We start from the raw sequence: 144,179 nt of genomic DNA, 5'->3' as shown, positions 1-144,179 counted from the left end.
AATATGGTTGAGAAACTCACATAATGGTAGAACTGGAGGTGTCTGCACATCGACCCAGATGTCTCTATTACCTTCAATATCATCTTCCGGACGAATATCAAAGGTGATAACCATATCAGGCTCAAATGCATAAGCCTTGCATAGTGCTTGCCAAGTTTTGCATTCAAAATAGGTGTACGTGTCTGCATTGTATAATTTGACGTTGAAAGTATAACCATGCTCGGTCTTCAGGTAAACTCTCTTTACCTCCATAGTTTCCATAGCACTGAAACCTATCTTATCCAAGACAAAAATTCTTGCATGGCAGGGGATGCGCTAGTAGAATAGTGAAAATTTAAAATTATAAGTTGAAGCAAATGAAACATATATAAGTCATGCTTAATTACGAAAAAAGAGTTGTCGTTGTGACTTACTGTATCCACTTTGAAGGTCTCATCCAGCTTGATGCTGAAGCGCCTATCATCAACAAGGAAATTTCTGTCGCACAGGCCGCGCTGGTCTTCACAGTATTCGCACTTAATGAAATCTTTTTCGTTGTCAGACGACATTTCCTATGTTCATATAGGCGAAACATTAAACACTTACTAGTTCTATTAATTCAACTAATTCAACTACTTCTATTCGTTCAACTAGTTCTATTAATTCAACTAATTCAACTAAGCATTTAATAAAAATAAACCTGTTCTATTAATTTTCTTACTAAAATAAAGTAGCTAGTTCTATATAGTAATATTTTAATTAGATCATCAAATCTCAGATATCTAAATTTTCTTACTAAAAATAAACTAGTTCTATTAATTCAACTAATTCAACTAAGAATTTACTAAAAATAAACTAGTTCTATTAATTTTCTTACTAAAATATATAAAGTAGCTATATATATAGTAATATTTTAATTAGATCATCAAATCTCATATACCTAAATTTTCTTACTAAAAATAAACTAGTTCTACTAATTCAACTAGTTCAACTAAGCATTTACTAAAAATAAACTAGTTATATTAATTCAACTAGTCCAGACGAACCGGGACCAGTGGCCCACGTGGCCCGGCCGCCCCCCTGGGCTCATGAACCGGGACTAATGCACCCCATGGGTCCCGGTTCGTGCGGAACCGGGACTAATGGGCTGGCCAGGCCCGAACGAAAGCCCTGTTTTCTACTAGTGCTTGCATGCAAGAGAGAGGGGAGGAAGCCACCTCATGGGAAAACATCCATGTGGCTACCTAGTATTGTCCTTTATTGTTGTGTGTGTGTGTGTGCGTGTGTATGTGTTATGTATGACTTAATGATGATACTTTTGGCATGCTTTGTTGATATCATTCATCGTGCAACCTTTGATCATCAGCACAAGAAGTGTGCAACCTTTAATCATCAGCAAAAGATGGGCGCAACCTTTGAGCAACCGACCTTTACTTTGACCTGTTTTGGGTGTGGTGCCAATACTACCTGATCCTTCGATTTCTGTACATGGACATGGTTTAGGTGAGTTGCTGCCAGAGCTGATCACGATTAAAACTGCTTATGTTCGTGTTGTCAACTCTCCTTTGATTTCTTTACATGGGCCTTGGTTGGGTGAGGTGCGAGGACTGATTAGTGGGAGTCAAACTACTTTGATTGGGAGTTTGGTTGAGCAAGATAGGGTTGATTTGATCAGCAAATCTATCCCCCCAGAACCAGTTGAGATGTGCAAATCGACTCTTACTAGCACACACTTTCTACAATTTTCTCTATCCATGGCAATTTATGCATGATCAAGTCCATCATAGTGTATGATGTTCATGGTGGAGTTCTCATATCTACGAGTACAAGAATGGAGAGGAGGAGCAGTTTATTAAAAGATGAAACCTTTGGCTGTGAAAGCATATAGGAAAAAAACTTCTAGTTTTGTGGTATGGTGTTAATTCATGAATTGGATTATATTTTTCTTTCAGTGATTGTGGAGACTTCTCAGTTGAGCCATTTATAATATATATAGGTCATAAGACAAGAAAATTTGAAGTTTATGTATATTTTACACTATGTTTTTACGTTTATAATTTTACATAACATAAAATATTTTTTACGGCGATTATATATTTTCTTACGGTCTCTTTTTACGTCAGAAATAAGAAAAAACTTACGGAACGTAAAATTATAGTGCACTGGTGGTAAAATAGAGGGGGTGAAGAATAACTATTCCTCACCCAGGGTGACAAATAGTCAATGCTATTCATCACGCAGGATGCAGAATAAGCTATTCTTCACCCGAGGTAATCTTACGATCACTTCATAATTAAATTACATTTGGAATTTAAATAGTTACATTCCTATTGATTCACTATGTAAAATTTGGTATAAGAAAATAAAAATATTGATTTGAGCCGTGCCATATCCGCTTATGCGGGGTGCTGGATCATTGAAATGGACGTGCCAGTTGAAGCAACAGATGAAATACCTGGGCGAATATTCGAGGCCACATTAGATTTGGATGATGGTTTCCTTGACAAACCCAGGAGCAGTTTGGTTTCTGTCAGAGGGGGATTTATAAATTTCACGTCTGTAGTTTTCACTAATGCAGTCCAATCTTCAATCAAATTTATACTCCATGATTGCTTGGAAGAAAATATCCAATTTCTTCAGTATGCTAAAGTGCAGGGAGAGCTTACATTAATTGTAGGAGATTTCCCCACTTGATACACTATTTTCAAAACAAGGTTGAGGATGATGCTGTGGATTTCATGACCTGCAATCCCTGCAGAGACGATTGTAGAGCGTTCGAGCTTCCCTTAACTTGGGTCATTCTTGCTTTACCCATTAGATCTTGTGTACGTGTTACGGGGAATTTGACGGTGGGACATATGAGAATGCTTGTAGATCAATATTTGGTGCTCGACAGGGATATTGTACGGGTTGAATGGGCGGTGGATCAGTTTTTCGATGCTACTATATGCATCGAGTCAACTTCTTTTTTCTAGTCTACTCTGCACATCAGGCAAGCGCACATGTTGTATTTTGAATGTTTATAGTTTTTTGTTAGCAAAACTGTTGTTGTAAATGCAATTGCAATGTTGCTCTTTATAGTTGGATATATCAAGAATCGTCGGGTCATTGCTTCTGGGATTTTGCTTCATTTTGGTCTATGGAAATGTGTGAATAATGCAAGTTTTAATACCAATTACTCCTGGGATTTTGCTCCCGATAGCGCATCTCCTCCTCTCTCCCACCCGATCGGGCCTATAACTGACTCTTTTTTACTACCGATTTGGGCTACGACCCACTCCAGTCCCAGCGAATGGGCCACAATGTATCATTTACATGGTCTACCATCGGGAACATCATAGCAACTACGGAGCCAAACGCCAAACAGTGGCTGTTTACACTGATGGAGATGTTATCACATGAAAATTTTGTTATCATGCTAGTCACGTTATGGTCTATATGGCATGCCCGGCGGAAGGCCGTCCATGAAGCAATCTTCCAGAGCCCTCAACCGACTCATAGTTTCAACGATAGGTTTATTGGAGACCTGGCTATCATTAGATGCAAGGAACAGAACCCGACTCGGAGCGCTACCTTACCGCAGCAATCACATCGAAAACCAAAGAAGCCACCCTCTGGATACTGTAAGATCCATGTCGATGCAGGAGTGTTAGCAGGAAGAGGAGGTTCTGCAGCGGCTGTCTGCAGAGATGAAGGGGGTAATTTTATGGGGAGTTCGGCACTAGTTGTTGAAGGAGTTCTTGACCCGGCCACCCTGGAAGTTGTAGCCTGCCATGAGGCTATTTCTCTTGCACAAACTTGGGCGTCCAAAATTTCATCATGGTCTCGGACTGTCAGCAAGTCGTATCAGATATTAATAGGAGTGCGTGAGGAGCATATGGTGCAATCATTAGTGAAATAAACATCAAAGTGTCTACCCTCTTCATTGTAATTTTTCTTTTGAGAGTCGTGCTGTTAATTATGAAGCACATAGCTTAGCAAAGTTTTCCCTTTCGAAAGGTCCGGGTCGCCATGTCTGGTTTGGCGTTCCTCACGACCAAAGATGTATCCCACTCCATGTGGACTCTGATGAATAAATTAGGTTTTTACCCCTAAAAAACTAGGTGTTTTTACCGAAAAAGGGATTTTTTACCGAAAAAGAGAAGTTGTGTTTTTCTTACAAGTTGTGCCTCTTTGGCATCATTGTCCTCAGCCTCGAGCCCCTCGAACAGACACTCCCGCGGCTCCACGTTGATGTGAAGCTAGCGGTGCTTGTGGGTCAATTGTGCAGACGCTCTGTAGGGACGAGAACACCGCGCTCCCGATCCTCGTCAACATCTTCCGGGTTTGTGAGGAGCTCCACCATGGTCGTGGTGTCCGCTCCTAGTTGAGCCACCATTATGCGGCGCTCCTCAAAAGTCCCAGATGAAACTGGTTCTGCCTACAGCATGGTGAAAGAGGTCGTGCTCATGAAATGAGGCGGAGCCTCCAAGAATGAAACAATGCCATAACGTCGCCATAGTCCGGTTCGGCATGCCGTACCAATGGTTCTCACCCAGAGCCAAAGGTGGAGGAGGCCAACCCACGATAACACCTCTAACAAGGGGAAAGGACGATACTCGAGAGTGTGTGAGTTGCCACGGGAGAATGACGATGGGTGGCTTTCACTTTCAGTTTCAGAAAAATTTCAGCACCAACCATAATCACCGAAATTCAGTGATTTGGGTTTACATTTCGGCAAAATGACAAAATATCCACTTGAATTCAAGTAAATATTTGATTTTTAAATATATTTGAATTCACGTGTACTACTGCAATTGCTGAAATATTTTGGCCGAAAGGTAAATATTTCATTGTCGACCAAAATTTAGTGAATTTCATCGAAATCTCGCTGAAAAGTGGAAACCATAACCATGGGGTGACTCGTTTGGCTCGCTTTTCTCTAAACCAGGGCTCGCTGGATTGTAGCATATTAATCTTTTTTTTCTGACGGGATTGGAGCACATTAATCTTAATGGGGCTATGCGTCGGCTGACGGATCTTGTAAAAACTAGCGCGGTGAACGTCTTTTCTCTGTTTTGCAATAGAGAGCTTGTTACAGAAACATTTCTAAAAGAATTTTTGTGCAACAGAGGTTTTGTTGTGGAATTTTTTTGTAACAGAGGTTGTGTTGTAGATTTTTTTTTGCAACAAAAGTGTTGTTGCGGAATTTATTTTGCAAAAGAGATCTTGTTACAGTTTTTTTTGCAACATAGGTCTTGTTGCACATTTGCTTTTTGCAACATAGGTGATGTTGTAGAAATGGACGGCACCTTGCTAGGTTGTCTTCTTCATCAGCTGGTAGCAGCAGTAGCGGGCGCCCTCGACCGAGAAGAGGGAGGAGGAGAGAGGGTGGGTGGTGGTGGAGGCAGCCGATGACCGTGACGACAGAGTGCTTGCTTGCCGACATCAGCAACGGCGCAGCGGGCGGGCGGGGGGGGGGGGGGGGGGTGCTCGCGACAACGCGGCTGCCGGCGCCTCGTCTGGATGAAGAAGAGAAGAGGGAGGAGGAGAGAGGGTGGATGGTGGTGGAGGCAGCTGACGACCATGACGGCGGAGCGTGTGCTCGCCGGCGTCAACGGTGGCACATCGAGGGTGCTTGGCGGTGGCGTGACGGGGGTGCTTGTCGGCGTTAGCGGTGGCGCATCGAGGGTGCTTTGTAGAAGTACGGGTGGTGGCTGCTCTCGAGGGGATCCAGATTCAAATCCCGCAACACACCAGTTGTTGCGGTGGGAGAAATCGCAACAATCACTCAGTTGCAAAAATTAGTCTAGTTTTTCTTTTTTGATACAAAAAACTAGTCTAGGTTATCCGTTGCTTTTAGCCATCTCATTAAAATGTGATCCAACGGCCACAGAGATGGCGGACGCGCACGTCATGTTCCGTTGGGTGATCCCAATCATTTCCCTTAATCTTAACAACTCAAGAAGATTATGTCGGATCCCCTCCAGAAAAAACAAAGTCTCCAAGATTGTAGCAAGCTGAAACGGAACAGCCTTGTCCGGCGGAAACGTAGGCATAACTGAAACTTCCCAAGTGCATGCTCAGTCGAGATCCCTAATTCACCATGTTCCCTCGCCGGCGCCTCCCGCCACGGCCTTTACGGTCTCCGGCCACGGTGATCCAAGATGACGTACGCACGACGCCTCCTACTCCTCCGGCAAGTACGTACGTACTCTCTCCAACGAATCTCGATCGGTCCTTCTGCTTTAGGCGTGGTTTGTTCTTATTTGGAAGGTTTAGCTTCCCCCAAACCTCAGAATTCCTCCCCGCAGAGCACTATGTTAAACAGTTTCAGCAAATATCAGATGATCCCCGCTTCCTTAATAGCTGGGCTGCACTAAGTTTTTATTAACTGGTTCTAGAGAATTCATAGTTTCTATTAATTGAATTTCATGAACAAACTGGGATATAATTGCGACTTACAGCTCCACTGCGTTGCAGATGGTAGACCAGAGGCTTCATCAGCTGAGACAAACAGCCAACAACAAGGCAATATGTCTCGAGATGCCCAACAAAATTGGGAACAAGAACTTGTCTGCGAGGAACTCCCACAGGTATAATATTCTCGATGGCCTAGAATTATTCTCGACGGCGCTAGCACATGAATACATGGCGTGCGTCTAGGGTAGGAATTTGGTGCAGTAATAGCAATTTCTCAATGCTATTCAGTACACATCCGTTGCAGTTCTTGATGCAAAGTTCATGTACGGGCGCTCCGCCACGCAAGCTCGCCCCGCCTCCAGCGCCGGCCCCTGAAGCGGACCCGGTGGCTGAATTTTTTGAAGGCGCAAAGAAGACCCTGACGCCCCCGCCCCGAACCGACGACCAAGCCTCAAAGATTGACAAGATCATTGCTGCCAAGCTCGACAGGCCGCTCACCTTCACCCAGGAAGACGGCGAGGGCACTGATGAATCCCTGGACCTGGGGCCTGCCCTCTCTCTTGCATGCCACACCCCCCAGGTGGCATGCACGCACGAGCTGCAGCTGGGCGAGGTCACCCAGAAGGTCACGGAGATGCAGCTGCTCGGTGAAGAAGAAGAACAGGAGACACAGCCCCTCTTCACCCCCCTGCCCCGCGCGGTGATCGGCAAGCCGCCGGTCCGTGACAAGACGCCAGCCAGGGCTCGAATCACCCCGAAGCCAACCAGGCAGAGTGCTAGGTAGGCCAGCAACCCCTCTACGGTGCCGGTCTCGCAGAGGGCCACGCTACGCATCGTGCACGGGCTGGGGATCCTTGGCCCAAAGGAGAAGATGACGGCTCAGGCGGCCGAAGCTCTCATCCGCCGTTTCGACGAGCCGCTCTCGGACACCGACATCGCTGCCATTGCCAAACTCTCCCGCCTCGATGCCCGCGCTCTCAAAGTTATTGCAGGGGCCCAAGACGGTGAGGCCCCAGGACCATCCGCTGCACCATGCCAGTAGTCTCCACTAGTGTCCCTCGTCGACGACGGCCAGCCGTGTGCCTGGTGAAGTTAACTTTAGTTATGTATCTGCAACCTTGTAACAGTAGCTGCAGTAGGAGGCTTAGTGTTTGCCGGCGGGGTTTTGGGCCTATTGGTGGCCGCCGGCAACCCCAGGATAGATGGATGGTGTACTCGTTTTTCCCTTCAATGATCCCCAGTCGTCGATGGTTCTACTTCCGCTTTACACCTATAGTTTATCTCATGAGCACCCTTTCCTCTGCCAATGGATAGCACGCCCTGCCCTATAATGAGGCTTAAACACGCCGGCTCGGCGCTCTGTAATTTGTGAGGCTGTGAGCACGCATAGGCTAGCTATTCTATGTCTCCAGGAGACAAAGATCGAGAACTGGTCGCCAACGATAGCAAAGGAAATCGGAGGGAGTAGACTAGATGATTGCGTCGTGCTACCTGCCAAGGGAACACGAGGAGGAGTCGCCATTTTCTGGAACTCCGACACTGTCTCCGTTCAAACCCACGCGATAGGCCAGTTCTCCATCACGGCTAAAGTTAGTATAATCGGAGCCCAGGAATACTTCTGGCTGACAACGGTCTACGGGCCAGTAGATGAGATACGCAAGGATGATTTCCTTGCCGAAATCGCTAGGGTGGCTCCCCAGCCAGGAGAGGCCTGGCTGATCAATGGCGATTTCAACATTATATATGAGGCTAGGGACAAAAACAATAGCAACATCAATCGTAGGATCATCGGCAAGTTTAGAGCGGCCATCGATGCAAGGGGTCTACGTGAAATCAAATGCAAGAATCGCTGCTTCACTTGGAGCAACGAGCGGAGAAACCCGACCCTCGTCAGCATTGACAAGTTCTTCTGCACGATTGCATGGGAAAGCCTCTTCCCAACACACCTGCTGCACGCCGCATCCACCTCTTGCTCCGACCACTGCCCATTGCTGCCTGCTGCTGCAGCAGCCCCTCGACGATGGGCAAGGTTCAGATTCGAGTCCTTCTGGCCTCGGCACCCACACTTCCATGAAACAGTAGACAGGGCATGGAATCGACCCACGACACAGCGCTGTGCTTTTGCTAGACTTAACACTAAGATGACTCGAGTGGCTAAGGATCTGAAGATTTGGAGCAAGTCGCTGTTCAGTGACGCGCGCCTCCAGTTGCACCTTGCTTCGGAAATCGTCCTGAGATTAGACATAGCACAGGAATCTAGGCCCCTCTCTGATGATGAATTCCATCTGCGAAAAGCCCTTAAGCTGCGAATTTTAGGCCTGGCTGCAGTAGATAGGGCCCGAAAAAGGCAGGCGTCCCGAATAACTTGGCTCCGGGCTGGCGATGCACCGGCTGCCTTCTTTCAGGCAAAGATTAGCTCCAGAGCCCGCAAAAACTTCATCCATGTGTTACACAGGCCAGCGGGGACAGTCACTGCACAGGAGGACAAGGAGAAGCTGATCCATGATCATTTCCACTCCTTGCTGGGCTCGACGGCGCCACGGAGTGCCACCATCAACTGGACCGCACTCCAATTACCACAAATCCACGGTGGTGGCCTCGACAACCCTTTCACAGAAGAAGAAGTGTGGCTTGCGATCAAGTCCTCCCCGGCCGAGCGATCGCCGGGGCCGGATGGTTTCTCCGGCACCTTCTACAGATCCTGTTGGGCGCTGATCAAAAGCGACATCATGGCGGCCTTCTCTCAATTTTACAATCTGGCTGGCAGAAACTTCGCCATGCTCAACACAGCCCTAGTAGCTCTCCTACCAAAAAAAGATGGGGCGTCCACCATTAGTGATTATAGGCCTATTAGTCTGATCCACTCCATCGCCAAGCTTATTTCCAAAGTCATGTCGATGCGGTTGGCCACGGTCATACACACCCTCGTCTCCCCAGCTCAGTCGGCTTTCCTTCGCACCAAATGCATCCATGATAGTTTCCTGTACGTCCAGAATTGCGTCAAAGCTCTCCACAGAAAAAAGACCCCTGCACTACTACTTAAGCTAGACATTGCCAAAGCTTTCGATAATGTGTCCTGGGAGTATATCCTTGAGCTGATGCAAAAGTTGGGGTTTAGTGCCCGGTGGAGAGACTGGATCGCTCTACTCCTCGCCACCTCATCCTCATCCTTCCTCCTCAACGGCTCGCCGGGCCGCAAGATCATCCACCGTCGAGGACTCCGGCAAGGAGACCCCCTATCACCCTTCCTGTTCATCTTGGCGATTGACCCGCTCCATCATCTCTTAGAAGAAGCCACATCGACAGCTTCTTGCCCCCCGCCCGGCAGAGAGCTCAAGCTTAGAGTCAGTTTATACGCTGACGACGCTGTCATTTTTGCAAATCCAATACAGCAGGAGATCGATGCGCTACCAGATATTCTTCGAAGCTTCGGCGAATCCACGGGCCTTCATATAAACCCCACAAAGTCATCAGCCCTACCCATTAGATGCGACAACGTCGACCTCGAGGTCGTGTTGCAGAATTTTGGAGGAGCAATAGGCACCTTCCCAGCCACCTACCTAGGCCTCCCAATCACCACTTCTAGATTAAGGCTAGTGCACCTACAATTCATCATAGACTGTTACCTATAGCTAGCCGGAGGATTCTTGTTAGATGTGTGCTCAGTGCCATGCCAACTTTTGCACTCACAGTTCTGTGGATCCCCAAGAAGCTACTGAAAGATATTGATAAGTGTAGGAGGAAATTCTTGTGGAAGCAGGAGGAGGAGATCACTGGAGCTAGTTGCAAGGTGAACTGGCCGACAGTGTGCACGCCGACCATGCATGGAGGCTTGGGAATCCCTGATCTAGAGCGTTTCAGTCGCGCCTTGAGACTGAGATGGCTCTGGATTGCTTGGACAGACCCTAGCCGCCCTTGGCGTGGCACCATGCCGCCATGCAACAGTGAGGACATGGCCCTGTTTGCGGCTGCAACAACAGTGACAATTGGCGATGGTTCGACGGCTCTGTTCTGGCACTCCCGGTGGCCTAGAGCCTGCATCCTTGCCGCGGCATACCCGGGCCTCTACAACCATTCCAAGAGGAAGAAGCGGATCGTTCGTGAGGCGATCAGGGATGATACCTGGATAAAGGACCTTAGGCACGGGGACACACTGGTTTTGTTGCCGGATTTCGTTCGACTACATCGCCAGATCACCACAGCTGCAACGGTGTTCAGCGATGGCACCCAGGATACCATCCGATGGAACCAGGATGCAAAGGGACAATACACAGCAAGATCGGCCTACGCGATGCAATTTCAGGGCAGGCTACGATCAACCATGGATGATCTAGTCTGGAAGACATGGGCACCGGGAAACATCAAATTTTTTGCCTGGCTGCTGATGATGGATCGTCTGTGGACAAACGACCGCCTCCAGCGACGGGGTTGGCCAAACAACTATTTCTGCCAACTGTGTGTTCGCAGCCTTGAGTCGGCACACCACCTCATATGGGACTGCCCCGCCGCCCTTGCCGTCTGGCGATCGGTGGGGTGCAGGGGAGGATGCTCAAACCTCCTCCCGACCGACTCATGGATGACCTCCAGTCCGATTCAGATCATGCAAAAGATGGTTCAGGCAACGCCGATGGCTTCCAGGAAAGGGGCAAAAACCATTATCCTCCTAACTTGCTGGGAAATCTGGAAAGAGCGAAATGGCTGCATTTTCAAGGGCAAGCAACCAGAGCCAGGTGACATCTTCAGGGCCATTGACAACTCCGTTCAACTCTGGCGCCAGGCCGGAGCCATTGGCCTGCAGAGCCCCTTCTGGGATCCGCCATGAGAAAAAAAGTTTTGCCTCTCTTTTCACGGCCGGAAAATCCGGTCCGTTGTTGTATGATGTACACCTTTTCCTGTACTTGGTCCTAGGACCTGAACCCCCTCATGTTTTTCTCCCACTGCTTCCTGCTAATGCAATGAAAAGCCAGCAATTGCTGGATCTTTCAAAAAAAAGATTTTCTTGTGTTTGCCGTCAGCTACTAGCTTACAATTTAACTTTTGCAACTTGTTGTCCTTGGTTCTGCAGGACATCCTACACCATATACACTCCCTCTTGCTGGTGCGAGACGCTGCGCGTGTTGCTTGCGTGTCCCGTGGGTTTCTACGTTCCTGGAGATGCTATACAAAACTCATACTCAACGATGATACACTCGAGTTGACTGACAAGAAATTTGAGAACAGAGAACCATATATCATCAACAAAGTTGACCAGATTCTTGAAAACCATCACAGTAATGGGGTTAAGGTGGAGACGCTTAAACTTGACCTTGGCTCTTGCAGAAACATCAAAGGCTCCTGCGTGGACAGGTGGCTCCAAATCATCCTGAAGTCTGGGATCAAAGAACTTGACTTGTGTATGCCTATGTTCATGAAGGAAAAGTATAGCTTCCCGTGTTCGGTTTTCTCAGACGAGGAAGCTGCAACTTCAATCCAGACTCTTCGCCCCTTCGATTGCCATCTTCATCCCACGTTGACACTTAGCCACTTGCAAAGATTGACACGTTTACAATTGTCTTCTGTCCGCATTACCGATGAAGAATTAGGGCTCTTGCTCTCGAGAACTTCCGCCCTGGAGCGGCTGGACCTCTTCTCTTGCAGTGGGATAATTCGCTTGCGAATACCTTGTACGCTTCCACAACTCAATTCCTTGTGTATTATCGAATGCCAAACGATGCTCCAGGTGGTAGAGATCGATGCTCCAAATCTCTTCTCCTTCCGTTGCGGCAGTATCCATTATGATCGGACCCAGATAGAAATCTCCACCAGGAATTCTTCTCAGCTTAAGAATGTAAATTTGGATTGCATTCTTCTCTGCCATGCTCGTGCCAGGCTTCCATCCGTTGCAGGAAATGTTGAGAGGCTTACCATGCGCTCTTATGATGAGGTATGCCCTCGTGTACTATATATATTGTCAACCATAAAATATCTGTATGTATATAACACTTTTATATTGGAACAAACGAACACAACGTTAATCTTGGGATTTTTTTCTTCTACAGAATGTCAATATTCCAATGTTGCCATCCAAGCTCCCCTGCCTCAGGCACTTGGAAATCATACTTGTATCAAGAACGGTCATATTCCCAAGAGATTACATCTTATCTCTCGTTTCTTTTCTTAATGCTTCTCCTACCTTGGATACTTTTATCCTGCGTGTAAGTTGATATCCATATCTCTCGGAGCTATATATGTCTCTATGTTGATGTATCACACTTGGCAATGACTTAGGGGGATTATGGCATCAATGTTTATGTTACATATGCGTATGCAGGTGCAACATTCCATATTGTACTATCTTTTTGTTGAAGACCGCACTGGTGATGACGATGAGGATGACAATGACGATGACGGTGGTGATGATTTTTTATTTTTCGAAAAGGGGGTTCTCCCCGGCCTCTGCATCAGGAGTGATGCATACGGCCATATTATTAACAAAATAAAAGGTCTCACAAGGTTCCAAAATCTCCAACTGAAAAAAATAAACAGAAGACAGCTCACACAGAGCTAAAGAGGCTAGACACACAGACTAGCCAAGATAATATGCCACAACCGGCTGGCTAAAGATAGATAGGTAAACTAATTGCCTATCCTATTACATGACCGCCATCCAAACCGGTTGAAGATATCCCGAGCTACCATCTCCCAGCGGATAGATCCAGTAACCAAATGCTCCCTGGCCTCCGTCGGAGTGAGTAGCGACCATGAACGGACCACAGCCGTGGCTCGGAAAATAACCTGCAAAAAGTGAATACATGATGTTCTGTTAAAAACCAAATCATTTCTGCAAGTCCAGATAGTCCACAATAGAGCACAAACTCCAACACGAATATGTCTCGCTAATTCAGGCTCAATCCCAGTTAGTCATGTCCCAAATAACGTGGTGACGGAATTCGGTGGAATAATGTTAAAAGCAATGTGAACCGTGCGCCAAAGTACTCTGGCAAAAGGGCAATCAAAAAAGAGATGCTTAATCGTCTCATCCCGATCGCAGAAGCTACACCTCGTAGGTCCTGTCCAGTTACGCTTAATCAAGTTATCCTTGGTTAAAATAACCTGTTTATGGACAAACCACATAAACACTTTTATTTTCAAAGGAACTTTGACAGTCCAAACATGTTTGGAGGTAGGAATATAGCTCGAGTTAATTACATCAATATACATTGATTTAACTGTGAATACTCCAGACCTAGTCAGCTTCCAGCGTAATTCATCGTGTTGTTGAGTAAGATGGACATCCATTAGTCTCCGAACAAGATGGAGCCAAGCTTCCCAACGATTGCCCACTAACGACCGTCTGAACTGAATATTAAGGGGGATGGATTGAAACACCGTAGCAACGACCACCTCCCGTCGTTGAACAATGCGATACAAAGACGGATATTGTGGTGATGATGACGGTGACGATAACGGTGACAACGACGACGATGGTGGTGGTGGTGGTGATGATGACGACGACAAAGACGACGATGACAACAATGATGGTGATAATAATAGTGATGGTGATGATGATAATGATGACCATGACGACAAATATCCGAGGTCGAAGATGGAGTGTCGACATGACCACCTCAAGCGGGTGACAATCACGGGCTTCCGACACTCCCTGATCGAGCTCACCATCCACGTCCTCAAGAACGCACCATCACTCGAGCGCTTGACGTTGGACACAACAAATGGCTACGATAGGAGGTTAGATGGCATTGGCAAGTGCCCCGCCTCGACGGAGATTGGCAAATGCTTGTACATGAGCAATACGGCTATCACACAAGCTCGTATAGCTGCGGGGTTCAGCCGCAGATGCATTGCACCGAGGGTTCCCTCGCATGTTGAATTTGCGGTTCTCGAGCCCTGCAGCCGATGCCATACCGGCAACCGCCGGCGTTAGATTGCTGCCGGTGTGATTCTTCATCATTTTCTATATCAAACACAGGTCCGTCGTACTGTAACACATGTTTTGTCTACCGAATAGCACGCCTACTGTTTAAAGTCTGTCACCGCAATGTTGAACAATAATATTTCCATCCTGTGAAGCAAGCTTGGACGACCTTTTCTTATGGTTGGCTTGCTGAAAACAGAACGAAAACTGCTGCCATCGATACCTGCTGCAACTGGGGGACCGGATCTGGGCTCTCCTCCCCCCACCCTTCCTTCCCCTCCCCCTTTTCCTCTGGTCCGCTCGCTCCCCCCCCCCTCCCTGCCCGTGCGGTGCTGGCGGCGGCGGGATGGCTTCTCCCGCGCGCGCAGGGGGCCCTCTGACGGCGGCGGCGCTGCTCGGCCGACAGTGGTGTGGCTCGGCGACGGCGATCCCGTGGGCCACGATTGCCCTTGACGCGGCGACGTGGCCGTTGGTTGCGAGTGGCGTGCTGGCGCTGGCGGCGCCCGCTCGGCCCAGATCTGGGCCCTTTTAGGCCCGATCTGGGTTGGGGCGGGCCGGCGGCTTGATGCGCGGCAGCATTTCCCCTGGTGGTGGTGGCGAGGCGTCGATGGTCTGCGAGCGGTGCAGGCTTCGTTGGCCAGCGTGCTGTAGCGTGGGGACAGGGGCTGTTCGGACCCATTTGTGTCCGGCCGGGCCATCGGGGCTTGGCAAGCCCTTGTCGCCGCGTCCGGTCGGCTCCGCGAGGGCGGTGGAGGTTTTCCCCTCCCACCGGTCGAGTTGCGGTTGCTCCCGTGGCCGTTGTCTCCTTTCCCTCCCTCCAGGTCTCGTGTTGGCGGCCTTAGTGAGACGGAGATGTTGGTTCGGTGACCGTGGTGACACAGGCTGGTGGGCGGTAGGTTGGGTGGTGCATTACGGAGGGTCCGGGGTGGTGGTGGTTGTTTGGTATCGGGAGAAATCCCTGGCGGCTCGTTCGGCACCGACGTGGTGACGCCTGCGGGCGCCGCCGGACCTTCCTGAAGGGCGTCGGGTATACCCCTTCCCCACTGCTCTCCGCGTACCGTTGGAAACCCTAGGACTTGTTCGGACAACAGCGGTGGCGCCATCGCATTCCTTGATGAAGGTGTTACTTGGTACGCGACGCTCTGGAATGTTAGGAACGCGGTGATACTTTTCCGGAGGGTGCAGCGGTTGCCGGTCTTCGTCGCTTAGTTGATCTGCCGGTGTCGGCATTTGTTTGTCTTTTCTTTCTCTTGTTTTTTTTTTTGGGGCTTGTTTGTGCTGCGATCCCAGTGAGTTGGATGTATCGGATGGTTGTTTTATAATATAAAGCGGGGGAAATCTTTATCGTCATAACTGGTGCAACTTCAAATGCAAATCAAGAGAGGCCAAAAAGAATGTAGCGCAGTGTGGCAGGGTATCGAACCCGGATCGACCACATGACAGGCGGAAATATTTACCACCATACCACATGGACCTTGATTGAATTTTCAATTAGCAATTGTTTTAATCGAGTAAACCCTGAGAACTCTAAATATTTTCCATGATTGGAACTGGTTTAAGGTGGAAACGGAAACGAACCACAACCGCTGTTTCCGGCGTAAACATAGGCACAATCTGAACTTTCCAAGCGCTGAGGCGAGATCGGCATGTCCAACTCCCCCTCTCGTCGGCCTTGTCCGTCCCGGTCCACGGCGATCCATGACCCCGCCGTCCTCACGAGACCCACAGCCCCTACGCCTGCATGTATGTATCTGCACTCTCCAACCCATCTCGGTTCTTCCGCTTTAGGCGAAAGAATCGTGGGCCTAGGAAGTTCAGTCGATCAGATCTCGAAATCCAAAATTCATCCACGTCAGGCAATAACAGTTTCCCAGAAAACCTAGCTGCGCTAGAGCTCCAGATTATCCAGCGCTTCATAACCGGACTGACTGTTTGTTTGGGAATTTCAGTTTTCGCCCACCAAGTTTTTATGGGCAAATAGCTCCCATGCGACGTTGTTGAGTTGAATTGTCTCTCATGCGACATCGTTGGTTTAAATGGCTCTCATGCGACATCTGCGTTGGAAAAAATAGCTGCCGTGCGACACTGCTGCCTAATCCAAAGACACATGTTTAAAACTCGAATCAGGTGAGCGGGACCCACAGCGTGGGACCCACTAACTTATCCAGCTCAGCATTGGTCAGGTGAGCGGGACCCACAGCGTGGGACCCACTAACTTATCCAGCTCAGCATTGGTACAAGAGGACACCGAGCCGTGCCCCGAGCCGTGCAGCACCCGAGCCCATCCTCCCCCCCTCCCCGACCGTTGTTGTTCTTCTTCTCCGGCGACGACGCGCAGTAACGCCGTTTCGGGCCGCGACCTAGCAATGTCGAGCTCCGCTTCAGCCTCCCGCCGCTCATGGCCGCGCTATGGCGCAGTGCCCATGACAAGGTGCCCTGCATGCCCACGTACCGCACCCCTGAAGCGGCTAGTAACAACGACCGACAAGAATGGCAACCTTGGGCCGGAATTCGTGAAATGCGAGAGCAAAGCAGAGCAGGGAAGGGTGAGATTTTACTTTTCAATATGCCAATTTTGGTTTTTGTCTCCCAATTTCATATTTGCCCATTTTCATCGGATTTGGGATTTAGGGTTCATCTTTCCGATTTCAGAAATTGAAGCAATGCACCCATTTTGAGTGGCTAGATGAGTACATAGAGCGGATTCAACTGGAGGGTGCATCAGGGGAGCTCGATTTACCGTTGGAGGCGGAGAAGTTGGGCAAGTTTGGATCGGGCCCGTCTGGATCTGGGGCCCCTGGATCTGGCAATTCCATTGGGGGCGCCCATTCCATTGGTGCTACTGTGGGGGATGCAGGAGTGACGGTAGGGCTGAAGAAGCGGAACAAGCAGATGAAGAAACTCATCGAATTGCAGAAGCAGGGCAATTTGATGGGGCTGATGGCCGGACTTTTTATGTTTGTGTAATTGCTCTCGCATTTGTTTATGTAATGATAATTAGTTGTAAGTGAATAGATTAGGCATCATTTGTAATCGTAATGATATGGATGTTCGAATAAAAGTGTTGCGCTGTACGAATTCAGCATGTCTTCTCCACTCTGTTTCGGCCCGTTTTTTCAGTTCTTTAGTTCGTCATCAGTTTCAGTTTCAGTGGTAGAGAGAGAAAAGGAAAAAAAGGTACGTCCACAGTTGCCTGAAAAGGCCAGGCCCATATAGAAGTTAGGCAGGGCCGAATAAAACATATCCAGGCCCATTGATAAAAGAAGTGTAGCTAGTGCAAAAAAAAGTGCACACGGTCATTGACATGATATATCTTTTCGGCTTTAGGTTATTTCACAATTTTAGAGTTTCCTGCGGTCACCTTTTTTGAGATAACTCATCTGATAATTATTTGAGCTATTTTTATGCACAAGCGATTGTGTCCGATGGTAGGGTCCCGTGTTGTTTCGGCTAAAACAAAAGGTTGGTTCTAGTTAGCAGTCTAACTTGCAGTCTTTGTGAACCAAAAAAGTTGCACTTGTTTGGTTCTAGTTTATTTCAACCAAGCACCATTTTTAAATTTTTTTGATTTGTGCTATGGTGTTTTCAAAGTTTTTACTCGTGTGTTTCAACCGAAAAAAGTTGTGCCCCTCTCAAAAAAGGAAGACATCTAGTGTGCCCCTAGTAGCATCTCCTTATAACATATAGAGGGGCATCCCCTTACAACATATAGTGCATAAAACATAAAAGGAAGATAATTAACTAGACACGTGCTAACAACAACTTTTATGATTGGATCATGTTTTAGTGCATTTTTTAGTTCACATGGCCACATAAATAAAATGCAATGGAGAAACTTTAGGCCCAAAAAACATTAATAGATAGCACGATAGAGGGGCATCGGGTAGCCTAGTAGCATCCCCTTAGAGAACATATAGAGGGGCATCCCCTTACAACATATAGTGCATAAAACATGAAAGGAAAATAATTAAAACTAGACATATAGCTAGAAGACACGGGCACACACGCCCCAACCAACACAACACAAGCTAGATAGATAGAAAGACTCGCACTCGAACAACTCCTTGGTCCCTCCTTAGCCGGCGCCCCTCACTCGTCGTTCTCCGGCATCTGGTAGGGGAGGGTGTGCATGCCGTTGGGGTGGGGGAAGATGTGGTAGAAGTTGGTGAAGATGTTGTAGGTGGTGAACGCGATAAACTCGCATCTGGTAGGGGAGGGTGTGCATGCCGAGGAGGTGGTGAGCGTCGTAGGGGTTGGTGAAGGTGACGTAGAGGCCGATGACGATGCCGTTGGCGTCGCCATCGTACTGCTCGTGGAGGTGGAACATGGGCGGAGTGCCCGGAGGGAGGTGGCGGTAGCCGGCTTGGAGGAAGAAGCGAGTCAACTCTCTAGGGCCCCTCCACCTTGAGATGGCCCACACCCTCAGGCTATTCTCGACGATGACTCCGGCCGGGTACTCCCTCTCCGGCACGGTGCGAGGGCGACGGTAGGTAGGGCCGTAGAACTGCATGGTGGCTCGAGTGGTGGATTTGGCTCGAAAAGAAGAAGCGGAGGAGGCCTGAGAGATGAGTGTGAGAGGGATGAGGAAATGGTGCCCTTTTATAGCCGCGTTGTAGCCGTAGTCAATGTACACGATGCCTTCGATTGTTTTCTCCTCTCCGTTCGTGCTGGCATAAGTAATTGCGGGAATTAATTCAAAAACGGCGGGCAGAGCATCCAAAGAGGCACGGGCGGCACAGGCGAGATGCATCGTTTCGTGGACTTGCATCGGCGGACGCCGCGTGGGAAACAGGCCCGTTCATCCGCGTGTGACACTGAAAAAGGAGCTGCACCACCGACGCGTCCGTCCCGTGTCTCAGGTTCGAACATGCATTTGTTAAAATAGCTTAGATGCGACGTACCTATACGCTGCGCCCCTGCCGCTGCTTTACTGCGTCGATGCGTGCATGCAAGCCCGCATGCAAATGGCTAGGCTGTGTCCCAGCGTTCACAGGCACAGAATAGCTAGGCTGCAACGCCGTTGCATGGCATGCATGGGACAAGGATGGCCCACATGTCAGTGACCCTCTCGCATGCAGCCCATCCCCCCTCTCGACGGCCGTGCGCACGCACGCCAGGCTCTGCCAGGCCCGATCCGCTCGGCCCAACGGTCACTAAGATGCTCCCCCGCTCAACGTTATCTGTTCGTCAGAGAAAAAAAATGGTGGCCAATCAGATTGGAGAATCAGGGGTCCCACGGATCGCCCCCGCGGAATCCTTCTAGAAGGCCTATCCGACGGCCGCAGTTTGGCGTTAGGGTTAGATCGACGGTGGACGTTTGGCGCTAGGGTTACATGGGTTTTGGAGGCAGTCAACGGGGTTTTGAAAGGTTTGACCGAACATTCAAATGTGTATAACTAATTCAAAAAAAATCTAAAAAATGAAAAACCTGCGCATATAGTCTTGTTATGTTACATAGTTATGATATAAAATGATAAACTTGATCTAATGATCTTTGCATGAAAAAACCTTCACAATTTGAACTATCTCGACTGAGGTTGCATAGAGTTCAAAGGAGTGAGAAGAGGGTTTGAGGTTTTGAAAATGCAAAAAATCAAAAACCTCACCTTAGCTTCATTTTGGAGTGACTAAGGAGGATCAGAAGTTATTTTTGCATTTTAAATTTTTAAACTTGTTTTATTGCTGACTTTGTATTAAAGGGTGTTTTTTCAAAAATAAATTAATAATATGAATACTTATTCAAAAAAAGCTGAGACTTTGTATTGATCCTATATAGGTATAATATAAGCTAAGAAAATCTTTTTGGGTGATTTTGAGAAGGTCGAAAAAAACTTGCTTAGAAATGGGGTCGTTTTCCCTTACTTTGGAGCCTGTTTGGACAACATTCAGTGACTATGAGTTGAACTTCACAAAAAGGGTTGGATTTATGAACTAAAGTGCATAGTAGTACATAAAACAATGCAACATCACAGAACAAACAAATGAACTCCAAAAATATTGGAGATAGGTTCAAATTTGAATGTAGGTTCAAATTTGAATTTTATTTCAAGTCAAATCAACATCATAGCACATAAGTTTTCACATGAAAGAACATAAGTTTTCACATCAAATGACAACAAACTTAAGTTTTCACATCAAATTTGAATGATTTCGACTCTATTTCTCTTGCTTCTTTCTACCACTCGATTTCTTCTCCTTTTTTCCACAGTTTGGTTCCACGGCGCATAGTTTGTTGATGCTGATGCTCTTGCTTTTTGGCCCCTTGGTTTTCTTGCCAACTCCACTAGGCCCCCTCAACTTTTGCACCTGACCATGTCCCACTTCTTCAGTTTGCACTTTTGCAGATTGAGTAGATGGCACACATTGTTCAACGTGTTCAGTTTGCAACTCAACACTTGGCAGCACAACCTCCAAACATGGCAACACAGCTGTCAAAGAAGATTCGCATGGCAGCACAACAGTTGCTTCATCTGCAACAGTTTCAGATTGCCCTAGCGCCTGCAAAACAGATTCAGTATGCATCACAGCGTCCAAAACAGAAACACATAGCTCATGTTCAGTAGTAACAGTTTCAGTTTGCTTCATATCTTTGTCACCAAACATTATCTGCTTAGTGCTCTTCCTTCTAAAGCCATCGAGTCTTGCTTTTTTTGAAGGAAATATGCCCTAGAGGCAATTATAAAGTATTATATATTTCCTTATATCATGATAAATGTTTGTTATTCGTGCTAGAATTGTATTAACCGGAAACATAATACATGTGTGAATACATAGACAAACAGAGTGTCACTAGTATGCCTCTACTTGACTAGCTCGTTAATCAAAGATGGTTATGTTTCCTAGCCATAGACATGAGTTGTCATTTGATTAACGAGATCACCTCATTAGGAGAATGACGTGATTGACTTGACCCATTCCGTTAGCTTAGCACTCGATCGTTTAGTATGTTGCTATTGCTTTCTTCATGACTTATACATGTTCCTATGACTATGAGATTATGCAACTCCCGTTTACCGGAGGAACACTTTGTGTGCTACCAAACGTCACAACGTAAATGGGTGATTATAAAGGTGCTCTACAGGTGTCTCCAAAGGTACTTGTTGGGTTGGCGTATTTCGAGATTAGGATTTGTCACTCCAATTGTCGGAGAGGTATCTCTGGGCCCACTCGGTAATGCACATCACTATAAGCCTTGCAAGCATTGTGACTAATGAGTTAGTTGCGGGATGATGTGTTACGGAACGAGTAAAGAGACTTGCCGGTAACGAGATTGAACTAGGTATCGAGATACCGACGATCAAATCTCGGGCAAGTAACATACCGGTGACAAAGGGAACAACGTATGTTGTTATGCGGTCTGACCGATAAAGATCTTCGTAGAATATGTGGGAGCCAATATGGGCATCCAGGTCCCGCTATTGGTTATTGACCGGAGACGTGTCTCGGTCATGTCTACATAGTTCTCGAACCCGTAGGGTCCGCACGCTTAACGTTACGATGACAGTTTTATTGAGTTTTGATGTACCGAAGGAGTTCGGAGTCCCGGATGAGATCGGGGATATGACGAGGAGTCTCGAAATGGTCGAGACGTAAAAATCGATATATTGGACGACTATATTCGGACTTCGGAAAGGTTCCGAGTGATTCGGGTATTTTTCGGAGTACCGGAGAGTTACGGGAATTCGTATTGGGCCTTAATGGGCCATACGGGAAAGGAGAGAAAGGCCTCAAAAGGTGGCCGCACCCCTCCCCATGGTCTGGTCCGAATTGGACTAGGGAAGGGGGGCGCACCCTTCCTTCTTTCTCCTTCCCCCTTCCCTTCTCCTACTCCCACAAGGAAAGGAGGAGTCCTACTCCCGGTGGGAGTAGGACTCCCCCCTATGGCGCGCCTCTCCCCTTGGCCGGCTGCCTCCCCCTTGCTCCTTTATATACGGGGGCAGGGGGGCACCCCAGAGACACAACAATTGATCCTTGAGATCTCTTAGCCGTGTGCGGTGCCCCCCTCCACCATATTACACCTCGATAATACCGTTGCGGAGCTTAGGCGAAGCCCTGCGTCGGTGGAACATCATCATCGTCACCACGCCGTCGTGCTGACGAAACTCTCCCTCAACACTCGGCTGGATCGGAGTTCGAGGGACGTCATCGAGCTGAACGTGTGTAGAACTCGGAGGTGCCGTGCGTTCGGTACTTGATCGGTCGGATCGTGAAGACGTACGACTACATCAACCGCGTTGTGATAACGCTTCCGCTGTCGGTCTACGAGGGTACGTGGACAACACTCTCCCCTCTCGTTGCTATGCATCACCATGATCTTGCGTGTGCGTAGGAATTTTTTTGAAATTACTACGTTCCCCAACAGTGGCATCCGAGCCTGGTTTTATGCGTTGATGCTATGCACGAGTAGAACACAAGTGAGTTGTGGGCGATATAAGTCATACTGCTTACCAGCATGTCATACTTTGGTTCAGCGGTATTGTGAGATGAAGCGGCCCGGACCGACATTACGCGTACGCTTACGCGAGACTGGTTTCACCGTTGCGAGCACTCGTTGCTTAAAGGTGACTGGCGGGTGTCTGTCTCTCTCACTTTAGTTGAACCGAGTGTGGCTACGCCCGGTCCTTGCGAAGGTTAAAACAACACCAACTTGACAAACTATCGTTGTGGTTTTGATGCGTAGGTAAGAACGGTTCTTGCTAAGCCCGTAGCAGCCACGTAAAATATGCAACAACAAAGTAGAGGACGTCTAACTTGTTTTTGCAGGGCATGTTGTGATGTGATATGGTCAAGACATGATGTGATATAATGTGTTGTATGAGATGATCATGTTTTGTAACCGAGTTATCGGCAACTGGCAGGAGCCATATGGTTGTCGCTTTATTGTATGAGATGCAATCGCCATGTAATAGTTTTACTTTATCACTAAGCGGTAGCGATAGTCGTAAAAGCAATAAGTTGGCGAGACGACAACGATGCTACGATGGAGATCAAGGTGTCGCGCCGGTGACGATGGTGATCATGACGGTGCTTCGGAGATGGAGATCACAAGCACGGTGCTTCGGAGATGGAGATCACAAGCACAAGATGATGATGGCCATATCATATCACTTATATTGATTGCATGTGATGTTAATCCTTTATGCATCTTATCTTGCTTTGATTGACGGTAGCATTATAAGATGATCTCTCACTAAATTATCAAGATAAAGTGTTCTCCCTGAGTATGCACCGTTGCGAAAGTTCTTCGTGCTGAGACACCACGTGATGATCGGGTGTGATAGGCTCTACGTTCAAATACAACGGGTGCAAAACAGTTGCACACGCGGAATACTCAGGTTAAACTTGACGAGCCTAGCATATACAGATATGGCCTCGGAACACGGAGACCGAAAGGTCGAGCGTGAATCATATAGTAGATATGATCAACATAGTGATGTTCACCATTGAAACTACTCCATCTCACGTGATGATCGGACATGGTTTAGTTGATATGGATCACGTGATCACTTAGAGGATTAGAGGGATGTCTATCTAAGTGGGAGTTCTTAAGTAATATGATTAATTGAACTTAAATTTATCATGAACTTAGTCCTGATAGTATTTTGCAAATTATGTTGTAGATCAATAGCTCGCGTTGTTGCTTCCCTGTGTTTATTTTTGATATGTTCCTAGAGAAAATTATGTTGAAAGATGTTAGTAGCAAAGATGCGGATTGGATCCGTGATCTGAGGATTATCCTCATTGCTGCACAGAAAAATTATGTCCTTGATGCACCGCTAGGTGACAGACCTATTGCAGGAGCAGATGCAGACGTTATGAACGTTTGGCTAGCTCAATATGATGACTACTTGATAGTTTAGTGCACCATGCTTAACGGCTTAGAATCGGGACTTCAAAGACGTTTTGAACGTCATGGACCATATGAGATGTTCCAGGAGTTGAAGTTAATATTTCAAGCAAATACCCGAGTTGAGAGATATGAAGTCTCCAACAAGTTCTATAGCTAAAAGATGGAGGAGAATCGCTCAACTAGTGAGCATGTGCTCAGATTGTCTGGGTACTACAATCGCTTGAATCAAGTGGGAGTTAATCTTCCAGATAAAATAGTGATTGACAGAATTCTCTAGTCACCATCACCAAGTTAGTAGAACTTCGTGATGAACTATAGTATGCAAGGGATGACGAAAGTAATTCCCGAGCTCTTCGTGATGCTGAAATCGACGAAGGTAGAAATCAAGAAAAACATCAAGTGTTGATGGTTGACGAGACCACTAGTTTCAAGAAAAGGGCAAAGGGAAGAAGGGGAACTTCAAGAAGAACGGCAAGCAAGTTGCTGCTCAAGTGAAGAAGCCTAAGTCTGGTCCTAAGCCTGAGACTAAGTGCTTCTACTGCAAAGGGACTGGTCACTGGAAGCGGAACTACCCCAAGTATTTGGTGGATAAGAAGGATGGCAAAGTGAACAAAGGTATATTGGATATACATGTTATTGATGTGTACTTTACTAGTGTTTATAGCAACCCCTCGGTATTTGATACTGGTTCAGTTGCTAAGAGTAGTAACTCGAAACGGGAGTTGCAGAATAAACAGAGACTAGTAAAAGGAGAGGTGACGATGTGTGTTGGAAGTAGTTCCAAGATTGATATGATCATCATCGCACACTCCCTATACTTTCGGGATTAGTGTTGAAACTAAATAAGTGTTATTTGGTGTTTGCGTTGAGCATGAATATGATTTGATCATGTTTATTGCAATACGGTTATTCATTTAAGTTAGAGAACAACTGTTGTTCTGTTTACATGAATAAAAACCTTCTATGGTCATACACACCAACGAAAATGGTTTGTTGGATCTCGATCGTAGTGATACACATAATCATAATATTGAAGCCAAAAGATGCAAAGTTAATAATGATAGTGCAACTTATTTGTGGCACTGCCGTTTAGGTCATATTGGTGTAAAGCGCATGAAGAAACTCCATACTGATGGGATTTTGGAATCACCTGATTATGAATCACTTGATGCTTGCGAACCGTGCCTCATGGGCAAGATGACTGAAACGCCGTTCTCCGGAACTATGGAGAGAGCAACAGATTTGTTGGAAATCATACATACAGATGTATGTGGTCCGATGAATATTGAGGCTCGTAGCAGGTATCATTATTTTCTGACCTTCACAGATGATTTGAGCAGATATGGGTATATCTACTTGATGAAACATAAGTCTGAAACATTTGAAAAGTTCAAAGAATTTCAGAGTGAAGTGGAAAATCATCGTGACAAGAAAATAAAGTTTCTATGATCTGATCGTAGAGAAGAGTATTTGAGTTACGAGTTTGGCCTTCAGTTAAAACAATGTGAAATAGTTTCACTACTCACGCCACCTGGAACACCACAGCATAATGGTGTGTCCGAACGTCATAACCGTACTTTATTGGATATAGTGCAATCTATGATGTCTCTTACCAATTTACCACTATCGTTTTGGGGTTATGCATTAGAGACAGCTACATTCACGTTAAAAAGGGCACCATCAAAATCCGCTGAGACGACGCCTTATGAACTGTGGTTTGGCAAGAAACCAAAGTTGTCGTTTCTTAAAGTTTGGGGTTGCGATGCTTATGTGAAAAAGTTTCATCCTGATAAGCTCAAACCCAAATCGGAGAAATGTGTCTTCATAGGATACCCAAAGGAGACAGTTGGGTACACCTTCTATCACAGATCCGAAGGCAAGACATTCGTTGCTTAGTATGGATCCTTTCTAGAGAAGGAGTTTCTCTCGAAAGAAGTGAGTGGGAGGAAAGTAGAACTTGATGAGGTAACTGTACCTGCTCCCTTATTGGAAAGTAGTTCATCACAAGAAACGGTTCCTGTGACGTCTATACCAATGAGTGAGGAAGTTAATGATGATGATCATGAAACTTCAGATCAAGTTGTTACTAAACCTTGTAGGTCAACCAGAGTAAGATCCGCACCAGAGTGGTACGGTAATCCTGTTCTGGAGGTTATGTTACTAGACCATGACAAACCTACGAACTATGAAGAAGCGATGGTGAGCCCAGATTCCGCAAAATGGCTTGAGGCCATGAAATCTGAGATGAGATCCATGTATGAGAACAAAGTGTGGACTTTGGTTGACTTGCCCGATGATCGGCAAGCAATTGAGAATAAATGGATCGTCAAGAGGAAGACGGACGCTGATAGTAGTATCACTATCTACAAAGCTAGAATTGTCGCAAAAAGGTTTTCGACAAGTTCAAGATGTTGACTACGATGAGAGTTTCTCACTCGTATCTATGCTTAAGTCTGTCTGAATCATGTTAGCAATTGCCGCATTTTATGAAATATGGCAAATGGATAAACAAAACTGCATTCCTTAATGGATTTATTAAAGAAGAGTTGTATATGATGCAACCAGGAGGTTTTGTCAATCCTAAAGGTGCTAACAAAATATGCAAGCTCCAGCGATCCATCTATGGACTGGTGCAAGCATCTCGGAGTTGGAATATACACTTTGATAAGTTGATCAAAGGATATAGTTTTATACAGACTTGCGGTGAAGCCTGTATTTACAAGAAAGTGAGTGGGAGCACTACAGCATTTCTGATAAGTATATGTGAATGACATATTGTTGATCGGAAATAATGTAGAATTATTCTGCAAAGCATAAAGGAGTGTTTTGAAAGGAGTTTTTCAAAGAAAGACCTCGGTGAAGCTGCTTACATATTGAGCATCAAGATCTATAGAGATAGATGAAGACGCTTGATAAGTTTTTCAATGAGTACATACCTTAACAAGATTTTGAAGTAGTTCAAAATAGAACAGTCAAAGAAAGAGTTCTTGCCTGTGTTACAAGGTGTGAAATTGAGTAAAGACTCAAAGCCCGACCACGGCAAAAGATAGAAAGAGAATGAAAGTCATTCCCTATGCCTTGGCCATAGGTTCTATAAAGTATGCCATGCTGTGTACCAGATCTATTGTATACCCTACACTGATTTTGGCAAGGGAGTACAATAGTGATCTAGGAGTAGATCACTGGACAGCGGTCAAAATTATCCTTAGTGGAATAAGGATATGTTTCTCGATTATGGAAGTGACAAAAGGTTCGTCGTAAAGGGTTACGTCGATGCAAGTTTTGACACTAAATCTAGATGACTCTAAGTCTCGGTCTAGATACATATTGAAAGTGGGAGCAATTAGCTAGAGTAGCTCCGTGCAGAGCATTGTAGACATAGAAATTTGCAAAATACTTACGGATCTGAATGTGACAGACCCGTTGACTAAAATTATCTCACAATCAAAACATGATCACACCTTAGTACTCTTTGGGTGTTAATCACATAGCGATGTGAACTAGATTATTGACTCTAGTAAACCCTTTGAGTGTTGGTCACATAGAGATGTGAACTATGGGTGTTAATCACATGGTGATGTGAATTATTGATGTTAAATCACATGGCGATGTGAACTAGATTATTGACTCTAGTGCAAGTGGGAGACTGAAGGAAATATGCCCTAGAGGCAATAATAAAGTATTATATATTTCCTTATATCATGATAAATGTTTATTATTCATGCTAGAATTGTATTAACCGGAAACATAATACATGTGTGAATACATAGACAAACAGAGTGTCACTAGTATGCCTCTACTTGACTAGCTCGTTAATCAAAGATGGTTATGTTTCCTAGCCATAGACATGAGTTGTCATTTGATTAACGAGATCACCTCATTAGGAGAATGACGTGATTGACTTGACCCATTCCGTTAGCTTAGCACTCGATCGTTTAGTATGTTGCTATTGCTTTCTTCATGACTTATACATGTTCCTATGACTATGAGATTATGCAACTCCCGTTTACCGGAGGAACACTTTGTGTGCTACCAAACGTCACAACGTAAATGGGTGATTATAAAGGTGCTCTACAGGTGTCTCCAAAGGTACTTGTTGGGTTGGCGTATTTCGAGATTAGGATTTGTCACTCCAATTGTCGGAGAGGTATCTCTGGGCCCACTCGGTAATGCACATCACTATAAGCCTTGCAAGCATTGTGACTAATGAGTTAGTTGCGGGATGATGTGTTACGGAACGAGTAAAGAGACTTGCCGGTAACGAGATTGAACTAGGTATCGAGATACCGACGATCAAATCTCGGGCAAGTAACATACCGGTGACAAAGGGAACAACGTATGTTGTTATGCGGTCTGACCGATAAAGATCTTCGTAGAATATGTGGGAGCCAATATGGGCATCCAGGTCCCGCTATTGGTTATTGACCGGAGACGTGTCTCGGTCATGTCTACATAGTTCTCGAACCCGTAGGGTCCGCACGCTTAACGTTACGATGACAGTTTTATTGAGTTTTGATGTACCGAAGGAGTTCGGAGTCCCGGATGAGATCGGGGATATGACGAGGAGTCTCGAAATGGTCGAGACGTAAAATCGATATATTGGACGACTATATTCGGACTTCGGAAAGGTTCCGAGTGATTCGGGTATTTTTCGGAGTACCGGAGAGTTACGGGAATTCGTATTGGGCCTTAATGGGCCATACGGGAAAGGAGAGAAAGGCCTCAAAAGGTGGCCGCACCCCTCCCATGGTCTGGTCCGAATTGGACTAGGGAAGGGGGGCGCACCCTTCCTTCTTTCTCCTTCCCCCTTCCCTTCTCCTACTCCCACAAGGAAAGGAGGAGTCCTACTCCCGGTGGGAGTAGGACTCCCCCCTATGGCGCGCCTCTCCCCTTGGCCGGCTGCCTCCCCCTTGCTCCTTTATATACGGGGGCAAGGGGGCACCCCAGAGACACAACAATTGATCCTTGAGATCTCTTAGCCGTGTGCGGTGCCCCCCTCCACCATATTACACCTCGATAATACCGTTGCGGAGCTTAGGCGAAGCCCTGCGTCGGTGGAACATCATCATCGTCACCACGCCGTCGTGCTGACGAAACTCTCCCTCAACACTCGGCTGGATCGGAGTTCGAGGGACGTCATCGAGCTGAACGTGTGTAGAACTCGGAGGTGCCGTGCGTTCGGTACATGATCGGTCGGATCGTGAAGACGTACGACTACATCAACCGCGTTGTGATAACGCTTCCGCTGTCGGTCTACGAGGGTACGTGGACAACCCTCTCCCCTCTCGTTACTATGCATCACCATGATCTTGCGTGTGCGTAGGAAATTTTTTGAAATTACTACGTTCCCCAACATTTTTCACTGGCTAGCATTGTTCAACAACAAGAGGTGGGGCTTTTTCTGCACGCTTCCTCCTAAAAATAAAGCATTTCACTTGGTTAGATACTAGAACAAGTAGCAAAATCAAAAACTTGCAAAAACAGTAACATAAACATACTTTGGCCTCTGAGGAGTGTAGATGCATTTGGATGAACCAATTCTGTGCCCAAGTACCTCACACAACTTGCACCTATTTTTGTTACCTTTTTGAGCCCTTTTGGGCTTATCATTCTTTTCTTTTTTCTTTTTCCCCTTCTTACTACAACCACCTTTCTCAAACCAAGCTTTGAATCTGCTCTGTTTTGGCCTCCCAGCCTTTCTTCTAGTGACAGGGGGACACAAGGTAAATTCTATTTCCACCTCAGGCTACTGAGATTGGTCAGTCAGTGCAGGAATTGGACTTGCATATGCAGCTTTGAATTTTTGTACTGAATAATACTCATGCAAATATGGGTGCATATTTAACCTGGGTTTAGATGCCAAAAAAAAATATGGAATGCTCACATGGTTTTCCAGTGTGTTGCCACTCTTGGCAAGTGCACTCATGCAACTCAGTATTTGCCACATGCCTCTTGCCACTCTTTGTATCTCTAACTTCAGCACCCCACAAGGAAGATTTCTCAACAAATAGATGTGAAAGATTTCTACTCCTGTTGACCACCTGTTGTACCACTGCTGGAAGCTTGCCCCCTTCCAAAATATTAGCAATTTTTCCTCTCAACTCCCACAAACGCATGATCATGTTCCTTATTTGGTCCACCATGTCATGCACAGGCAAGTCTTTCAAATCCTTCACACTACTAGAATCAGCTAATTTGCCATCTGCCAGCTCTTTGCCGTCTGCTTGCTGACGGCAAAGAAGCTCTTTGCCATCAGCTACACATAAACAGACGGCAAAGAAAAGGCTGACGGCAAAGAAGCTCTTTGCCATCTGCCAGCTCTTTGCCGTCCGCTGGCGGACGGCAAAGAGTGTGGTGGCCCCCACCCCCCGCTCGTTTGAAAAAATCCTAACGGCCCACCTCTTTGCCGTCCGCTAGCGGATGGCAAAGAGGCAGAAAGGCGGACGGCAAAGGCTGGCGGACGGCAAAGAGGGCACTTGCCTAACGGCAGGTACCCCCCGCCCGTTACTCACTTCGTCCTCGCCTCGCCCTTCTCCTCCCACCCCTCCGCCGCCGCCGCCGCTCGCCGCGCGCCGCCGCCCCGTCGCCCCCGCCGCCCCGTCGCCCCGCCGCCCCGGCTCCCCGCCGCCCCGGCTCCCCGCCGCCCCACCGCCCCGTCGCCCCCCCCCGCCCCGGCCCCCCGCCGCCCCGCGCCCCACCGCCGCCACGGCCCCCCGCCGCCCCGCGCCCCCCGCCGCCTCCTCCACTGCCCCGCCCCGGCCCCCCGCCCCATCCCCCGCCGCCCCGGCCCCCCGCCGCCCCGCCTCCTCCACCGCCCCGCCCCGGCCCCCCGCCGGCCGGGCCCCCGCCGCCCCGCCTCCTCCACCGCCCCGCCCCGGCCCTCCGTCGCCGGCCCCGCCCCGGCCCTCCCCCACAGTGAGCCCCTCCTCCCTTTTTTTCTGTTTTTTTGTTTTTTTCTGTTTTTTTGTTTTTTTCTGTTTAAGTTTAGGTTTAATTAGTTTAAATAGTTTAGTTTTAATTAGTTTAGGTTTTTAGTTTAGGTTAGTTTAGGTTTAGGTTAAGTAGAAGGGGGAAGAAGAAGAAGAAGAAGAGGAGGAGGAGGAGGAGGAGGAGGAGGAGAAGGAGAAGAAGAAGAAGAAGAAGAAGAAGAAGAAGAAGAAGAGGAGGAGGAGGAGGAGGAGGAGGAGGAGGAGAAAGAAGAAGAAGAAGAAGAAGAAGAAGAGGAGGAGGAGGAGACACCCCGAAGCCCCGACCCCGAAACAGCACCCCGACCCCGACACGGCACCCCGACACCGACACGGCACCCCGACACCTACACGACACCCCGACCCCCGACACGACACCCCCGACACCCCGACCCCGAGAACACGACCCGACCCCGACCCCGACCCCGACACCCCGACCCCGAGCCTGACCCGACACCCCGACCCCGACACCGACACGGCACCCCGACCCCGACCCGGCACCCCGACCCCCGACACCGACACGACACCCCGACCCCCGACACGACACCCCCGACACCCCGACCCCGAGACCCCGACCCCGACCCCGACACCCCGACCCCGAGCCTGACCCGACACCGACACGGCACCCCGACCCCGACCCGGCACCCCGACCCGACACCCCGACCCCGAGACCCCGACCCCGACACGGCACCCCGAGACCGACACGACACCCCGACCCCGACACGGCACCCCGAGACCGACACGACACCCCGACCCCGACACGACACCCCCGACACCCCGACCCCGAGACCCCGACCCCGACCCCGACCTCGACCCCGACCCCGACACCCCGACCCCGAGCCTGACCCGACACCCCGACCCCGACACCGACACGGCACCCCGACCCCGACCCGGCACCCCGACCCCCGACACCGACACGACACCCCGACCCCCGACACGACAACCCCGACACCCCGACCCCGAGACCCCGACCCCGACCCCGACACCCCGACCCCGAGCCTGACCCGACACCCCGACCCCGACACCGACACGGCACCCCGACCCCGACCCGGCACCCCGACCCGACACCCCGACCCCGAGACCCCGACCCCGAAAAGGTGTTCTTTGGCCTTCCAGAAGCCGACGGGGTCATATATTTGTGAATTATTAGTTAGGTCATATATCTTTCGATTTTGTTATGAAAAACATCATATATAATTGTGTTGATCGGGTAGTTTTAAATGTGCAGTTGTTTCATCGCTGCGAGGTTTGGTGTTCGACGACCTCGCCGTGCGTTTGACGAGCTCTGCCCCTTCGTTCGTGGGTGAGCACAAATGACATGTCCTCCTCCCCCATTAATTATTTGATCTATTCCGATGAAACTTGATAGCTAGATATATATGTGTCTTGAATCATCAGTATGCGTAACCAATATGTGTCTCCCGTTCGAAAGCGTCATAGTTATAAATATGCATGCATTTGCATATTTATAACCTTGATTCTTTCGAATTGTCCAACGCTATCCATGGACAGCCCGAGTATGTTTAGATTGGGTTCGTTTTCCCATATGCTTTGCTCCGGATCCGACGCATAAATTTCGTCAGTGCCTCCCCTGTTGTTCTCCGGGTACACATCCTCTCTGTTTATTGCAGAGACGTGTATCAGGAGAACAGCGGGGAGGTGCTGCCGAAATTTTGCGTAGGATCCGGGGCATAGCATGGGAAAATGAACCCAATCTAAACATACTCGGGTGGGATTAGGACCTATCATTACCTATTAGAGTGTAGGTTGCATGGACGTAATAAAATTGACAAAGTAGATCAACTGATGAATACATACATGGTGAATTATATATATATATTTGTTGTGTGTCTAGTAGCTCTGAAAGTCAAGATGAGTGATCGTGCGTGGATGTACACCGGTCACACTGGTCAGAACAAATGGAGCACTGAATGGTTCACAAAAACCAAGGGGTTTGTGCGAGCCGCATTTGCAAATGGCCAGAGGAAAACCTGGTGCCCCTGTTTACGGTGCGGCAATTGGGAAAAGAGGACAGAGGCTGAAATGGGCAAACACCTGCAGAAGAGTGGTTTTACGCCCGATTATACGGTGTGGACATTTCATGGTGAGTCTGCCCAACGTGAACGAGCTGAGGTGGATCGTCGTCGCACCGACGAGCATGGTACCGGTATGGAAAACATGGTGCAAGACTTTGATGATGCTCGGGATTCGGACGAGGAGATGGAGGAATCTGCAAAGGCCTTCAATGAAATGTTGGAGTCTTCAAAACGTCCGCTCCATGAGCACACTGAGCTTTGTCAGTTGGATGCCATCTCACAAGTAATGGCTCTGAAGGCTCAGTTCAACTTGGGCAGAGAATGCTACGATGCAATGATGACAGTATTTGGACGCTTTCTACCCAAAGGCCATGTAATGCCTCCAAACCTGTACCAGTTGGACAAAATCCTCCGTGCACTGAAGATGCCCTATGATAAGATACATGCCTGTGAGAAAGGATGTGTCTTGTTTAGGCTTGACTATGCGGACTTGAACTGTTGTCCCATTTGCAAGTCTTCCAGGTATGTTGTGGTAGACAACGGTATGGGTGAGAAGACACAGACCAAAATCCCCGTTAGTGTTCTTCGGTATATGCCAATCGTACCAAGACTTCAACGTCTTTTCATGGTCGAAGAGACGGCCAGACAGATGACATGGCACAAAACGGGCAAAAGAACCGAACTAGATGCAGATGGGAATCTGATGATTGTACACACATCGGATGGTGTTGCGTGGAAAAAGTTTGATGAATTACATGGTGACAAAGCGGCAGATCCGAGGCATCCTCGAGTCGGCATCAGCACGGATGGGTTCAGTGTGTTTGGTATGACGGCAGCCCAATACAGTTGTTGGCCCGTATTTGTCTTTCCACTCAATCTCCCCCCCCGGACAGATTATGCAAAGAAAGAACATTTTCCTGACGTTGATAATTCCAGGGCCCAACTATCCGGGGAAAAATATGAATGTGTACATGCAACCGCTTAAGGACGAATTGCAAGAAGCCTGGGATAATGGGTTCAAGACATACGATGCCTATAGCAAACGGAACTTCATAATGCGTGTCTGGTACATGTACTCGACGCATGACTTGCCGGCGTATGCGCTATTCGTTGGCTGGTGTGTGCATGGAAGGTTCCCGTGCCCCACATGCAAGGGAGCTCTTGAGTTTCGTTGGCTTCAGGCCGGTCGCAAGTTTTCTTGCTTCGACATGCATAGAGAGTTCCTGAATCCTCGCCATAAGTTCAGGAAAGACAAGAAGAACTTCATCAGAGGTAGAGTTGTCAAAAACTCTGCACCACATGCATTGACAGGCCAACAGACCCTGGATCAGTTAAACGCTCTCGAGCCAGATCCCGAGCGTCCAGGGTACTTCAAGGGGTATAATTCTAAGCACGCCTGGACTCACAAAACATGCTTATGGGATCTGCCTTACTTCAAAGACCTCCTTTGCCCACACAACATCGACGTGATGCACACTGAGAAGAATATCGCCGAGGCACTTTTTGGTACATTGTTCGGCATAGATGGGAAGTCAAAGGATAATACTAAGGCTAGAGTCGATCTGGAGGCGCTATGTGATAGGCCGTTACAAAACATGAAAGAACCGAAAGGAAAGCAGAACTGGACGAAGCCAAAGGCATGGTTCAATCTTGGAAGGCCGGCTATGAGGGAAATTATCTTGTGGGTGAAAATGCAGTTGATGTTCCCCGATGGGTATGCAGCGAATCTACAGAGGGGAGCCAGTCTTGATAAATTGAAGATATTTGGTCTCAAGAGTCATGATTGGCACATATGGATTGAGCGGGTAATGCCGGTGATGTTGCGTGGCTTCATCCCTGAGGATGAATGGCTAGTACTGGCAGAACTCAGCTATTTCTTCCGTGTTCTTTGTGCGAAAGAACTATCGCCTGGCGTGCTAGAAGAAATGGAAGAGTTGGCGCCGGAGTTGATCTGCAAGTTAGAGAAGATCTTTCCACCGGGCTTCTTTAATCCAATGCAACATTTGATTTTGCATCTCCCGACCGAGGCAAGATTGGGGGGGCCCGTGCAAAATCGTTGGTGCTACCCAACTGAGAGGATGCAGAAGACGCTTCGACAAAAATGTAAAAATAAACGTAGAATTGAAGCATCGATGGCTGAGGCATTCATCACTGAGGAGGCGGCAAACTTCGTGACAGCACACTACGAAGCCAAAAATCGTCATTTGCATAATCCGAAGCCTCGGTACAATGCTGACGACCCTAAAAAGGGTGGATCCAACCTCAGCCTATTCAAAGGGAATCTCGCACCAGCCAGTGTTTCAAATCCAGTATCTTTGGATAACGAACAATGGCGGACCATTTCGTTGTATATCTTCAACAACCTGATAGAAGTGCGGCCGTACATCGAGTAAGTTCTCGGTACATAGTTTCGCAACTTCTATTTCCTTTGAACTGCTCTTATTCCTGGATATTTCATACAGTCGATACGTCGCCTTATTCTCGTATGGAGCGGTGATCCAAAAGGATTCTGTCGAAGAGTATGAGCTTCTCGCAAAGCAAGGTGGCGGCTATCCCGGTTTCATCTCTTGGTTCAAACAAACGGTAATTTCTATTAGACTTGTAGGCTAATTTGTAGGCGGCTATCCCGGTTTCATTCGCTAATTTGTGCGTAATGCAACAATCCTTTCATATTAAACTTGTAGGCTAATTCAGAGTCTATGGACGCCGAATTGAGACAAGTCGCTAATGGTTTTGACTATAAGGTCCGTTCATTTGACAAATACGACATCAACGGGTATCGCTTTCGTACCTATGGCAAAGAGCTATCTATGGCCGACCGAAAGTCTACAAATTGTTGTGTATCTGCTATCGGCGAAGGAGGTACCGAGTATTATGGGAGAGTTGAAGCAATTTATGAACTTCTATTCTATGGTGAAAACCCACCGAATGTCGTAGTCTTCAAATGTTATTGGTTTCAGCCGAAGGAGACTAGAAGAACTCATGAACATATAGGGCTAGTTGAAATCAACCAAAGCACCCATTTAGATGTTCCTGATGTCTATATTACGGCTCAACAGGCGACCCAAGTATTCTATCTACCGTGGGCCTGCCAAACTAATCCAAATCTGAAAGGTTGGGATGTCGTTTATGAAGTGCCGCCACGTGCTAGACTATCTCCCCCAAAGGAAGAGGATTATGAACCTCACATTAACCCAGACACATATGAAGGAGAATTCTTCCAAGAGACACGTCTTTCCAAAAAGCGTTTCAAGAACCGCTATACTTCACCCCAAAACATTGAAGTAGACAGCGACAGTGAATCCGACATCACCCCAGAGGAGGAACAAGAAGAGCCGGAACAAGAAGAGGTTACTGCTGCGGATGACCTGTCATTGCTTGACCGATTACGTCAAGGTGGCCTTGCACATGTTGATGCCACTGAACCCTATGAGCCCGTCATTGATTATAGTGATGATGATGATTATGCATTTATTGATGATACTGATCGAGATTATTAGTAGTGTCAGGTATTAAATTTTTTAATGTTGTACTTGATGATGATACACTTAAGTGATACACATATTATTATTCATGTCGGTCTTTTTTTTATGTTGTACTAATTTCGTTTACTGTTTGTCATGGCAGGTGTTGAAAGATGGTGGGCGCTGGTCGGGAGCGCGCCAAGGCCCCTTCTTCCTCGGCGCGTGGTCTGAGGTCTTCGATTCCAGACGTACCTCTTCGCCGAGCGTTGCTGGACAGTATGTCCACACCGCCGGGCCCTTCTTCGTCCACCGCGGTGCCCAGCAGGGGACGAGGTAGGAAGAGAGGAGGTGGGGCACGTGGTCGCGGGAGAGGAGGTAGGGTGACTGCTAGGGCGCCTTCCTCGCCGCCACCCCCAGCTGTTTCACCCGAGCACGTGACTGCTAGGGTGGACTCGTCCGAGGAGGAGGCTACACGGACTCCGGTCCACGAGCCTCCGGTCCACGGGTCTTGGGCCCACGAGCCTCGGGTCGACTGGCCTTCGGCCCACGAGAGTTCGGCCCACGAGACCCCGGAGGAGCACACGTCCGGATGGGGTACCTGGCCGGATCAGCCCGAGGAGCCGAGTGGCCATGCTGATGATGGCGGGGAGCCGACTGATCTTGAGGAGGAGGGTGGCACCGTCTACCAGCGTGGTGCTACACGGCTCCCGTCCGTGCCGGCGACCCGCGAGCAGAGGTGGTTGATCTTCCCTGATGGGGAGAGGTACGTAAGTGCATTTAATATTTTTGTACCTTCTGCATTCACGTTTCTTCAAATAACTAATGCGTTGGCCTTGTCATGCTGCAGGGGTTGGGACCACCATCATAGTGTCCGCCGGCCCAACTCCGTCCTTGGAGTTCTTTGCCGGCAAAACTTCCCGGGGTTTGTCACGTTGCCTGGTGAGGGTCGGCTTCCAGAGCTTGGGTTGAGCTGGGAGCACTACGTGGCTGCCCCGGCCCCGCCGGATGTCATTATCGACGGTGTCGTGTGCGACACGAGGGCAGACATGGTGATCAGGACGTTCTGGGTAATTTCTCCTTTACACATTTCAAAATCTTCAACTAGCTAGTTATTAATTGTACTAATCAATATTGTCTCATTTGATTGCAGACATTCTACAGGTGTGAGGAGGGATACGAGGAGGACTGCGCAAATGTTATCCAGAACGTCTGCAAGCGCCTACTCCAGAACTTACGGCACGAGGCTCGGGTGCAGGCTGTTCGAGACTACTACGCCTTGCGTGGTATCAAGAAGACCAAGCCGGCGTGCCGCGATAAGTTCCTGAGTAAGGAGCAGTACATGAAGGTAATTCTTAAGGCCTTCTACTTAAGTTCCTTCATTTAGTAATTCTTAGCCGTAGCGCTCAAGTTTCTATTTGCTAACTTAGGCGCCTCCGAGATGGTGTGCGGATCGGATGGATTGTTGGGAGGTGTTGGTCGATGAGTGGTGCTCACAAGAATGGCTAGCCCTCCACAACCAGGCCAAGGACAAACGTGCCCAAATGGAAGGTGTGCCACACCATCAAGGCAGCTCCAACTTATATCAGTTCGGGCGCAACTGGGTATGTGGTTTGCTTCATGATTCATGCAATTCATTCATCATGCTAGCTTGAGCCCTTTAATTACTAATTTTCATTGTTTCTCTCTTTCAGGCACGCCACAATAAGGCGGATAAGGTGCCAGAGGTGTACGACCTGTATGCCATGGCCCACACTGGCTCTTACAAGAAAGTCAAGGCTTTCTCTCAGTCTGACCTCGATGATGCAAACAACTTCACCAACATCTCCTCCCACAACAAGCTCGTGAGATATAGAGATGAGGGGAAGGCGAGGAAAGGGGAGGACTTTAACCCGAGCCAGGGTCCATTGATCCAGAGCTGGTGATGATATCTGGTGGCGGGAGGTCCCATGGCTCCATAGCCATTGGAGATGGACTTATCCGTTGTCCTAGCACTCTCCCGGAGATCAAGGCGCGCCAGTCGAGCTCCGCTCCTGAGATAAGGCCTCGTGAACGGCCAGTGCAACTCGCCATCAAGGTTAGTGATACGTACTCAGTTATCTTTCTCCATTACATTGTGTGCGCTTCCATCAATGATTACAAATGGTCATGTGAGTGGTGTTGCAGGCTGCTATACAGACTGAGAGAGATAGAACGGAGAAACTTCTGGCGGAGGCGGCGGAGAGGCAGCGGGAGATGGAGGAGAGGACGAGAAAGATGATGGAGGAGGAGAGGGCACGGAATGACATGCAGGCAAGGGCCATGTACGAGCTCCTTGTGGTAAGTTTCTTCTGCAGATTACTTGCTAGTCTTAACATTTGAGTCTCATTACTAACTAGTATGACTCTGTTCTGAAAACCAAATGTGCAGTCTGTGTGCGAGAAGTCCGGTCAGCCCGCTCCGCCGATGCCAGTGATTGCTCCTGGGAGCACGGTGAGTTTAGTTTGAATGGACATTACTTGGTAGTCTTAACATTTGAGTGTCGTAATGCTAACGAGACATTGGAAATGATCTTTGGTGCAGCTTAACTCCAGAAACGCATCGCACGATCCTTCTCCAGGTAGCGGCACTAGCCACCCCGCTCCTACACCTCCCTGATCACGGTAAGTTTCTCTAGTGTTTTGCTTAACAAATGCATAAAGACCTAGACTTAGCTTTATTTCCTCCAATATGCTTACCATAATGACCTAGAGTTAGCTTATTTTCCTCCAAAATGACCCATTTTACCTAGGTTAGCTTATAAATGATGCAGTTCATCCAAGTTAGCTCAAAAATGACCCATTTTACCTACATTAGCTCCTAAATGATCCATTTTACCTACGTTAGCTTTAAAATGGCCCATTTCACCTAGGTTAACTCCAAAATGACCCATCTTACCTAGGTTATCTCATAAACGATCCATTTCAACTAATTTAGCTCATAAACGATCCATTTGACCTAAGTGAGCTAAAAAACGATCCATTTCACCTAAATTAGCTCTTAAATGATCCATTTCACCTAAGTTAGCTCAAAAAGATCCATTTCAACTAAATTAGCTCTAAAATGACCCATTTTAGGTAGATGAGCTCCTAAATGATCCATTTTACCTACGTTAGCTTTAAAATGACCCATTTCACCTAGGTTAGCTCCAAAATGACCCATTTCACCTAGGTTAGCTCCAAAATGACCCATTTCACCTTACTTAGCTCAAAAACGATGCCCTTCACCTTAGTTAGCTCATAAACGACCCATTTCAACTAAGTTAGCTCATAAATGATCCATTTCAACTAAGTTAACTCATAAACAACCCATTTCAACTTAGTTAGCTCATATATGATCCATTTCACCTAAGTTAGCTCATAAATGACATATACTTCTTGTTCTAGTCTTCTTCTTGTTCTAGTCTTCTTCTTGTTCTAGTCACCTATTTCTAACTTTCTTATTTACCATTTTGCAGATTTCATTCACTTGATGGAAGCTAGCTTGCTATGATGGAGTGCTTGCTTTTCCTTTGATTGAACTTTGCATTGTATCTAGCTTGCTATCTTCATGACACTTTGCATTGTAATATATATATGGATGGAACAATGTGTATGGATGGAACTTCCTTATGTATGAACAATGTGTATGGATGAAACTGATGTGATATGTGATATGAAACTTATGTGCTAGATATGTGTTGGATATGTGCTGGATATGAAACTTATATATGTGATATGTGCTGCAAATTGTGGGATTTAATAAAAAACAGAAAAAACAGACAATATGCAGGCTCTTTGCCGTCTGTCACCGACGGCAAAGAGCCTTTGCCGTCTGCCGCGGACGGCAAAGAAGCCACGTGGCAGCCAACTGTGCTTCCTGGGAGCTGACCCATTTGGTCAGTTTGCCTACAGTGGCAGACGGCAAAGACTTTGCCGTCCGTGGCAGACGGCAAAGAACCTGCCATCTAGTGACGTGTAGATGACATCATAAGGCGGACGGCAAAGACCAAAGGCTCTTTGCCGTCTGCGGCGGACGGCAAAGGTCTGCCGTTAGCCACTTAACGGACTGACAGCGCAATTGTTGCCGTCCGCCCTCTTTGCCGTCCGCCGCAGACGGCAAAGAGCCTTTGCCGTCCGCCGCCAGAAAGCAGACGGCAAAGGAGCTGTTTACCGTAGCGTTCTTTGCCGGAGCCTTTTGCCGTCCGCGGCTGACGGCAAAGGTCTTTGCCGTCCGCCTTTCGAGCCTTTGCCGTCCGCCATGGCAGACGGCAAAGTAGCTGTTTCCTGTAGTGTCACTTTGTTGTTAAAACTTTCTGCCAAGTTGTTATTGATATGATCACATTTTTGGCAGTATTAAAACCTGATCTATACCACAACAGAGAATGGTGGGTGTTCAACCATGAAGCAAATTCATTATCACTACATGATGCCAATATCTTACCAAGGTGATAGGAATGTGTCCATTTGGTGTAGGATCTTGCTGCTGGCCACATGCGCCCAAATTCATCTCCTCTGAATTTTTTTATCAGATTCATCCACATATGTCCAAAGCACTCCCTCTGCTCAGCATGGGGGAAAACACTTTTACTGCATTTTCCAACCCTTTACATGCATCTGTGTGGATGGCAAAAGGAGAAACTGGCCCTATGCATCTTTTCAGTTGCATCATGAACCATATCCATGATGCCTCTGTCTCTGATTGAAACATTCCTATTGCAATTGGGAACATCCAGTTGTGTCCATCTAGAGCATTGCATGCAGCCAACTGACCATTCCACTTTCCAGTCAAAAAGATGAGTCTATGCTCAAATATGGATGACAACCCGCTTTGAATCCATCTATGCAAGGCTTCAAACACATAAAAAACTTGCTGAATAAAATCTTGCCATCCTCTGTTACCTCTGTATCTATCTCCACCACACTTCCAGGTGACCTCTTCTCCACCTCTGCTTTAAAACTGTACAACATCCTAAATGTATTTGCCCAGTCACCATACAATGATTTCATGGCCCATTGTTTTCCTTTCCACACTGTGGTATATTGCAGCTGGATGGGGTACAACTTCTCCAAGTCAAGTTTAAGCCTCTTTGCAGTAGTGTTTGGAGTCTTGGCTAAAATAGGACTAATCTTCTCCGTAACCCAAAGCTGTGATGTCATCTTTGAAACTCTCTGTGAAGTGGTCATACATGTATGCTGGTGGGGTATTTGATTTACCCTTACTGTACTTCCATCAGGTTGTAGTCTGGCAAACAAGTACCATTTGCAAGGATTGCCACCACCATCATAACCTTTGCACCGAGCATAATTTTTTTTCGATCAGTCCACATAGTCTTGGCATCAAACTCTTTTTTCACTGCATAGGTCCTGAAAGACATCCTAAACTCCGTCATGCTTGGCCACAACTTTCCCACCTCAATAACTGGGTTCTCTTTGTCATATAAACAAACCAGCTCATTATCATCTGCATCATCCACATCATCTGCAGCCTCTTTCATCAGCTCTTCTTCATCCTCATTTGCATTTCTAGGGCCTGTGTTACCATCAGCAGGCAAAGAACTGTCATCCTTATCCTTATCTTTGTCATCAACTTGAATGCCAAACATTTCGGCCATATCAATGTCAGATATTGGTGTAATGACCAAATCTGTTTTTTCATTCAACTCTACTACATTCCAGTCAACAACAATCTTCCTAGCACCATGGGTTCCCTCCTCTCCATCTGCATCAATCCCTGTATCTTCAGCTACTACAGTCGGTTCAGTCAACAATGCCAACATCTTCTTTTGTGAAACCCACTCATCATCTTCCACCTGTGCAGCCATCTTTGATGGCACATAACCAACTCTGGAATGAGTTTGCAGATCAATTAGCTCTGCATAAAATGTTACTTGTTTGCTTGCCCACCCTTCTTGCTGATCAATTTCAGCAACCATGGATTCTCCATCTTCAATTCTCACATATTCACCATTATAGTTATCGAAACGTTGCAGAGATACCTCTTGTTCTGGAACCCAAACAATACTCTCCCCAATTCTCTCCACCAAATTGCCCACGGCCTTCTCCTTCATGCTCTCCAATTCCTGGGGATCAACATCTGCAAATTCGACATCCAACCTCACGGTGGTATCTCTATCAATTTCTTGGACCCTGCCATCACTGAGCTTGGCTTTACAGGGAAAAAATTCCACTATAATTGCGAATGTGGTGGCAGAACCTGAATCTCCCCTGTTTTGTCAATGGAAGGCAGCGGCGGCAGTGTAAGCGACAGTCACTACCAAATCGAGTTCGATAACAGCTAAAAGAGAAAAGAGGGCGGCATTACCGATTTGAAGCACTGTCTCCTCGCTCCATCTCATTCAGCCCCCGCGCTCCTATCCAATCGAGATTCTAAAATGCCAAGAAACGGGCACAGGGGCAGCATGAGGCCACAGATTTATCAAAAATTCTGGGGAATGGGACTAGAGTTTGGAAAATACTCACTCGCAATAGCCGCTGCCGAGAAAGGCGCTCCACCACCGGGCCGCGGAGAAGAAACAACCCCCGGATCCAATCGAGATTCTAAATCGCCAAGAAACAGTGGGGCAGCATGAGGCCACAGATCCCCCAAAATTCTGGGGAGTGGGACTAGGGTTTCGGGCTCACTCGCAATAGCTCTGCCGCTGCCGAGAAATGCGCTCCACCACCGCGGAGAAGAAACCGTTGCCGGAGAAGATGCTTACGGCGGCGCCGCTCGCCCAGTCCAGCACGGGCGAGTCGAGCACGGTCACACAGTCACCGGTCGAGTCGTGGACGGTTGACTCTTGACTACGTGACCCTAGGTGGACCCCACCAGTCAGAGCACATAACCCCCAGTGTCCTAACCAAACCTCAGCCTAACTAACAGCCAACTAGCCGCGTAAACGGGTTGTCTTGCTTGAGCTATTTTTGCGCTGGGAGACGTCGCATGAGAGACATTACAACCAACGACGTCGCATGATAGACAATTCAACTCAAAGATGTCGCATGGGAGCTATTTGCCCAGTTTTTATTGCTTCATGAGAATTCATAGTTGAAGTGATCCTACTAACATTAACATACTTACAAGCCCCGATGAACTGCAGCGATCTAATGCCTTGAGAATTCATATATATACTTCTCTCTCACAAAATCTTAAGAGTTGCATGAGCAAAACTGAGACACACCTGATACTTACCAGATGCGCTACATTGCAGGTAGTGGACCACAAGGCGATATTCTTCTTCGAGGAGCCCAGAAACTAAAACGAGAATTTTTCTGTGAGGAGCTCCCAGAGGTATGTGTTGCTGGTACCCTAAGTAATCTATATATTTTTTGAACATCACATATATGATTATTGTTGTGTATTGCCGTCAGCTACTAGCTATCATCTGACCGTCGAAAGGTATTCTATCTTCCCTGCTTTTGCAGGACATCCTACACCATATACAATCTCTCTTGCCAGTGCGAGACGCTGCTCGTGTTGCCTGCGTGTCTCGTGGATTTCTACGTGCCTGGAGATGCTATTCGAAGCTCGTACTCAACCACCATACTATTGGGTTGACCGGCAAGAAATTTGAGGAAGTGGAAACCTATTTCAACGAGAGGGTTGGCCAAATTCTCGAAAATCATCACAACAATGGGTTCTGGTGGAGACACTTCAACTTCAAGTTCCCCCTTCCCGCAGGAGCATCAAGGCCTCCTGCCTGGACAGATGGCTCCAAATCACAGTTAAGTCTGGGATTAAAGAACTTGACTTTTCTATGCCCGGGCCGATGGTGGAAAACTATAGCTTCCCATGTTCGGTTTTGTCCGACAAGGCAGCTGCAAGTTCAATCCAATATCTTCGCCTCTATGGTTGCAATTTTTATCCCATGTCGACACTTGGCCTCTTGAGAAGATTGACGAGTATAAATTTGATGTGTGTCCATACTACTGGGGAAGGATTAGGGCATTTGCTGTCGACATCATCTGTCCTAGAGCAATTGTACCTCTACCAGTGCAGTGGGATTATTTGTTTGCAAATACCTTCAACATTGAAGCAACTCAATATCCTCAGTATTATTCTTTGCAGTACGTTAAAGGTGGTTGAGCTGGACGCTCCAAACCTCTGCACCTTTCATTTTGGTGCTGCTGGTGGTGGTAGCGAGACCTCTCTACGAAATTCTTCTCAACTTAAGAATGTAACTTTTTCGTGGATTCTTCTCTCTAATGCTCATGTTTGGCCTCCATCCATCGCAAGCAATGTCGAGAGCCTTACCCTATGCTCTCCTGTTGAGGTATTGTTTGGTTTTAACATCGCAATAATCATATCGGATTTGCTATTTAATTAATTATATACTCCCTCCGTTTCATTATATAAGGTGTATTTCTTTTTTCAAAAGTCAAACATGTCCATGTTTGACCAAGTTCTTAGAAAAATATATCAAGATCCACAATGCCAAATTTATATTATTAGTTCCATCATGAAAAGTACTTTCATATTTTATCTACTAGATATTGTGGATGCTGATATTTTATTCTATAATCTTGATCAAACTTTCAAATGGTTGACTTACACGGAAATCAAGACACCTTATATTCTAGAACGGAGGGAGTAGTGAATAGTGAAATGTATGCAACATTTTTATGTTGAAAGAAACGCATGATTGATCTTTGGGTTTGTCATTCCTTAGGATGACAACATGCCAATCATACCATCCAAGCTCCACCACCTCAAGAAGTTGCAAATCAGACTCGTCCGATCAATGTCGGCCTTCCACACAAGCTATGATGTCTTCTGTTTGGTTTCTTTTCTTGATGCTTCCCCTGTCATGGATTCGTTTATCTTGCGCGTAAGTCACTGTCCACATCTCTTGGAGCTATCCACCAATTAGTGGGTTACACTTGTTTATCAGACCAATAACGCTAATGATGAATATTGATTTTACATATGTATGTATATGCAGTTAGGGCAGTGTGCCCTTATGTCCGATCTCGACGTCGGAGATGGCGACGATGAGTATGTGAGGCGGAAGTTGGAGCGTCGGTATGACCAACTCAGGCAGGTGACGATCATGGGCTTTTGTGCATCCAAGAGCCTGGTGGAGCTCACGAGCCACATTATTGAGAGTGCACCTTCACTCGAGCGTCTGACGCTGGACACGACATATGGCTACGATACGAGGTCGGGTACCACCAGCAAATGCCCCTCCTCAACCAAGACTAGCCAATGCTCTCCTTTGAACGATACGGATCTTGCACGAGCTCGTAAAGCCGTGGAAGCTGCACGTAGGTACATTGCGGGGAGAGTTCCATCGACTGTTCTATTTGAGGTCCTGAAGTCCTGTAACGTATGCTAGGGTTCATGGATGGTGACAGCTGGATCTTAAGAATATAAGCTGTCTTGATTTCCGTGTAAGTCATGGATGGTGACAACTCTAGCACGAATATAAGGTGTCTTGTCGTCCAGGAGTACACGCAGACGGTTGTCTACGCAAGTAACAGCTGGAAGATGGTGTATCTTCTGCTGGGTTTGTGGTTGAAGGCTGACAGTTCTGGTTTCCTCCTTCGGCGTCATAGTCGCGTGGGGGTGTCAATTCTGGAGTTCGACGGCGTGTCCCGGGACATGTTGCCCCGGTCTGATTCTTTCAACGGCAATGGTTTTGCTTCAAGCAAACTACTTTGGAGGACCGTAAAGCTGTTGATCAGCGATGGAGCCGCGTCGAGCTCGTGTGAAGAGGTGATATGTCTCCTTTTCCTTAGTGGAGAGGGACATGCGCTGGTTTTTTGCATAGGATTATCCTATCTTTTCAGTCCTGTAACGTCGATGTTTATGTGGCTTGTAACTGAATCTTTATTTTATTAATGAGACACGTATTATCATGCAAAAAAAAAAGTCCTGTAACGTATGCCATTCTAGTCACCAGTAGATACTACTTATCAATATAGTTTGTTTTTAGATTAGAATAATTCCATTTGTGTCACATGTCTAATTTTGGCACTAGTGAACAACACATTTTTCTATAGCACGAATGGAACATATGTTATTCGTTCATGGTATTTCCATCAAAATAAAACTTTGAACTCTTCAAATCTTCATCTTGGATTGGTATATTTTTGCCTTTATTAGCTGCATGCATAGCTTTTATCAAGTGCAACAAAAGAAGGCAAAAAAAAAAAACATTGTCAGGGATCGAGCCCGGGTTAGGCGGGAATACTTGCCGCTTGTACTACAATGACTTTGTTGTTAGTAGGATGACAAAGCTATTTACTATCAAGTTTAATCTTGGCAAGTAAAGGATTAATGGTAAAAGTCATATCCGTCCAGATTAGAGACATGAAACGAGAAACGAAGATGGGAACCACCCATGTTTCTGGCGAAAACACTAACATTATCTAAACTTGGGAAGCGAGATCAACATAGGTATATGCTCAGTTTGTCTCACGAGGCAGCTGAAACTTCAATTTAGTCGCTTCGCCTCTCATGTTGCCCTCTTCATCCCGCGTATACAGTTGGCCTCTTGAGAAGACTGACAAGTTTCTCATGTCCGACATTACGGATGAAGGATTATGGCTCCAGCTCTCATGTGTCAATAGTTTCAAAAGACAAGTGGGATCAACTTGCAGATACATGTAATAATTAAGTTTAATTTAAGTAGTAACCAGTCCGGCATATGCGAGTGTGCAAAGATGTTGCTTTATACCATGTTATATTGAACAGTTCTAAGCATTGGAAAACGGATATACAAAGTGAGGAAAAACTATACCATCTGCAATCTAGAATCCTTGATCTTCAATTTTGTCAGATCCGTCGAGTGGCAAGAACGAGCTCCCTGATCCTGATGAAAGAGACAAACTGTGCCTCGGTAATAATTCTTTGTAGTCCTCTCATCCACCTCTCATTCGTCATCCCATCTCTGGCAGAGAGGTTCTTTCTGGCAGCCATCTTGAAGAGCTCCGGCTCGAGGTCTTGATGGCGGAGTATAGATACAGCAGACATTTTTACAGGAAAAAGAATTGAATTCAAAAAGCGAATAAAATAAAAATGGGATGACGAAAGAGAAAAAACTGTGCCTCGGTAATAATTCTTTGTAGTCCTCTCATCCACCTCTCATTCATCATCCCATCTCTGGCAGAGAGGTTCTTTCTGGCAGCCATCTTGAAGAGCTCCGGCTCGAGGTCTTGATGGCGGAGTATAGATACAGCAGACATTTTTACAGGAAAAAGAATTGAATTCAAAAAGCGAATAAAATAAAAATGGGATGACGAAAGAGACAAACTGTGCCTCGGTAATAATTCTTTGTAGTCCTCTCATCCACCTCTCATTCGTCATCCCATCTCTGGCAGAGAGGTTCTTTCTGGCAGCCATCTTGAAGAGCTCCGGCTCGAGGTCTTGATGGCGGAGTATAGATACAGCAGACATTTTTACAGGAAAAAGAATTGAATTCAAAAAGCGAATAAAATAAAAATGAAGCGCCGTTGCCGGGGATCGAACCCGGGTCACCCGCGTGACAGGCGGGAATACTTACCACTATACTACAACGACCTTGGATTGCATTTTATGCCTCCAAGCTATTTATGATTCAACATTATTTATATCGCAGAAGCTCATAGAGCCGTGGAGATCGCGGGTAGATGCATCGCGGCAAGAGTTCCCTCAAGTGTTGCATTCGAGGTGCTCGAGCCCTGTAGTCGGTGTCATACTGGCAACGCATGACACCCCGCAAGGTGAGAGGAGGGGAATGGACGATAGTGGTGCAGCGCATGTCCCAAAGAAAAAGAAACGGGAAAGGACAAAAACTGCCACCCCTCCTCCACGTGGTGTGATCTGACGACTTGATCCTATGGTTGAGATGCGCCCGCTCGGAACCAAAGAAACCAAGCACCCTCTTTATTGCATCTCCACTGCTACAAAACAATTAAACAAGAACTTTTTTAAGTGCGCCCCAATATTTGACCCACAATACCACACGAACCAACTAGCACCGCACTGCCACCCTGCCTCCATATCTAATCTCTCATCCCCAACATCGCACCAAAGCCTAACATCTAAAGCCGGATGCCTCATCCAAGCCACTACCTGGACTGGGTCACACACCAGTCCGGCACAATCCCACTGAACACCACATGCGCAAGCTGCAAGGCCGTCACCTCCATCTTCCGTCGATCCATCCTCAGAGAAGAACTGATGCATCGACCTTGCCAGGCCTCTCTGCCATTGACGCCACCACGACGCCAGACAGCGTCGCCCTCCTGCGTAAGTTCGTCAACCCGCATCGAACGTTGACCCTCCACTGCGCCACGCCACCGAGATCCGTCGTCATCAATGTAGAAGATGAAACCCCGCTCCACCTCTGGGCCCTTCCAATTAGCACCTGCTCCAAAACGATGCCCTCAAGAGGGAGAACGACACCATAGTTTCCGTCATCATCCGATTTGGGATACCCGGATCCAGGGTTTCCCCTGAAGCAGATGCCCCAGGGAGGAAGAGGGGCACGTCAACTGCAACTGCCCTCCACCACTTAGCTCTCACGACAGCGCCTCCAAGAAGGGCACGACGCCATGAGCGTCGTCGCCACCCTAGTGTTTTCACTTGAGAGACCGTGTAGTGGGAAGGGGGGGGCGGACCCGAACGACGTCTCCAGGAAGAGAAACGGCACCCTCGGGCGTCATCGCCGTCGCAGCCGGCAGGGGCCGACCAGAGAATTATCCCAATTCGAATCCCCACCTCCCGGGCACACACGCGAGATCGCCTTGTCCAATTCCCCTTCTCCTCGGCACCACCCACTAGAGGATCTCCGACCACGGCGATCCATGGCGGTGACTGCATGACACCCTCTACTCCTGCACGTATGTCTTCGTACTCTCCAACCCATATTTGGTTCTTCTGCTTTACGTGAAAAATAGGTGATCTCGTTGTGCGCCCAATTGTTCCTTCGGGAGGTTTATCAGCTCTTGAAATCGAAGATTCTTCCCTGTCAAACAATACATTAAACAATCAGTCTCACATAAAACCTACTCTCTCCGTTCCTAAATATAAGTCCTTTTAGAGATTCCACTATAGAGACTACATTCGGATGTATATATACACCTTTTAGAATATATGTTTGCTCAAGCTTGTTTTATATGTAGTCTATAGTGAAATCTCTTAAAACACTTATATTTTGGAACGAATGGAGTAGTTTCTCTACTCATGCAAATTCCAGGTTGGAACGATCCGTCCTATCAACTTCAACTTCAAAGACTGCATACGTCCACGTGATAATTATGGCCCAACAGCTTGCTAACATGAATACATCTCTTATCAATGACAAACTTTTTCTTGTAGGAACAAGTCAATCCAGATTGTGACAATTTACTAGCAACTCTTCGGTTTGACACATAATTTGACAACGATTACAAGTTGACAAATGAAGACTTGAAGGTGGCACTTTTCATCCGGTAGAGTTACGGCTCTACTCATGTACTCCCTCGGTAAACTAATATAAGAGTGTTTAGATCATTATTTAGTGATCTAAACGCTCTTATATTAGTTTACAGAGGGAGTAGTTGACATCGGAGATATTGTCCTAACAGCTCAGCACCTCAAGCGAAATGTCACAAAGGATTCCTTTCGGATGAGTTAAGCCCCTTGTACTCGATCTATCTGAAGGTTTTCAACTTGTGGCATATTAGATGATTGCAAAATTTGCAGGTTACTATAGCAAATGCACACATTAGTTGTTGTTCACACCCACCAAAGAAACCAGAAAGTTGTTAGGCGGATGTGTTGAGTGTTCGTTTGACTCTGGATCGCCCCACGACACCCGGCGGGTGTCGCCGGCATTGTTCGCGTTCGATCAAGGCGACGGCCCTCAGGCCAACTCCAACGCGCGACCTCATATTGTCCGCCCGTGTCCGTTTGGAGGTAAACGGACAGATCGGGCCTCCCAACGCGCGGCCGCAAGCGGACCGCCGTCCGTTTTCTGTCCACTTTTGATCCATTCCCGGTCCAAGTTTGGGCCGAGTTTGCGGCCGAACAGACACGCGCGAACGCGAGCGGTGCTACCTCTTGAGCACTGCGTTGGTTTTCCCTTTAAAAGAAAAGGGTGATGCAGTAAAGTAGCGTAAGTATTTCCCTCAGTTTGAGAACCAAGGTATCAATCCAGTAGAGACCACGCTCAAGTCCCACGCACCTACACAAACAAATAAGAACATTGCAACCAACGCGATAAAGGGGTTGTCAATCCCTTCACGGCCACTTGCAAAAGTGAGATCTGATAGAGATGATAAGATAATATTTTTGGTATTTTTATGATAAAGACTAAAAAGTAAAGAAAGCAAAATAAACGGTAATAGAAATAATGGTAGATTAATATGATAGAGAATAGACCCGGCGGCCATAGATTTCACTAGTGGCTTCTCTCAAGAGCATAAGTATTACGGTGGGTGAACAAATTACTGTCGAGCAATTGATAGAATTGAGCATAGTTATGAGAATATCTACGTATGATCATGTATATAGGCATCACGTCCGTGACAAGTAGACCGACTCCTGCCTGCATCTACTACTATTACTCCACACATCGACCGCTATCCAGCATGCATCTAGAGTATTAAGTTCATAAGAACGGAGTAATGCTTTAAGCAAGATGACATGATGTAGAGGGATAAACTCATGCAATATGATATAAACCCCATCTTTTTATCCTCGATGGCAACAATACAATACGTGTCGTTTCCCCTTCTGTCACTGGGATCGAGCACCGCAAGATTGAACCCAAAGCTAAGCACTTCTCCCATTGCAAGAAAGATCAATCTAGTAGGCCAAACCAAACTGATAATTCGAAGAGACTTGCAAAGATAACCAATCATACATAAAAGAATTCAGAGGAGATTCAAATATTGTTCATAGATAATCTTGATCATAAACCCACAATTCATTGGATCTCGACAAACACACCGCAAAAGAAGATTACATTGAATAGATCTCCAACAAGATCGAGGAGAACTTTGTATTGAGATCCAAAGAGAGAGAAGAAGCCATCTAGCTAATAACTATGGATCCGAAGGTCTGAGGTAGACTACTCACACATCATCGGAGAGGCTATGGTGTTGATGTAGAAGTCCTCCGTGATCAATGCCCCCTCCAGCAGAGAGCCGGAAAAGGCCCCAAGATGGGACCTCACGGGTACAGAGAGTTGCGGCGGCGAAAATAGGGTTTCGGCTCCTCCTCTGATGTTTCCAGGGTATATGAGTATATATAGGCGAAAGAGGTCGGTCAGGAGAGCTACGAGGGGCCCACGAGGGTGGGGGCGCGCCCAGGGGGGCAGGCGCGCCTCCCTGCCTCGTGGCTTCCTCATTGATTGCTTGACAACCACTCCAAGTCCTCTGGATCACGTTTGTTCCGAAAATCACGTTCCCGAAGGTTTCGTTCCGTTTGGACTCCGTTTGATATTCCTTTCCTTCGAAACACTGAAATAGGCAAAAAAACAGCAATTTGGGATGGGCCTCCGGTTAATAGGTTAGTCCCAAAAATAATATAAAAGTGTATAATAAATCCCATTGAACATCCAAAACAGATAATATAATAGCATGGAACAATCAAAAATTATAAATACATTGGAGATGTATCAAGCATCCCCAAGCTTAATTCCTGCTCGGCCAAACTACGGCCGTCGTCGTCCCCAACCTCTTTCAGCCGGCCGTTCGGTGATGCAGGGCGCCCTCCAGCACCACCGACCCCAAAACCTTGCTTTGCTGCCTGTGAGGGGAGCAGGCCGTGCACTATCCGGCCGCTTTCCGACCACGACCGCAAGGCGTTCGACGGATTTCTCACAAGGTACAATGGACAGTGGTGATGAGTTTTTCTTTCACAATTTCATTTGCTCATCGGATGATTCATCCTCGGATGATGAAGAGCTGGCAGTTGCGTTGGTCGTACATGAACACATCACTAGGAAGCGGCCTCGGTACAGGGGATCAATCCCCAGCCATACTCCGGCCTTGCACCGCAATAAAGAGAAAGGTCACACCCTTCTGTATGCTGATTACTTTAAGGATGGTCCACTCTTTAGGCCACATCAATTTCATCGCCGATTCCGAATGAGAAGGCATGTGTTCAATCGTATTCGCGAGGGAGTGGTCGCGCATGACCCATACTTTGAGTGCAAAGTGGATGCCCTAGGCAAGCTTGGTTTCTCTTCATACCAGAAATGCACTGCGGCTATCCGCATGCTTGCATATGGAATTCCTGGTGATCTTGTGGATGAGTATGTTCGTATGAGTGAGTCCACATGTCTCCTCTCATTTTGCACGGCCGTGGTGGAAGTGTTCGGCCCAGAGTACCTTAGAGAGCCAAATGCCGCTGATACAGAGAGGTTGTTGGCGATCAATGCCGAGAGGGGCTTTCTGGGCATGCTTGGTAGTATAGATTATATGCACTGGAAGTGGAAGAACTGTCCATTTGCTTGGCAGGGGCGGTACAAGGGGCATGTGAAAGGTGCCACTATTATACTTGAAGCTGTTGCTTCACAAGATCTCTGGATATGACATTCTTTCTTTGGCATGGCTGGTTCTCAGAATGATATTAGTGTTCTTCAGCGGTCTCCAGTGTTTGCAAGGCTTGCGGAAGGGCACTCCCCGGAGGTGAACTTTGAGGTCAATGGCCACCATTACAACAAGGGATATTACCTAGCTGATGGCATCCAACCTCAGTGGTCCACTCTTGTGAAGACCATACCCAATCTGCAAAGAGAGAAGAGACAGAGGTTTGCCCAAATGCAAGAGAGTGCTAGGAAGGATGTGGAGCGTGCTTTCGGTGTACTTCAGTCTCGATGGGGTATTGTTCGTAACCCTGCATTGGCATGGAGCACGAAAAAGCTTTGGGAGGTGATGACTGCTTATGTGATCATGCACAACATGATCGTGAAGGATGAGCCCAATGGTAGAATCTACGACCAAAGGTTTGATTTTCAGGGTGAAAATGTTGAGCCTGGGCATGCACCATCTGTAACCTTTGAACAGTTTGTCGAGTTTCATCGCGAGTTGCATGATTGGTATACTCATGTCCAGCTCTAGGATGACTTGGTTGAACACGTGTGGACTCATATTGGCAACCAGTAGATCTACGAGTTTAATTCTTGTCATGCAAACAAATTTTGACTGGGTTGTAAGACAATTTGATATTGTTTTCTTGTCATGCAAAAGAAATTTTGATTGGGTTGTAAGACTATATTGAGAGCTATGTTTGATTTGAACCATTTCATATGCATAATTTTCTACTATGCTGGGCGAACGGACGAGATGCGGCCGCGCGTTGGGCGCCCGTTCGCCGCACCCACGAATCCGGATGGACACAGACCCATTAGGCCAACTCCACCGCGCGACCCCATCCTGTCCGGTCCCGTCCATTTGGGGTAAAACAGACAAACGAGGCGGCCCAGTGCGCGACGGCACGGACCCATCTCATCCATTTTGTGTCCGCGCCGACCCATTTCGAGCGCAAACTTGTGCCGGGTTTGGGTCGCGGCGGACACCAAACGGACGCGCGCCTCATCCGCGTCGGGGCCGCGTGGCAGGCGGCCACCTACCTCCCACCGCCCATATCAATGCGCACGCGTGGGCGGCCCCGCCTGTCATCCGCCCAGTCGAACGGTCGCGGTCCTTCTTAGATGGGACCCGTGGACCGGTCGTCGTCCACACCTACCCCACTCCACCCCGCGGCCTCCTCGAAACCCGACAAGCCAGACCCCCAAACCCTAGCCTCGAGCTCGCCGGCCGGCCGCCCGCAGCCATGGGGCTATGGAACTACGGCCGCAAAGGCAAGCACGACCGTGAGGCTGGCTCCTCGTCGGGACGCCGCCGCGGCTCCATGAAGAAGGAGGAGCCCGCATCGCCATCGCCACCGCGTCGGGCCCCCGCGCTGCCCGCGTTCTCCATCGCGCCAACGGCCGCCGGCGAGCGCGACCGGCATTACATCGAGGCGGCCGTATGCCGCCGTTATTGGGAGACGAGGACGCCGCTACCCTGGAGCGACGTCCACCTCCCCAACAACTGGCACCTGTCGGCCGACCGCGCGCCGATCCCGCCGGTCCCACTGAGCGGCCGTGCGCGCCGCCAGGAGATCCAGCGCCGCCGCCGCCTCCTTCCGAACGACCTCTTGTAGGACACTTGGTTCCGCGATGAGCACGACATGCGGCTGGCGTCCTTCTTCGCCGGCACGTCGACGGGGCCGCGGCGGCCACGTGAGCACCGAGCGGCTCCCCAGGCGCGCGGGCGTACGCGGGTGCGCGGCCTGACGCCCACGCTGTCGCCGTCGCCATCTTCATCGCCACCCCCACCTCCTCGCATGACAGCGGAGGAGGAGGCCCGACTCACACTAGTAGAAAACAGGGCTTTCGTTCGGGCCTGGCCAGCCCATTAGTCCCGGTTCCGCACGAACCGGGACCCATGGGGTGCATTAGTCCTGGTTCATGAGCCCAGGGGGCCGGCCGGGCCACTGGTCCCGGTTCGTCTGGACCTTTTGGTCCCGGTTCAACTCACGAAACGGGACCAATGCGCCTCGCCCCTGGCCCATGACCATTAGTCCCGGTTTGTGCCACAAACCGGGACTAAAGGGTTGGTCCTCGTTGCGGCCAGAGTTTAGTCCCACCTCGCCAATCGAAGGGCGCTCACACCGGTTTATAAGCCCGTCCCTCTCTGCCTTGTTGAGCTCCTCTCAAAATGAAAATAGATGCCCTTATACAGGGAATTTGACCTAAATTCATAGTGAGTTTCTCTGAAATTCATAGAAATTTATTATGAATTTAGGCTGAATTTTCTCTATAGGCGCATCTATGCTTATTTTTTTTATGTTGGGTTGGCGATCTTTACAGACTTTTTGTGTGTTGAATATGCACCATTCAAAATCAGTCTCTGCTTTGAATGGTTCATTTTGAACACACAAAAAGTCTGGAGTTCAAATAAGTTCAAGAAAATGAAATCCCTTTATAACAGACGAGTTTCCGTATGAAATCCTGATACTTTGAAAGAGATTGTCCATTTTGTACACGAAGTGCATCCAGTTTTTGCTGGGACCCTCTCAACTTTCTTGCACATGCTATGTGGATGAAATGATGATACCATGCCAACTTTCAACCTTTTCAGAGTTCATTTGAAATGTTTTTCAATTTTAGGGTCTTATAGCTCAAAATAATTAGTAAATGCATGAAAAATAACAAATGAAATCACAAAGGATTGAAAAATGATGATGTGGCTTTGAATGGTGCATTTTGAACACACAAAAAGTCAGGAGTTCAAATAAGTTTTAAAAAATGAAATCCCTTTGTAACAGACGAGTTTCCGTATGAAATCCTGATACTTTGAAAGAGATTGTCCGTTTTGTACACGAAGTGCATCCAGTTTTTGCCGTAACCCTCTCAACTTTCTTGCACATGCTATGTGGATGAAATGATGATACCATGCCAACTTTCAACCTTTCAGAGTTCATTTGAAATGCTTTTCAATTTTAGGGTCTTATAGCTCAAAATAATTAGTAAATGCATGAAAAATGGTGCATGAAAAATAATAAATAAAATAAATAAGTAATTAGAAACAAAATAACATAAACTTTATTATAATATATAAGTAGAAACAAAATAAAATAAACTTTAATAAAATTTATGAAACTAAAATTAACAAAGTATTTTCTGTTCAAAACATTATAAGAAACCTCTAGTATTATTGAAACTAAAATCATATAAAATTGATGCAACTAAAATTATCGAAGTATTTTCTGTTCAAAATCATTAAAAGCAAAAATAATTTTCATAAAGAACTTTTTTGATAGAAACTTTAATAGCAAAAAGAATTTTTCATAAAGTAAAATAAATAAGTAATTAGAAACAAAATAAAATAAAATAAATAAGTATTTTGTTGTTAGTAGAAACAAAATAAAATAAATAAAGCAAAAAAGAAAACAAAATAACTGGGAAAAAAATAAAAAAATGCCACCTACTGGGCCACCACGGCGTGAATACGACTAGAAACCCATCCATGGGCATGGATTCAGGCCTGCAGAAGGCCCACAGGCATAGCAGTGCAAGATTAGGCCCAGAGACCTGCAGTTCAGAGGAGTTCAATGGAGCTGGCGGGGCAGGGCTTATAAACAGGTCATGCCGCTCCTCGGGTAGCGAGGTGGGACTAAACATCCCACCGCACCGCGGCTTTGGCAGGCGCAGGACATTCGTCCCGGTTGGTGCCACGAACCGGGACCAATGCCCCCCTTTGGTCCCGGTTGGTGGCACCAACCGGAACCAATGCCCAACCTTTAGTATGGTGCCACCAACCGGGACCAAAGCCCTCTGCTTCCCGCCCTTTGGGCTGCTGAAAAGAGGCCTTTGGTCCCGGTTGGTGGTATCAACCGGGACCAAAGAGGGGCATTTGTCCCGGTCCGTGACAAGAACCGGGACTAAAGCTTCATGTATATAAGGCACACTTGTGAAAATTTTGGTTTGCATCTTGCAGTTCGCCCTCGACGATGCGCGCGGAGAGGACGCCACCAGGCTGCCGGACGCCGTCGCCGTCGCCCCCGCCCCGGAGCCCACGCCGACGCCGTCGCCGTCCGCCGTCGCCCCCGCCCCGGAGCCCACGCCGACGCCGTCCGCCGCCACGCCGTCGTCGTCCGCCGCCAACGCCGCCGCCGTCGCCCGTGCCCTGCCCCGCGCGCCCGCGCGGCTCCTCTGCACGCCGACGCCACCCGCCACCCCCACCGTCGCCGTCGCCGCCCCTGCCATCGCCCTAGCCGGCCGGCCCCGCTGTGAGCCGCCGCCTCCCCGAATCCTTTTTTTCATTTTTTTGTATATGTATTTTTCCATGTATATATACTAGTAACTGTTGAATAAAATTAGTTAGATTAGTTGAATTAGATGTTTTTCCATGTATTTTAGATTAGTTGAATTAGATGTTTTTTTTGTCAATTTATGTATATATATGTGCATATTTAGAAAAAAATTGTGTTGAACTAGTTAAATATAATAGAACTAGTTAAACAAGTTTATTTTTAGTAAGTGCTTAGTAGTTGAACTAGTTGATTTAATAAAACTACTTTATTTTACTATAGAAGTAGTTTATTTTAGTAAGTACTACTTTATTTTATTTATAGTAAGTGCTTAATTAGTAGTTGAACTAGTTGATTTAATAAAACTACTTTATTTTACAATATATAGAAGTAGTTTATTTTTAGTAATAACTACTTTATTTTATTTATTTATAGTAAGTGCTTAGTAGTTGAACTAGTTGAACTACTTTATTTTAGCAAGAAAATTAATAGAACTAGTTTATTTTTTTAGTTCAAGCAATTAATCCCGCATCGACGTCGACGATGCCTATCCCGCATCCTCGTCGTCGACTCGGCGGAGGAGACCGGCTTGATCAGAGGGGCCATGTCCGGGACTGGGCTCCGCTGGACTGGTTTTGGGAGGTGCTACCTTCCGGTGGGCGTAGGTTGATGAGGAGCCAGCCCGTCGTTGACCCGATCCTTGTTTGGTGGCGGTCGCGTGGGCCAGTGACGGTGCCGAGGCTTCCGGACACCGCGGAGGTGGTACGTCACCGTGTCAGCGAGGAGGACCAGCACGTCCGTCGCTACATGGTTGCGTTGGAGGGCAGGTTCGACAATACCTGGCAGGTTCTTCAGGGATCTCACTGGAGCTATGATCCTGTGATGGTTCCGTCCCTTTGGGTGTCCACCGCCCGCGCCGATACCCGTCGGGCGCTACTGTTCTAGTTGTACTGGCGATGCTATATGTACGATAGTATTCGAGGTGTATTAGTGATAATATTCGACGATGTACGGACGCATGGAGATGATGTAGTTTTGCTTATAATTGAATGCATCCTAATTTTAATACTACTTTATTTTGTGATTTGATTTTGCTTATTGAATGCTCAAAGTGGAAAACTACTCCTACTTTGAATGCTAAAATTGGAGAGCACTATGCAAGGCGTATGCATATGATTAGTTGATAGCTTATAGGGTTTTTGTTTTCGCAGAAATCTGGGAGCCCCCGGCCCCTCCATCATCCCTGCCGTCGTCCCCGTCACCGCCCCCTCCGACATCGAGGTGAGACTAGCCAAATCCTCTTTTAGAAAGATAATTAAACGATATTTCGGGTTGACTGTAAGTCTGTCGAGTCTCCACCATATATGAGAGGACGAAGAATCCCGACTGTTTTCATGGGGGTAGCTTCTCCTTCGTTCCCGTGTGCTAGACAATTTGGTGTAATGCACTCGAGAACGAAAGGAGGAGCTACCATACCATCACCGACGGTCGCAAATGTCAGAGAGGAATCAGTGAAGGAGAGTTCCACCATATATATATGAGAGGACGAAGAATCCCCACTATTGTCGTGGGGTCGCTTCTCCTTTGTTCCCGTGTGCTAGACATTTTAGTGTAATGCATTCGGGGACAAATGGAGGAGCGACCATCACCAACGGTCGAATGTATACACCACGTGAGCTGAGAGTTTTCAAGAAAAGACTCGACAAACCGATAGTCAACCCGTGATGAATAATAATGATCTAACTTAGGTTTTTTAGTACATATATTTAATTGTAGACGTTTAATATTTGAATTATGAACATAGGAAATGTCGTACTCGGACGACGAAAGTCTCCCGGGGGAGTGCGACTGGTGCCACGACGACCGAGGTCAGTGCGACAGGCCTCACCTGGACGAAGATCGGCGCTTCAGTATTAAGCTGGAGGAGACCTTCGATGCTGAAACGGTACGCAACGACGACAAGTGTTATTTTTTCGTAATTAAGCACGAGTTCAACTATTTCAACGTGCACTTTTCATCTTTTACAATTCGGCTAGCTTATCCCATGCCATGCAAGATGCTACGTCTTGGAGAGGATGGGTTTTGAAGACCATGAAAGTATGGAAACAAAGAAAATTCACCTAAGGACCCATCATGATATAGATTTTGAAGTAAATCTGTATAATTCTGAGAGCGTAACCCATTTTGGTTGCAAAAATTGGGAAGTATTTTGCAAGATGTATGGTTTTGATGAGGGTATGCTTGTCACCATGGATCTTGGTGATCCTGACATCGAGCAAGACAATATGGACATTTCGGTCCTTGTTGATACGCCTCCAATTCTACCGCTATGTGAGTTTCTCAAACATAGTTATTAGCTAATTTATATTGTTCATTTCAAAATAGTTGACAGCTTATTTTCATTGACAGCTTATTTTGATTGTTCAAACAATGTGCGGAACATGGTAGACAGAACCTACTACACCGACGGCTCTGAGTTAACTTATAAGGAGAAAACTCATCTGGTCGGATTTTGTACTGATCTTGAGAATTACAATATCTATTGTAAAACTCCTCCACATTATGGTCAATACGTGCCACTAGTGCACGTGTTGAACTACGGTAACTACTATGGAGATACCCTGGTAAGATTTCTTACTATTACGACATCCGTGCATCTTTTGCATACTTCTAAAACTAGTACATCATTGCTAACTATGAAGTTATTACTATGTTTTTCAACAGATAATCCCAGAGGATTGTGTGCCTCATTTGATGTATCAGAATGGTAGGCTTGATGTTTTGAACATACAACCAGGTCATCCTACGAATCTCAACTGTCCATACCGGATTTCTAAAAGAAGTGGAGACATGCAAATCAAAGAATGGAAAAAATGTATGGACAGTCGCAAGGAGGTTCTTGGAAGCAAAAGGAAGCGAAGCGCAAGAATTGGAGACAGGATGATCTCCATTCTCCATAATGGAGAGTCAGGTTCTATATTGTTTTATGCTATTTTACCTTAAAGAGGGTATTTCGGTCCTACCTAATACTATGATCATGTGCTAAGAACAATTAAGTAGGGTTGGTTCGATGACTATGAGGATGATGATCATATGACTGGTTATTAATAACGAGTACAAGTTGTATGATGATGATTAGTAGGACTTGTTATTATATATGATGATGCATGATGCGCGCATGAAGAGTTATTATATATCAGCGGGTGAAATGAACATGGATTGGATTGAAGTGAAGGCAACATGCATGTGGTGCATGTCGAAAGTAGTACAATCCAAACTTGATCAAGTTAGGATTAGTATTACTTTCGACATGCACCACATGTTGCCTTCACTTCAATCTAAGCCATGTTTAGGCATAGCAGTACGTAGCGTTGGTAAACCAAGCACGGAGATATAAGAGAGGACACTTCTCTCTAATAGCTACCTAATAACAACCTAAATTAACCCCCCAAACCCCTAAATCAACCCCTTTCAAAAAAAAACCTCAGCTCCAACCAGATGCTGACGCGTGGATGCCTATTGGTCTCGGTTGGTGTCACCAACCGGGACCAAAGGCCCCCGGCCTGGGCTGGCCGCAGCGTCCACGTGGACGCCCATCTGTCCTGGTTCGTGTAAAAACCGGGACTAAAGGGTTAGGGCATTAGTAACGACCCTTTAGTCCCGGTTCAAAAACCGGGACAAAAGGCCCTTACCAACCAGGACAATAGGCCCGTTTTCTACTAGTGTCATGGCGCGTGTGCTGGAGGACTCCATGCACACGCACGACGAGTGCCAATGGGAGGGCCTCGAGGAGATGTCGGCCCTCTCCGCGGCAAGCGACATCGCCATCCCCGAGTTGGAGATGGTGCCAAAGGAGGAGGTGATGGAGGAGCCGCCGGTGGCCGCGTTCCACCCTGGCCTGGTGGGCCAGGGGTGGAGCTGGTCGTGCACCGCTAAGCAAATGGCGGCCGCCGTGGGGGGCGTGAACTGGTGCCCCACGCCGCCGCGGTCGCCGGAGCGGGACGCCTCGCCTCGGGAGAAGGTGGTGTAGGCACCGGCCACCTTCCAGCCCGCCGCACTCGTGCACCACGGCCCGCCGGCCCACCTGTGGACGCCGCCGGACTACGTCGACCTCGTCAGCGACGACGACGACACCGGCGGCCAGTGAAGACGGCAACGGCCACGGCATCGACGGGCGCGGCAGGAGTGCGCGGGCGGCTTTTTTTATTTTGTTTTTATGTTAATTAGGGAACTGGTGGATTATGGAACTGGGTCGTTTTGTGGCCGTGACCTCTATATATGTTTTAAGTTTTTTTTAAGTGCGTTCATTTACTTTTTTAGGCATTTTATTTATGTTTTTTGTTTTTTTAATCACGTCCACCCCGGACATGATTTGGGGTGCGGCCGCGCGTTGGGCGCACCCACGACCCAACAGACAAACGCGGACATGGGCGAACCCATCGCCGCCCCAAAGGGACAAAATCCGGCAAAACCGGACGTCCGCGGTTTTGCCGGATTTTGTCCCTTTGGGACGGCGATGGGTTCGCCCATGTTCGTTGGGTCGTGGGTGTGCCCTCCGATTTGGCCGGATTTTGTCCCCTTGAAACGATGATGGGTTCGCCCATGTCCGCGTTTGTCCGTTGGGTCGTGGATGCGTCTAACGCGCGGCCGCACCCCAAACAGACGAAATTCGGACAAAGCGTACGCCCGTTTGGGGTCGCGCGTTGGAGTTGGCCTCACGTGGTAGGCGACAGCGCCCCGATCGACCCGGCCATCAATTCCGCCGCACCGCCGCGTGCCGGCACCCCGTCTCGCGGCGGCCGCCGCGCCACTTAAATGGAAGGCGTGCACGCGGCGACGCTGCTGCAGTTCCTTCGACCGTGACTGTGAGCCTGGGGCACGTCCAGCATCTCACGTCTTGTCCGCGCTGCCTGCCACGGGGCGCAGCGACGTCCCATCCTTGCTGCCCACTGCGGCTGCCCCCTCCTTGCTCTGCTTTTCCTGACCCGTGCCGGTGCGACGCAGATCACGCACCCGCCACCCATTAACATAACAGCCTATTTCTCCAGCAAAATGGAATTGCCAGCTCCTCGGCTCTGTGTACACGAGGCGTGTTGGTCCTGGTTCTGACACGGGAAAATTAGGCACTTTGCATGGCCTGCCAGGTCAAAGGCCGAGCTCTTCCATCGCCTTTGCATGGCAGCAGTGCTCAACGGAGACCAGGCGACGTCGCGTGGCCGCAGCCTCCTCCTCCTGCCCGCCGCTGGCGACAGACGCGGCGGAGACGGCAGCCCATGCATGCAACTGCTCCGCATTTGTGGCGGCACCTGTGCGTCTAGCCCTAGGCCCCTAGCTCCTGTTCCCATTAATGGCTCTGCACTGCGCCCTTTCTCCCTACAAGCCATTGACCTCTGTCACCTCACCTCTCCGTGCATGGGCCGGCCCTCTCGCTCCAGCGGATCTGCGGCCATGCATGCACGCACGATCTTTCTGGGTAGGACGAGGCGCTGTGCAGCCCATGCACGCTCCGGCGCTGAACCTACCTACCTACGCACCTAGTTTGCGCTTTGTCGCGCCATGCGTACACTTAGAGGGGACGGAACCCTCGACCACCGCGTGCAGCAAAAGCCGTAGCAGTAGATTGCCAGCAACAGCATGGATGGTGTGTATCATGCTTTCCATACGGAAAAAGTCCATTTTAAACCCTGAAGGTTTGGCAAATCAAACCATCAAGTTCAAATCAATCCCTGTCTAAATCGAACCCTCGGGTCGTTCGCCAAACGGGGACTGCAAAGCATGGCCGGGATTTTTTGTTATTTTAGACAATGGGCCGGGATTGGTTGCGGAAAAGACCGAGAGCTCCTGCTCGACGCTCGTTTTTCTTTTTGGACGGGTAGCTCGACACTCATTAGCGTCATAACGAGCAGCCCGCTAAGGGTGGCGCGCAAATGGGCCGGCCCAATTCGGAGGCGCCGAGCGAATCGAGAAAATAAACACGCATGCAATCAGAGTCAAACATCTAACCTCGCAGCCCTAAAAAAAAAAACTCCCAACCTCGCGATGCTTGCTAGCTCTACTAGGCTGCTAGCCAGCTGAGCTCGGACTGAGTACAGCTTATAAGCAGCACTATATTTAAAAGTACCAACTAAGAAAGCGGCAGATCCGGGGGTTTTCAACATTTCTTGGAAAAAATGTGAATAAAAATTCTTCAAAATATGACCAATGTTTGGAAATCGTAAAAAAATAATCAAATATTCATTTTTGTAGCGTGAAGATTTTCATAAATTGTGAACAAATTTTGAAAATCTGAACAAGTTTTTTGAACCGTGAACAATTTAGACGTGTACTATGGCCCAGCAAACGCAAAATAAAAACAAAGTAAAATTTATAAATTTGCGAGTAGCGAGATACTAACTCCATACGTTTATGTTGATCGTTGTTGCCATTAACCACTAGGTCATCTTCATTCAGTGGTGCACTATTAGGACAACATAACTATTTCACCGTTTTTTCAAAAAAAAATCCGTAGAAATTTGAAAAAGTTCATGTAAATGAATAAAAGTTCATGAATTTGGCAGAAAGTTCACGGATTTGAAAAAATTCACGAATTTGGAAAAAACTTCCTGAAGTTTCAAGAAAAAACCCATGTTTTTTTTAAAACACAAATTTGTTTAAAAAATTTCATCAATTTTGAACAAACATGTCACAGATTTGCAAAAAGTTCTTCAGTTTTGGAAACAATTCATCATTTTTTAAAAAGTTCATGAATATGATAAAATTTCATCAATTTTGAAAAAAACCTCATCAATTTCAAAAAAAGTTCACAGAGTTGGAAAGAGGTCATCAATTTAGAAAAATACTGTTGCCAATTTTTTTGAAAAAAATCACGGATTTATAAAAAGTTCAATGATTTCGAAAAGAAGTTCATGTATTTTCAAATGAAAAATCCACGGATTTTAAAAAACAAGGAATTTTCGAAAAATGAAAAGTTGGAAAGGAGTACGTGGATTGGAAAAAAAATCACAGACTAGAAAAGGTCCACAAGTTTTGTAAAAAGATTCACACATTTTTTGGTAGTGTAACAGAAAAAAAAAAACAAATCGGCCGGCCCAGCACGAAGGACGGGTACGCGCCGTGGTTAACACTACCGCTCCCTGGCCCACCAGTCAGACGAATCCTGGTTGACATTTGCCACATCAGCATTTTTATGCCTCAAATGATGCCAGGGTTCGATTTTGACCGTGATTGCATAGTTCAGGGTGCAAACGACAGGGATTTAGTCCATTTGGACTTTAGGGTTTGATTTGTCAAACCTCTACAAGTTCAGGGTTGAAAATGAACTTTTTCCTTCTCATATCGAGTTCTCGAGCAGGCGCACGCCGGAGGATCGATGGATCACATTGTACATTAGTGCAAGGAAATAGAAGATATTTATGAAGGTGCAAGGAAAGTAAGTTTTTTAGCAATGGCAGTACGCTAGTACTAGAAAGCAAAATCTCAAAGGCAGGGTACACTGTTTTCAGATGGGTGCGTTTAGAACTCAGTTGCCCGAGACTTAACGAAGTCTCAGTCAAGTGACATCAGCGTAGTTATAGTGCAATGATCAGCATGGCTGGATGTTGCAAACGGTGATAAAAATTGTTGCGGCGATATTGCAAGCAACGACAACCTATGCTACAACCATTCTTACTAATATGCTAACCGTCATTGAAGGAATGTTGCGACCGGTGAGATTACGTGCTACAATCGATGACGGACGACATGCTACAACCAACAAGACAGATGTTACAACTGGTAGGAAAAATATTGCAAACGATGCGACAAAATGCTGCAAGTTCAACTGAGACTTGATTCAATCTCAGTCGACTGAGTTTTAGCAAGCCCGTTTCAGATCTACCGAATGTCACGTGGAGAAAGTTGCTAAGTATTTTTTTCTTCTTCAAGAAATTAAACTCCTAAGTCAAACATTACCAACTATTATCTTACGGGTATTATAGATGCTTTCATAAAACCTGAAACTCTCTCTTATTCCATTCTCAAATAATTAAAATAATTCATATGTAATATATTCACCAACAATGACACCTACTCATCCATTATGCCAAGTTCTTGCATTCTTTCGGCAGTCACTAGTCTTTGTTTCTCTCTATATCTATAATAATTAATATTTTTGTTCCTAATTTAAGATGTTTTGCCAGTTCAAATAATCTAATATTTAGCAACAGGGGATGTACTAAATAATGTAAGGATATGTTTGAACCTTAGCCATTCGATATGTCGCACTGATGTATAAGAAGTAGCACATCCGAGCATTCCAGGCCCTTGGATTGACTCCTCCTTAGGCAAACATGGTTCTGTTGCATTTGACGAAGCAAAAACAGAGGGGGGGGGGGATGCAACATCCTCGGATTATATCCTTCATAATGTAGGGGAATGCAGTAATTTCAAAAATTTCCTACGATCACGCAAGATCTATCTAGGTGATGCATAGCAACGAGAGGGGGAGAATGTGTCCATGTACCCTCGTAGACCGAAAGCGGAAGCGTTTAGTAACACGGTTGATGTAGTCGAACGTCTTCACGATCCGACCGATCCAAGCACCGAACGTACGGCACCTCCGAATTATGCACATGTTCAGCTCGATGACGTCCCTCGTACTCTTGATCCAGTTGAGGCCGAGGGAGACTTCCGTCGGCACGACGGCGTGGCGACGGTGATGATGAAGTTACCGGCGTAGGGCTTCGCCTAAGTACTACGACGATATGACCGAGGTGTGTAACTATGGAGGGGGGCACCGCACACGGCTAAGAGAAACTTTGATGTGCTATTGGGGTGCCCCTGGCCACGTATATAAAGGAGGGGAGGGAAGAGGTGGCCGGCCCAAGGGGGGCGCGCTAGGTGTGGGGAATCCTACTAGGACTCCCTAGTCCAAGTAGGATTCCCCTCCTCTTTCCTATTCCAACTAGAAGAAGGAGGGAAGGAGGAAGAGGGGAGAAGGAAAGAGGGGGGCGCCGCCCCTCCTAGTCCAATTTGGACCAGCCCATGGGGGCGCGCTGCCTCCCCTTGTGGCCCTCATCTCCTTTCACTAAGGCCCATTAAGGCCCAATACTTTCCCCGGCGAATTCCCGTAACTCTCCGGTACTCCGAAAAATACCCGAATCACTCGGAACCATTCCGATGTCCGAATATAGCCTTCCAATATATGAATATTTAGCTCTCGACAATTTCAGACTCCTCGTCATGTCCGTGATCTCATCCGGGACTCTGAACAGACTTCGGTCATCAAATCACATAACTCATAATACAAATCGTCATCGAACGTTAAGTGTGCGGACCCTACGGGTTCGAGAACTATGTAGACATGACCGAGACACATCTTCGGTCAATAACCAATAGCCGAACCTGGATGCTCATATTGGCTCCTACATATTCTACGAAGGTCTTTATCGGTCAAACCGCATAACAACATACTTTGTTCCCTTTGTCATCGGTATGTTACTTGCCCGAGATTCGATCGTCGGTATCCTCATACCTAGTTCAATCTCGTTACCGGCACATCTCTTTACTCGTTCCGTAATGCATCATCCCGCAACTAACTCATTAGTCACATTGCTTGCAAGGCTTATTGTGATGTGCATTACCGAGAGGGCCCAGAGATACCTCTCCGATACTCGGAGTGACAAATCCTAATCTCGATCTATGCCAACTTAACAAACACCATCGGAGACACATGTAGAGCATCTTTATAATCATCCAGTTACGTTGTGACGTTTAATAGCACACAAGGTGTTCCTCCGATATTCGGGAGTTGCATAATCTCATAGTCAGAGGAACATGTATAAGTCATGAAAAAAGCAATAGTAATAAAATTTAATGATCATTATGCTAAGCTAACGGATGGGTCTTGTCCATCACATCATTCTAATGACGTGATCCCGTTCATCAAATGACAACACAGGTCTATGGTCAGGAAACTTAACCATCTTTGATTAACGAGCTAGTCAAGTAGAGGCATACTAGGGACACTTTGTTTAGTCTATGTATTCACACATGTATCAAGTTTCCGGTTAATACAATTCTAGCATGAATAGTAAACATTTATCAATATATAAGGAAATATAAATAACAACTTTATTATTGCCTCTAGGGCATATTTCCTTCAGTCTCCCACTTGCACTAGAGTCAATAATCTAGTTCACATCGCCATGTGATTTAATACTAATAGTTCACATTGTCATGTGGTTTAACACTCTATAGTTCACATTGCCATGTGACCAATTCCCAAATGGTTTACTAGAGTCAATAATCTAGTTCACATCGCCATGTGATTAACACCCAAAGAGTACTAAGGTGTGATCATGTTTTGCTTGTGAGAGAGGTTTAGTCAATGGGTCTGCCACATTCAGATCCGTATGTATTTTGCAAATTTCTACGTCTACAATGCTCTGCATGGAGCTACTCTAGCTAAATGCTCCCACTTTCAATATGTATCCAGATCAAGACTCAGAGTCGTCCAGATCGGTGTCAAAGCTTGCATCGACGTAACTCTTTACGACAAACTCTTTATCACCTCCATAACCGAGAAATATTTCCTTAGTCCTCTAAGGATAATTTTGACCAATGTCCAGTGATCTACTCCTATATCACTATTGTACTCCCTTGCCAAACTCAGGGAAGGATATACAATAGGTCTGGTACACAGCATGGTATACTTTATAGAACCTATGGCTGAGGCATAGGGAATGACTTTCATTCTCTCTCTATCTTCTGCCGTGGTCGGGCTTTGAGTCTTACTGAACTTCACACCTTGCGACACAGGCAAGAACTCCTTCTTTGACTGTTGCATTTTGAACTACTTCAAAATCTTGTCAAGGTATGTACTCATTGAAAAAACTTATCAAGCGTCTTGATCTATTTCTATAGATCTTAATGCTCAATATGTAAACAGCTTCACCGAGGTCTTTCTTTGAAAAACTCCTTTCAAATACTCCTTTATGCTTTACAGAAAATTCTACATTATTTCCGATCAACAATATGTCATTCACATATACTTATCAGAAAGGCTGTAGTGCTCCCACTCACTTTTGTAAATACAGGCTTCACCGCAAGTCTGTATAAAACTATATGCTTTGATCAACTCATCAAAACGTATATTCCAACTCCGAGATGCTTGCACCAGTCCATAGATGGATCGCTGGAGCTTTGCACACTCTGTTAGCACCTTTAGGATCGACAAAACCTTCTGGTTGCATCATATACAACTCTTCTTCAAGAAATCCATTAAGGAATGCAGGTTTGACATCCATTTGCCAAATTTCATAAAATGTGGCAATTGCTAACATGATTCGGACAGACTTTTAAGCACCGATACAAGTGAGAAAATCTCATTGTAGTCAACACCTTGAACTTGTCAAAAACTTTTTTGCGACAATTCGAGCTTTGTAGATAGTAACACTACTATCAGCGTCTGTGTTCCTCTTGAAGATCCATTTTATTCTCTATGGCTTGCCGATCATCGGGCAAGTCAACCAAAGTCCTTACTTTGTTCTCATACATGGATCCTATCTCAGATTTCATGGCCTCAAGCCATTTTGCGGAATCTGGGCTCATCATCGCTTCCTCATAGTTCGTAGGTTCATCATGGTCAAGTAACATGACCTCCAGAACAGGATTACCGTACCACTCTGGTGCGGTACCTTACTCTGGTTGACCTACGAGGTTCGGTAGTAACTTGATCTGAAGTTTCATGATCAGCATCATTAGGTTCCTCACTAATTGGTGTAGGAATCACAGGAACTGATTTCTGTGATGAATTACTTTCCAATTCGGGAGCATGTACTATTACCTCATCAAGTTCTACTTTCTCCCACTCACTTCTTTTGAGAGAAACTCCTTCTTTAGAAAGGATCCATTCTTAGCAACAAAGATCTTGCCTTCTGATCTGTGAAAGAAGGTGTACCCAACATTTTCTTTTGATTATCCTATGAAGACGCACTTCTCCGATTTGGGTTCGAGCTTATCAGGTTGAAACTTTTTCACATAAGCATTGCAACCCCAAACTTTAAGAAAACGACAGCTTAGGTTTCTTGCCAAACCACAGTTCATACGGTGTCGTATCAACGAATTTAGATGGTGCCCTATTTAACGTGAATGCAGCTGTCTCTAATGCATAACCCCAAAACGATAGTGGTAAATCGGTAAGAGACATCATAGATCGCACCATATCTAATAAAGTGCGGTTACGACGTTCGTACACACCATTATGCTGTGGTGTTCCAGGTGGCATGATTTCGCGAAACTATTCCACATTGTTTTAATTGAAGGCCAAACTCGTAACTCAAATATTCGCCCGTGCGATCAGATCGTAGAAACTTTATTTTCTTGCTACGATGATTCTCCATTTCACTCTGAAATTCTTTGAACTTTTCAAATGTTTCAGACTTGTGTTTCATCAAGTAGATATACCCATATCTGCTCAAATCATCTGTGAAGGTCAAAAAATAACAATACCCGCCGCGAGCCTCAACACCCATCCGACCGTATACATCAGTATGTATTATTTCCAATAAGTCAGTTGCTCACCTCATTGTTCCGGAGAACGAAGTCTTAGTCATCTTGCCCATGAGGCATGGTTCGCAAGCATCAAGTGATTCCAAAAATCCATCCGCATGGAGTTTCTTCATGCGCTTTACACCAATATGACCTAAACGGAAGTGCCACAAATATATTGCACTATCATTATCAACTTTGCATCTTTTGGCATCAATATTATGAATATGTGTATCACTACGGTCGAGATTCAAGAAACCATTTATATTGAGTGTATGACCATAGAAGGTTTTATTCATGTAAATAGAACAATAATTATTATTTGACTTAAATGGATAACCGTATTGCAATAAACATGATCCAATCATATTCATGCTCAACGCAGACACCAAATAACATTTATTTTAGGTTCATCACTAACCCCGAAGGTAAAGGGAGTGTGCCATGGTGATCTTATCAACCTCTGAATCACTTCCAACACACATCATCACCTCGCCCTTAACTAGTCTATGTTTATTTTGCAACTCCTGTTTCGAGTTACTACTCTTAGCAACTGAACTAGTATCAAATACCGAGGGGTTGCTATAAACACTAGTAAAGTACACATCAATAACATGTATATCAAATATACCTTTGTTTACTTTGCCATCCTTCTTATCCGCCAAGTATCTAGGGCAGTTCCACTTCCAGTGACTATTTCTTTTGCAGTAGAAGCACTTAGTTTCAGGCTTGAGTTTGGCTTTGGGCTTCTTCATGGGAGTGGCAACTTGCTTGCCATTCTTCTTGAAGTGCCCTTTCTTTCCCTTGCCCTTTTACTTGAAACTAGTGGTCTTGTCAACCATCAACACTTGATGCTTTTTCTTGATTTCTACCTTCGCCGATTTCAGCATCGCGAAGAGCTTGGGAATCGTTTCCGTTATCCCTTGCATATTATAGTTCATCACGAAGTTCTAGTAACTTGGTGATAGTGACTAGAGAACTCTATCAATCACTATCTTATCTAGAAGATTAACTCCCACTTGATTCAAGTGATTGTAATACTCAGACATTCTAAGCATATGCTCACTAGCTGAGCTATTCTCCTCCATCTTGTATACAAAGTACTTTGTCAGAGGTCTCATACCTCTTAACACGGGCATGAGTCTGAAATTCCAATTTCAGCTCTTGGAACATCTCATATGCTCTGTGGCGTCCAAAACGTTTTTGAAGTCCCGGTTCTAAGCCGTAAAGCATGGTGCACTAAACTATCAAGTAGTCATCATACCGAGCTTTGTCAAACGTTCATAACGTCTGTATCTGCTCCTGTAATAATTCTATCACCTAGCAGTGCATCAAGGACATAATTCTTCGGTGTAGCAATGAGGGTAATCCGTAGATCACGGACCTCATCCGCATCATTGCTACTATCATCTTTCAACTTAGTTTTCTCTAGGAACATATTAAAAATAAACCGGGAGCTACATCGCGAGCTATTGATCTACAACAGAGTTATGCAAATACTATCAGGACTAAGTTCATGATAAATTAAAGTTCAATTAATCATATTACTTAAGAACTCCCACTTAGATAGACATCCCTCTAGTCATCTAAATGATCACGTGATCCATATCAACTAAACCATGTCCGATCATCACGTGAGATGGAGTAGTTTTCAATGGCGAACATCACTATGTTGATCATATCTGAAAGGATCGAGAAGAGGTGTCTAGAGGGGGGGGTGAATAGACTCTTAGCAAGAAAAGTTGCAGTTTTTAAATTCTTTAAGTTGAAGTGGAGTTTTAGCACAAGTTCAAGCATTCACAATACATATCAAGCAAGCATGATAAGAGTATATGAGCAGCGGAAAGTAAATCATGCAAGTTGCAAGAATGTAAAGGGATGGGATTGGAGTGTGCAAACGCAATTGGAGACACGGAGATTTTTTATCGTGGTTCCGATAGGTGGTGCTATCGTACATCCACGTTGATAGAGACTTCAACCCACGAAGGGTAACGGTTGCGCGAGTCCACGGAGGGCTCCACCCATGAAGGGTCCACGAAGAAGCAACCTTGTCTATCCCACCATGGCCATCGCCCACGAAGGACTTGCCTCACTAGGATAGATCTTCACGAAGTAGGCGATCTCCTTGCCCGTACAAACTCCTTGGTTCAACTCCACAATCTTGACGGAGGTTCCCAAGTAACACCTAGCCAATCTAGGAGGCACCACTCTCCAAAAGGTAATAGATGGTGTGTTGATGATGAACTCCTTGCTCTTGTTCTTCAAATGATAGTCTCCCCAACACTCAACTCTCTCTCATAGGATTGGATTTGGTAGAAAGATGATTTGTGTGGAAAGCAACTTGGGGAAGGCTAGAGATCAAGATTTATGTGGTTGGAATGGAATATCTTGACCTTAACACAAGTGTAGGTGGTACTCTCTCAGAAAATGTATGTTGGAAGTGTAGGCATGTTCTGATGGCTCTCTCCACGAATGAAGAGTGGGTGGAGGGGTATATATAGCCTCCACATAAAATCTAACCGTTACACACAAATCACCAAACTCGGTGGGACCGAATTATAAAACTCGGTCGGACCGATTTGGTTCATGATGTGACAGTTAGGCATTTCGGTGGGACCGACATGATCAACTTGGTGGGACCGATGTGATAGGATTAGGGTAAAGCCTCATCTCGGTTGGACCGATTACACAAACTCGGTGGGACCGATTTTGGTAATAAGCTAAATAGAGAGTTGGCCAAGCAAACTCGGTGAGACGGATTTCAAATTTCGGTGAGACCGAAATTATTGCAATAGGCAACAGAGAGTTTGCAAGCCCATCTCGGTGAGACCGAGATCCCATCGGTGAGACCGAAATGATTAGGGTTTCTGGCAGTGGCTATGTCAAGAGAACTCGGTGGCGCCGGATAGGAAATTTCAGTGGGGCCGAGTTTGACTTTTGGTTTGGGACATATGTGGATGTGAGAAAGTGGTTGAGGGCTTTGGAGCATATCACTAAGCACTTTGAGCAAGCAAGCCATTAAGCAACACATCATCCCCTCTTAATAGTATTGGCTTTCCTTTTGACTCAATGTGATCTTGGATCACTAAAATGAAAAATGTAGAGTCCTGAGCTTTGAGCTTGAGCCAATCCTTTGTCCTTATCATCTTGAAGGGGTTCCACATCCTCTAGTCCATGCCACTCCATTGTTGAACTTATCTGAAGCATACTAGATGAAAACATTAGTCCAACAAGAGATATGTTGACATTAATTACCAAAATCACCCAGGGAGCACTTGTGCTTTTCAATCTCCCCTTTTTGGTAATTGATGACAACATACATCAAAGCTTTAGATAAAGATATAGAGAATAACAAGTAAAGCTTTGGAAAGACATGTAACATGCATAGGCTCCCCCTATATGTATGCAATCATGTAAATATGGAATATAAGAGCATGCATGTGAATGCATAAGCATGACAGAGTAAGCCATGTGTTACATGTATCTTGGCTATATGCATCAGAGCAAATGATGTAAGTATAGGAAATGTACCTTCATGCTCATGAGTCCTTCTTGCAAACAGTATTTACATCAGCAAGAAATCCTCACGCACATGAGTGTGATGCATATACTTACCTTGTGGTCTTGAGTTGGCTTAGAAAGGGATGAACCTGAGTAAACAAGGTTAGATAACATAGATACATCTACTAGCCAGAGCAAACAAAAGGAACCACAAGAGTACCAAGATTGGGATGACATGTAGAGTGTGAGCACTGGATACTATTAGATATAGACATGTCCCCAAAAGGTAAAGATATGCAATGAATTCGAAAATTTTCTTCCCTTAGATGTCTTGCTCCCCCTGAATCTTGTATGGGATACTGGGAGAAGATAGGAACAGAAAATCAGAGCAAACCAAATAAGCAAACAAGTCTTTTCCCCTCTAAAGACATGTGACTTCTCTCCTCTTTGAATACCAAGCATATGGGGCTTTTATGTCATTTCTCTCTTCCTTCCTATTTGAAGTATTCTCTCTTCCCCCTTTTGAAGAATTAAGCTTTGATGTGATCTCTCTCTCCCCCTTTGACATCAATTTACAAGAAGGGTTCTTCTTGAGTGTGAGTCAAAATAGGTTTGGTCCTTGAGTCACAGAGCAAAGCAGCATATAGAGTGTGATGCTGGTAGAGGACAGGGATCATCGAGTGGAGCTGGAAAAAAATGCAGGAACAAGTGGCAAATGGTCTTTTCTGCGTAGAAATCGATGACACCGAGTTGTTCACTTCGGTAGCACCGAAAGGTGTCGGTTTGACCAAAAATGGCAGACCGGTGTGTCCGAGTTCAACACAGAGAGAACACTTGCCACCTCAGCTCACTAGGCAAATAAGATCTCACATAGATTTGCAAGGAATTGACTGAAGAATTTGCAAGGAATTGGATGCAGGGAATGCAAAACAAAACAGAGAAAAGAAAATCTAGATGAAGTTTTTTTATAAAGGAAAGGGAATAAATATGCAAAGGGCAATATGCAAAAATAACTCAAAGAAACACTAGAGAACTTCATCTAGAATTGGGCGGTGACAAAGTCACCTATGTTAGAGTATATTGACTAAGGAGTCAAGTGAGAACACTTGATCATAAGTCATACTCATCATTTAAGCTCAAAATGGGGTTACCATTTTTCGTTTAAGCGTTTGATGTATTCTCATCTTGTTGGGTTGCTTTGACCTATCACTTGAGGTTAAGCTTCTCTAAGATGGAATGACATACCTTGGGTGGTGGTGTTGATCCTAGTCATGTAGTTGAACTTGTGTGAGTTGCTCGAGGTTGATGTAGCTCATCAAGAGTCCGGAGCACCACTTGGAAGTGAGTTCATCTACCTACATGGGTTAGTTTTTGCAAGGAAGAGCACTTGTGTGTCCAAAATGACAATCATGAAACTTGACACCAAATGAAGTTTGATATATAATTTGTCAAAGAATATGTTGAAGGATTTCATGCTTCCTTGTCATCAACCACCATTGTGTAGAGACTTGGTGATGTAGAGATTGCTCAAGATGTGAGTGAGTTGCAATCTCATTGATTTAGATTCATCCAAGTACCTACAAGGGTTAGATAACATGCAAGGGTGCAAATATATCCAAGACATATGAATATCATCATAAGAGAAATACCAAGGATTAGTCATAGATTCATGCATTGCATGTATCCAAATGGAGTTCCTACTCCAAGTTTGAAGCATCAATAATGTTCAATTCTCCTCTCAAACGGCAAAAGACTTTCTCATCAAGCGGTTTGGTGAATATATCCGCCAATTGCTTATCGGTACGAACATGCTTAAGATCAATGTCCCCTTTAGCAACATGATCTCGAATGACGAACTTCAATATGCTTAGTTCGAGAATGTTGCACGGGTTGTGAGCAATCTTAATAGCACTTTCATTGTCACAAAGCAATGGAACATGTTTCACATTCATCCCATAGTCTTTAAGAGTTTGGGTCATCCAAAGTAATTGAGCACAACATGAACCAGCGGCAATGTATTCCGCTTCGGCGGTGGATAAGGATACCGAGTTTTGTTTCTTGGAAGACCAAGACACAAGAGATCTACCAAGAAATTGACAAGTACCCGAAGTGGACTTTCTATCAACCTTGTCTCCGGCATAGTCCGAATCGGAATAGCCAACAAGATCAAAAGAGGACCACTTAGGATACCAAATGCCAAAATTTAGTGTATGTATTAAGTATCTCACTATCCTTTTCACAGCCTTAAGATGACATTCTTTGGGGGCGCTTGATATCGTGCACACATGCACACACTTAGCATAATATCGGGACGAGAGGAACATAGATATAACAATGATCCAATCATAGAGCGATAAACCTTTTGATCAACCGGTTTACCATCCTTAGTCAAATCAAGATGTCCACTAGTAGGCATGGGAGTTTTCATACCTTTGCTTTCTTGCATGTTGAACTTCTTGAATAAGTCCTTGGTGTACTTTGTTTGAGAGACAAAGGTGCCTTCCTTAGTTTGCTTGATTTGCAAACCAAGAAAGAACTTGAGTTCACTCATCATAGACATCTCAAACTTCTCCGACATTAGCTTTCCAAACTTCTCACTAAAATGAGGGTTAGTCGAACCAAATATGATATCATCAACATAAATTTGGCATACAAATAATTCACCATTAACCCTTTTAGTAAAAAGAGTAGAATCTATCTTTCCAATCTCAAAGCCTTTTTCAATAAGGAACTTGGTCAAGCATTTATACCACGCTCTAGGAGCTTGCTTAAGACCATAAAGAGCTTTGTGAAGTTTGTAAACATGATCGGGTTTCTTAGGATTGACAAAGCCGGGAGGTTGCTTAACATAAACTTCTTCCTCAATTTCACCATTTAGAAAAGCACTTTTAATGTCCATTTGGTATAAAGTGATATCATGGTGATTAACATAGGCAAGTAAGATGCGGATGGACTCAAGTCTAGCAATGGGGGCATATGTCTCATCGTAGTCCATACCTTCGACTTGAGTGTAGCCTTGGGCGACTAGACGAGCTTTGTTGTGGACGACTTGACCATCTTCATCTTGCTTGTTGCGAAACACCCATTTGGTACCAATGATGTTGTGGTTGTTGTCGGGCTTCTCGACCAATGTCCATACTTGATTTCTCTCAAAGTTGTGTAGCTCTTCATGCATGGTGTTTATCCAATCCGGATCTTCCAATGCTTCTTCAACCTTCATAGGTTCAATACTAGAGATGAATGAATAATGTTCACAAAAATTAGCCAAACGAGTTTTAGAGCGAGTGATTCTCCCGGTTTGAATATCATTGAAGATTTGTTCGACGGGATGATCTCTTGAGACTCTTGCTCGAACTCGTGGGAGCTTTTGCTTGGGTCGGGGTGGAACATCTTCTTCATCTTGTCCTTCTTCTTGGCCTTCTTCATTGTTGACGTTGTCGTTCTCTTGTCGTGGTGGAGAAGGAGGTTGATGAGGTTCATCTTGGTGTACTTCCTCGTTTTCTTCATCTTGATGTGTCCCACTCGTGGATGCTTCCATGTCGACTCTTGGTTCACCTTGTCGTGAGGTGGAAGCCTCCACTTGGACGGACGAGGTACTCTCCTTCACCTCCTTTGGTCGAATCTTTCCAATAGACAAGTCTTGGATTGCTTCCGAAGGATCTTTATCCCCTACATCAATTGGCAATTGCTCTACTTGCGAGCCATTAGATTCATCAAACTTCACATCTACCGTCTCTTCAACCTGTCGGGTGAAACTGTTGTAGACACGGTAAGTGTGAGAGTTTGAGCCATAACCAAGTAGGAAACCCTCATGAGATTTAGGAGCAAATTTAGAACGACGATGCTTATCAAGAATGTAACACTTTGAGCCAAATACTCGAAAGTATCCAACTTGGGGTTTGTTACCGGTGAGGAGCTCATATGCCGTCTTGCCGAGTAGCTTGTGAAGATACAAGCGATTTGTTGCATGACAAGCTGTCTCAACCGCTTCCGCCCAAAAGTGTTTTGGAGTCTTGTACTCATCAAGCATCGTTCTTGCCATCTCAATAAGAGTTCGGTTCTTCCTCTCAACAACTCCATTTTGTTGAGGCGTGTACGTAGCCGAGAACTCGTGTGAAATCCCTTCTTCGTCAAGAAAGGTGTCCACATTTGCGTTCTTGAACTCCGTTCCGTTGTCTCTGCGAACCTTCTTGATCTTCACTTCAAATTGATTTTGGACTTTCCTAGCGAAGTTCTTGAAGATCTTTTGGACCTGAGATTTATCATCAAGAAAGAACACCCACGTAAATCTTGAAAAATCATCAACTATAACTAGACCAAATGAGTTACCACCGAGACTCTTATAGGCATTGGGACCAAAGAGATCCATATGAAGTAGCTCGAGCGGTCTTCTCGTGGTCATAATGTTCTTCACGGGGTGGCTTCCTCCAACTTGTTTTCCTGCTTGACAAGCACTACAAAGTCTATCCTTGTCAAATATAACATCTTTTACTCCAAGGATATGATCACCCTTAATAAGCTTATCAAGATTTCGCATGCCCACATGACCTAACCTTCTATGCCACAACCATCCTTTCGAAGATTTAGCAATAAAGCAAGTTCTAGGTTGAGCCTTTTTAGTGAAATCAACAATGTAAAGATCACCTCTACGGATACCGGTAAAGACCATTTTATGATTATCTCTACGAAACACTTGGCAATCTACTTCAGTAAATAGGACGTTGAAACCAAAGTCAGCAAGTCTAGATACGGAAAGTAAATTGTAGCCAAGCGATTCAACGAGCATAACATTTTGTATGGAGCTATCATGTGAGATGGCCACCTTACCAAGGCCAACCACCTTACCCTTTGAGTTATCACCGAAAGTGACATACTTTCGAGGGCCATTGTTTTCAGCAAGCTCACAAAACATATCTTTGTCTCCGGTCATATGATCAGTACATCCACTATCAAGGACCCATTCCTTTCCTCCAGCCATGTAGCCGCGAAGATTAGCCATAAGACCAAAGTGTCTCATCGTATCATCAAGATCATAGTCACTATCATCATTCTCATCATAGTATCCATGTTCAACATTGTCATGTGATGGATCAATTCCTAGAGAGAGTGATTCATTAGAAGCATGACCGTAACAATGTTCATCTCTATGAATTCTAATGACTTCGAAAATGATATTGCTAATAATTCCAACATCTCCTTTGGCACGCATGAGATCACGAAGCTCAAATAGACAATCATCAAACTTAGGATCACTAGTACTCATCCTATTCAAGGCAATAGACTTATGGAGAATTTCATGTAGATTTTTCAAGGAATAATTTGGGAATCATTCCTCTAGAAATCTCCATATGGTGTAAGCACAATCTATAGTAGGTAAGCTAGCAATCAAATTTTTAGGCAATCCTTTTACAATAAGATTGATAGTTTTAAGATTGCGAATCTTGTCAAGATCCTCATCGGGTGTGGGATGCAAAGGATCAACAATGCGAGCACAAGGAGTAGTAATGTACTTGGTCAAATGATATTCATTGAAAATCTCAAGCATCTCATTTTTCCATTCATGAAAGTACTCTCCATCAAGTGTAGGCACTCTATGTCTAAGACTCCCCAACGTAGACTCATCCATCTTCCTCCAAAGGTGTTTAAACCAAGGCAATGGAGACCAATGCTCTGATACCAATTGAAAGGATTGAGAAGAGGTGTCTAGAGGGGGGTGAATAGACTCTTAGCACGAAAAGTTGCAGTTTTTAAATTCTTTAAGTTGAAGTGGAGTTTTAGCACAAGTTCAAACATTCACAATACATATCAAGCAAGCATGACAAGAGTATATGAGCAGCGGAAAGTAAATCATGCAAGTTGCAAGAATGTAAAGGGATGGGATTGGAGTGTGCAAACGCAATTGGAGACACGGAGATTTTTGGCGTGGTTCCGATAGGTGGTGCTATCGTACATCCACGTTGATGGAGACTTCAACCCACGAAGGGTAACGGTTGCGCGAGTCCACGGAGGGCTCCACCCACGAAGGGTCCACGAAGAAGCAACCTTGTCTATCCCACCATGGCCATCGCCCACGAAGGACTTGCCTCACTAGGGTAGATCTTCACGAAGTAGGCGATCTCCTTGCCCGTACAAACTCCTTGGTTCAACTCCACAATCTTGACGGAGGCTCCCAAGTGACACCTAACCAATCTAGGAGACACCACTCTCCAAAAGGTAATAGATGGTGTGTTGATGATGAACTCCTTGCTCTTGTGCTTCAAATGATAGTCTCCCCAACACTCAACTCTCTCTCATAGGATTGGATTTGGTAGAAAGATGATTTGAGTGGAAAGCAACTTGGGGAAGGCTAGAGATCAAGATTTATGTGGTTGGAATGGAATATCTTGACCTCAACACAAGTGTAGGTGGTTCTCTCTCAGAAAATGTATGTTGGAAGTGTAGGCATGTTCTGATGGCTCTCTCCACGAATGAAGAGTGGGTGGAGGGGTATATATAGCCTCCACACAAAATCTAACCGTTACACACAAATCACCAAACTCGGTGGGACCGAATCATAAAACTCGGTCGGACCAATTTGGTTCATGATGTGACCGTTAGGCATTTCGGTGGGACCGACATGATCAACTCGGTGGGACCGATGTGCTAGGGTTAGGGTAAAGCCTCATCTTGGTTGGACCGATTACACAAACTCGGTGGGCCCGATTTTGGTAATAAGCTAAACAGAGAGTTGGCCAAGCAAACTCGGTGAGACCGATTTCATATTTCGGTGAGACCGAAATTAATGCAATAGGCAACAGAGAGTTTGCAAGCCCATCTCGGTGAGACCGAGATCCCATCGGTGAGACCAAAATGATTAGGGTTTCTGGCAGTGGCTATGTCAAGAGAACTCGGTGGCGCCGGATAGGAAATTTCAGTGGGGCCAAGTTTGACTTTTGGTTTGGGACATATGTGGATGTGAGAAAGTGGTTGAGGGCTTTGGAGCATATCACTAAGCACTTTGAGCAAGCAAGCCATTAAGCAACACATCATCCCCTCTTAATAGTATTGGCTTTCCTATGGACTCAATGTGATCTTGGATCACTAAAATGAAAAATGTAGAGTCCTGAGCTTTGAGCTTGAGCCAATCCTTTGTCCTTATCATCTTGAAGGGGTTCCACATCCTCTAGTCCATGCCACTCCATTGTTGAACTTATCTGAAGCATACTAGATGAAAACATTAGTCCAACAAGAGATATGTTGACATTAATTACCAAAATCATCCAGGGAGCACTTGTGCTTCGATATCTACTATATGATTCACGTTCGACCTTTCGGTCTGAGTGTTCCGAGGCCATATCTGCATATGCTAGGCTCGTCAAGTTTAACCCGAGTATTCTTCACGTGCAAAACTGGCTTGCACCTGTTGTATGTGAACGTAGAGCTTATCACACCCGATCATCATGTGGTGTCTCAGCACGAAGAACTGTCGCAACGGTGCATACTCAGGAAGAACACTTATAGCTTGAAATTTTAGTAAGGGGTCATCTTATAAAGCTACCGTCGTACTGAGCAAAATAAGATGCATAAAAGATAAACATCACATGCAATCAAAATATGTGACATATGATATGGCCATCATCATCTTGTGCCTTTGATCTCCATCTCCAAAGTACCGTCATGATCTCCATCGCCACCGGCATGACACCATGATCTCCATCATCTTGATCTCTATCAACGTGTCGTCACATGGTCGTCTCGACAACTATTGCTTTTTGCAACTATTGCTATCGCGTAGCGATAAAGTAAAGCAATTACATGGCGCTTGCATCTTATGCAATAAAGAGACAACCATAAGGCTCCTGCCAGTTGCCGATAACTTTACAAAACATGATCATCTCATATAACAATTTATATCTCATCACGTCTTGACCATATCACATCACAACATGCCCTGCAAAAACAAGTTAGACGTCTTCTAATTTTTTGTTGCAAGTTTTACGTGGCTGCTATGGGCTTAGCAAGAACCGTTCTTACCTACGCATCAAAACCACAACGATTTTTCGTCAAGTGTGTTGTTTTAACTTTCAACAAGGACCGGGCGTAGTCAAACTCGATTCAACTAAAGTTGGAAAAACAAACATCCACTAGCCACCTGTGTGCGAAGCACGTTGGTAGAACCAGTCGCATGAACGCGGTCATGTAATGTTAGTCTGGGCCGCTTCATCCAACAATACCGCCGAATCAAAGTAAGACGTTGCTGGTAAGCAGTATGACTATTATCGCCCACAACTCTTTGTGTTCTACTAGTGCATATAAAATCAACGCATAGACCTGGCTCGGATGCCACTGTTGGGGAACGCAGTAATTTCAAAATTTTCCTACGATCACGCAAGATCTATCTAGGTGATGCATAGCAACGAGAGGGGGAGAGTGTGTCCACGTACCCTCATAGACCGAAAGCGGAAACGTTTAGTAGCGCGGTTGATGTAGTCGAACGTCTTCACGATCCGACCGATCCAAGCACCGAACGTACGACACCTCCGAGTTCTGCACATGTTCAGCTCGATGACGTCCCTCGTACTCTTGATCCAGTTGAGGCCGAGGGACAGTTCCATCAGCACGACGGCGTGGCGACGGTGATGATGAAGTTACCGGCGCAGGGCTTCGCCTAAGCACTACGACGATATGACCGAGGTGTGTAACTGTGGAGGGGGGCACCGCAGACGGCTAAGAGAAACTTTGATGTGCTATTGGGGTGCCCCCTGGCCACGTATATAAAGGAGAGGAGCGAAGAGGTGGCCGGCCCAAGGGGGGCGCGCCAGGTGTGGGGAATCCTACTAGGACTCCCTAGTCCAAGTAGGATTCCCCTCCTCTTTCCTATTCCAACTAGGAGAAGGAGGGAAGGAGGAAGAGGGGAGAAGGAAAGAGGGGGGCGCCGCCCCCTCCTAGTCCATTTCGGACCAGCCCATGGGGGGGGCACTGCCTCCTCTTGTGGCCCTTATCTCCTTTCCACTAAGGCCCATTAAGGCCCAATACTTCCACCGGCGAATTCCCGTAACTCTCCGGTACTCCGAAAAATACCCGAATCACTCGGAACCATTCCGATGTCCGAATATAGCCTTCCAATATATGAATCTTTACCTCTCGACCATTTAGAGACTCCTCGTCATGTCCGCGATCTCATCCGGGACTCCGAACAAACTTCGGTCATCAAATCACATAACTCATAATACAAATCGTCATCGAACGTTAAGCGTGCAGACCCTACGGGTTCGAGAACTATGTAGACATGACCGAGATACATCTCCGGTCAATAACCAATAGCGGAACCTGGATGCTCATATTGGATCCTACATATTCTACGAAGATCTTTATCGGTCAAACCGCATAACAACATACTTTGTTCCCTTTGTCACCGGTATGTTACTTGCCCGAAATTTGATCGTCGGTATCTCGATACCTAGTTTAATCTCGTTACTGGCAAGTCTCTTTACTCGTTCCGTAATGCATCATCCCGCAACTAACTCATTAGTCACATTGCTTGCAAGGCTTATTGTGATGTGCATTACCGAGAGGGCCCAGAGATACCTCTCCGATACTCGGAGTGACAAATCCTAATCTCGATCTATGCGAGCTCAACAAACACCATCGGAGACACCTGTAGAGCATCTTTATAATCACCCAATTACGTTGTGACGTTTGATAGCACACAAGGTGTTCCTCCGGTATTCGGGAGTTGCATAATCTCATAGTCAGAGGAACATGTATAAGTCATGAAGAAAGCAATAGCAATAAAATTTAATGATCATTATGCTAAGCTAACGGATGGGTCTTGTCCATCACATCATTCTCTAATGATGTGATCGCGTTCATCAAATGACAACACATGTCTATGATCAGGAAACTTAACCATCTTTGATTAACGAGCTAGTCAAGTAGAGGCATACTAGGGACACTTTGTTTTGTCTATGTATTCACACATGTATCAAGTTTCTGGTTAATACAATTCTAGCATGAATAAAAAACATTTATCATGATATAAGGAAATATAAGTAACAACTTTATTATTGCCTCTAGGGCATATTTCCTTCACATAAAATATCTTGGCTCCCTCCAAGAAGAATCTAGGGCAAACCAACTGGGCTATGTTTGTTGGTTCATGATGGTTTTTTTATACATATAACGACATGGTGTGTTTGGGTTGGTGCTAAAGTTAGCCTCATAGTTTTTTTTTTGCGTGACTAAAGTTGTCTTCTCATGCTCCTTATATATATGTGACATTAACTAGAGATGGTATTTCCGGTTGTCATATTTCTCGACAACAATACACCCATAAGACTAGAAATTAAGAGATATTTTTCATGTGTATTTGTATTAATATATTTTGTATTTCAACATTTTAAACATTTTAGCATTTATACATGGTTAGATATACACATGTATAACTAGTTTAAATTTTGATATATTGGAATAACGTAGTTACAAAAGAGCAACATTCCTACTCACAATCACATATGTTTATTTTGAATATATTGTATGAAATTTTACTGTAAAGTTTGTGTAAAATTGGTTTTGTGTGTGTTAGTTTACATGTTTTTGTAGAGAATAAAATAACACATATCAGAAATCTTACCTTGCGGTGATATTTGAATCAATACAACAAATAAAAAATAGTGTTAAATAAGAAAACAAGTCAAGTCAAATTCAAAGGAGATAACCAACAACATATCAACACATCAGTGCCTAGATAAGAGCCATAATTTATACACCCTGCAATATAAGCGGTCGGTCAGTTAAAGGATCCATATACCAAATGTGTAGATACAATCATTTTTTTTTCACTTTGCACCACAAATATTGGTTACCATTTCTATTAATCTAAAAGGCTGTAAAATACACTCCATGGGTCATTTATAACACATCTCTCATTTGAATCAATGAACCCAAAGCTCTTACTCAATGTGTGACCTAATTGTTTTAGTTGATCTACTCACACGATTGACTCCCGGTTTAAATTTATCTATGCAATCGGTGCATGCGGGGAAACATACCACAAAAATCTTTTCGTGCCGACAAATTGGCACACGATATGTTGTTGAGTAGTGATATGTCCATTTTGCATCACTATTTTCTATTCTAATTTATCCTATTTCAATAATATATTTCACATTATGATGCAATTCTAATGACTTTTCTCCCTTAAACTGTAAGAAAAACACAAAGAGGGAAATTGCTAGACAGCTGGAACTCGGGACGCAAATTAGAACATAAGAAAAAAATCCGGAGCTCCAAAAACACCAGGGATTTTACTGAATTATTTCTTGAAAATATGAAGACCGGGGAACGATGATGGGCCAGGGGACCCACCATGGCGCTGCACGACCATCCCACATGGGAGGGTCTAGGTCTCGCCACTTGGCCCACTACAGGAATCCGGAAATTTGCTGTTCGTGCCGCTATTTGCCGTCAGCTTTTCGTCGGGGCAGACAGCAAAGAGATAATTTGTTGTCAATCGCTGACCGCAAAGAACAGCTGTCGGCAAAGATAGACTTTACCGACTGTGTTTATTTGGCCGACGGCAAAGATAGCTCTTTGTCGTCTGTTTTTATTCGAACGATGGCAAAGACATGCTTTGCCATCTGTTTTTACTTAGTTGAGGGCAAAGAGAAATCATAATACACAAATCAATGTGGCGAAAGCAATGCTTGCTTCCTGTTGGTTGGGCTCTCCCTCCCACGGATCGATGACATGGCAGTGTAGCACAACCTCTCTTATCAACACACACATGCACGGGATTGGGCTCCTCTCTTATCCACACACGCATGCACAAGATTGGGCAACCTCTCTTATCCACAGAACAGCTGAGGCATAGGAGGAACAGGCTAGCTCCGGCATGTCCTCGTCTAGAGCTTCAACGCCAGCGCGGCTTCAGTCGGCGAGCTCCTTCGCCGCGCCACCTCTCCACCCTCCCTCCTTCCTTCCATGCCTCTTCAGGGGCAGGTGGCCAAGCGGGCACCATGCACCGACCGCACCACCATGCAAATGGGCGGACCCATGGCGGTTCGTGCGAGATGAAGTAGAGAAATATGATGGAGAGGGGGAGAGGGAAGAGAGGGAAGAGAGGAAGAAGGGACGCGGCATGGTCTCACCGGCAATGACGTGACGCAGCGGGGCTCCGTTGGCCAGGAAAGCACGGGAAGGGAGGGCTCGAGATACCGTCATGGACGGCAGATGGCCCTGCCGCGAGAGGAGTAACAACCGCTCTTTTAGTTTTTATTTCGTTTCTTTGCGTTCTACTCCCTACAAAACTCAGAACAAAGCAGCTGGGGGGGGGGCACCTGCCAAGACTGTTGTAGCTAACGGCTATTACTTTCCTTTGCCGACTCGCCGGATGTAAAAGCTAACGGTAGCTTTGCCCTTTGTCGTCTGCCAGACAGAAAGCTGGCGGCAAATTAGCTCTTTGCCGATTTATACTTCGCCGACAATGAGTTGACGGCAAAGTCTTTGTCGTCTGGTTTTTAACCTTTGTCGTCTGGTTGAGGCTGACAAGAAATTCCTCGATTCCTGTAGTGGCTGCATGAGCCTCTGATGGCTCCTCTCTCGACGCTCTTTGGCCATACAATCTCATTTACCCTACAAAAATCATAGAAAATCCTTGCGACTTACCACCGCTCTCTGCGAGGTGGAACTGAGGCGCGACACTTTTGCCCTCCGACAGAGCGATTCTGCTTGAGAAACCTCTTTGGAAAAGGTGGGAATCGAAGCCTTGTCATCACCAGCACTATGTTCATCATCGGGGCCATCATCTTCATCAATATCTTCACCAACACCATCGCATCTCCTATCCATAGTTCATCCATCTTTTCAATCTTTGTATCATACCTAGATTAATTGTTGAGAGTACTATTTTGTGTTGATTACATTGATGCATAGGAAATTTATTGGTAAAATTTGTTATGTTCATATTGTTCATCATATATTTATAACCACTTATCATGATCTATATGATGTCTTGTGAGTAGATTCATTAGTTCTCGAGGGCATGAGAGAAGTCTTATTGCTAGTAATAATATGAAGTTGAATATTGTTTAATGTTTTGATGATATATCATGTTGTTCTTCTTTTAGTGGTGTTATGTGAACGTCAACTACATGACGCTTCAATCTTTGGGCAAGGGAAAGACATTGTGGAATTAGTTTGTACATGATAGGTTGCGGGAGTGATAGAAACCTAAATTTCAATTTATGAATTATTTCGTGAGGGGTTGTTTGGATCTTAATGTATAATGTTATGATTAGATTTATCTTAATTATTTCTCTTGAATTTACGGATGCCTACATGAAGGGTGTAATCATAAGTATGTATTTATAAGAATAAGGACAATACCTTAGCTCCGTTCCACCCACATAACACGGATCAAATCAGTGAATGGTAACTAAATGTAACATGGTGAAACTAAATTAACGAAATTCCGGTATGTCCTCAAAAGTGTTTTAGTTCCTATAAAATACACAACCGGAACCATCTTGTCCATAAGGATTGGGCCACTTGTTGCACTCTATTACTATTTTTACTCTTTATCTTGTTACAAATTATCTTACAATTAAACAACCTAGCAAATTATCTCTACAGTATTTACATTGAAACTTTACTTAAAACTAGTCAATTCTTCTACTCGTCGTTGAGTTCGACACTCTTTACTTGTCAAAAAGGCCACGATTGATCCTTTATACCTATGGGTCATCAGGTAACACATCGATCCTAGAGATCCCACCGCTCACTCATTCAACCAGAAGTCATGGTGGACCAGGATTAGAGAAGTACCCGACTCTACATTTTTGTGATTGGCGACATTTGCTAGCACTGTAGCAGCTTATCCTGACCAATGATGCATATTTGAAGCATCTACAACCAGACCCCTCAAAATCTTCTTAAACGTTCGAGCGGACAGCTCAGACAGTGCCCGGTCAAAAAAATGCAACCCAGCCAGATCCATTGTAGCCTCCTTATATGTCCGGGCTGTCCGGCATACCTCAATTCTATCTCATAGAAAAATGTTTAAAAACAACCGGATGATTTCCGGAGGAAATAAGCCGTCTCGCCCGCGTGACACGAATCCTCTTGGGGCCACGCACCGCGTCGCTGCCTTATCCTTATCCCCAGCGTCAAAGCGAGCCACTCGTTGTCTTTCCTCTTCCCAGCGAGATCTCTTTTCCTCTTTCATCTTCTAGCTCTCTCACACAACGAACGATCTTCTGCTTCGCTACCGGCCCTCGTCGGAGCAGCCGTGGGGCGGCTTGCAGCAGCAGTCGGCAATTTGTAGCACACCTGCATCGATCAACAGCTCCCTGCCCCGGCGAACTGTAGCTTCTGTACTGACCTGCAGCTCCCCTACGATGGCTCGCTGCAGCCAGTGTTTGTGAGCGCGGTGGTGTTGCAAGGGAGCGCCCGCTGTTGGTAGAGCGCGCTGATGCAGCGTCTCCGGTGGCGCGGGAGCAGAGCGCCGCTGCAGTGTCTCCGGTGGCACGGGAACGTCTCCGTCTCCTTGCTGCTGTCGGCGACGCTGCAATGAAGCGGGGGGGCGCTACTGCCGGCGGCGCGACAAGTCGAGGACGGCGACGCTGCCATGAAGTAGGCACTGCTGTCGGGGCTGCTATGGAGACCGGCTGGAGTTTCAACGGAGCTTCGCCGGAGCCGTCGGAGCTGCAATGGAGCTCGGCCAGAGTTTCAACGGAGCTTTGCCGGAGCCGGCGGAGCTGCATTGGAGCTTCGTTGGTGCTGCTGTGGAGCTCAGCCGGAGTTGCAATGGAGCTTCGCTGGAGCGTCGGTGCTTCATTGGAGCTCCGTTGGTGCTGCTATGGAGCTCGGCCGGAGTTGCCATGGAGCTTCGCCGGAGTGTTGGTGCTGCGTTGGAGCTCCGTCGGGTTCCAATGGAGCTCACCGGACGCCGTCCGTGCTGCTCCGGAGTTTCGCATGGGGCTGCAATGGTGCTACGTTGAAAGCTCGCTGTTGTCTGCTATGAAAGCTCGTTGTTGTCTGCTATGATCCAACGTTCCCTATCACGCTGATCGGACGGCTAAACAGGCGGATGGTTTCTCTAAGAAATCATCCGGGTGATTTGTAGCAGCGCTATCTCATATCTGGGGCATCATGAGGGCGACCGAACGTGCCCGCTCTGACGTGGCGTACACGAGCGAACCCCCACCCGCAGCCTCACATTTATGTTTCTCTCCTGCGCGTGCCCGCTCCGAGAAGCCGAGCGAGCAGCCTCGCCGCCGGCTCATCCATGACACCAGCTATCTCTCTGCGTCGCCGCTCCTTCGTGCCCTTGCCACCAGTCGTTTCTATCCCCGACGACAAAGGCCCCTGCCCGTGTCCAAGATTTGAAGGTGTGCTTGTGCAGCATCGTCTGTGTGCGTGCGTCGCGCTGCTTGCTGCCCATTTTGGTATGCCATTGTTTGTGACCAATCCAAGGATTTGTAGCAAGGAGTCGCCGTGGTTTACGACGCACATAACCTGTTTGTTGAAACGTCTGACAAACGAGGAGGGCTATTTTGAGAACGTGGTTGCAGCGCGAGGCTGTGGCACGGAGCGGTCACGAGCCACGGAGGAGACCGCCCATCCGGGCATCCCGGCCTGTAGCACGGGCACGCCGCGTACGCACGCAGGCGCAGGCACAGCACAGCACAGCACAGCGGCAGCAGGGCATATGCAGCGGAGAGCGCAGAGGCACGCGCGCCGCTGAGAGAGGTGAGGTGAGCCGCGGGGAACAGTCCAAAAGGCCAGACAGGATAGCAACAAGAGCAGCGATACAAGCGGCCCCGCCGCCGCGGTTTCCACCCGTCTCCGTCCGTCCGTCCATCCATTCCATCCGTCCCCGAGGAGAGGAGAGGAGAGCAGTCAGCCAGCGGTGGGGCTGTCACGGGAACTCGAAAAGCCAAAGCGCAAAGCGTCCCTCGTCGGGACGGACGGGACGAGGACTACCGGCTACCCGGCCGCATGCGGGGCGCAGAGCACGCAGGCGGCGCATGCATGCCGCCCCTGCGCAGCCGCTGAATATTCCCTGCGCACGCCAGCACGGTGGTCGTCTCGTCCCCGTCCGTCCGTCCGTCCGGAGCACGTACCTACGCTGCGTCCGGACCGAGGCGCCGGCCGGACACGGACGGGCAGGCAGGAGGAGACAGGCCACCACTAGCGGCAGCGGCCCTGCCTCCGCTGCCCGCCTTGTCCACTCTGTTCCGTGCAACGCTGGGAGCCGGCCGGGCCACGGACGGGCACGACAAAGCCACCACTAGCCCAAGAAGCCCTGTCTACTCCGCCGTTGTACGCGACGCGCCAGAGCACGAGACAAAAACGCCACGCCGGCCGGCGAGTATCGATGAGCACGAGACAAAACGCTCGGCTCAGGGAAGGGACGGGCTCGTTCAGGCGCGATCAATCGCTGAGCGCGTCTGGCGTGGCCTGGCTGGCTGGACTGTGATGAGCATCTACGCTACGCTGGCTACGCACCGCACATGGACTACGTCCGTCGTGCAGGTAGGCAGGCACAGAGCACAGCGGCATGCATCTGATGGAGTGCGTCGCACGCATTGCCTGCTGCCTGCCTGCGTCGATGCAGTCGAGCGTGGCTGCAAGCCTCAGTCAGAGCGGCTCTGACCCTCTGACTGGCGCCCCTCGGTTGCTCTGACTAGTCGCGTTTCCTTGGGGAAAAAAAACTGAGGACGCTATCGCATCCATGGAGAAATCAAGAACATCTCAGTTGAGCTTCCAATCATTTACTCCGTATCAAGAAAACATGTGGGTGCTCGGAAAAATTTCATGCATTACCTCCAAACCAGAGATGCTACTGCATTTGGTATAGTCCAGACAGTGAGCTTAAACTAATTTGTTCGAAAATATGGGGGGGAAAACTCAATCCTCACGGCAAGAATCCAGGATAAACGCCCAAGAAAAATATATATAGTGATGAGAAAAAGAGAGAGGAGAGATTACACGCATTACAGAGCGTAACCCACACTAGTACATTGCTAGCTCGAGGCCACCTCCAGCACTGTTATTCAGTTCATCTCTCGGGACAGCAAGAAAATGGAGCACTATACTAGAGTACTACTGCTACTAAGAATCAGCCGCTAATAATTTCAGATACTACTACCTAGAAAGAGATAGAGATATACATATATCTCGGACCATGACGCCTCAATTCCCCGCAAGCTCGCTCGCACCACCTGCACGCGCCCGCGCGCTGGCTCACGCCACCGTCCTCCTTGCGGAGCAACCGGAGGGAGCCTGCCGCCGGCACGCAGTGGGAGCCCGACACCCGGCCGCTTCCGCCGGGCCTACCTCTGCGGCGGGGGCCGGCCCTCGCCTCCGTCCCCGCGCGCCGGCCGGCCGCCATTGTTACTCCTCCACCTAGAGCTCGCGCCGAACGCCATTGGGACAACAGGGAAGGAGAGGGTGTGTGTGGGACAACAGGGAAGGGCGAGAACGGAGGAAGCAGATGAGCGAGCGAGCTGGACAGTGAGGGAGGAGAGAGTGGCGCTTAGTTATAGGCGGAGCCGGACGCTGGGTCACATGGGGAGCACAGGAGAAGAAAGCGACTGGGTTTAACAATGGTTTGTTGCGGCCATTGAGAGGCGGGGATGGGGATGGGGACGGGACTGGGAGGCATGTTTGTGGGGAACGCAAAACGCACTTGCACGCCTCCCGAGGCAGCTTTGGGTGCGCCATGGATGGGTTGATGGATGGATTGAACGGCACTTCGCTCGGTGGAGCCAGGTTACAGTGTAGTGCTACGGCTGCACGGTTAACTTCGTGATAGCAGAGTCGTTGTATCGGCTTGATCGACGTAGTAATGATTTTGAACTAAAAGACCGCTTTAGTAGAGTCGCCATTCGACATTCGAATCCGCATAAATTTTGGAAATCTAGCTTGTGAGCCTTCATATTTGAAGGTCGGAAGAGGCTATATGCATTCAAATATTGATGCCGCACACACTTTAGGATGCGTGTTTCCTTTCGCCCCCGCCCACATCCCTGTGTCACCTTCGTTCGGTGAGAACCTCGCGGCCTGGACCACCACGATTTGGTTCCGGTTGCCTTCGCTGAGCTGTTCCCGGACCTCCTACGCTTCGCCATGGGCCCACGTCTTCTGGGCTGCCAAATCACCTCTCTCGAACCCTCTCGCGTCGCCCCCCTCCCCCTCGCGAGCAACCGAGGGGGCAACCCTAGCCGCCGCCGCCTCAGGTCCCCCTGCCCCTCTTCCCCCCTCGCTGCCGCCGGTCCGCGCCGCCGGGCAAAGCCCGGTAGGTGCTGGCGGCGGCGGGGCCCCATCTCCTCCTCGCGCGAGGGCTCGGCGCGGGCGGGCTTCCTCGGGCGACGGCGTCGCGTTCATCCGGGGCGCGGCGGCGCGCAGGCAGGTCCGGCGGTGGTGCTGCGGTGCCTCGTCCCGCGCGTGGAGGGTCGGTCACAGCGGAGGTTGCGGGATCACCCGAAGGCGACAAGGGCGACTCCGATGTTGGATCCGCGAGCAGTAGGTAGGGCGGCGTCCCTTGCCTATGCGGCGGCAGCCAGATCCATGGCCGGCATGGTGCTCTTCCCCTCGGTGGAGTCCATGCCTGGAGATGGGCGACGGAAGCCGCGGATCGGGCGTCCCGTCCAGTGATATGTCCCCAACGTATCTATAATTTTTTATTGTTCCATGCTATTATATTACCCGTTTTGGATGTTTATGGGCTTTACTAAACATTTTTATATTATTTTTGGGACTAACCTATTAACCGGAGGCCCAGCCCAAATTGTTGTTTTCTTGCCTATTTCAGTATTTCGAAGAAAAGGAATATCAAACGGAGTCCAAACGGAATGAAACCTTCGGGAGAGTTATTTTTGGAACGGAAGCAATTCAGGAGACTTGGAGTAGACGTCAGGGAAGCTTCGAGGAAGCCACGAGGCAGGGAGGCGCACCCTACCCCCTGGGCGCGCCCCCACCATCGTGGGCCCCTCGTGGCTTCCCTGACCGACTTCTTTCGCCTATATATGTCCATATACCCTAAAAACATCGGGGAATAGAATAGATCGGGAGTTCCGCCGCCGCAAGCTTCTGTAGCCACCAAAAACCAATCGGGACCCTATTCCGGCACCCCGCCGGAGGGAGGATCCCTCACCGGTGGCCATCTTCATCATCCCGGCGCTCTCCATGACGAGGAGGAAGTAGTTCACCCTCGGGGCTGAGGGTATGTACCAGTAGCTATGTGTTTGATCTCTCTCTCTCTCTCTCTCTCTCTCTCTCTCTCTCTCGTGTTCTTGAGGTGGTACGATCTTGATGTATCACGAGCTTTGCTATTATAGTTGGATCTTATGATGTCTCTCCCCCTCTATCTTCTTGTAATGGATTGAGTTTTCCCTTTGAAGTTATCTTATCAGATTGAGTCTTTAAGGACTTGAGAACACTTTATGTATGTCTTGCATGTGCTTATCTGTCGTGACAATGGGATATTCACGTGATCTACTTGATGTATGTTTTGGTGATCAACTTGCGGGTTCAGTGACCTTGTGAACTTATGCATAGGGGTTGGCACACGTTTTTGTCTTGACTCTCTGGTAGAAACTTTGGGGCACTCTTTGAAGTTCTTTGTGTTGGTTGAATAGATGAATCTGAGATTGTGGGATGCATATCGTATAATCATACCCACGGATACTTGAGATGACATTGGAGTATCTAGGTGACATTAGGGTTTTGGTTGATTTGTGTCTTAAGGTGTTATTCTAGTACGAACTCTATGATAGATCGAACGGAAAGAATAGCTTCGTGTTATTTTACTACGGACTCTTGAATAGATCGATCCGAAAGAATAACTTTGAGGTGGTTTCATACCCTACAATAATCTCTTCGTTTGTTCTCCGCTATTAGTGACTTTGGAGTGACTCTTTGTTGCATGTTGAGGGATAGTTATATGATCCAGTTATGTTATTATTGTTGAGAGAACTTGCACTAGTGAAAGTATGAACCCTAGGCCTTGTTTCCTAGCATTCCAATATCGTTTGTGCTCACTTTTATCATTAGTTACCTTGCTGTTTTTATATTTTCAGATTACAAAAACCTATATCTATCATCCATATTGCACTTGTATCACCATCTCTTCGCCGAACTAGTGCACCTATACAATTTACCATTGTATTGGGTGTGTTGGGGACACAAGAGACTCTTTGTTATTTGGTTGCAGGGTTGTTTGAGAGAGACCATCTTCATCCTATGCCTCCCACGGATTGATAAAGCTTAGGTCATCCACTTGAGGAAAATTTGCTACTGTCCTACAAACCTCTGCACTTGGAGGCCCAACAACGTCTACAAAAAGAAGGTTGCGTAGTAGACGTCAAGCTCTTTTCTGGCGCCGTTGCCGGGGAGGTGAGTGCTTGAAGGTATATCTTTAGATCTTGCAATCGAATCTTTTTGTTTTCTTGTTTTATCAATAGTTTAGTCCATAAAAGAAAACTACAAAAAAATGGAATTGAGGATGCCTCATATGCTTCATCTTTTTAATGTCTTTCGTGAAAATAAGGATTCCGATAATTGTGCTCAATTGCTAGAGGAAGAATGCATTAGAATGTTTGGCACTAAATCTTTGAATGATGAGCATGATTGCAATGTTTTTAGTATGAATTCTTTGAATATCCATAGTACTAATGATGATTGCACTAGTCATGATGAAAATGTCTCTTATAAGCATGTCAACTTTTGTGCAATACATAGAGCTTGGAAGCACACACCAAATAGGGAAGATTGATTTTGCTAGAGACATAAGTATTTGGAAACTAAATGGTTTCAAGAAAGGCTTGATGATTGTGCTGAAAGATTCAATATTTATCGCCATCCTTGTGAACTTTGCAATGAACATGGTCATTTAAAGCTCCAATGCTATTTGTTTCATGATCAAATTGTGTCCAAAAATTGTGATAACTTGATTACCCTTGAGCATCATAAAGAGCTTAGTCTTCTTTTGGGGTATGAAGAAATGAAACGTATAACTGGGGGTATTCCAAAATTTAATCTTGATAGATTTCTTGATTTTGATCTAGAAGAAATTTTTATGTATTGTGCGGCGAATTGCATTGAAAATCCTTATATTGCCAATTACATAAAGACAAGAAAACAAATAGAAGATGAAGATAATACTAATGAAAGGGAAGAGACTTCCCAATATCCTCCTATTATTTCTTATGATGAATCAGGTAACGAGGAGGAGCTTTCTATTCAACCAATCTCATTAATAAGGAGCTCCAAAAAGAGGATTAAACCCACACATGATGTGAAGAAGAAAAAGAAAAGACGGAGAAGCAAAGGTAGAATGGTATCCCTCTCAAATGATGTTGCTCCTACTACTCATTGTGATGATGATAATTGCTATACTATTGGTGCTATCCATACTATTAATGATGAGAGTGATTATGCTTATGATATGAAAAGGCCCAAGCTTGGGGATGCTATGTTTGATGAGAATGACATGGTTGAGAATATATTTGCTGCAATTAATGTTTGTCCCAAGCTTGGGGTTGCTATGTTTAATGAAGATGATATTTCTAGCCTCCCAAGTATTGATGAGCAAATTTATTATGATGATAGCATGCCTCCTACTTATGATGATTATATTGATGAAAGTGGGTTTGGAAGAGTGTCAACTTCAGGAAGTAATGATCCCACTATTTTGGAGGATGTTGAATCTTATTGTGATAATCATGAAAGTGGATTTGGAGAGGTCATGACTTTATTTAGTAATGATTCCACTATCTTGGAAGAGGTTTCAATTGATTATGATGAGAACAAAGTTGCTACTTATGATGATTATTGTGATGATACTTATGCTATAAAAAGTAGTGATGATTATATTTATAAAACTTATCATGATTATGATTACCCTTTTTTGAACATTACTCCTTTGACGTGGAAACAATTTATAGTATTCGAGTTTCTTATGATACTCCCACTATTCCGAATGAGAAGAATTTTGCTTATGTGGAGAGTAATAAAATTTCTATGCTTGTAGATCATGAAAGGAATGCTTTATGTGATGGTTATATTGTTGAATTCATTCATGACGGTACTGAAAATTATTATGAGGGAGGAACATATGCTTGTAGGAATTGCAATAATATCAAGTTTCCTCTCTATGTGCTTAAAGTTTTAAAGTTATGCTTGTTTTGCCTTCCTATGCTAGTTGATTATTGTTCCCATAAGTTGTTTTCTCAAAAAATCCCTATGCATAGGAAGTGGATTAGAATTAAATGTGCTAGTCATATTCTTCATGATGCTCTCTTTATGTTTCAATTCTTATCTTTTAAGTGAGCATCATTGAAATCATCATGCCTAGCTAGGGGCGTTAAACGATAGCGCTTGTTGGGAGGCAACCCAATCTTATTTTTGTTCCTTGCTTTTTGCTCCTGTTTAGCAATAAATAATTCATCTAGCCTCTGTTTATATGTGGTTTTATGTTTTAATTAGTGTTTGTGCCAAGAAGAACCTTTGGGAAGACTTGGGTGAAGTCTATGTGATCTTGCTGTAAAAAACAGAAACTTTTGCGCTCACGAGATTAGCTGCCATTTTTTACTGGACAGTGATTTTAGATTGATTCTTTTTGCAGATGATTAATAGACAAATTCCTCAGGTACACCAATTTATTTCAGAATGTGTGTAGTTCCAGAAGTATACGTTTGATACAGATTACTACAGACTGTTCTGTTTTTGACAGATTCTGTTTTCATTGTGTTGTTTGCTTATTTTTATGAATCTATGAGTAGTATCGGAGGGTATGAACCATAGAGAAGTTGGAATACAGTAGATATTTTACACCAATATGAATTTAGAATGAGTTCACAACAGTACCTAAGTGGTGATTTATTTTCTTATACTAACGGCGCTTACGAGTTTTCTGTTAAGTTTTGTGTTGTGAAGTTTTCAAGTTTTGGGTAAAGATTCGATGGACTATGGAATAAGGAGTGGCAAGAGCATAAGTTTGGGGATGCCCAAGGCACCCAAAGGTAATATTCAAGGACAACCAAAAGCCTAAGCTTGGGGATGCCCCGGATGGCATCCCCTCTTTCGTCTTCATCGGTAACTTTACTTGGAGCTATATTTTCATTCACCACATTATATGTGTTTTGCTTGGAGCGTCATTTTATTTAATTTTGCTTTGCTTTCTGTTTGAATAAAATACCAAGATCTGAAATTCTTAAATGTTAGAGAGTCTTCACATAGTTGCATAATTATTCGACTACTCATTGATCTTCACTTATATCTTTCGGAGTAGTTTGTCATTTGCTCTAGTGCTTCACTTATATCCTTTTAGAGCACAACGGTGGTTTTATTTTTAAGAAATAGATGAACTCTCATGCTTCACTTATATCATTTTGATAGTCTCTAAACAGCATGGTAATTTGCTTAGGTTATAAAATTAGTCCTAATATGATGGGCATTCAAGATGGTTATAAACAAAACTTTCATATAAAGTGCATTGAATACTATGAGAAGTTTGATTCCTTATTATTGTTTTGAGATATGAAGATGGTGATATTAGAGTCATGCTAGTTGAGTAGTTGTGAATTTGAGAGATACTTGTGTTAAAGTTTGTGATTCCCGTAGCATGCACGTATGGTGAACCGTTATGTGATGAATTCGGAGCATGATTTATTTATTGATTGTCTTCCTTATGAGTGGCGGTCGGGGACGAGCGATGGTCTTTTCCTACCAATCTACCCCCCTAGTAGCATGCGTGTAGTACTTCGTTTCGATAACTAATAGATTTTTGCAATAATTATGTGAGTTCTTTATGACTAATGTTGAGTCCATGGATTATACGTACTCTCACCCTTCCACCATTGCTAGCCTCTCTTGTGCCGCGCAACTTTCGCCGGTATCATACACTCACCATTGCCTTCCTCAAAACAGCCACCATACCTACCTATCATGGCATTTCCATAGCCATTCTGAGATATATTTCCATGCAACTTTCCACCGTTCCGTTGATTATGACACGCTTCATCATTGTCATATTGCTTTGCATGGTCATGTAGTTGACATCGTATTTGTGGCAAAGCTACCTTTATAATTCTTTCATACATGTCACTCTTGATTCATTGCATATCCCGGTACATCGCCGGAGGCATTCACATAGAGTCATATTTTGTTCTAAGTATTGAGTTGTAATTCTCGAGTTGTAAGTAAATAAAAGTGTGATGATCATCATTATTAGAGCATTGTCCCAGTGAGGAATGGATGATGGAGACTATGATTCCCCCACAAGTCGGGATGAGACTCCGGACTAAAAAAAGAGGCCATAAAAAAGGAGAGAAAAGGCCCAAATAAAAAAATAAAAAAATGAGAGAAAAAGAGAGAAGGGACAATGCTACTATCCTTTTACCACACTTGTGCTTCAAAGTAGCACCATAATCTTCATGATAGAGAGTCTCTTATGTTGTCACTTTCATATACTAGTGGGAATCTTTCATTATAGAACTTGGCTTGTATATTCCAATGATGGGCTTCCTCAAAATGCCCTAGGTCTTCGTGAGCAAGCGAGTTGGGTGCACACCCACTTAGTTTCTTTTGTTGAGCTACACTTATAGCTCTAGTGCATCCGTTGCATGGCAATCCCTACTCACTCACATTGCTATCTATTGATGGGCATCTCCATAGCCCGTTGATACGCCTAGTTGATGTGAGACTATCTTCTCCTTTTTTGTCTTCTCCACAACCACCATTCTATTCCACCTATAGTGCTATGTCCATGGCTCACGCTCACGTATTGCGTGAAGATTGAAAAAGTTTGAGAACATCAAAAGTATGAAACAATTGCTTGGCTTGTCATCGGGGTTGTGCATGATTTAAATATTTTGTGTGATGAAGATAGAGCATAGCCAGACTATATGATTTTGTAGGGATAACTTTCTTTGGCAAGGTTATTTTGAGAAGACATAATTGCTTAGTTAGTATGCTTGAAGTATTATTATTTTTATGTCAATATTAAACTTTTGTCTTGAATCTTTTGGATCTGAACATTCATGCCACAATATAGAGAATTACTTAGAAAATTATGCTAGGTAGCATTCCACATCAAAAATTCTGTTTTTATCATTTACCTACTCGAGGATGAGCAGGAATTAAGCTTGGGGATGCTGATATGTCTCCAACGTATCTATAATTTTTTATTGTTCCATGCTATTATATTACCCGTTTTGGATGTTTATGGGCTTTACTAAACACATTTATATTATTTTTGGGACTAACCTATTAACCGGGGGCCCAGCCCAAATTGCTGTTTTCTTGCCCATTTCAGTGTTTCGAAGAAAAGGAATATCAAATGGAGTCCAAACGGAATGAAACCTTTGGGAGAGTTATTTTTGGAACGGAAGCAATCCAGGAGACTTGGAGTAGACGTCAGGGAAGCTTCGAGGAAGCCACGAGGCAGGGAGGCGCGCCCTACCCCCCTGGGCGCGCCCCCACCCTTGTGGGCCCCTCGTGGCTCCCCTGACCGACTTCTTTCGCCTATATGTGTCCATATGCCCTAAAAACATCGGGGAACAGAATAGATCGGGAGTTCCGCCGCCGCAAGCTTCTGTAGCCACCAAAAACCAATCGGGACCCTGTTCCGGCACCCTGCCGGAGGGGGGATCCCTCACCGGTGGCCATCTTCATCATCCCGGCGCTCTCCATGACAAGGAGGGAGTAGTTCACCCTCGGGGCTGAGGGTATGTACCAGTAGCTATGTGTTTGATCTCTCTCTCTCTCTCTCTTGTTCTTGAGGTGGTACGATCTTGATGTATCACGAGCTTTGTTATTATAGCTGGATCTTATGATGTTTCTCCCCCTCTATCTTCTTGTAATGGATTGAGTTTTCCCTTTGAAGTTATCTTATCGGATTGAGTCTTTAAGGATTTGAGAACACTTTATGTATGTCTTGCATGTGCTTATCTGTGGTGACAATGGGATATTCACGTGATCTACTTGATGTATGTTTTGGTGATCAACTTGCGGGTTCAGTGACCTTGTGAACTTATGCATAGGGGTTGGCACACGTTTTCGTCTTGACTCTCTGGTAGAAACTTTGGGGAACTCTTTGAAGTTCTTTGTGTTGGTTGAATAGATGAATCTGAGATTGTGGGATGCATATCGTATAATCATACCCACGGATACTTGAGGTGACATTGGAGTATCTAGGTGACATTAGGGTTTTGGTTGATTTGTGTCTTAAGGTGTTATTCTAGTACGAACTCTATGATAGATCGAACAGAAAGAATAGCTTCGTGTTATTTTACTACGGACTCTTGACTAGATCGATCCGAAAGAATAACTTTGAGGTGGTTTCGTACCCTATAATAATCTCTTCGTTTGTTCTCCACTATTAGTGACTTTGGAGTGACTCTTTGTTGCATGTTGAGGGATAGTTATATGATCCAGTTATGTTATTATTGTTGAGAGAACTTGCACTAGTGAAAGTATGAATCCTAGGCCTTGTTTCCTAGCATTGCAATATCGTTTGTGCTCACTTTTATCATTAGTTACCTTGCTGTTTTTATATTTTCAGATTACAAAAACCTATATCTATCATCCATATTGCACTTGTATCACCATCTCTTCGCCGAACTAGTGCACCTATACAATTTACCATTGTATTGGGTGTGTTGGGGACACAAGAGACTCTTTGTTATTTGGTTGCAGGGTTGTTTGAGAGAGACCATCTTTATCCTACGCCTCCCATGCATTGATAAACCTTAGGTCATCCACTTGAGGGAAATTTGCTACTGTCGTACAAACCTCTTCACTTGGAGGCCCAACAACGTCTACAAGAAAAAGGTTGCGTAGTAGACATCATCCAGATCCGCCTCGGCGTGGCAACCGGTGGCGCATGGAGGACCGGTGAGGGGCGGCTGGAGGCTCCCTGCCGGCGTGCCGACGGCAGCTTTGGTCTTCACGGCGAAGCTTCGTTCGGTTTCAGTCAGCTGCGAGATCGGAGGGCCGTGATTTTCGGTGAAAATCGCGCCGACTACGGTCATGGCGGACGATGGAGGCATCTATGACGTCGTTCCCTTCTTGAGGCATCGTTGTTGTAGGTCATGGCGCCCCACTCATGATGCTCCGGGGGAAACCCTAGATCTGAGTCTACAGGATCAGACGATGATGGCACCTTTGATGCCATTGTCCCTCCTGGGGGCATCGTTTTGGAGCACGTGCTGGCTGGATGGGGCAAGAGGAGGAGTGGCGTTACATCTACCGCAAGGCCGACGGCGGATCGCGGTGGCATGGCGCCGCGGAGGTTCGGCGATGGGCACGTATTGGAGAGGGACACGCGCAGGAGGAGGAAGTTGTTTGGCGTCATGGTGGCTTTAATGGCAGAGAGGCCTGGCAAGGTCGGTGCATCAGTTCTGCTCTGAGGATGGACTGGGGGAAGATGGAGGTGACGGCCCTTGCAGCGTGTGGTGCTCACTGGGAGTGTGCCAGACCAGCGTGGGACCCAATCCAGGTAGTGGCTTGGATGGGACACTCGACATTAGATGTTAGGCTTTGGTCCGATGTCTGTTTTGTATTAGGCCCGGACATTCGGCACGCCTTCATCAAGGGGATAAGAGTGGAAACAACGTTGCCAAGATGGTGGCTTCAGCCTTATTGATGTATCACTTTGTATGGTCTTTGTGAATAATTAATAATATAGCTGCATGCATCGTCCAGATGCAGAGGCCGGGGTACATCCTCATTTTTTAAAAAAAATGGGCCCACGTCTTCTTCCCGCTCTCCGGCCACTCCCCCTTCCTACATGCGACCTCAAGGTGTTTAACGGTTTGCCCGAAAGTAAATTTCCCCAACCTTTCCTTGTAGATTAAGCTTAGCATCTTGTAGATTCATGTAGATGACATAGGATTTGCAGTATGTGTGGATGGAACAAGAAGCTAATGTTTTTGATGATTCGTCACATATTTGAGCTCCTAGTAGGAGTGAAATCATGGACGCCAAAGAAGACATGGTTATTGACACGACTAGGCTTAGGCTTCTTGCAATGCATGAAACAAAAGGCTGACCTGGAATGCTAGGGAGTGTTGACTGTATACACTCGAGGTGGAAGAATTTCCCTACAACTTGGCGTGATTAATTCACCGCGCATTGCAAGGATCCAACAATATTTTTGAAAGTTGTTGCCTGCAAAATTTTATGGGATAATTGATTTTATGCCCCTAGTTGGGTCACACTCGGCAGTTTTGCCGCTAATTTCCAAAAACCCTCGGCCTTGCCCAAGTGTGTTTGGTTCTCTTATGCTTTTGCCCTTCTGTCTCAATTCCGTCCGGTCAAAGGCGTTTGACCGTTAGAGAGATATTTCTCTGGAAAATTTTATCCCTCCTTACAACTCTAGTAAAAATATAGAGAGAGAAAACATGACACTTACAAGTGGGTCCAAACCGTATAGAAAAGAAAAAAAGGCAATAGAAAAATCAGTCTCTCTCTCCTCTCCCCTCTCTCACTCTCTCTGCCACAGCGACAGCGAGCAATTGCCATCGGAAAGTCAGGGCAGGCCGGCGAGTTGGCGAGCTGGGCCGGAGGGCGCGAGGTGGCGTCAGGCGAGGTCAAACTACAAGGGGCGGCGTTGGATGCAGGGGAGGCCCAAATCAGCACGGGGCATGCGGGCGCGATGGAGAGACGGGCGGATCCGGGCCACGGGAGACTCGGGGTGGACCGGATACGGCAGGGATGGAGGTCGGGGAGGCGCTGGCGACCGGCGGCGAGGCTGATCGGCAGTTGTTTTCGTCCTGGGGCTCAGGGCGCCATGGCCATGGTGGCCTGAACCTGCGAGAGAATGGCGGCGCACTCAGATGGGAAGAAATAGAGGGAGGAAAGGAATGAGAAGGGTGGCGGGGTCCTGGTACTCGTCGCCGGCGATGGTCCAGCGGTGCGGTGACCTGGGTAGGCGCCGGATCTGCCGGCGCGATGCGAGTCCTCTCCTGGCGGCGGCGCAGGCGAGCCTGCTGCCACGGACACCGAGGAAGGGCGCCAGAGGCTAGTCCCGAAGCGCGGCGCTGCAACTTTGCGGCGGTGGACGCGAAGCCCTTCCGAACTTGGCGGCGATGAGGGCTCGGGCGTCCTGCAGCTCCGCATGGCGAGGAGGCCGCGGGCGTCCGGCAGCTCTGGCAAGTTGCCACACCGGTTGGCCGCGTAGACAAGCCCCGCCGCCGCTCCCGGATGACCTGCTCGCGGCAGAGTAGCGCGAGGTCTCGGTGGCCCAACCGGAGCAGCTGCTCCACGTCCCCGGCGTCGCTCTCTGGAGCACTTCGCCAAGTCCCTGTACGCACGCCGCCGGCAACGACGTCAGCTGGCATGAGGTGGGATCCCGATCTGGATCGGGTAGGGAAGGGATTGGGAGGAAGGTTTATTTTTCATGACATGTGGGCCATACGTGGTAGTGAGGCAACTAGAAAAAAGCATTCGCTCTATGATAGGTGGACCCACTGATCCAGTTGCCCTATTTGACCGGTCATTGCCAATACATAAGAAAGGGCAAAATGGTCCAAAATAATGTCTGACTAACGGTCGAATGCCTTTGACCGGACGGAATTGGAACGGAAGGGCAAAAGCATAAGGAGACCAAACGCACTTGGGCAAGACCAAGGGTTTTTCGAAATTAGGGGCAAAACTGCCGAGTGGGACACAACTAAGGGCACCAAATTAATTATCCCAAATTTTATGGATCTGCGTTGCTGCTTTAGATTGCCTGGATCTCACAATGACACAAATGACTTGCAGAGATCTTGTCCCTTTTGCAAGGCAAGCTGGGGCACTTTTCCACCTTGCAACTTCGCGGAGAATATCCATCGGTATTACTAAGGCTACTATCAATCAGATGGCATCTACCGATATTGGTCAACATTTGTGAAAACAATTTCTAATCATGAGAGAAGGAACCATAAGCATTTTGCAAAGGTGCAAGAATCTTAGAGAAAAGACATTGAGAGGGCATTTGGAGTGCTGCAAGCAAGGTTTCATTTTTTTGTGTGCTTGCTCGTGTCTGCAACAAGAATAACTTGGCAAATATCATGAACTGTTGTGTTATCCTACAGAACACGGTGATATAGGATGAGGGGGATATATTAAACCCCGTTGACTATGAAGATATTGGCACAATCCCCAGGCCTCGCAACCACACATGCCGCATTCAAGCATTTATTGAGGCTGATCGTTAGATTGGAGATCGGTTCTCCCATCATCAGCTGAAGGAGGATCTCAGTGAGCATCATTGATAGCTAGCTATGAGATAGTGTGTTTAATTTTCCTTGAAATTCATTTATTTTACTTGAACAACTTATTTGATCAGATTATTTGCTGCATTCGTATTATTTTTTAGTTAGAACTATTTGTTGTATTCATATTAATGGTTTGTAATAATATTTTATTATTATTAAATTATTTGATATAAAATTGTGTAAATAGGGTAGAAAGGAGAAAACAAAAAGTAAAATATGGAGAAAACATTATGGTGTCTCTGCGTTTATGCACAACCTCTGCAACCTCCAAAACATTATGAAGCACTCTCCATATGCAGTGTGAAGGCTGTCAGTATGGCGACTCTTTAGCAGGCCTCCATCTTATAATTTCAAATCGTATCCCCTATCCCCCAAAAGCTATTTTTAGGGATTAAACTTTCTTCATCTAGAAGGTCCCCTAAAACTTAATCCAAAATTTTATTTTGTCAGCTCATCCAATTTTTTGCTCAAACAATTGAAAAAAATCATCATAAATAATTCAAATGTACCACATCACAGCTGAGCTATAAGCATAAATAAAGTTAATCCAATCCAACAAACTCCTCAACATAACCATAATTTGTGCCCAAAGGCGCCGAATGAACAAGTTAATTTCACAAATCTGCCAAACATATGGTGGAGCAAAAGCCATCATAGTTCACAAGGGCCTCACAGACTCACATCATCACTGTTGTCTCAACCATTGTCGATGCCACCGCCACCAAACTTGGCCAGGATGTCATTATGAGTTAACTCTCAATATTGTCTTGCCTTCTCGTACATCTTGGTATGAGTCATGAACATGATAGCACGTTCCTTTGTCACCCTTCTGTTCCTTTGCTCCTCATTTTTTCCTTTTTCCTTTTTTCCCGTGGCCTCCAATGCAACACTTTGCACCTCAAGTTCTAGTCTTCTTTTTTCTTCGCCTTAAACCTTTTTCTCCTCGGTCGCCGTCTTGGCCTTCTACTTATCCTCCTCCATTATCTTCATCTTATAGAAACAAGCCACATTCTCCTTCTTCCAGTCAGCCACCAATGCCCTCTGACCTCCACCATCGCAATCAACTCTTCCATGTATGCTTCAACACCGCAATTCTTCTTGCTAGCTTTGCATTATTTGTCCATCCAGAGGGACTTGAGGAGTGGATGGGTTCTCTGCCAAGTCATCATCATCAACAAGGGGGTTGAGCCTTGGCCTCTCTGATGTTGTTTCAGAGTTCCTTCATGTCCACTTCTCATTTCCGTCAAGCTCCTTGTAAGAATGATGCAAAGTGAAGGCTTTCCTATCGTTTCAGCTGTTCCCTTCCTTGTGAAGAGCTTGAATAACGGGCTCATACTCGTGATTGGGGATTCCACTTGGAAACACAAGGTTGACTTACTCAACTCATCCGAACTATCGGTTGCATTGGTCATGAATTACACTCCAACAATGAGTGAGAGACTCGATTATGTGCAGTTGGAGGGAATGGACACATGACTATTATAGTACTCCTCGATTCTCCCTCCAAATCACTCCTTTGGCATCATATGAGATGTTAATCCAGAATTCGCACAAAGCTTAATATTCACCGGTCTTGTAATTGCATGACCAACTCCTCTTTTTCAATGTTTGGGTGTCTGACCCGTCCACCTCCTCGGCACCCTCCACCATCTCGACATTTCTCGTCATCTCTAGGGTATATGGCATGGACATGGCAATGTTGTCGAGTCCGAGTGTGTGACTTGCGTTCAAATGTTCCATAAAATTGTATGCATCATCATTCAATCGCTCGTGACAAAAGAAATAAAACCTAGCATTCACATCATATATCATCCAATTGAGAAATTATAAAACCAAAGGAGAAAAGAGGACAAAATTTTACCTTGCAGCCATTTCCTCGAGCATGTCAGCCTAGGTCCTTGCCTCGTCCCAACCTGTCTCTTCTTCAGCCACCAAAGGTGGAGGGCGTGGACGTGTTGCTGGAGGAGGCTAAGGGGAAGGCGTGAGGGAAAACCACAACCTTCTTCTTCATTGTCATAGTCATGTCTTCCGCTACCTTGGCAACATCGATGTTCCTGTTAACTGGTTGGCTGGGCCAAGGGCAGACGGGTTATGGTGGTGAAGCAAGCGGTGATCACTCTCGGCGACCGAGAGCTCTCAATGAGGTTCTTGCCTTGTCACAGCTATTTGGATTGTTGTAGCGTCCAATTCGCTACCGGAAGTGGGTCTCTAGCACCACCGAGGATTGCCATGGGTGAGGCGCAAGGTGGGGCTATCCATTTCTGACGGTCATCGAGGCCGGGGATGGTCGGCGATGAGTGATACATCTCCAACGTATCTATAATTTTTGATTGTTCCATGCTATATTATATTCTGTTTTAGACATTAATGGGCTTTGTTATACACTTTTATATTATTTTTGGGACTAACCTATTAACCGGAGGCCCAGCCCAGAATTGCTGTTTTTTGCCTATTTCAGAGTTTCGCAGAAAAAGAATATCAAACGGAGTCCAAACGGAATGAAACCTTCGGGAACGTGATTTTCGGAACGAACGTGATCTAGAGGACTTGGACCCTACGTCAAGACATCAACCAGGAAGGCACGAGGTAGGGGGGCGCGCCTACCCCCCTGGGAGCACCCTCCACCCTCGTGGGCCCCACGTTGCTCCACCGACGTACTTCTTCCTCCTATATATACCTACGTACCCCCAAACTACCAGATACGGAGCCAAAAACCTAATTCCACCGCCGCAACCTTCTGTACCCGTGAGATCCCATCTTGGGGCCTTTTCCGGAGCTCCGCCGGAGGGGGCATCGATCACGGAGGGCTTCTACATCAACACCATAGCCTCTCCGATGATGTGTGAGTAGTTTACCTCAGACCTTCGGGTCCATGGTTATTAGCTAGATGGCTTCTTCTCTCTTTTTGGATCTCAATACAATGTTCTCCCCCTGTCTTGTGTAGATCTATTCGATGTAATCTTCTTTTGCGGTGTGTTTGTTGAGACCGATGAATTGTGGGTTTATGATCAAGTTTATCTATGAACAATATTTGAATCTTCTCTGAATTATTTTATGTATGATTGGTTATCTTTGCAAGTCTCTTCGAATTATCAGTTTGGTTTGGCCTACTAGATTGATCTTTCTTGCAATGGGAGAAGTGCTTAGCTTTGGGTTCAATCTTACGGTGTCCTTTCCCAGTGACAGTAGGGGCAGCAAGGCACGTATTGTATTGTTGCCATCGAGGATAACAAGATGGGGTTTATATCATATTGCATGAATTTATCCCTCTACATCATGTCATCTTACTTAAAGCGTTACTCTGTTCTTATGAACTTAATACTCTAGATGTATGCTGGATAGCGGTCGATGTGTGGAGTAATAGTAGTAGATGCAGGCAGGAGTCGGTCAACTTGTCTCAGATGTGATGCCTATATACATGATCATACCTAGATATTCTCATAACTATGCTCAATTCTGTCAATTGCTCAACAGTAATTTGTTCACCCACCGTAATACTTATGCTCTTGAGAGAAGCCACTAGAGAAACCTATGGCCCCCAGGTCTATTTTCCATCATATTTAATCTCCCGATAACAAGCTATTTCTGGCGCCGTTTTTATTTTGTTTTCTTTACTTTGCATCTTTATCATAAAAATGCTAAAAATATTTTCTTATCATATCTATCAGATCTCACTCTCGTAAGTGACCGTGAAGGGATTGACAACCCCTTTATTGCGTTGGTTGCGAGGATTTATTTGTTTGTGTAGGTGCGAGGGACTCGTGCGTGGCCTCCTACTGGATTGATACCTTGGTTCTCAAAAACTGAGGGAAATACTTACGCTACTTTGCTGCATCACCCTTTCCTCTTCAAGGGAAAACTAACGCAGTGCTCAAGAGGTAGCAAGAAGGATTTCTGGCGCCGTTGCCGGGGAGTCTACGCAAAAGTCAACATACCAAGTACCCATCACAAACCCTTATCTCCCGCATTACATTATTTGCCATTTGCCTCTCGTTTTCCTCTCCCCCACTTCACCCTTGCCGTTTTATTCGCCCTCTCTTTCCCGTTTGCCTCTTTTTCGCTTGCTTGTCACGATGACCCTACCTAGATTTGGTGATCTTCACCTTAGAAGGTTAGAAGAGATCGAAAGCAACGTTAGGAGTTTCATGGTCTTACAATTTGAGCATAATAATTTCTTTAGAAACGAGCTTAAAGAACAAAAAAGCTTTATGGGTTATATGAATAAAGAGCTCGATGATATGTCTAAAGAATTTGATGGTTTGAAATCTCAGATTGCTCATCTTGAGAAGTTAATAGCTAAAGTTTCGGATAAGCAGGCCACCTCAGTTAATAAGATGGCCGCTAAGGCGGATTTTTTTTTATGAAAATAAAGATGAAGATCTAAAAGTTATTAATGTGTCCCTTATTAAATCTTTGTTTTGCAATATGAATCTTGATAATGATGGGATTGAATATGATCCACCTTTACCTAGAAGGCGTTCCAAAAATTCGGAGTCTATAGATCTTGATGCAAAAATTGGTAAAAGTGGGATTGAAGAGATCAAAACTCTAGATATTAATGAACCCACCACTTTGGATTTCAAGGAATTTAATTATGATAATTGCTCTTTGATAGATTGTATTTCCTTGTTGCAATCCGTGCTAAATTCTCCACATGCTTATAGTCAAAATAAAGCCTTTACTAAACATATCGTTGATGCTTTGATGCAATCTTATGAAGAAAAACTTGAGTTGGAAGTTTCTATCCCTAGAGAACTTTATGATGAGTGGGAACCTACTATTAAAATTAAAATTAAAGATCATGAGTGCTATGCTTTATGTGATTTGGGTGCTAGTGTTTCCACGATCCCAAAAACTTTGTGCGATTTGCTAGGTTTCCGTGATTTTGATGATTGCTCTTTAAACTTGCACCTTGCGGATTCCACCATTAAGAAACCTATGGGAAGAATTAATGATGTTCTTATTGTTGCAAATAGGAATTATGTGCCCGTAGATTTTATTGTTCTTGATATAGATTGCAATCCTTCATGTCCTATTATTCTTGGTAGACCTTTCCTTAGAACGATTGGTGCAATTATTGGTATGAAGGAAGGGAATATTAGATTCAAATTTCCGTTAAGGAAAGGCATGGAACACTTACCTAGAAAGAAAATAAAATTACCTTATGAATCTATTATGAGAGCCACTTATGGATTGCCTACCAAAAATGGCAATACGTAGATCTATCCTTGCTATTATGCCTAGCTAGGGGCGTTAAACGATAGCGCTTGTTGGGAGGCAACCCAATTTTATTTTTAGTTTTTTGATTTTTGCTTCTGTTTAGGAATAAATATTTGATCTAGCCTCTCGTTAGATGTGTTTTTATGTTTTAATTAGTGTTTGTTCCAAGTTTAACCTATAGGATCTTCTTGGATGATAGTTATTTGATCTTGCTGAAAATTCCAGAAACTTTCTGTTCACGAAAATAATTTTTAAAAATCACAAGAACGTGATAAAATATTGATTCCAATTGCTGCTGATCAATAAACAAATTTTCTAGGTCGTCCTATTTTGGCTGAAGTTTTTGAGTTCCAGAAGTTTGCGTTAGTTACAGATTACTACAGACTGTTCTGTTTTTGACAGATTCTGTTTTTCGTGTGTTGTTTGCTTATTTTGATGAATCTATGGCTAGTAAAATAGTTTATAAACCATAGAGAAGTTGGAAAACAGTAGGTTTAACACCAATATAAATAAAGAATGAGTTCATTACAGTACCTTGAAGTGGTGTTTTGTTTTCTTTCGCTAACGGAGCTCACGAGATTTTCTGTTAAGTTTTGTGTTGTGAAGTTTTCAAGTTTTGGGTAAAAGATTTGATGGATTATGGAACAAGGAGTGGCAAGAGCCTAAGATTGGGGATGCCCATGGCACCCCAAGATAATCTAAGGACACCAAAAAGCCAAAGCTTGGGGATGCCCCGGAAGGCATCCCCTCTTTCGTCTACTTCCATCGATAACTTTACTTGGAGCTATATTTTTATTCACCACATGATATGTGTTTTGCTTGGAGCGTCTTGTATGATTTGAGTCTTTGTTTGTTAGTTTTCCACAATCATCCTTGCTGTACACACCTTTTGAGAGAGACACACATGTTTCAGAAATTGTTAGAATACTCTATGTGCTTCACTTATATCTTTTGAGTTATCTCTAGTGCTTCACTTATATCTTTTAGAGCACGGTGGTGGATTTGTTTTATAGAAAATATTGTTCTCTCATGCTTCACTTAGATTATTTTGAGAGTCCTACAAAACAGCATGGTAATTTGCTTTAATTATGATAGGCATTCAAGATTAGTAATTGTTTTTTTCTTATGAGTGTGTTGAATACTATGAGAAGTTAGATGCTTGATAATTGTTTTGAGATATGGAGATGATGATATTAGAGTCATGATAGTTGAGTAGTTGTGAATTTGAGAAATACTTGTGTTAAAGTTTGTGATTCCCGTAGCATGCACGTATGGTGAACCGTTATGTGATGAAGTCGGAGCATGATTTATTTATTGATTGTCTTCCTTATGAGTGGCGGTCGGGGACGAGCGATGGTCTTTTACTACCAATCTATCCCCCTAGGAGCATGCGCGTAATACTTTGCTTTGATAACTTATAGATTTTTGCAGTAAGTATATATGAGTTCTTTATGACTAATGTTGAGTCCATGGATTATACGCACTTTTCTTCCTTCCACCATTGCTAGCCTCTCTAATACCGCGCACTTTTCGCCGGTATCATGCACCCACCATATACCTTCCTCAAAACAGCCACCATACCTACCTACCATGGCATTTCCATAGCCATTCCGAGATATATTGCCATGCAACTTTCCACCGTTCCGTTTAGTATGACACGCTACATCATTGTCATATTGCTTCGCATGATCATGTAGTTGACATTGTATTTGTGGCAAAGCCACCGTTCATAATTCTTTCATACATGTCACGCTTGATTCATTGCATATCCCGGTACACCGCCGGAGGCATTCACATAGAGTCATATCTTGTTCTAAGTATTGAGTTGTAATTGTTGAGTTGTAAGTAAATAAAAGTGTGATGATCATCATTTTTAGAGCATTGTCCCAAGTGAGGAAAGAATGATGGAGACTATGAATCCCCCACAAGTTGGGAAGAGACTCCGGACTAAAAAAAAGAGGCCATAAAAAAAGAGAAAAGTCCCAAATAAAAAATAAAAAAATAAATAAAAAATGAGAGAAAAAGAGAGAAGGGACAATGTTACTATCCTTTTACCACACTTGTGCTTCAAAGTAGCACCATGATTTTCATGATAGAGAGTCTCCTATGATATCACTTTCATATACTAGTGGGAAATTTTCATTATAGAACTTGGCTTGTATATTCCAATGATGGGCTTCCTCAAAATGCCCTAGGTCTTCGTGAGCAAGCGAGTTGGATGCACACCCACTTAGTTCCTTTTGTTGAGCTTTCATATACTTATAGCTCTAGTGCATCCGTTGCATGGCAATCCCTACTCACTCACATTGATATCTATTAATGGGCATCTCCATAGCCCGTTGATACGCCTAGTTGATGTGAGACTATCTTCTCCTTTTTTGTCTTCTCCACAACCACCATTCTATTCCACATATAGTGCTATGTCCATGGCTCACGCTCATGTATTGCGTGAAGATTGAAAAACTTTGAGAACATCAAAAGTATGAAACAATTGCCTGGCTTGTCATCGGGGTTGTGCATGATTTAAATACTTTTTGTGGTGAAGATAGAGCATAGCCAGACTATATGATTTTCTAGGGATAACTTTCTTTGGCCATGTTATTTTGAGAAGACATAATTTCTTAGTTAGTATGCTTGAAGTATTATTATTTTTATGTCAATATTAAACTTTTGTCTTGAATCTTTCGGATCTGAATATTCATACCACAATTAAGAGAATTACATTGAAATTATGCCAAGTAGCATTCCACATCAAAAGTTATGTTTTTATCATTTACCTACTTGAGGACGAGCAGGAATTAAGCTTGGGGATGCTTGATACGTCTCCAGCATATCTATAATTTTTGATTGTTCCATGCTATATTATATTATGTTTTGGACATTAATGGGCTTTATTATACACTTTTATATTATTTTTGGGACTAACCTATTAACCGGAGGCCCAGCCCAGAATTGCTGTTTTTTTTGCCTATTTCAGAGTTTCGCAGAAAAAGAATATCAAACGGAGTCCAAACGGAATGAAACCTTCGGGAACGTGATTTTCGGAACGATCGTGATCCAGAGGACTTGGACCCTACGTCAAGACATCAACCAGGAAGGCACGAGGTAGGGGGCGCGCCTACCCCGCTGGGCGCGCCCTCCACCCTCGTGGGCCCCACGTTGCTCCACCGACGTACTTCTTCCTCCTATATATACCTACGTACCCCCAAACTACCTGATAAGGAGCCAAAAACCTAATTCCATCGCCGCAACCTTCTGTATCCGTGAGATCCCATCTTGGGGCCTTTTCCGGAGCTCCGCCGGAGGGGGCATCAATCACGGAGGGCTTCTAGATCAACACCATAGCCTCTCCGATGATGTGTGAGTAGTTTAACTCAGACCTTCGGGTCCATAGTTATTAGCTAGATGGCTTCTTCTCTCTTTTGGATCTCAATACAATGTTCTCCCCCTCTCTTGTGGAGATCTATTCGATGTAATCTTCTTTTGCGGTGTGTTTGTTGAGACCGATGAATTGTGGGTTTATGATCAAGTTTATCTATGAACAATATTTGAATCTTCTCTGAATTATTTTATGTATGATTGGTTATCTTTGCAAGTCTCTTCGAATTATCAGTTTGGTTTGGCCTACTAGATTGATCTTTCTTGCAATGGGATAAGTGCTTAGCTTTGGGTTCAATCTTGCGGTGTCCTTTCCCAGTGACAGTAGGGGCAGCAAGGCACGTATTGTATTGTTGCCATCGAGGATAACAAGATGGGGTTTATATCATATTGCATGAATTTATCCCTCTACATTGTGTCATCTTACTTAAAGCGTTACTCTGTTCTTATGAACTTAATACTCTAGATGCATGCTGGATAGCGGTCGATGTGTGGAGTAATAGTAGTAGATGCAGGCAGGAGTCGGTCAACTTGTCTCGGACGTGATGCCTATATACATGATCATACCTAGATATTCTGATAACTATGCTCAGTTCTGTCAATTGCTCAACAGTAATTTGTTCACCCACCATAATACTTATGCTCTTGAGAGAAGCCACTAGTGAAACCTATGGCCCTGGGGTCTATTTTCCATCATATTTAATCTCCCGACAACAAGCTATTTCTGGCGCCGTTTTTATTTTGTTTTCTTTACTTTGCATCTTTATCATAAAAATGCCAAAAATATTTTCTTATCATATCTATCAGATCTCACTCTCGTATGTGACCGTGAAGGGATTGACAACCCCTTTATTGCGTTGGTTGCGAGGATTTATTTGTTTGTGTAGGTGCGAGGGACTCGTGCGTGGCCTCCTACTGGATTGATACCTTGGTTCTCAAAAACTGAGGGAAATACTTATGCTACTTTGCTGCATCACCCTTTCCTCTTCAAGGGAAAACCAACGCAGTGCTCAAGAGGTAGCAATGAGGCGATCAACAGTTGGTACGGTTGGGAAAGCTGCCGGCGAGCGGAAAGAAGCATGGCGCGTCTCTATTTTTTACCGAGAACAACCCACTCTACAACATATATGTGCTAGTAGGTGAAGGTTTAGGGAGAAAAGTTTAGAGCATCTCCAATGTGGACTCTCAAACCTCCCATACACATCTGGACAGACCAGTCCGAATGCATTTTGACATCCAACCTGGTACCCCATCTATCCGCGGACCGGTCCATACGTCCATTTTCCCGCATACTTGGGGGGGGGGGGGCTTTGAAGGAGTCCGAACCGCCACCACGTAGGAATCCGACACCCTCGGCACACTGATACATCTCCAATGTATCTACTTTTCCAATCACTTTTGCTATTGCTTTGGCCTCTAATTTGCATGATTTGAGTGAAACTAACCCGGACTGGCGTTGTTTTTGGCTGAACTACCATGGTGTTGCTTTTGTGCAGGATTAAGAGTTCTTGGAATTGGACAGAGATTTTTGGAGAATTATTTTGGAATAAATAATAAATATTGGAGTGAAGAAGTACCGAAGGAGGGCCACCAGGCCACCAGATGGCCGGGTGGCACGGCCACCCCCAGGGCGCGCCACCTGCCCGTGTGGGGACCATGGCCACCGCCTTCTGATGATTCCACCCGCATAAATTCCCATATATCCTAGAAATAATCATAGAAAATCATCATCATGTTTTACGATACAAAGCCGCCGCCACATCCTGTTTTTCATCAGGACCCCTGATCTAGAGTCCGTTTTTGGCTGAGGAGAGAAGGATTCGTTGCCATCGTCATCACCAACCCTTCTCCATCTACAATTTCATGATGCTCACATCCATTTGTGAATAATTTGTTGTATGCATATGGAGGTAGATGGGATTTGGATGAGATTTCTTATGTACTGATGTCGGATCTGTTAATGCTTGATGCCTAGTATCCACTATGTTCTAGATTGATGTTGTTATGACTCTGCTATCCTTAATACTTGCCACAGGGCCCAAGTGCCATGATTTCAGATCTGAACTCTTTAGGGTAGGACAACAGTTGTTATGCAAGTTCTTATTGCAAACACATATGACTGTATATGGAATGCATGCCAACATATGATTGATGAATTGAAGCTAGTTTGTTGTCACTCTAGGTTACGACTGTTGCATATTGAATCTCATATGTACACCCCGTAGCTTTCTCCATGCCTACGCTTTTTCTGCTATTGTCTCCGTTAAATTCACTACTGTTTTGCATTGCTACTACTCTGCAAACTTGTTACCTGTTCTTCTACTGTTACATTATCACCACTATTATATCTCATATTACTGTGCTACTAATAAATTACCGCATGGAAGTTATCTCTTCAGGTGTGGTTGAATAGACAACTCAACTGCTAAAGCATATAAATATTACTTGTATCCCTTGCGTCGAATCAATAAATTTGGGTTGAAATGCTTCCCTCGAAGACTATTGTGAACCCTATACTTATGGGTCATCACTCACACAAACCCCTCCCGGTCCACTTCTCTTCCACTCCGCCCTTGGCCCCCCTTGCTTTGCATCTGACTCTTCTCGTCCGCCGCAGCTGCTCTACCACTTTGGGCGCCGCCCAGGCATCGTAGGATGTCTGCAGCCCCCACCAATGCGCATGCCCGCCTTAGACTACGCCGCCATCAACCCAGGATCCCTCCGTAGCCAGGTAGCATCCGCCCTCTGCCAACAACGTCCTTGACGGACTCTACATCTTGTAGATGTTCGCTCAAATGCGATTCAGCTCTTTTGTTGAGCTGCCCATTGTTTTCTAGAGTAACTTGATGGTGGGGTACTCGATGATGGAGGATGAATTATTGTGTGATGAGTGGTTGGTCGTATCTACATATTTGTAGGCAGGAACTCAATGGGCTCGCTCTTTTGGCAATGTGTGCATGCTTCGTTTCATGAGCAAAAGAACTTCGAACCCTACGACATGCACATCATCCATGAACGTAATGTGATGTCGATACCGCATTGATGATACACCATCTGCAACTCTGTCAAGAAGTTTTGTGGTGCGATTCACCGGGAGGAAACAATGTGGCCATTGGGCTCGTCAACAATGCAGATCCTAAGGTTTGCTTCCTGTTCCTCTACCTGTTGGTAATCCATTCATTCACTCAACGTTGATCTACACCTTGTATAGCCTACACGAGCCGCCGCGACGTACTACAGGATCGTGGGTAGGCCATTCACGCACATACATTGTTGGATGAAGCAGGTAATCCATTCATTCACTCAACGTTGATCTACACCTTGTATAGCCTACACGAGCCGCCGCGATGTACTACAGGATCGTGGGTAGGCCATTCACGCACATACATTGTTGGATGAAGCTCAAGGGATAGAATGTGTGGACGACATGTGCCGACTCTGACTCTAGTATCGTGAATTTGGAATCGAAGAATTTGAAAACTTGTTGAACATTCGGTTACTCGGTTTTAATATTTACAGTTGAACTATTGTTGTACTAGGGATTTTTGCATGTTATTTATGGATGAATTGTGTTATTTTCTACAAGTATTTTGAGTATTGTGGTCTTAAAATAAACAGGGGCGAACATTTATCAAACATGGTTGGATGACCGGCTCCCGCATCAGTGTCTGCGGACTAGTCCGGACCAGCCGACGCGCAAATAGTGTATCCGTTTTAGGGTTCAGCGTTGAAGATGCCCTTAGAGGAACTTAAATTTTAGAAAATCTGCAAGACGTTGATTATTCACCTTGAACAAAAATCCACGTAAATGTAGCTTTTAGGGGATCTTTTAGAGATGCCTTAAGCTTTTGTGGTACTAACCCTCAAATGTATATAGTTGTTTTAGATATTTTAATGTTGTTTACAGTACTACCCCTACTCCATTAAGGCTACTTTGAATCAAAGGATTTTCATAGGGATTTTCAAGGATTAGAATCTTTAGGATTTTTTTCTATGTTGGTTGTTTGATTCATAGGATTGAATCCTATAGGAATTTTTTCTAAGGATTTTTGTGTACTACTTCCCATAGAAATTCCAGCATCCACTCAAACCTCTTAGAAATAATTCTTTGTTTTCTCTGTGATGCAATCCAACAACATAAAATCCTGTAGAATTGAGATGAGCATGACATTTCAATTTTATATCTTTTATATTCCCGTGGTTTTACAATTTTGCCAATCAAAGGGGCCCTTAGTTCCTGCAACCTCCATTTTCTAGAACACACAAAACAAATATTTAGCACTGAGAGAGCATGGTTAACGAGATCATATTGTATTTAATTAGCCCATGCAGCAGAAGCATGGCCTGGGCTGGCTATGAAATGGACCATACATTGGGTGGAGAAGGACAGTGGCGAAAGGGGTGGAATGAATGGGCTTTCTGTTGTTCTGTTTGACTAGCTTGTCGAGCTGCTCCCTCCTTTTGCTTTTTTAATGCAGGAGGGGAAATATTCTACTTTTCTGAGCAACCTTCTCTGCTGCACCACCATGGGAGTGATAGGGGGAAGACCGGACGAGAGAGGTGCATGAGCATGATCAGAATGATTGATGAATGAGGAACCGAAATAATTGCAGGCAGAGAAAAGCCCCCATGATTTCTCAAACTGGTCAAAGAATTGGACTGTTAATTCGTGTCAAAGAGGAACTGGAGTTTGAATAGTGACCCACATGAACTGAAATCATGCACATTGCCTGCTGGTCTTGTTGTTTGATTACTGTGCAGCTAGTCCTAAGCTGTTGGAGGTAAAAGTGGCGACACATAGTAAGGACCTGCCTTTTCGTTTTGACAAACTAACAAAAGTGAAAGTTACTGCGAGAAAAATGAGCTGCCAGTGTGAGGGTTGCTTCTGGTTTACTTCAGTAAACTATACATGTAACTTTGTGCACCGTGAATGGGTCAGTCGGTCACTCACCCTAATCTCCACTAGCCCGGTCAGTATAACTAACTTGCCTAGCTAGCTAGCAGCTGCGTGCATGAGGGTGACAACAGTAAGTAATCCATGATTCACCTTTGTTAGTGCAACCGGTGATCAGTTAAATAGTTACTGAGAGTAACAGCAGTAGGCACTAATTCATAGTGCACCTTGTTGGATCAGTTAGTTAATTATGGAGAGGCTCATTGGCATGTTATTAAGTCACAACAACAGTAGCTTTACTTTGCCAGATTAGTGGAGATTAGGGTTGTTAAAGCATGTTTAGGTCTAGAACACAAGAGCTCCATGTGCATGTCACTTGATCAGCTCACTTGGTCATGGAAGCTTCACTCCCCATACTTTCGCTGACAGGCGCATATGCAAGGAGAGGTAACACGCGTGCTCGAAGAAAAGGTTCCATACGTTTTTACTGTGTGAAGCACTTCAATTAAAGCTTCACTACCTTTGATTTGTTTGTTTATGTTTTCTCCAAAAGTGAACTGCTGGCTGGTCCTGCTATACTACAAAACAGAAGATGATTGTTTATAGATATATAATTGATGACTTTCATGTGATGCATCGACTCATGTGATGCATTGGCCAGAGAGAACCGCAAAGCGCACCTCATATGTGTAAGTAAAATATACTCATATTGGTAGTGGAGCATTGCTTGATTATGTGCATGTCCCAATGAAACCATGAGCATGTAGTACAGAAAACAGTAGAGTAATCCTCGATATCATACGTGTACAGAACAAGACGGTCTGAACAGGAATATTCTTGCCAAACAAGAAAGAGATACCCTTGTTTTGGCACAACCGGTGTCAGGCTTATTATAACTTGAGTGATCTTATTTATACTGGAGTAGCCCTAATTAAGACATAAGGAGTCCTGCCAGTAGTGGTTAGCTACTTGATCACAGTACAGCAACAGCACTCTACCTAGGCAGCTTGTATAAGAGCATCTCCAGCCACGCCCCCCACAGACCCCACCAGACGGCTTTTTCTGCGCTGGCGCTGAAAAAACGCCCCAGTCGCGCCCCAGGACGCCGAAATCCGCCGGCTCGGCCCGTTTTTGGGCCCGGCGATCGCAGGCCGAACCCGGCGCATTGGAGGGCGCTCGGGGGCTCCGGCGCAAGGGAAAAGCACGCCTGGCCCACACCGTCAGGCGAAAAGTCAAGCTTATCGCCCAGATTCGCCTCCCACACCCCAGCGCTCGACTGCCACCCGGCTGATCCCGGCGCCACCCACCGCCCACCACCGCTAGATAGGCCATTCCCCGCCGGAAAAAGAGTAGAGGTTTCGCCGAGGCAGCCTCTCCACCATCGTCTGGGCGATTTTTCCGGCGTTCCGGCCGCGGAGGGACAGTGTACCGGCGGGTGCGCGCCTACCGCACCCGCAAGGTGTTCGGCGATTTGCTTGCCTCGGCAATGGACTCGGACGACGAGGAGGCTCGCCGCACTGCTGGAAGAGGAAGCCGATGCCGACGTTCAGGAAGAGGAACATCTCATGGTCCTCGCCACCCTCGCCGGCCTGCTGGCGAGCAATGAAAAGCCGCGGCGAGGTGGCTCGGCGCCGGGGCGGATGAAAGCAAAGAACCGGCATCATCTCGAAGGCTACTGCATGCTCTACTCCGACTACTTCGCCGACGCTCCACTGCACGGCGACAAAGTATTCCGGCGCCGTTATCGGATGAGCCGAAAGTTGTTCCTCGGGATTGTGAATTTCATCTGGGAGTTCGACAGCTACTTCAAGTGCAAGAAGGATTGCACCGGCAAACTTGGATTCACCTCAATCCAGAAGTGCACGACAGCGATGAGGATGCTTGCATACGGAGCTCCCGGTGATTCACTCGACGACTATGGGCGCATGGCCGAGTCCACGACCATTGAGTGTTTATACAAGTTCTGCAGGGCAGTGGTGGCAGTGTTTGGACCGCAATACTTGCGAACACCCAATGCGGAATACACCGCGCGGATCCTAGCACAGAATGCAGCAAGAGGATTTCCTGGGATGCTTGGAAGCATCGACTGCATGCATTGGAAATGGAAGAACTGCCCATTTGCTTGGCAGGGGATGTACAAAGGCGGTTGCAGTGTGGTACTTGAGGCGGTGGCCACACAGGACCTCTAGATTTGGCACTCCTTCTTTGGTATGCCAGGAACTCACAGTGACATCAACGTGCTGCTGTGCTCCCCTGTCTTTGCCAAGCTTGTTGAAGGTCATTCTCCTCCGGTGAACTTCGAGGTCAATGGGCGGCACTACAACAAGGGGTACTACCTAGCTGATGGCATCTATCCGAGATGGTCTACATTTGTGAAGACTATCTCAAACGCCGTGCCATGAGGCAAGAAGTCCCACTTTGCCAAGGTCCAGGAGGCTTGCAGGAAGGATGTCTAGCGGGCATTTGGTGTGCTCCAATCTCGATTTGATGTTGTCCGGGGCCCTGCTCAGACCTGGTCGAAAGATCAAATGTGGGAGATCATGACTTGCTGTGTCATCTTGCACAACATGATCATCGAGAGCTCGCAGGAAGAGCCAGTGTTTGACACTGAACCATACTACAGGCAGGGTCCTCTAGCCGAAGTTGATCACCAGCTACCAGTAACCTGGACTGCCTACCTCAATATGCGTCAGGAGATCCGAGACCCACAGGTGCATCATCAACTACAGCAGGATCTAGTGGAGCACCTATTGAGGATCAAGGGGGACGGCTAGCTCGACGTGTGATGAAATATGAGTTTTTATTTGTTGAACTATATAATTTTTATTGAACTATTTGTTGTTCTACTATTTGATTTTCTGTGATGAACTATGTGACCAAAAAAATATTTATGTTGAGACTTCAACACCGAACCACGCCGAAATGGGCCGATTCTCGACCATATGGGGCCATTTTTTGCCGAAAGTGGGCCGAAAACTGGGCCGATATCGGCGCCTGGGGGCGACGGCTGGATGCCCAACCGCCCCCAGAGCTGATTCTACCGCCGGCTCGCCCCCATGCGGCGATTTTTATGCCTCGGGGGGGGGGGGGGGGGCAACAGCTGGAGATGCTCTAAGCTTTACCCCATTTCTATGACCATCTCATGTTGCATTGCACCTGGTCATGAACTCACTCCGAGCAACTCTAACAGAGTCGCCAAAACGTGGATGGAGCGCACTGCATAATTTTTTGGACCGCGCTCCATAATTTCTAGTTTAAATTGTAGACAACCAAATTACGACTAAAAGTGAATCAAGAACAGAAGACTTCGAAATACTAAAAGTCCTTGTGGTTAGGAGTAAAATTCGTCGCATTGACATATAATTTGTGACTTAAAATGTCCAGAAACGACATTTGCAGTGCTAAAGATAGGCAATGTGGCTTTTTGACATTGCTAGCTAGCTACTTGTCAACGCTAGTCGTCGTTCTCGTCGAAGGAGAGGAGCACGTCATTGACGCCGCCATTGGTGTCGAGCAGCTCAATGGCAGTCGAGCTCGCGTTAGCGATTTGCCTCATCAGTAGCTTCTCCTCCTGCTCGTCATGGAGGAGGGGGAGGGGCCGTTTCTTCGTTGTGTGGGCGGGGAGCTTGAGCATGCCACCGTTGGGGTCCTCGGGCTTGTCGGGGACGGGGACGGGGAGGAAGGGGGCGAGGGGGGCAACGACATCCTCTTCATCAGAGGAGGTGCCACCCCAAGCGTGCGGCCCGGGTTGGGGTGTATGGTAATGAGGACAATGGCACCGTCGGCGCCACAGAGCAGGATGCGATGGCGACCGCGGTTAGTCTGGTGCAGCAAAGGTAGCCCCACTGGCCCGAGGCATTTGGGATGACATGTTGTCGTCTGCAAGCAGATTCAACAAATAGGCTACAGGGCGGCGTGATAACATTAGGGTGATGAACTCGTCGTGCAGGCAGGGGAAGAGCCGGCGGTAGGGTTTGGGTTGGGCATGCCTTGCCGCCAGGATTTTATTGTTCGGGATGGTGGGCTTGTCTAGAGATGATGCCGTGTGGCGGGCATTCGACGGCTCGCATGCGAGAATCTGAGGCACGATGGTCACCACTAATGGCGGGTACTACCTCCGTCCTGGTTTATTAGCCCCCCTTGTATTTAGGATCATATCTTGACCATGATTTTAACTAAAGTATAATTTATACACAACAAAAATAATATTATCGAAAACTACGTTTAAATACAAATCGAATGATATATTATTTACGACATGCATTAACATTCTAATAAATCAGGATGGAGGTAGTAGGTATCCAGTGATTAACAATCACACCCCTGATGTATTCTCTTTTTTTTTTGCGTCAATATGAGCTGTATGGGCTGCAACGCCAATGGAATCAGAAAGGAGGCATGAGGAGGAAGTAGCTGAAGTTTTACTCTGGCCACAACAGTTAGCTTTGGTGTGCACTCCAAACCAGCTCCCCACAACCTTCAAATCTGGAGGCTGAACAACTGTTTTGCAGCGGCCTCCAAAAATAATATGAAATGCGAGCTGAGGATGGAGGGTTTTGCCGCTCTAGCCCCCATATTCATGGTAATTATGGAGGGAGGGGATGTAGCTATACTCAGCATTATATGGTGAGTTACTCTCACTTGGAGTTACTATCAATGCACAAAGATGATACTACATTACATGGTGAGTTACTCTCACTTGTGCATTACTACATGATACTACATTACATGGTGAGTTACGAACTACCAATGCACAAGTGAGAGTAACTCACCATGTAATGCTGAGTAGCTACATCCCCTCCATCCCATGTAATGTAGTATCATCTTTGTTCCGAGTTGTAAGACGTTTCGGATATTTGAATATGGACTAAAATGCGTCAAAAAGTTGGAACGGAGGGAGTAGTCGTGGTTAACCACAACCTGGCTTTGGGGCTGTAGAAGGGTGCCCCCATGATCGATCGATCGGACAGAAAGCTGGAGCAAGCTGCAGTCAAAACTCAAAACTGATAGATTCTCCTACGCTGCCTTTTTAGGAAGCACCTACATGCATACCCGCTCTGCCCTGCTCCGGCCGGCGGGTGATCGTCGTCGTCTCCCGTCAATCCGCTGGCAGACGATGGACGATCGCTTTAGCCTTTAGGATGCATGAGGCACGAGCACGACGGCGACAGGAGGAGCGAAAACGCCCCGACCCCATTGCATGCCTTTCGAGCCCAAAGCTCTCGTCTTGTCCAACGTCTTTTGCCTTTGCCTTTGCCAGCGTGTGCACCCATGCATGCAATGCAATGCAGTTTAAACTGGCGTCTGGTTGCGGTTCCAAATATTCTCCTCTCCTTCTCGTACATGCACTGTCGTGTGGTGCTTTATTCTTGTTCCTTCTCTTGGGTGGGAGAATCATGGCGCACAATGTGCTAGATGCAGTAGTTTATCGGCATGCATGCGCGAGGGTTGCAAAGATTGTTGCTGAATTGTAGACAGCAAACCGAGTGCAAAAAGGAGTGAATCATGATCCCGGCCAGTGCTTCTCGGTCTACGTGCTCGCAGAGGACAGCCCATGGGCCAGAGGAATGATAGATGTGGAGCACACATGGAGGGTGACGGTGAGGTGCAGATTGTGCCATGCAACAGGAGCTGTTGCGTGCGTGCGTGCATGCATGATGGTCAAAATCTATCTATCCACCGATCGAAAGGAGCCATCATGCCTGTCTGCCACGCCCGGCCGGTTACCACAACGTCAACCACCACCACCACCACCGGAGCTTCTCGTCGTCGCGGTTGCCCTCCTGCCAGCTAAACTACGCACCTCCTCGACGTCTGAGGGCGGCACATCATGCATGCATGGACCATCTATCTATCTCTGTTCGAAGATCATCGACAGGTGCATGGACCGATCGTGCCCCTGGGCATGCACGCGCCATGGGCATGTAACGTGCAGCGCATGCAACTATACGTTGCCTTTTCTAGTCTAGGAAAGAAACAAGCCTTTTGCTCCCTGCATTTTCTTGCAAGCAAAGGGAGCGAGAGACCGCCGCAAAAGTAACTAACATTCTACTCCATCCGTTCGTAAATATAAGTTCATTTTAAAGATTTTAATACAGACTACATACAGAGCAAAATAGATGAATCTACACTCTAAAATATATGTATAAACATCTGTATATAGTTCTTATTGAAATATCTGAAAAAGACATATTTAGAAACGGAGGGAGTACATTTTCAGTTTGTTTTTCACTCAAGAGACCATCTGTTAAAAGATCATCAACAAAATTCTATATTGCCAGGACCGAACGCAGCATACATGCTCCTAGCCATGCACGTAATAACGTGCAGCGCAGGCCATGCCATGCATTCACCTATACGAGGCTAGCTTTTCCTAAAGAGAGGAACTGACCTTTTGTTCCATTCCGTTCCAAGCAAAGATGGCGGGACTCACCGCGCGTGCGTGCGTGCAGCGTGGTGGGAGCCATGGAATAGCACTCCAACGTACACGTCGCCGATCGGAGCCGACGACGCACCGACCGGGGGCCCGGAGAGAAAGGAATGAAAAAAGGCGGCATGGCATGGCATGGCGCTCCGGTCTCCGGCGCCAGTGCGCGAGCGAAGCGAGGATCGTGGGGAGTTGAGTTTAATATGCTCAATCATTGGACACTCAACTCTTCTCATCGGGTCTCCGGTGCCAAAGCGGCCGCAGGCCCTGACACGCTGCCGGCCCGCCGCGCGACACGGGACCTTGCGGCGCGTGCCGGCGTCCGCTCAACGAGGGCGCACGCGCGCCCTTTGCTTTGGCCAGTGGTGCGAAAGCGTCCTGGCTGTGGCTCGTGTCGCGCCGTCCATCGACCCGCAGAGCAGAGGAGCCCCCGCCGTTGCCGCCCGCTGCTCTGGCCGAGCGACGTCGTGCGCACGCCGCATCCCCCGCGCGCGCCAGACGCGCACTGCTCGCAGCTTTTGTTGACGCGCAGCCGTTTCGTTCGGAGGCCTCTGGGCGGCCGAGTCTCGCGTGGAAACCGGCGTCGGCGTGCGCGCGGCCACGACGGCGCCCACCTCGGCCGGCATGGGTGAGGGTGACCACCGACCGGCGGCAGCTGCGAGCGCCAAGGCTATTCCTGGACCGTTTGACGGCCGGACATTTCCCGACGAATCCGTAGGTTGGGCCGCCGGCTAGTAAGTCAGAAATAGCCCGGCCCATAGTTGTTGGACCAGCATCGACGGTGGTACCAAGCAACACATGATTATCTCAAAAAAAAAAAAACTTGTGGTTGGCAATGTACGCTTTGTTAGGGTTTACTTCCTCTGCGTCGATATTTCATCACCAGCGTGTATTTTGTATTTCTGATCTACTCATACCATTTCGTTGATGCGGGCGATGAGGGAGACAAGAGGCTTTGTGACAGCTTGTGAGCTGATGCCGAGATTTAGTCATGGTGGCGGAGGCTTCGAGCTCTTCAGTGTGGCATGAGGAAGCGCAGAATTTACTCTAGAAGAGATGCTTAAGCACATGGAATTACAAGATGATGAGTTGCACGATGTGGTAATAGGGAAAGAGGAGGTAAAGAAGTTCGAGCTCGATGCTAGATGGCTTGCGATCGGCAAAGTTAACACGGATACGCCCAGTTCATCGGCTTTTTTTAATGATGAAGTTTGCCTTGGCACTTGCCCAAACGCCGAAGTTTCGTGAAACCGGGGAGATTCTTTTCGTCTTTCGGATATTCTACTTGGGTGATGATATGCCCATTTTGCATCATGTTTTATTATTGTTATTTATAATGCTTTTGTTCATAATAGTGTTTTTTGGAGTAATTTTAATGTTTTTTCTCTCATAATTACAAGGAACACACAAAGAGGGAGAATTTCGGCAGCTGGAAATCTGGACTTGCAAAAGCTATGTCAGGCCACCTATTCTGCACAACTCTAAACAAGCTGAAACTTTACGGAGATTTTTTATGGATTATTTAAGAATTATTGGAGCAAATAACTATCAGAGGGGGCCCACCAGTTGGGCACAACCCACCTGGGCGCGAGGAAGCCAGGCACGCCCTGGTGGGTTGTGCCCTCCTCGGCCCACCTCCGGTGCCCATCTTCTGTTATATAAGTCATTTTGACATAGAAAAATAAGAAGAGGGCTTTCGGGACGGAGCGCCGCCGTCTCGAGGCGGAACTTGGGCAGGAGCACTTTTACCCTCCGGCGGAGCGATTCCGCCGAGGGAACTTCCCTCCCGGAGGGGGAAATCATCGTCATCATCATCACCAACAACTTTCCCATCTTGGGGAGGGCAATCTCCATCAACATCTTCAACAGCACCATCTCATCTCAAACCCTAGTTCATCTCTTGTATTCAATCTTGTTACCGGAACTATAGATTGGTGCTTGTGGGTGACTACTAGTGTTGATTACATCTTGTAGTTGATTACTATATGGTTTATTTGGTGGAAGATTATATGTTCAGATCCATTATGCTATTTAATACTCCTCTGATCATGAACATGTTTATCATTTGTGAGTAGTTACTTTTGTTCTTGAGGTCACGGTAGAAATCATGTTGCAATTAATCATGTGAATTTGATATGTGTTTGATATTTTGATAGTATGTATGTTGTGATTCCCTTAGTGATGTCATGTGAATGTCGACTACATGACACTTCACCATATTTTGGGCCTAAGTGAATGCATTGTGGAGTAGCAATTAGATGGTGGGTTGCGAGAGTGACAGAAACTTAAACCCCAGTTTATACGCTATTCCGCAAGGGACCAATTGGATCCTAGAGTTTAATGCTATGGTTAGAATTTATTGTTAATACTTTTCTCGTAGTTGCGGATGCTTGCGGGACGGTTAATCATAAGTAGGAGGTTTGTTCAAGTAAGAACAACATCTAAGCACCGGTCCACCCACATATCAAATTATCAAAGTAGCGAACACAAATCGAACCAACATGATGAAAGTGACTAGATGAAATTTCCGTGTACCCTCAAGAATGCTTTGCTTATCATAAAAGACTGTTTTGGCAATGTCCTTTGCCTCAAAAGGATTGGGCTACCTTGCTGCATACTTGTTACTATTATCGTTACTTGCTCGTTACAAATTATCTTGCTATCAAACTACCCGCTACTTACAATTTCAACACTTGCAGACATTACCTTACTGAAAACTACTTGTCATTTCCTTCTGCTCCTCGTTGGGTTCGACACCCTTACTTATCGAAAAGAGCTACAATTGATCCCTATACTTGTGGGTCATTAGGTGACTAGAAGAAGATGGTGCATGGAGGTTGTTGAATTTTTCGGGGTTATGGAGTGATCATAAAGGATTATGATGGAAAGATTGACCTTGCGTCAGTCATGGTGGATCGTCTGTATGTGCGTGCTCAGATACATAAGGTGTTGGACCTTTACCACCATGAATCGATGGTTGATCAGTTGGCCCGAATGTTAGGGAGGGTAAGGGAGGTATGGCTCCGACCGAATCTGTACTATGAGGTTGACTAAGGGTCCAAGCCCGTGTGTTGACAATGAAGCCATTGACTCGTTTCACACCATTCACAGTTGAGGTAGAAAGAAGGAGAATGTTGGTAGTCATATATGAGAATATGCCCTTCTTTTTTCAGGTGTGTGCACCCATGGGGCATAGTTTTGAGGAGTTGGAAGGATGAACATAAAAAATGGGGAAGATGGATGTAAGCTCATCAGAGAACTTCTTAGGCGTCTACGGCCAGTGGTATGCATGCACCGTGAGGGCGACGTCATGACCAGGGAGAATGGCAAGATCAGGGTAAGGCATGAGGAAGATGACATCGCGGGACACAAACTTGGGAGAGGATGAGGATTTGGATGACAATGCTTTTAGCCCGCTCAAACCGGCAGATCGGGAGTAGGTGGACAAAGCTACAGAGGAGACTGTGGCTTGTAAAAAACTGCATCTCTCTCTCGTTCCTCCGGTTAGCGTGGAGAGATGGTGCCCCCCTAACCTTATACCACTACTGCTGCCGCAATATATTTCACCTAGAGAGTTGAAGAGGGTGAAGAAGGGACAAACACTGACGGTTTCATGCACCGGGGGTGGCTTACTGAAAGTGCAAGTGGCACTTATACTATATTTTGGTGTGATGACAATGTGGTTAGTTGAACTCATATCGGTTGCTAAAGTTTCTCTCAGGATATTGGTTCCAAGTACCCTCGATGGAGATGTGCGACCCCCCATTTCAAAAAGGGCAAAGGCGTGGTCTTTCGACGCTTCGAAGGTTTTAGCTTTTTGGTTTGCTCCGAGTCGTAGGAAAGACCGCACTATTAAGAGGGGTCTGTGTGGATGAAGGTTGTGTGGGAATGCCATTGCCGAACCTTTCTCTCTTATCCTTTCCACTCCTACCACCTAAAGAACCTAGTGCGTGTGCTGTGGTATTTAGAAAGCTTGCAACAGAAAGTTACTGGGTACCCCGTGCGCACGGGGTCTTTTTACCCCCGTGCGCATGGGGTCTTTTGACCCCCGTGCGCACGGGGTACTGTGTAACTCTCTGAGTACCCCGTGCGCACGGGGTCTTTTGACCCCCGTGCGCACACGGGTCTTTTGACCCCCGTGCGCACAGGGTACTATGTAAACTCTCTGAGTACCCCGTGCGCACGGGGTATTTTGACCCCCCGTGCGCACGGGGTGGTGTGAAAGTCTCTGAGTACCCCGTGCGCACGGGGCTGACTTAGCCCATGCGCACGGGGTCCAACGGGCAGAATTCCCCACCAGCCAAGAACACTATATATATGCCCTTCTTCCACCTCCAACCCCTAACCCTAATGTCTTGTTGAGCTCCACCTTTGCTACACCACATTTTGCTCAATACTCTCAATCCCTCCACCCAAACTTGTTGAAACTTTGGGGATTGGGAGAGCAAGACCCGATCTACAACTTGACCAAACCAAATCGCGTTCCCCGCAACATTTCTTCCCCTTTGACTTGTTACTCTTGGAGCTTGGGCTCTTAGGCGTCTAGAGGTTCCTCCGAAAGCTTCCTTGCTTGTGGTGTGCTCCGAAGAAGTTTGTAAAGGTGTGGTGGTCGCCTTCAAGACCAACCCCGAGTGATTCGAGGCTCATCCGTTGGGGGTGACTCGAAGGAGATTATGGTGAGCCTTCGGTGGGGTTCCGCAAGTTTTGGCTCCGGCACCGCTCCAAACGGAGAGTAGCTCTTCCCTAAGGAAGAGTGAACTTCGAGTTAAAATCCGCGTCATCGTCTCACTTCTAGTTAATCCTTTCCCGCTCCTTACTTTGTTGATTGTATGCTTGTTGGCTTGCTAATTAGTTTGTTGCCTAGCATACTTATCTTGGAGAATGCTTGTCATATTGGTTGCATTCACCTAGTTGCCTTTCTAGTGAACTCTTTTGTCTGCTAAGCCTTAAAAATGACAAGAAAGATTAAAATTTGTAGTCTCCTATTCACCCCCCTCTAGTCGACCGTATCGATCCTTTCAATTGGTATCAGAGCCTCGTGCTCTAATATAAGGTTTTAAAACCTTAGAGGATATGGTCGATCTAGGGAATAGGGAGGTGGCGCACCCGTTGTGGGGGATGGTCAAAACCTACCCCCCGCCGCGGCCGAGGCACTTGATGCCCTTGTCGTTGCTCCCGCCGCTCCTACTAACCCGAGTGTCCCCTTGGCCGCGGCCGATATTCTTTCAATGTTTGCGGACCTCAAAGCCTATATGTTGAAAGAGGTTCAGTCCTCGGTCAAGGAGGAAATTGATGCTCTCTTGAAGCCATCAACATCCGCATCAAACTCGTTCGATCCAAATGACGTTCATGATGCGGATGACTCGAGGGAACCTCTTGCTTCTCCGGCTCGTACTCAAGTTCCCAAATACAATGCCGTGGAACCTTTTTACTCTCCTCAACCTTTGCAACATCCTCGCATTAATCCTGTTGGGCCTCCGCCCCCTTTGAAAGCTAATGCGTTTGCTAAGTGGAAGCTAGATATGGAGTCTCACATGCGCAGTGCTTCAACTCAATTGTGGTGGATTGTGGTCAATGGATTCAACCCCAAGGACCCAATGAATCTCACTCCAAGGGAAGCGGTTTATGACCAACTCAATGCAACCGCACACAACATGCTACGCACCGCTGTGACTGAAGACTATAGTGACTCCATTGCTCTTCTCAAAACCGCAAAGGAAATTTGGGATTGCCTTGAGGAGGCTCTGGAAGGAGATGAAGCAATTCGAAGATCTCGGTTGGCTTTGCTCAAGCAAGAAGTAAATCTCTTTGTGAGGAATGAGGGTGAGTCCACAGAAGAGGTTTACCAAAGGTTGAAGTCCCTTGTGCTCAACTTGAGAACCTTGGGGTGCACTTGGGCTAATGATGATTTCATCAAGGACAAGTTCATAGATGCTATGGTTCTCACGGAACATACCATGGTCATGATGGTTCATAAACGTCCAGACTATCACAAGTTGACCGCTGCTCAAGTTGTTTCCACTTTCTCTACCCATGTTCTTTTGGAAACCAAGTCCAAGAAAACCTTTGCAATAGCTCAAGCAACCAAGAACTCCAATCTGGCTTTGAAGGCCAAGAAAGTGATGAGCCAACCCTCAAGGGAGGAAGAAGTGAGTGAAGAGATATGTGAGGAAGACAATGACACCTCGTCCCGGCAAATGATTTTGCAGAAGACTTGGCACTCTTAGTCAAGAAGTACTCCGGGACCATGGCAAACAAAGGGAAGAATCTTCAAGGAAGATCCTTTGGACGAAGGAAATGCTACAGTTGTGATAGCCCAAGACACTTTGTACATGATTGTCGACGTGAAGACAAGTCAGAGAAGCTTGTGCTCAAGAAGAAGAAGTTCACCAAGTTTGCAAAGAGGAAGGATGACAAGGCTCTTGTTCATGAAGAATACATGTCTGGAGATGAAGATGACGGTGATGATGATCAAGTGGGCACGGCCGCTTTTGCCATGCATGCCACTACCTCCTCCTCCACCACCGGCCTCTTCGACTCTCCGAATGAGGAGAAGTCGTTCACTCATCGGTGCCTCATGGCCAAAGAGGTAAAAACAAAGTCCAAATCCAAGAAACCCGACAACTACACTCCTAATGTCTCATGTGAGATAGTGGAGGATGAGTGTGATGAGGGCGTGGATAATGATGAGGAATCCTTAATGGCTTTCATGAAAACTCTTCATGGTGAAGCTCGTGCTCGTTTTGGCGATCTCCTTAAGTCACTTGCTGAACGCGATGACTTTATTGAGAACGTTGAAAACCTCCTTATAGAGGAAAAAGAGAGAGTTTATCTCCTCGAGCACGAACTTAATGAAGAGAGTGTCATGAGAGCATCACTTGAGGAAGCCTTATCGGCTAATCAAATTGACTTTGTTAAAACCAACGATGCTTTGCAACTTGCTCTTGAGAACGAAGATGCTCTTCACGTTAGAGTTGAAAAGCTTCTAGTTGATCACACAAGACTTGTTGAGGAGCATGAGTTCCTTGTGACTAGTTCCAAGGTTGTCAAAGGTGACCTCATTTCCCTCACCGAGTCTTATGCTCAACTAAAAGCTACAACCATTAAGGCTCTCACTTCCGTACCTCATATAGATTTAAATGATGATGCTTGTATGGCTAACTTTGTTCATGATTTCACCTCCCTTCAAGAGGAGAATAAGAAGTTGAAATCCCAAATTGAGAAAGGGCTCGTATCATGCATCCAAGGGGAGAAAACCCTAAACAACCTCTTGAGCAACCAAAAGGAGTGTGTTGCCAAGGAGGGAGTTGGGTTTAATCCTGCATCTAAGAATGGTAAGAAAAAGAAGAAGATCAACAACAAGAAGATCGGTCTGACTCCTTCCCCTCCCCAAAAGATAGTGTTTGTGCAAGAAGGGCACAAGGAGAAGGAGAAGGAAACTGAGGGTGTTGGGAGTGGCAAGGTCACTAGGGACAAGGCCATTCCCAAGAATTTTGCCGGCAAGAACAACCCATCTTATGTTCTCATGAGAGGAGATGATGGTTATACCTTTGCAAAATTTGTTGGAACTAACTATGATGATTATGGTTGGACTATTTGGGTTCCCAAGACCCTTGTTGCTAACTCACCAGGTGTAGAGCATCACGAGACGAACATTTCGATATATTACACGCACGAAACGGAGCTATATGCATAGAGTTATGATGCGTTGAACAGGTGCACATACTGTAAAAATCTTCAGACTTAGAGAAATTCGGGAGCGGGGAGAAAGTCAACGCACGTTTAGATCGAGATCTGGCCGGGCTCGGGGACGAGGCTGCCAGAGTTAGAGGCGACGCGGCGGCCGGAGGTGCTGCCGGAGATGGAGAGGGGCGGCGCTGGCGGAGAGGAGGGAGAGGGAGACGGCGGCGAGGGGAGCAGGGCTCGGGCGCGGAGGCGGTGGAGATCCGGCGGCGGGGAGCCGGTGGGCGGCGCCGGAACGAGGCGCGGCGCCGGAAGGAGGGAGAGGATGAATGGAAAGAAGAGAATTGTGCGCCTCGTTCATTATGACTTTCCTTAGATCACCTTTAGGAACCACAATCCGGTCCTCGAAGAATAAAGTGTCTCTGTCATCAATGCGATAGCACTTGTATTTCGAAAGACCCTTGTCGATACCACGTTTCACCTTCTTCACCATGGCATCAATAAGTTGTGCCTCTCGAATTTGATCTTCCAAAGTAGGAGAGACTATGAGGTTGGCAAGAAAGCCTTGAGGAACAACTTGGAGATTCAGCTTGCGGAAAGCTTCACAAAGATCCGGTTGGAATGGCTTGAGGATTAAGCTATTGCAGTAGGCCTTCCTGCTCAAAGCATCTGCAATGACATTGGCTTTGCCTGGAGTATATTCAATACTCGGATTGTACTCTTGAATCATTTCGACCCATCGAGTCTGCCAGAGGTTGAGGTTGGGCTGAGTGAAGATGTACTTGAGACTCTTGTGATCGGTTAATATGTCCACTTTTCTTCCCAACAAGAGATGTCTCCACGTTATTAATGCATGGACAACTGCCGCCAACTCAAGATCGTGAGTGGGGTAGTTCTTTTCATTGGGCTTCAATTGACGAGAGGTATAGGCCACAACTTTCTTCTCTTGCATTAACACAGCACCAAGACCTTGGAGAGAAGCATCACAGAAAACTTCGAATGACTTGGATTCGTCAGGAGGAGTTAAGACAGGAGCTGTGACGAGTTTCTCTTTGAGAGTGTTGAAAGCAACGTCACACTCAGGAGACCAGACATACTTCACATGCTTCTGGAGGAGGTTGGAAAGAGGCTTTGCAATCTTAGAGAAATTCTCAACGAATCTTCGGCAATAGCTTGCAAGACCAAGAAAACTGCGGAGCTGCTTGACATTCTGAGGAGGTTCCCAATTCACAATTGCAGACACCTTCTCGGGATTAACAGCGATGCCCTTGGCAGAGATGATGTGACCAAGGTAAAGAACTTCATCAAGCCAAAACTCACATTTTGAGAACTTCGCATAGAATTGATACTCTCTGAGCTTGTCAAGCACCAATCGCAAATGTTTGGCATGATCCTTCTTATTCTTGGAGAAGACCAAGATATCATCGAGATACACCAGGACGAATTCATTGGTATAGGGGTTGAAGATGAAATTCATCATCCGAGAGAATGTTGGAGGAGCATTGACAAGGCCGAAAGACATGACAGTATATTCATAAGAACCAAAGCTTGTTCTGAATGCTGTCTTGGGAATATCCTCTTCACGAATGCGAATCTGATGATAACCCATATGAAGGTCAAGCTTGGAGAATACTTTAGCACCTTTCAGTTCGAATAGCTCATTGATGTTGGGAAGTTGATACTTGTCCTTGATTGTCTTCTTGTTCAATGGACGGTAGTCGACACAAAGTCGTTCCGTGCCATCCTTCTTCTGGACAAAAAGAACACCACAGCCCCATGGAGAAGAACTCGGTCTGATCAAACCCAGACGCTCTTGTTCATCGAGCTGTTTCTTCAATTCCTTCAGCTCCTTGGGTCCAAGCTTGTATGGACGCTTGCAAACGGGTTCAGTGCCAGGCTCAAGATCGATAACGAACTCAACTGGCCGGTGAGGAGGCATACCCGGAAGCTCTTCTGGAAAGACATCTTGATACTCGCAAACGACTGGAATTTGAGAGATGGCATTCAATTCACCCTTCTCATTGAGAGAAAACAACCGAATGGTTTCATCACGAGCGGCATAGATAATCACATCCTCAGAAGAGTGTGTCAATTGAATTTCCCTGGCAGCACAATCAAGTTGAGCCTCGTGCTTAGAAAGCCAGTCCATCCCGAGAAGAAGATCAATATCCGAGTCACCAAGAACAATTGGAGCAGACATAAATTTATAGTTTCCCATCTTGATGGAAACATCCGGAACCATGGAGCTTGCATTCATGAATTTACCCGGAGAGACAACTGATAACGGTCTAGGCAAATCTTGAAAAACCAACTCATGCTTAGATGCAAATGGTCTTGATATGAAAGAAAGCGATGCACCAGTATCAAAAAGAACTTTTGCAGGGATATCATTAACAGGAAGATTACCCATTATCACATCAGTAGATTCCTCCGCTTGAGCTGCATTCATCATGTTCACCTTCGCAGACTTGGGATTATGCTTGACCACTGCATTGCTGGAAGATCTCACAGGAGGAGGAGGCGGAAGGCGCCTTTGGTTGAAGCACTTGTTAGCATAGTGACCTTTCTGCTGACACTTGTTGCAAGTCACCTCTGAGAGTGGACGGTGATAAGGAGCATTGGACTTTGGAACTTGATTCTGAGACTTGTTCTGATAGCCAGAGTTGGAAGAGTGGGAAGATCCATGGCCACCTTTGTTCTTCTGCTGGTAAGGCTGACGAAACGGAGGAGGAGTAGGCAACCAGAACTTCTTTTGCTTAGAATCCACTAGTGAGGAAGAAGAAGACTGAACTGCGTCCCTGACTCTCTTCTTAGAAGCCTCACACTTGAGCTGAGCAGCCTCTTGCTTAAGTGCCATATTGTAGAAATCATCATACTTGGTCGGCTCAAAAAGCACAAGAGGTAATTGCAGATCTTCTCTGAGGCCACCCCTGAATTGATAGATAATGCTCTTTTCATCACGAACGTCTTGCTTAGCGAAGCGAGCGAGTTTCTGAAACTGAGTATTGTATTGATACACGGACATGCTGCCTTGCTTGAGATTGCGGAACTCCTCACGCTTACTCTCAACAACACTTTGTGGAATGTGGTGAGCTTTGGAGTCTCGACGAAAATCATCCCAGGTAATCACACGACCTCCTCTGGAATCTTTGTATTGTTGATACCGCTCGGCAGCTTGATCCTTGAGTTGAAAAGAAGCGAACTTGACAAAGTCCTCAGGCCTGACATTGCTACATTCAAAATGCTTGTTGATGTCCACGAGCCAATCATCGGCATCCGTAGCCTCGGCACAGTAGCTGAAAGACTTGGGCTGATTTGTGAGAAACTGGTTGAGGGTAGCGAAGTGAGGCAGATTGTTCCCTTGACCTTGATTTCCTTGATTGCCTTGCCCTTGGGTGCGTTCTTGCAAGAGTTGCAGAATCATCTAAGCATTGGCGTTGGTGGCTGCCATGATAGCTTGCCATGCCTCCGGAGGCGGAGGTGGTGGCGGAGGGTTCGCTTGACTCCCTTCATTGCGATCCGGATTCCGACACGTTGGCGGAGCCATCCTGAAGAGGGTGACATCCGTTAGCATCTTGATAGACAAATAGTCAAGTTGAATCAACGAATAGAAATTGCAACATATAGTCTTCACAATAAACATTCGAACGAGGATGAACGAATGAATTCCATAGTAAATCATCCCACTTCCATTAAGGTGAGAAGCCACTTGATAAGAGATTGATGAATAAAATAAAAAGGTACGAGTGGAACAAATAAATGGTAAGGATTACCCAATCACAAACCAAATATCTGCGGGAAGAAATGCTAAGAGCTACATGAATCCCACCTATAAACTCCCGAAACTTTCTGGTTATGCAATCTGGTGTTGGGGATACAGGGGACACAAAATATATCACCCAAACTAGCAATCCCTAGATCCAGCTGTATCCATCCGTCAACACATAACCAAGAAACCTTCGGAAATCGTGTACCTCAACCTTCGAAAAGCATCCGTTATACGAGTTATGGCAATACTCCCGAACTCCCGCCCCAGTACTGGGTGGCGTCGAGGTGATCTCACCAACAACTGCATAAAAGAGATTTCGATGTCGGCGAAACTCAGGTATTCCAGAACTGCAACGATAAAATTGTGACGACAACACCTCGGAGCTCAACTCCCCGGGACACTGCCACAACCCCTAAATGTCAGGAGGCACCAAGAACAATGTTCTCATCACAAAACCATCGGAACGATTCTAAGATACCCGCGTGATCCTAAAAAAATTAGTGAAATTTGAGGAGAGAAGAGCCAAAACTTCTACGCCAGGAGGCCTCACCAGAGCGACGAAAGGACTGAGGAGTAAAAAGAATCCTACTCTCCGATATATATAATCCTAAGACTCAAAACATTTTTGTTCTAGACTCAACAACGCCAGCGATTCGATCAAGCAGGGGGCTCCTAAGTCGGGGATGGCTCTGATTACCAACTTGTAACGCCCACGATGCGGCTATATCTCCCACGTGTCGAGGCACGACTTAGAGGCATAACCGCATTGTGGTTTTGTCGCAAGAAGGGTCATCTTCACACAATCCCATGTAATGAACAAGAATGGGATAACGAGAGTTGGCTTACAATCGCCACTTCACACAATACATGAATATAATTCATACATCATCCAAAATCCACACATAGACCGACTACGGTCAAAATCCAAATGAAAATAAGATAACCCCAAATGCTAGATCCCCGATCGACCCAACTGGGCTCCACTACTGATCATCAGGAAAAGACACATAGTAACGACCACGTTCCTCGTCGAACTCCCACTTGAGCTCGGTTGCGTCACCTGCACTGGCATCATCGGCACCTGCAACTGTTTTGGTAGAATCTGTGAGTCACGAGGACTCAGCAATCTCACACCCGCGAGATCAAGACTATTTAAGCTTATAGGAAAGGATGGTGTAATGAGGTGGAGCTGCAGCAGGCACTAGGCATATATGGTGGCTAACATACGCAAAAGAGAGCGATAAGAGAAGCAACGCAATGGTCGCGAAGCTAGAATGATCAAGAAGTGATCCTGAAACTACTTACGTTCATGCATAACTCAAACCGTGTTCACTTCCCGGACTCCGCCGAGAAGAGACCATCACGGCTACACACACAGTTGATGTATTTTAATTGGGTCAAGTGACAAGTTCTCTACAACCGGACATTAACAAATTCCCATCTGCCTCATAACCGCGGGCACGGCTTTCAAAAGATAATACCCTGCAGGGGTGTCCCAACTTAGCCCATCATAAGCTCTCACGGTCAACGAAGGATAAACCTTCTCCCAGGAAGACCCGATCAGTCTTGGAATCCCGGTTTACAAGACATTTCGACAATGGTAAAACAAGACCAGCAAAGCCACCCGAATGTGCCGACAAATCCCGATAGGAGCTGCACATATCTCGTTCTCAGGGCACAACGGATGAGCCAGACGTCGGGTTGGCATAGACCCTGGTTGCCCAGGGGGCGCCGGACATCGCTCGGTTTGGGCCAGCCCTCGAAGGAGCACTGGTCCGGGGTTTTAAATAAAGATGACCCTCGGGCTCGCGAAAACCCGGGGGAAAAGGCTTAGGTGGCAAATGGTAAAACCAAGGTTGGGCCTTGCTGGAGGATTTTTATTCAAGGCGAACTGTCAAGGGGGTCCCATAAATCACCCAACCGCGTAAGGAACGCAAACTCAAGGAACATAATACCGGTATGACGGGAACTAGGGCAGCAAGAGTGGAACAAAACACCAGGCATAAGGCCGAGCCTTCCACCCTTTACCAAATAAGAGATATTGTGATATCCCAAAATATCCATGTTCCAAGATGGAACCAACTTCAACTTCACCTGCAACTAGCAACGCTATAAGAAGGGCTGAGCAAAAGCGGTAACTTAGCCAAACAACGGTTTGCTAGGAAAGGATGGTTAGAGGCTGACATGGCAATATGGGAGGCATGATATAGCAAGTGGTAAGTAGCGCAGCATGGCAATAGAGCGAACAACTAGCAAAGCAAAGATAGAAGTGATTTCGAGGGTGTGGTCATCTGGCCTGTAAGGTTCTCAGAGTTGTCGAAAGCTTGATCCTTGTAAGCGTACTCAACAGGTTCCTCGTTCACGAACTCGTCTCCCGGCTCTACCCAAAACAAGAACACAAGCAACGGAACCACAATCAATGATGAGAAATGCACAAACAACATGATGCAATATATGCATGATATGCGGGATATGATATGCGATGCATATGCGTGCTCCGGAAGAAAAATGATGAACAAGGCAGTAACTTGGCAAACCAAGCATGCCGCTGGAAAGATGAGATGATTTCGGTTGAAATCGATATAAAGATCACCGGAAACGGATGCACGGTTTGCAAATGGCAAGCAAAACAAAAATGACACGAATCTGCGATTAAACAGCAAGATAGCACTTAGAATGCAACAAGTAGCAATGTTACAGCACTCCAACATAGCAACAAAGCATATGGCAGTAATCTACAGGAGATGCTTGACAAAAGATGAACACTGAGCTACGGCTAGATCACACCACAGCAGGTTCAAACAAGCATGGCAAAAGTGCAAAAGATATCAGGTTTACAGACTTGGTGAAATTACTGGACATGTCTGAAACAGCATCAGGTAGCAATGTTCAGAGCACGAAATCAACCAGCTACTGGAACTTAACATGGCAAAAAAAGGCATGGCAGTATTCTACTAAATGCATATGACAAAAGTCCCTTACTGACCGTAAGCCAAAAAGGACCAGAAGATATGATGGCAACCATGTAAACATAGCAAATTTCGTTAACAGGTTTCAGACTTAGCAGAAAACAGAGCATGGCAGAAACAATAATATGAAGGCATCTTGGTGAGCTTGATGCACTCACCACAAAGCAATGCATGACTAAACGAGCATACCTACAGCAAGATGGCAAGTTTATCAAGCCATCCATGGCAAGAGCAAATACATAACATGTATGAAACAACTACAACAAGCTTGGCAAAATTGAATATCATGTTAACAATCTGCCAGAAATATTTTATAGCAAAAGTAGAGCAAGAATGAGTCATGCTATGGCACTCCATAATTGCAAACAAGGGCAGCAATCTACAAAATAAGCATGGATCTCTCTGTAGACACATGGATACATAGCAACAAAATAACAGCAGACAAAGACTTAGAGAAATTACTAAGTCTCTGAAATCAGAAACATTACGGGGCCTAGTTTGCATGCTTGTGCTAGTCACCACAGAGATCACAAAAATACATGGCATACACCCCTGGAAAGATGACATGTCATACAACAAAACACATGTAGAGCTCATGCCCATAAGATGCACAGATTAAATGCAACAAAAATAACAAATCCTCAAGTTCTGATAAGTAACAGCAGATAACGGCAAGTAGCACTCTTGCACCAGATATTTGGGAATCAAGATGAACTCAAATGAACATGGTGCAATGGAGCAAAATGTAGAGCATCACGAGACGAACATTTTGATATATTACACGCACGAAACGGAGCTATATGCGGAGAGTTATGATGCGTTGAACAGGTGCACATACTGTAAAAATCTTCAGACAGAGAGAAATTCGGGAGAGGGGAGAAAGGCAACGCACGTTTAGATCGAGATCTGGCCGGGCTCGGGGAAGAGGCTGCCGGAGTTAGAGGCGACAGGGCGGCCGGAGCTGCTGCCGGAGATGGAGAGGGGCGGCGCCGGCGGAGAGGAGGGAGAGGGAGATGGCGGCGAGGGGAGCAGGGCTCGGGCGCGGAGGCGGTGGAGATCCGGCGGCGGGGAGCCGGCGGGCGGCGCCGGAACGAGGCGCAAGGCGGCGCACGGTCGGGCCGAGCCGCGGGCGGCTGGTGGCGGCGAACGGGCCCCGCGGGCCCGCGCTGGGCTCGGCGGCCGCGGGCGCGAAGGGGGAAAGCGGCTGCGCGACGTGGCGGCGGTTGGTTGGCTGAGGCGGCGGGGAAGGCGACGTGGCAGCGCCCTATTGGCCGAGGTGAGGTGGCGGGTGGACGTGTCCGGCGGCGGCGGGTTTGTCCGGGCACGAGGTGGAAGAAGGGTAGGGTTTGATCCGCGAAATGTTTCGGGAGGGGAGGTGTATATATAGGTAGAGGGAGCTAGGAGGCTCCAAATTCAGCACGGTTTTCGCCCACACGATCGTGATCGAACGACCTAGAGCATGGAAGAGACTTAGAGGGGTTTTGGGCTGTTTAGAGAGGGGTTTGCTGCAACACACAAACAGACTTTGCGGTTACCCGGTTAACCGTTGGAGTACCAAACGACCTCCAAATGGAACGAAACTTGACCGGTGGTCTCCCGGTGGTATACCAAGGCCACTTGACAAGCCTCGGTCCATTCCGAGAACGTTTGACACCCGCTCATGAAAAGAAAACAAGAGGGGTGCGCCGGAGGAGGTGGGAGTGCCGGATTGCAAAACGTACAACGGGGAAAATGCTCGGATGCATGAGGCGAACACGTATGCAAATGCAATGCACATGATGACATGATATGAGATGCATGACATGAACAAAATGCAAAACGAAAGACAAAACCCGACCACGGAGGGAATATCATAACACATAGCCGGAAATGGCAAGAGTTGGAGTTACAAATATGGAAAGTTACATCCGGGGTGTTACAACAGGACCCATTGCAAAATGGGTACCTATAACCAAAGCTTGATTATTGTAGGACTATGTCTCCGGTGGAACTCAATGGGTGATCGATAGTGGATGCACCAATCATATGACCGGAGAAAGGGAGATGCTTGTGGAGTTCGTGAAGGAAATACGCCCTAGAGGCAATAATAAAGTTATTATTTATTTCCTTATATCATGTTAAATGTTTATTATTCATGCTAGAATTGTAGTAACCAGAAACATAATACTTGGGTGAATACATAGACAAACAGAGTGTCACTAGTATGCCTCTACTTGACTAGCTCGTTAATCAAAGATGGTTATGTTTCCTAGCCATGGACATGAGTTGTCATTTGATTAACGGGATCACATCATTAGGAGAATGATGTGATTGACTTGACCCATTCCGTTAGCTTAGCACTTGATCGTTTAGTATTCTGCTATTGCTTTCTTCATGACTTATACATGTTCCTATGACTATGAGATTATGCAACTCCCGTTTACCGGAGGAACACTTTGTGTGCTACCAAACGTCACAACGTAACTGGGTGATTATAAAGGTGCTCTACAGGTGTCTCCAAAGGTACTTGTTGGGTTGGCGTATTTTTAGATTAGGATTTGTCACTCCGATTGTCGGAGAGGTATCTCTGGGCCCTCTCGGTAATGCACATCACTATACGCCTTGCAAGCATTGTGACTAATGAGTTAGTTGCGAGATGATGTATTACGAAACGAGTAAAGAGACTTGCCGGTAACGAGATTGAACTAGGTATTGAGATACCGACGATCAAATCTCGGGCAAGTAACATACCGATGACAAAGGGAACAACATATGTTGTTATGCGGTTTGACTGATAAAGATCATTGTAGAATATGTAGGAGCCAATATGAGCATCCAGGTTCCGCTATAGGTTATTGACCGGAGACGTGTCTCGGTCATGTCTACATAGTTCTCGAACCCGTAGGGTCCGCACGCTTAAAGTTCGATGACGGTTATATTATGAGTTTATGTGTTTTGATGTACCGAAGGTAGTTCGGAGTCCCGGATGTGATCATGGACATGACGAGGAGTCTCAAAATGGTCGAGACATAAAGATCGATATATTGGATGACTATATTTGGATAACGTAATGGTTCCGGGTGAGATCGGGATAATACCGGAGCACCGGGAGGTTATCGGAACCCCCCGGGAGGTATATGGGCCTTAATGGGCTTTAGTGGAAAGGAGCAAGGAAGGGGGCGCGCCACCCCCAAGCCCGATCCGAATTGGGAAGGGGGCCGGGCCCCCCTTTCCTTCCTCCCTCCTTCCTCTTCCTTCCCTCTCCCTCTCCAAATAGGTAAAGGAGGAGTCCTACTCCCGGTGGGAGTAGGACTCCCCCCTTGGGCGCGCCTCCTCCCCTTGGCCGGCCCTCTCCTCCCCCCTTTATATACGGAGGAGAGGGGCACCCCATAGACACAACAATTGATCTCTTGGATCTTTTAGCCGTGTGTGGTGCCCCTCTCCACCATAGTCCACCTTGATAATATCGTAGCGGTGCTTAGGCGAAGCCCTGCGTCGGTAGCAACATCATCATCGTCACCACGCCATCGTGCTGACGGAACTCTCCCTCAAAGCTCGGCTGGATGGGAGTTCGAGGGACGTCATCGAGTTGAACGTGTGCAGAACTCGGAGGTGTCATGCGTTCGGTACTTGATCGGTCGGATCGTGAAGACGTACGACTACATCAACCGCGTTGTGCTAATGCTTCCGCTTTCGGTCTACGAGGGTACATGAACATACTCTCCCAGCTCGTTGCTATGCATCACCATGATCTTGCGTGTGCGTAGGAATTTTTTTGAAATTACTACGTTCCCCAACAGTGGCATCCGGGCCAGGTTTTATGCGTAGATGTTATATGCACGAGTAGAACACAAGTGAGTTGTGGGCGATACAAGTCATACTGCTTACCAGCATGTCATACTTTGGTTCGGCGGTATTGTTGGATGAAGCGGCCCGGACCGACATTACGCGTACGCTTACGCAAGACTGGTTCTACCGACGTGCTTTGCACACAGGTGGCTGACGGGTGTCAGTTTCTCCAACTTTAGTTGAACCGAGTGTGGCTACGCTCGGTCCTTGAGAAGGTTAAAACAACAATAACTTGACGAACTATCGTTGTGGTTTTGATGCGTAGGTAAGAACAGTTCTTGCTCAGCCCGTGGCAGCCACGTAAAACTTGCAACAACAAAGTAGAGGACGTCTAACTTGTTTTTGCAGAGCATGTTGTGATGTGATATGGTCAAGGCATGATGCGAAATTTTATTGTATGACATGATCATGTTTTGTAACCGAGTTATCGGCAACTGGCAGGAGCCATATGGTTGTCGCTTTATTGTATGCAATGCAATCGCCCTGTAATGCTTTACTTTATTACTAAGCGGTAGCGATAGTCATAGAAGCATAAGTTGGCGAGACGACAACGATGCTACGATGGAGATCAAGGTGTCGCCCCGGTGACGATGGTGATCATGACGGTGCTTCAGAGATGGAGATAACAAGCACAGGATGATGATGGCCATATCATATCACTTATATTGATTGCATGTGATGTTTATCTTTTATGCATCTTATCTTGCTTTGATTGACGGTTAGCATTATAAGATGATCTCTCACTAAATTTCAAGATATAAGTGTTCTCCCTGAGCATGCACCGTTGTGAAAGTTCTTCGTGCTGAGACACCACATGATGATCGGGTGTGATAGGCTCTATGTTCAAATACAACGGGTGCAAAACAGTTGCACACGCGGAATACTCAGGTTAAACTTGACGAGCCTAGCATATGCTGATATGACCTCGGAACACTGAGACCGAAAGGTCGAGCGTGAATCATATAGTAGATATGATCAACATAGTGATGTTCACCATTGAAAATACTCCATCTCACGTGATGATCGGAGATGGTTTAGTTGATTTGGACCACGTGGTCACTTAGATGATTAGAGGGATGCCTATCTAAGTGTGAGTTCTTAAGTAATATGATAAATTGAACTTAAATTTATCATGAACTTATTACCTGATAGTATTTTGCTTGTCTATGTTGATTGTAGATAGATGGCCCGTGCTGTTGTTCCGTTGAATTTTAATATGTTCCTTGAGAAAGCAAAGTTGAAAGATGATGGTAGCAATTACACGGACTAGGTCCGTAACTTGAGGATTATCCTCATTGCTGCACAGAAGAATTACGTCCTGGAAGCACCGTAGGTGCCAGACCTGCTGCAGGAGCAACACCGGATGTTATGAACGTCTGGCAGAGCAAAGCTGATGACTACTCGATAGTTCAGTGTGCCATGCTTTACGGCTTAGAACCGGGACTTCAACGACGTTTTGAACGTCATGGAGCATATGAGATGTTCCAGGAGTTGAAGTTAATATTTCAAGCAAATGCCCGGATTGAGAGATATGAAATCTCCAATAAGTTCTACAGCTGCAAGATGGAGGAGAATAGTTCTGTCAGTGAGCATATACGCAGAATGTCTGGGTATAACAATCACTTGATTCAACTGGGAGTTAATCTTCCGGATGATAGCGTCATTGACAGAATTCTTCAATCACTGCCACCAAGCTACAAGAGCTTCGTGATGAACTATAACATGCAAGGGATGGATAAGACGATTCCCGAGCTCTTCGCAATGCTAGAGGCTGCGGAGGTAGAAATCAAAAAGGAGCATCAAGTGTTGATAGTCAACAAGACCACCAGTTTCAAGAAAAATGGCAAAGGGAAGAAGAAGGGGAACTTCAAGAAGAACATCAAGCAAGTTGCTGCATAGGAGAAGAAACGCAAGTCTGGACCTAAGCCTGAGACTGAGTGCTTCTACTGCAAACAGACTGGTCACTGGAAGCGGAACTGCCCCAAGTATTTGGCGGATTAGAAGGATGGCAAGGTGAACAAAGGTATATGTGATATACATGTTATTGATGTGTACCTTACTAATGCTCGCAGTAGCACCTGGGTATTTGATACTGGTTCTGTTGCTAATATTTGCAACTCGAAACAGGGACTACGGATTAAGCGAAGATTGGCTAAGGATGAGGTGACGATGCGCGTGGGAAATGGTTCCAAAGTCGATGTGATCGTGGTCGGCATGCTACCTCTACATCTACCTTCGGGATTAGTTTTAGACCTGAATAATTGTTATTTGGTGCCAGCGTTGAGCATGAACATTATATTTGGATCTTGTTTGATGTGAGACGGTTATTCATTTAAATCAGAGAATAATGGTTG

General features: G+C 46.1%; 1 protein-coding gene, 1 non-coding gene and 1 pseudogene across 2 annotated transcripts in view; 2 read left to right on the top strand and 1 right to left on the bottom strand.

Annotated features, from left to right (window-relative positions):
- The window catches only part of LOC123160717 (uncharacterized), an 11,508-nt gene extending 7,163 nt beyond the window's left edge, over positions 1-4,345 (top strand). The window contains exon 6 of the mRNA XM_044578566.1: positions 4,250-4,345. Coding sequence (XP_044434501.1) covers positions 4,250-4,345 — 96 coding nt within the window. The remainder of the gene's footprint in view (positions 1-4,249) is intronic.
- A 43,711-nt stretch (positions 4,346-48,056) lies between these two features.
- On the bottom strand, positions 48,057-48,128 carry TRNAD-GUC (transfer RNA aspartic acid (anticodon GUC)). The gene has a single exon. It is a non-coding gene; the product is annotated as a tRNA-Asp (tRNA).
- Positions 48,129-52,408: 4,280 nt separating this feature from the next.
- Positions 52,409-119,500, top strand: LOC123160709 (uncharacterized; annotated as a pseudogene).
- The last annotated feature ends 24,679 nt before the right edge of the window (positions 119,501-144,179 follow it).

This window comes from Triticum aestivum, chromosome 1D, assembly GCF_018294505.1.
Source record: "Triticum aestivum cultivar Chinese Spring chromosome 1D, IWGSC CS RefSeq v2.1, whole genome shotgun sequence".
In the NCBI taxonomy this organism is placed as follows: domain Eukaryota; kingdom Viridiplantae; phylum Streptophyta; class Magnoliopsida; order Poales; family Poaceae; genus Triticum; species Triticum aestivum.
This window is presented reverse-complemented; position numbering and strand designations above follow the sequence as displayed.